The following is a 139,989-nucleotide window of genomic DNA, read 5'->3' on the forward strand; positions in this document are numbered from 1 at the left end:
AGTCAAAGGGAGCACATAAACAAGTCTAGTACCTGCCAACACTAACCGATAGAATAAATGAAGGGGAGAGTGATCCAACATGGGAAGTGAGATACTCAGCAGACTCATAGAATGGCAGATGTCCTAAATAGCACTCTGGCCTCAGAATCAGCCCTAAAGGCACTCGGATCTGGCTGAAAAGCCCATGAGAGTATTTCAGGCATGGAAAGCCAAGACACTCTGGCAAAAGATCTCTGTGAGTGAGATCCCAGTGGAAAGAACAGGTCTTCAAAGAGGGAGGTGCCTTTCTCTGAAGGGAGGAGAGAACCTCCACTTTGACTATGACCGTGTCTAAACAAGATAAGAGTCGGAGAACTCAAAAGGCTTCCATAGCCTTGGAAACTCATGACTGGTGCATAGGGAGATTACTGATGCCATAAACAGGAGTGTCAATTGGGAAAGTCAACAACAGGAGTCACTGTGCACTTACTCCTCATGTAGGATCTCTGTCCTTAATGTGCTGTACATTGAGGCTTGATGCTATAACGAGTACTCAAACAGTATATTTCACTTTGTGTTTCTATGGGGGTGCAAATGATTGAAATATTTACTTAATGTACACTAAAGTGATCTTCTGTAAAAAAAAAAAAAGTTATCAATTCCCAACTTGACTCTCACTGGGATTAAACATGACAATAGGTCTGATCTGATTTCATCATCATTTAAAAAAAATCATCTATTATTTTTCACTTTATGTTTCTGTGTGGGAGCAAACTGTTGAAATCCTTACTTAAGGTATACTAAGCTGATCTTCTGTATATTAAGATAACCGAAAATGAATCTTGATGTGAATGGAAGGGGAGAGGGAGTGGGAAAGGGGAGGGTTGTGGGTAGGAGGGACGGTATGGGGGGGGGGAAGCCATTGTAACCCATGAGTCGTACTTTGGAAATTTATATTCATTAAATAAAAGATTTAAAAAAAGATTTAATTACTGGAAAGTCAGAGTTACACAGAGAGAGAAGGAGAGGCGGGGGTGGGTGGGTTGGGGGGTCTTCCATCCACTGGTTTACTCTGAAGATGGCCACAATGGCAGAAGCTGTGCAACACAACACCAGGAGCCAGGAGCTTCAACCAGGTCTCTCACACGGGTACAGGGGCCCAAGGACTTGGGCCATCTTCTGATTTCCCAGGCCATAGCAGAGAGCTGGACTGGAAGTGGAACAGCCAGGACTCAAATTGGTGCCCATATGGGATGCCAGCACTGCAGGTGGCAGCTTTACCTGCTATGGCACCATGTTGGCCATAGCTGTTTATATATTATATTTTTCCTGCATCACAGAAATTCTTTAGGAATCTCATTATTTCCTATGTATTATTGCTTTAGTTCACCTATGCTGTCCATCTACATGGGTCCTCCAAATGTATGATTTGAGTATTTTGATGTTTTTGGATGGATTCTTAGGAACATAAATCTAAGGCAAGCATATGTGTTAATTTTGTATTTTTGGTTTCTTTAAATATTTATTTTATTTATGTGAAAGAGTTACAGAGAGAGGTAGAGACAGAGAGAGAAGTCTTCCACCCACTGGTTCACTCCCCAGATGACCACAATGGCCGGAGCTGCGCTTTCTGAAGCCAGGAGCCAGGAGCATTTCCGGGTCTCCCAGGTGGGTGCAGGGGCCCAAGGACTTGGGCCATCTTCTACTGCTAACCTAGACCATAGCAGAGAGCTGGATTCGAAGAAGAGCAGCCATACGGGATGCCGGCACTTCAGGTCAGAGCTTTAACCCACTGTGCTACAGCACCAGCCCCAATTTTGTATTTTCTTGTAGCTGAATTAAAAAGTACAAAACTAGGCAGATACAATTCACCTTAATAATATATAACACTTTATCTTAACCTAAAATACAATAACTTAAATATGTAATAATGTGAAATTATTTTGTTCATTTTTATCAAAAAACATTTAAAAATTTGAATGTATATAAAACGTAACTCAACTCAAACTAGCCCCGTTTCCAGTGCCCCATGGTCACATGATTCATTTCCTCAAAAAATCTATGTGGAGACCTCTCTGATGAAGATGTCAGATCAGCCACTGAAAGCTCTCCGAGGAAAGGTCATTCTCATATTTGAAAGGAAGGAGAGTAATTTCGGAATCATTTTGTTATTTTTCCTCAGAAAAAAGGGACAGAGTGTCGGGTAGCATGTTGATAAAATCCAATAATGCTCTCCAATCTTGTATTTTTCTCATTTCTACAAAGCACAAAAACGGTCAAAAGGTTGTGTAAAAAATAGAAGACAAAGCAAAATACCAGCAAAAGGATAGTGTGGGTGGCTCTGTTTTCTGGAGATGTCTGGCTGGACAGGCTGGAGCTGTGGATGTGCTGGGCTCTCCTGTGGTGACTATAGAGGAGCCCCACCATATAGAGGCTGGACATGATCATTAGTGCCACAAACAGCAGATCGCGAATCACCATGGAATTTACAAATGGTCCTGGATAGCTCATGTTCATCTTCTTGCTTTGACAGTATGCATTGACATATCCCTGGCCAACCATAGTGAAATTCAGTTTGGCTCCCATGACTTTAATGACCTGGATGTAGATCAGCAAGTTGATGACCCAGAAGAAAAGGAAAGAGGGGAAAATCCAGGTGGACCATTTAAACTTCAGCCATGCCCATTTAGAATAACTGGGACTGATAGTGATGACTTAAAGTATACTCAGCAGAGAGGTGGTGCAGATGGAAAGACCCCGGGTGACTCTGTATATGTACAAAACAGTTTGACAACCAATATCATCCAAGAAATGTTTGACTCTGAATGATGACATGATTTCTGGCATTGAATGGAAAATAATGTTTAAAATATTGGCCATTGTCAGGTGCATGAAAATCCAATATATGGGCTTCTTCAGCTGAGGCTGGATGAGGAAGGTGTAAATATAGATCATGAAGAGCAGTGAGTTGGCCGTGACACTGGTGGACATCTGAGCTGAGACAAAAGCTATAAATTGTGTCACTTGGAAGCATTATCTCGATGATGTTTTCAAAGTTTTAATTAGGTAAGTTTGGTCTCTTTGGAAAAATAGATTTCACTGTGAAATTATTAAAATATGGTGCCCTGTGGAAGGATATGATGCCTAGAAGCTCAGCTTTGAAGATGGGTGCTGAAATGTTCAAATCTTCTATGTTTCATATACAGGGGTGGGACTTCCAGGGACTGGATTCCAAGCATCCTTAAGTTTGGATTGTAGAGGTAGGTGAAAAGAAGATAAAATTCAAGTGTTTACATCCTTCACTCTCTTATATGGCCACAAGGACCTGTTGGCCTCTGTGAACAAAGAATTTGCATGTGATATTTCCTCAGAGTCCTAGAGTGTTATCAGCTCTAGAACTATGTGTATGTTCACCTTTCTGAAGAATAATCCACGTCTAATGCATGAAATGTAATGTGTGTGTATGAATTGCTTTTTTAGGATTTACAGCCAGCGCCATGACTCACTAGGCCAATCCTCCACCTGTGGCGCTGCCACCCTGGGTTCTAGTCCCTGTAGAGGTACCAGAGTCTGTCCCAGGTGCTCCTCTTCCAGTCCAGGTCTCTGCTGTGGCCCCGGAGTGCAGTGGAGGATTGCCCAGGTCTTTGATCCCTGCATCCGCATGGGAGACCAGGAGGAAAGACCTGGCTCCTGGCTTCGGATCAGCACAGCATGCCAGCCACAACACACTGGCCATAGCAGCCACTTAGGGGGTGAACCAACGGAATAAGGAAGACCTTTCTCTCTGTCTCTCTCTCTCTCACTGTCTAACTCTCTTCCTGTCAATAAAAAAAAGAATTTACACTGAAGACACAATTATTTCAAATAAGAAATATTTTGAACATGTTATATAGACAACTTTAAAAGTTCAACAATCACATGTCATGCCAATCAAAAAACAGAATCTGGGCTTGCAAAGGGATGTTGCTGGTAAAGCTGTTGCCTGTGCCTCCTGAATCCCATGTGGGCACTAGTTCATGTCCCAGGTGCTCTACTTCCAATCCAGCTTCCTGATAATGCACCTGAAAAGCAGTAGAAGATGGTCCAAGTGCTTAGGCTCCTGCACCCATAAGGGAGACTCAGAAGAAGCTCCTGGCACATGGCTTTGCACTGGCCCAGCCCTGACTATTGCGGCCATTTGTGAAATTAACCAGCAGATGGAAGATTCTCTCTCTCTCTCTCTCTCCCTCCCTCTCCGTCTCCCTCTCCCTCTCCCTCTCCCTCTCCCTCTCCCTCTTCCTCTCTCTCTCTCCCTAAGCAGTAGAAGATGACCCAATTCCTTGGGCCCCTGCACTTACATGGGAGACACAGAAGAAGCTCCTGTCTCCTGGCTTTATCAGCTCAGTTCCAGCCATTCAGGCCTTTGGGGAGTGAAGTAGCAGATGGAAGAACTCTCTGTCTGCCTTTATCTCTCCTTCTCTTTCTGTGTAACTTTGACTCTCAAAAAAATAAATAAAAATCTTTTTTTAAAAAAGTAAAATTATCATGGTCCATCAAGAGAAAACATACATGTTGATGCACAGACTATACCTGGACCTGTTTTGATTTCATTTTTCTGTATATACAAATATCTGTATGTAGAGAAGGACAGACACACATAGCAAGTAAGCAAAAAGAGAGTGACACAGAGATGAAACTAGGACTAAAATTTAAGAATCCACACAAAAAATTACAAGATAAAGCAGAGGATAATATTTAGGCAACCTATTCAAAAAATTAAAAAGTAACTTAAGTGATATCAGAAATAAAAGATGAGACATGGAAATTGATACTACAGAAATACAAAGCATTATATAAACGTACTACAGAAAAAGATATACAAGAGAAGACCATATACAAGAGGGAAGTGGAAGAGGGTTGGGTGGGAGGGTGGGAGGGTGGGCACAGAGGGAAGAATCACTGTGACCCTAAAGTTGTAATTGTGAAAAGTATGAAGTTTGTAACTGTAAAGCTGTATAGTTCTGCATACATTCCTATGGACCTACTTCTAAGGGTAAAGCTTAAAAACTTGCCATGGGACTTTAAGTCCCCTTAAGCCCAGTGCTAAAAATAGCATTCTAAGTGTTAAAGTGAGCATATGCATAGGATTAAATGTTATAAGTAGGATAAGTGTTTGGTAATAATAATAGGCAGAATTAAAAAGGAGTGGATGCTCCAACATAGGAAGCAGTCCATACAGCAGACTCATAGAATGACAATTGCCTTAAGTAGCACTCTCACCTCAGAATCAACCCTTAAGATATTCTGGTCTAGCTGAAAAGCCCAGGGGAGCATTTCAGGCATGGAAAGCTAAGACACTGTGGCAAAAATTGATCTACATGAAGGATCTCTGTGGGTGAGGCCCCAGCAGAAAAAAGCTACCACCAAAAAAGGATGTACCTTGCTCTGAAGAGATAAGAGAGCTTCCCGTTTGTCTATGGCCTTCTCAAAATATGAAGGAGTTTGTGGATCTAAAAGGCTTCCATAACCTCAGCAGCTCATGACAACAGCCTTGGGTGATCACTGACGTTATAAACAATGTTGATTTTTAAATGAGCAACATGAGTCACTGTGCACTAACTTCCTATGCGGGATCTCTGTCCCCAAAGAGTTGTATTAAAGAATTATTGTAAAACTTGTTCTCAAAGAATTACATAATTTTAGGGTATTAAGTGGAGGATATACTTATGTCACACAAATTATAGTTATATCTATGTGGTCACAAAAGCTGTACCATTCTTATTTTCCATTTTAAAGATAATTAAGTTTTAAAAAAAAGCAAATTACCACTGGTGCTGTGGCTCAACAGGCTAATCCTCCACCTTGCGGTGCCAGCACACTGGGTTCTAGTCCCAGTCGGGGCGCCGGATTCTGTCCCGGTTGCCCCTCTTCCAGGCCAGCTCTCTGCTGTGGCCTGGGAAGGCAGTGGAGGATGGCCCAAGTGCTTGGGCCCTGCACCCCATGGGAGACCAGGAGAAGCACCTGGCTCCTGCCTGCGGATCAGCACGGTGTGCCGGCCACAGCGCGCCAGCCACGGTGGTATTGTAGGGTGAACCAATGGCAAAAAGGAAGACCTTTCTCTCTGTCTCTCTCTCTCTGTCCACTCTGCCTGTCAAAAAAAAAAGCAAATTACCATCCAGATGCAGCAACTTTGAATAGCCTTTGTTTGGACCATTGAGGAACAGCTTTTTTTCTTCTTTATTTTAAATGTTTTTCATTGTTTAGCTTTTTTTGGTTTTGTTTTTTTATTGTTTTTTTTTTTAATTTTTCCTTTTTTCATTTTCTTTTTCTCTATTATGGAAAGTGTTGAACCCATTACCCAGAAGAGAGTTAATCTTCTCTGCATAATGTTCAATTAAAATAGATCTTAATAAACTGGGGGAGGGAGGCAGTGCCATGGCTCACTTGGTTAATCCCCTGCCTGCAGTGCTGGCATCTCATATGGGCACCAGTTTCCCGGTTGCTCCTCTTCCAGTCCAGCTCTCTGCTGTGGCCTTGGAGGGCAGTGGACGATGGCCCAAGTGTTTGGGCCCCTGCACCCACATGAGAGACCAGAATGAAGCATCTGGCTCCTAGCTTTGGATCGGCCATTTGGGGGGTGAACCAACAGAAGGAAGACCTTTTTCTCTGTCTCTCTCTCTCTCTCACTGTCTGTCAAATAATAATAATAATAATAAACTGGGAACATGGGAGGAAAAAGGATGATAGGTGGGAGGGTGGGTAGGGTGGAAAGAATTACTATGTTATTAAAGTTAAAATAAATCTATGAAAATATAATATCTCCCATAAAGAAAATCCCAGAAACTGATGGCTTTATGATTGAATTCCTCAAAACGTTAAAAGACAAGATAATAAATATCTTTCTCAATATCTCCAAAACATGAAGACAGGGAATACTTCCTAACTCATTTTAGAAGGATTATATTCCCTGACTTTTTAAAATAAAAAGGGCAGACTAAGACACCATGAGAAAAGGAAATTACAGGCCAATATTTCTGATGAACATTGCTATCAACCAGTTTCACAAAATATGTTCACACTTAACTGCAGAATAAATGGATTTCACCATGAGTAATCAGGACATCTCTGGGATGTAGAGATAGTTCTACACACACAAGTAAATGAAATGTACTACGTGACTGAATGAAAAATTAATACAATACATCATAGATACAGAAAAAAACACTTGACAGCTCTGAATATCCTCTCATGATAAAGAAAAGGCCTCAAAAAACTAAGTAGATGAATGGAACTGAATATAATTGATGCCACGTGTGGCAAGTTCAGAAAAGATGACAGCTTCCGCTGTAAGATCCAGCTCAAGATGTCCACTGTTGCACTCCTAGCCATAGCAATTAGAAAAATGAATCATTTTAATAGCATTAAAATAGCCATAATATTTATGGTGACTTGTGAGTTCAAGGCATCCCTACCCAAGTCACAGAAACTGAAAAAGCTGTCCTGAATTCATGTGCAAGACAAGAGGCACTAAAAAGAAAACCAGTATTCAGTGAGAGAAACCAAGCTGGATTGTCAGATGTTCTGACAGCAATTAATCAATACACTCATAGATGGAATAAAGATCCCAGAAGTGAATCCACATGTATGGCCAACCAATCTTAGAGCAAGACACAAAGAATGCACAATGGTGAAAGCAGAATGTGTAAAATAACTGATGCTGAAACCTGAATATCCATACTGAATCACTATTTAACAACATACACAAAAATCAACTGAAATAGGATTAAAGACATAGATGCACACTGACACTAGAAACTCCTAGCTGAAACCCTAAGGAAAAAGAGTCACTGACTTGGATCTAGGCAATGCTTACTTGGTTATGATTCTGGAATCACTGAAAAAAAAGAGAAAATATATAAATGGGACTACATCCAAATAACAAGTTTCTGCAGAGAAAAAGGAAATAATCAACAAAATGAGAATGATGTCTATGGGCTATGAGAAAAGATGTACAAATCGTACAATAGACAGGACAAAGGACCTGAATACACATTCTAAAGACATGCAAATGGCCAATGTTATATGAAGAGGTAGCCACAAGTATTTGCAAAGAAGTCCAATCTTAAATCATCATGAGATACTGGTCAAAATCACACAGAGACACCACCTTCCCGTGATGGATGACCACTTTCAAAATGGCAAGAGCTGTGAATATTGTTTAGTGTGTGAATAAAAAGGAACTCTTGTTTGCTGTTGGTTTAAAGTGGAACAATTCTTATTGGAAACAGAATGGAGTTTCCGCAAAAAATTAAAATAGAACTGCACATGAACTGACAGTACAACAACTGGATAAATATCTAATAGATCTGAAGTCAATATGTGAATGAAAATATGCATTCCATCTCAGTGCAGCAGAATTCATAAAAGTCAAGATATGGACACAGCCTTAGTGTCCATCAATAGGGAAAGAAATGGGTGATGGGAATTTCATTCAGCAACAAAAAAATCCATGGATTCATGACAACATGGATGAGCCTATAGGACTTTATGTTAAGTAAAATAATCAAAACACAGAAAGGCAAATGCTATGTGACCTCACTGGTATGTGAAATATAAATACCAAACATAGAGAACTAGAAGACATGGTGACTGTCAGGTGAGAGAGATGGAGAGCTGTTAGTGAAAGGGTACAAGCTTTGTTGTTAAGATAAATTCTGGTTATGTAATTTAATATGGGATGGCTATTAATAATGTATTATATAACTAATAATGTGTTGTATAATTGAAATATGCTAACATCATCTATCTTACTAAAATCCTGCCACCAGGCACAAATGTTCCGATATAAGGTGAATAGTATGCTACAAAGCCTGCCTAGAGTACTCATTTCAAATGTGAATCAAGGGGCCAGCACTGTGGCGTAGTAAGCTAGGCCTCCCCCTGGCATCAACATCCCATTCAGGCCCCAGTTTATTCCCCAGCTGCTTTTTGTCTAATTAAGTTCTCTGCTTATGGTCTGGGAAGCAGTTGAATATAATTCCACTGAAGTGAAATGGACACTATGAGAAACGGTGACTTGATCAGCATAGCCCTGACTGTTAATGAACAACTTATTACATTATCCCTCTTAGTATTTTTTTGTCTGTTCTACTTAATACTACTGGTTTAATTCTGTAATGAATACACAGTTATTCTTAAGTGTTGAAATTTAACTGAAATGTGATCCCTGTTAAATATAAGAGTGGGAATAAGAGTGGGAAGAGATGTACAATTTGGGACATGCTCAAGCTGACTTGCCCCAAATGGTAGAGTTAGAAACATACCAGGGGATTCCAATTCAATCCCATCAAGGTGGCATGTACCAATGCCATCTCACTAGTTCAAGTGATCAATTGCAGTTCACAATTGATCATAATGAAAGGACTAAGAGTCAAAGGGATCACATAAACAAGTCTAGTGCCTGCTAATACTAACCGATAGAATAAATAAAAGGGAGAGCGATCCAACATGGGAAGCGAGATACACAGCAGACTCATAGAATGGCAGATGTCTAAACAGCACTCTGGCCTCAGAATCAGCCCTAAAGGCATTCAGATCCAGCTGAAAAGCCCATTAGAGTATTTCAGGCATGGAAAGCCAAGACACTCTGGCACAAAAAAAAAAAAAAAAAACAAAACAAAAAACAAAAAACAAAAAACAAAAAAAAAACAAACCACCTAAATGAAAGATCTCTGTGAGTGAGATCCCAGTGGAAAGAACAGGTCTTCAAAGAAGGAGGTACCTTTCTCTGAAGGGAGGAGAGAACTTCCACTTTGACTATGACCTTGTCTAAACAAGATAAGAGTCGGAGAACTCAAAAGGCTTCCATAGCCTTGGAAACTCATGACTGGAGCATAGGGAGATTACTGATGCCATAAACAGGAGTGTCAATTTGTAAAGTCAACAACACGAGTCACTGCGCACTTACTCCTCATGTAGGATCTCTGTCCTTAATGTGCTGTACATTGAGATTTAATGCTATAATGAGTACTCAAACAGTATTTTTCACTTTGTCTTTCTATGTGGGTGCAAACTGTTGAAATCTTTACTTAATGTATACTAAACTGATCTTCTGTATATATAGAAAATTGAAAATGAATCATGATATGAATGTAAGGGGAGAGAGAGCGGGAAAGGGGAGGGTTGTGGGTGGGAGGGAACTCATCGGGGGGTTGGGAGAGCCATTTTAATCCATAAGCTGTACCTTGGAAATCTATATTCATTAAATAAAAGTTAAAAAAAGAAAATGAAATTACCTCCCGCATATCAGATAATCATTGCTTTGATAAATTTCACATGAGTCAGAACATTACCCTGTTTTGACCAGTCATTCACCATGGAAACACATTTGGTCATTTGTGTGTAAGTGAAATTTTATAATTCTCAGCCCACTTTCTGGTAAATTGCTTGGTAACCGTCTCAATAACAAAACTGCAAATAAAATCTTTATTATTACTCTTATCAGAAACTATACATGTAAAAGTGGTTATTTTCTTTCCAGTTGGTGCTGAGAAATTAAAGTCATTTAAAACCATATAATATATATAATATAATATATAATTCAACTGCCTTGGCTCCCACGTGGGAGACTCAGAAAACCATCCTGGCTCCTCGCTTTAGATTGGCCCATTCCAAACTGGGGAGTGAATTGCAGATAGAAGACCTCTCTCTGTCTCTCCAACTACGGTATGTAAAATATTTAAATAAACACCACATTCCAAGCATGTGCTGTCTGGTACTTTCACAATGTAAATATAGAAGCACATCTAGTCCAAAATCTAGGACCTGATATATGGGGCCAATGTTAATCTGCAGACATAGCGACTGTCCACATTATATGAGAGGAACTAAATTCAAGATGATTAAAATGTTTCTGCAAGACACATGTCCAATAAAGAAGAATGACCAGGATTCAAAATAAAGGAAGATGGCAAGCTACGAACTAAGCAACAGAAAGCAGGTGCATGCAAAATAAGATTGGGGAAAAATTAACAATTAGGGGACAGATAAGCTGGATATGATGACTCCTACTTCAGTAAGAACCAAAGTTGTTAAGTTTGTGAACACAAAACAACAGCAACGTTTAGTGTAAAGACGTGAAAGGATACGAAGATCTAGGAGAAGCCACCATTGTAGTAAGAGAGGGAACCAAAGGCTTTCAGAGACTCCAGAGCCACCAGAAACTGTGATTCAGACAATGAGGAAGTTGAGCACGTCAGTTCATTCTCTACACCTACCGCCTTGCCCAACACAGGAGTCACTGACAAATACCTGACCTCCCTTCTCAACTGTAACGTCACCATGTGATCAACGCAGCCACAGCTCACAGAACCCAGTGAGAACAAAGTGCAAGAGTTGAATGTAACAGAACATGTATCTTAACACAATTATAATCAATTGCAACAAGGAAAGGCTATTTTACATTAACACTCATTTCTCACTATGTTCAAAAAATAAGCATAACTTAGTAACAACAAAGTGAAAAAATCCATATGTACGTGAAACGCATTTGGAAACATTAACTCAAAATTCAGGTTATTTCTGAAGAATAACAAAGTTAATGAACTTCTAGAAGGAGGGTACCACTTCCTAAAGGGAAGACTCCAATCATGCCAGACTTAAGAAAAACCATTTTCACAAAGATTTCCAACAAATGCTTCCATGATTAGGCACAAAAAAATCAATAAACACTCCCTGAAGAGAGAAAAAGAGCATTCTGTTAATACATTATGATTAATAAATAAGGCTGAAGTAATTAATAAACAGTGTTGAAAAGTATAATAATGAGACTACCTACTCCTAGTGTCAAAGGGAAAATAACCTACACAAATTGATTGTAAATGAATTCAGTGTTCTCCAAAATGAGTGCAACAACTGACCAGGAGATCACCTACATATGAAGGGTAAAGGGAACCTTATAACGGTTACATGTAAAATTCACCATAGTTGTAGGTTAAAGGAGAAGAATGGGTTAGCACTTCAGTTGATACATTAAATACTGTGATAAATTCTATTCCTATAAATGGCTAAAAATGAATCCTGGGCAGTGCAAAGTCAGCATCAGAGGCTGCGATTTCCCCAGCTGAGCAGTGTCAGAAAGTAAACTTCAGGACAACACAACTCATCAGAAGTTCGTCTCCAACAGCTGATGGAAATCCTGACCTCACTTTTGGCTTTTAATTTTCTTATTCAAGACCTGAAGTTAGACTTTATTTTCCCTTTAAATTTGGGGTTATTTTCTAAGAGTTTCTCTTTTTACCTCTCAATCCTACTAATGTCTTTTTGGGGAATCACTTTGTTATTATTATATATTTAAACGTCTGTTTGTTTGAAAGGCAGAATGAGAGAGCAAGACAGAGACAGAATATCTTCTATCTGCTGGTTCTTTCCCCAAATTGTCAAAATGACTGAGGCTGCTCCATGCTGAAGCCAGGAGCCAGGAATCCCATTTGTGAAACTGCTTGGGCCCAAGTGCTACCTACTTAGGCACCCCATAAGGAAGCTGCTTTGACCGAGGGGCAGCTGACACCCCACGGGTGGGCTGGCTTACAAGTGGGAGGTTACCCTACTGCATATTGCCGGTCCCTGCTGTACTCATTCTAGTATCATTGTTTTCTTATAAGGTGCTCATTCGATCCTCACACTTATTTACATAATGGACTTTATAGGAAGGAATTTTAGTTCACTTTTCTCTGTTATCTAGAAATACTATTCTTAAGGTTGAATGTGTATGGATAAGGGCTATGAGCACTGTTTCCTATTCAATTATTTATTTGGGGGCTGGCATGTTGTGTAGCAGATAAAGTTGACGCCTGTGGTGCCAGCATCCTCTATGGGTGCCTGTTTGTTTCAAATGCTCCACTTCCAATCCCACTCCCTGCTGATGTGACTGGGAAAGCAGCAGAAAATGGCCCAAGTGCTTGAGTCCCTGTACCCACTTGGGAGACGTGGAAAAAGCTCCTGTCTCCTAGCTTCAGAAAGACCCATCTCTAACCATTGGGTCCATTTGGGGACTGAACCTCTCTCTCTCTGTTCTCTCTCTCTCTGTAACTCTGCATTTCAAATAAATAGTTATTTTTAAATGATTTACTTCTAGTCTGTAACTCATTATGGCTGAACACAGACCGCACGTGTCTAAATGAATTAAACTCTTTTTTTAACTTTTATTTCATGAATATAAATTTCCAAAGTACAGTTTATGGATTACAATGGCTTCCCCTCCCCCATAACTTCCCTCCCACCCACAACCCTCCCCTCTCCAGCTCCCTCTCCCCTTCCATTCATATCAAGTGAATTAAACTCTTGAATCCTATGGACATTCGCTGTGATTTCAATGCACAGTTGGTTTTCCTTGTGCCTTGACTGCTGGGGAAAGAAACTTAAGGATCTGTGTAACAGTGGGAATTACTGTTCTATGCCATAAGTCAAGGGTGTTCAATGTCTTATTCACATTTTTGTCACCCTGCTGTTGTTCTGGGTTGTGCGTAAGTACACTGATAAGATTCCCACGGTGCTTTGCAATTCTTCCATTTTTAATCATTTATCAATTTGCACCACTTGTCAAAATCTTATTAATTTGCATGCATACAGAAATACAAACCTCTGATAAGTGCCAGCTGATATAAATACAAAAAATTGTGTAGGAATGAAGTGGTCACTCTGGGATATGATTGTGAGTTTCAGCCCGTGTGTACACTCCACTGGAACTGTGGCCTTCTTAAATTTATTTTAAAAGATTGTATTTATTTGAAAGTTACAGTTACAGAGAGGAAGAGGCAGAGAGAGAGCAGAGCTTTCACCAGCTGGTTCCCTTCCCAAATGGCCCAGGCAGGGCTCAGGCAGGCCAAAGCAAGGAGCCTGGAGGAAATGTTGGGGACAGTTTCTCTCAAAGGGAATTCTTGTGAATGTTGGCTTTCTAGTGTAAATACCTGTGTAGGATGTTTATTGTTTCTACCAAGCTGCAGAGACGACCTCATCAAACCTGGTAACAGAGAGGACTTCCCGGCTGCCTCAGCACAGGGCCCAGAAGCCTCTGCACCTGGGCTCCATCTATGACGTCACTTCCACGCGCCCTCAGGGTGGTGCCTCCTGAGCTGCTCCGTGGCCTGAGCACCAGCCAGCAGACCCGGAATTGCGATGTCGCCTCTGCGTGGCCAAGAGCCTGAACAGGAGACCCCTCAACTCTCTTACAGCCTACACAGACCCGGGACAGAGGCGCTCTTACACAGACCGCCTCCGAGAGGTCGCAGGACACGCAAGAGTGCCTCATGGATGAAGGGGCAACAGCACAAGACCAACAAGGACGGGGCGTGGTGGAGACGGGAGTCGTGAGGGATGGGGTCAGCGGCGCTGTTCTACTTCTGGATCTGGGCACTGGTGCATGGGGGTCCACTGCGAAAATCCATGAATCAGAAATTGCGGAGAATTTGCTGAACTTCAACATTCCAAACTACTTCTGAAGGAGAGGACGGCCGGTCACAAAACCGGAATTGGATTTCAAGGAAATTGAATTGGAATTCAAGGAAAAGTCTATTTCAAACTGCACTGATCAACGAAATGAAGCCATGACAATGGCAGAGGAGGACGTGGAGAGCCGTCCAGGAGGCAGCCACATCTGCTTAGGACCAGAGAAATCCCGGAGTGGAAAGAGGCAATGGTGGAGGACAGACCACCACTAAGCGCTGGACCAGTTCTTAGTTGAAGGTCGCTGAGGGGTATTTCCAAATGTCACCCTGACACAGCAGGATAAAGCACAGATTTTATGAGCTCCTGTAATAAACTGAGTTTCTTCACAGGAAATAGATAGCGTTAGATAATGGGTTGGAACCACAGAAAACCGAAGAGAGTAGAACTGTGAGCTCCTGAAAGACAGGAATCCAACCCTCGGAATCTAAGGGAAAAGTGAGGTGAAATCCATCAGCCTTGGGGACAAAGACATGTGCTAGGATTCAAGCTGCAGAACATGTGTTGAGGTCCCTGAGGAACAGAACGGAACAACAAGTGGGTTAGAGACTTCAAGATAGACAAGATTAACTTTGGAAAAAATTATATTGATTAAAAAGGTTTTATGAAGTAAATGCACTGAAAGTTTCTACAACCCAACCACTGGGAAAGCCTCAGGCCATGCTGGTGGGTATTTAACTGCAGCACATGACTCCTGGACAGCACAAGGGACTGGATCCTAATAACAAAGATATGAGCATGAGAAGGGGAGGGGATCTTGATGGAAGAATTTATGCACATGCTGGGGGACACCCCTGCATTTCATTGTCTGTTAAACAATGAACCTCCAAGATTTCCCATCATCATCATCAGTTCTGTTTTCTGACCTCTTTACACAGTGACATCTATATTTCCTGCATCCCATTCTCTTGAAATATCTGTGTTTTATCTCTTTAGGTCAGTTGATGCACATCTAACTAGCCAAGTCCCTGAAAAATGAGACCTGGGTATTAAGATTTGTTGAATGAATAAGAAAGTTCTTAAAAGCATCACAGCTGAACAGAAAGATGAGGCAAGCACCAAATACAATTTTGCATTTTCTAGTAGGTGGATTAAAGCAGAGGAAATTAGCTTTAGTGATAGATAATACATTAATTTCACCCAAAGGAGAACATAAACAGGTACTCAGTGGGAAATTTTATATATTGATTCAATTAAACATTTTGAATGTGTTTTTGAAATGGACCAAATACTTCAAGTGAGACTGGTTCCATGGTCACCTGCCTTTGTTTCCTCATAAATTTTTATGGACTCTTCTGTGGTAAATGATGTCAGATCAACCAAGGAAAGCACTTGGAGAAAATGGTGTTCTCATCATTGAAAGGGAAGAAGTCCACTTGGCAATATTTTTGTTATTTTTCATCAGCAAAAATGGGCAGAATGTTGGGTAGCACGATGATAAAATTCCAGTAATGTCCACCAATCTTGAGTCTTTCTCAGGTCTATAAAATGCATAAAGGGTCACAAAGTTGTTGCAACAATAAAAGAGCACAAAGCAGAATACTAGACAAATAATAGTGTAGGTTGCTTTGTTTTCTGGAGACGCCTGTCTGGATAGACTGGAGCTGTGGATGTGTCGGGCTCTCCTGTGGTGTCTGTAGAGGAGCCCCACCATGTAGAGGCTGGACATGATCATCAGTGCCACGAACAGGAGATCACGAATCACTATGACCCTTATAAATGACCATGACTGGTGATCTCCAGACTGCCTGGTTTGACAATACGCATGAGCAAATCCATTACCAACAACAGTGAAATTCCATTTGGCTCTTACAGTTTCAATGATGTGGATGTAGATCAGCATGTTGATGACCCAGAAGAAAAGGAAAGAGGGAAATATCCAGGCAGACAGCTTAGATTTCAGCCTTGCCCATATGGAATTACTGGGACTGATAGTGATGGCTTGAAATACACTCAGGAGAGAGGTGGTGCAGATGGAAAGACCCCGGGTGACTCTGTAGATGTAAAAAACAGTTTGACAGCCAGCATTATCTAAGAAACCTCTGACACTGAAGGATGACAGGATGTTTGGTATTGACTGGAAGACAATGGTTATAATATTGACCACTGTCAGATGCATGAAAATGCAATCTATGGGCTTCTTCAGCTGAGGCTTGATTAGGAAGGCATAAATATAGATCATGAAGAGAAATGAATTGGCCATGACACCAATAACCATCTGAGCTATGAGAAAAAAGCTCAAAATTGTGTCACTTGGAAACATGTCAATGACGTTTCAGTTAGGCAAGGTTGGCATCTACTGAAAAATAAATGGATTGTACTGTGACATGATGTTTTTAACAAGGAACCTTTGAGCAATGTGAAGACTGACAGTTCAGTGTCAGGAAGGCAGAATACATGGTCAAATTTTCTGTTTCAGTCTTGGCTGTGCCACTTCCAGAAATAGAATAGTGGGCAGTGCTTGAACCTCAGACTATGAAAGTAGGTGATACGAAGAATGCAGAACCAGGATGCTCACATCCTACATTCTAGTGTATAGCCCAAGAGGGCAGGCTGGCATCTGTGAATGACAAATTACATTAAAGTGATATTTTTCTTCAGAGTATAGATTGCTTCTTCCCTCTAATGATATCTGTATATCCTAACCTTTCTAAAGCACACTACATTTCTGATACATGTACAGTACTATGAATATCTGAACTTCTTTCTTGCAATTTAGATTGCAGAACAATTCTTTCAAGACAGGGAACATTTAATCACTCTCGTATTATGTCACTCTAAATATATGGTTCATTTTTAAAATAAAGAAATATAGCATGGAGTTTTCAAAGGGGCTTTTTCTCCTCCCTTCATCCAACCAGCAGTGGTTGTTGGAGACATATTTGGTTTCACACTTGGCACAGAGCTCCTACACTTAGTGGGTAGAGGCCAAGATTGCTGTTAAATTTCTCACCATGCACTAAATTTCCCACAATGCACAGAACTCTTGCGCCACAAAGAGAAGTCACATTAGAGTTGATGAGCCCAGTATAGCAACTCATCACTGAGTTTTGCTCCCTGCAGCACATGTAAACTAAATATATTGGTCTCAACATATTTTGAGCATCTTTAGAGGAATCAGAGTTGGTTCACAAATATAAGAAGAACAGGAGTTCGACCCAGCCATCCCACTCCTTGGAATTTGCCCAAAGGAATTTAAATTGGCAAACAAAAAGCTGTCTGCACCCTAATGTTTATTGCAGCACAATTCACAATAGCCAAGACCTGGAACCAACCTAAATGCCCATCAACGGTAGACTGGATAAAGAAATTATGGGATATGTACTCTTTAGAATACTATACCACAGTAAGAAACAATGAAATCCAGTCATTTGCAACAAAATGGAGGAATCTGGAACACATCATGCTGAGTGAAATAAACCAGTCCCAAAGAGACAAATATCATATGTTCTCCCTGATCAGTGACAACTGACTGAACACTAAAAAGGAAACCTGTTGAAGTGAAATGGACACTATGAGAAATGGTGACTTGATCAGCATAGCCCTGACTGTTAATGAACAACTTATTACATTATCCCTCTTAATATTTTTTTGTCTGTTCTACTTAATACTACTGGTTTAATTCTGTAATGAATACACAGTTATTCTTAAGTGTTGAAATTTAACTGAAATGTGATCCCAGTTAAACATAAGAGTGGGAATAAGAGAGGGAAGAGATGTACAATTTGGGACATGCTCAAGCTGACTTGCCCCAAATGGTAGAGTTAGAAACATACCAGGGGATTCCAATTCAATCCCATCAAGGTGGCATGTACCAATGCCATCTCACTAGTTCAAGTGATCAATTGCAGTTCACAATTGAACATAATGAAAGGACTAAGAGTCAAAGGGAGCACATAAACAAGTCTAGTGCCTGCTAATACTAACCGATAGAATAAATAAAAGGGAGAGCGATCCAACATGGGAAGCGAGATACACAGCAGACTCATAGAATGGCAGATGTCTAAACAGCACTCTGGCCTCAGAATCAGCCCTAAAGGCATTCAGATCCAGCTGAAAAGCCCATTAGAGTATTTCAGGCATGGAAAGCCAAGACACTCTGGCACAAAAAAAAAAAAAAAAAAAAAAAAAAAAAAAAAAAAAAAACACCTAAATGAAAGATCTCTGTGAGTGAGATCCCAGTGGAAAGAACAGGTCTTCAAAGAAGGAGGTACCTTTCTCTGAAGGGAGGAGAGAACTTCCACTTTGACTATGACCTTGTCTAAACAAGATAAGAGTCGGAGAACTCAAAAGGCTTCCATAGCCTTGGAAACTCATGACTGGAGCATAGGGAGATTACTGATGCCATAAACAGGAGTGTCAATTTGTAAAGTCAACAACACGAGTCACTGCGCACTTACTCCTCATGTAGGATCTCTGTCCTTAATGTGCTGTACATTGAGATTTAATGCTATAATGAGTACTCAAACAATATATTTCACTTTGTGTTTCTATGTGGGTGCAAACTGTTGAAATCTTTACTTAATGTATACTAAACTGATCTTCTGTATATATAGAAAATTGAAAATGAATCATGATATGAATGGAAGGGGAGAGAGAGCAGGAAAGGGGAGGGTTGTGGGTGGGAGGGAACTCATCAGGGGGTTGGGGGAAGCCAATGTAGTCCACCAGTTATACTTTGGAAATCTATATTCATTAAATAAAAGTTAAAAAAAGAAGAACATGAATGGTATGATGGTCACTATGGGTTACTTCTAAATTAATATCTTTAATATCTATATTTGTTGGTTTTTGGAGTTGTTGCCTATATCATTCTCTCAGAGACTTACTATCTCAATTGTCTTTGTTGTGCACACATTACCTTTCTTTTCTATATAGATTTTTAGTTATGATCTCACTTCTATATGGACTATAAAAGATCAAAGTTTGAGAAAGAGGAAAAGTGATTATCAGGAGTGATAAGGTAGGGGAGAGCAATGTTAGTGAAAGGGTACAAACTTACAGTTAGCAAATGAATACTTTCTGGATAATTCCTGCAATATGAGTTGAATATACTTGATAATAATTTACTATATTATTGATATTTGCTCACAACTTAGCTCTCACAATGCTCTCACCAACTAATAAGGTTTCTATGGAAGGTGAATGGTATGCTAATAAACTAAGTTGTAGTACGATTTTCAAATGTATGTCAAATCATCCCAGTGTTTTAGCTATCAAATAGGCTTTCATCTACCAATTATACCACCACAAAGCTGAAAACAGACTAAATCACAAATGGCAGAGAACACAAGAGTCAAAAATACCACATCTCAAGTATGTGCTGTCCACTGCATCCATATAAATACAAATGCACACATAGTCTAAAGATGATTGAATGGTGTATGATACATGGGGCTGATGTTGACCAGTAGACATAAGGTGTGTCCACTAAATATCAGAAGCATGAGATTTCAAGACCATTACAACATCTGTAAAAGAAACAAGTCCAATAAAGAAGAAAGACAAAGTCCAAATAAAGGAACATGACAAACTACAAACTAAGCCACAGAAAGCAGGTGCCTGTCAAATAACACTGAAAAACAAACATTTATGGAACAAAAAAAAATCCAGATATAATGAAGTGCACATGGCAATAACGAAGGTTGAAAATCTGTGGGATTCAACACTAAACGTGCAAACACATTAAAGGATCAGATCACAGAGGGGAATCCACCATTTTAGTAAGACACATAAGCAAAGGCAATGCAATTTCAGAACCACCAAACCTAAGGTAAGTCAGACAACAAAGAAGTTGAGGAGCTCAGTTCATTCTCTGCACCTAATGCCTTGACCAACACATGCGTCTCTATCAAATGTCCAACCTCATTTTCACTAGAATGTGCACCACATAATCAATGCAGCATATGGCAAAACTGAACTGAATGAATAAAGTGCAAGAGTTTAACTTAACAGAACAATTTATCTTAGCAGAATTATAATGAATTTTAAAAGGAAAGAATACTTTATATTATCATTGATTTTTCACTAAATTACAAAAAAAAAATTTCTTAGTAAAAACAAAGTGAAAAAACCTTTGAGTATTGTGAAATGCATTATGGAAACATAGATTCAAAATGCAGTTATTCTGAAGAATAACAACATTACTAAACCTCTAGAGTGACAGCAGTACTTCCTAAAGAAAAGACACCAATGATATCCAACTTAAAATGTTAAAAATCAATACTGAGAACTTAAAAATATTTTAAACAATGATATTGTGACTATGCCAATAAATTTGGAGTGGAGACATATGGACAAATCCCCAGAAAACATGACTCACCAAAAATACATTAGAATTATTGATAGTCACAAATGTGCAAAGTTCCCCGTGACAAAACTGAGTTGCAGGAAAAAATATCATTCCACCAAAATTCCCAAAGAATACTTCAATGATGACAAATAAACAATGTCTACAAACTGCTCCTATAGACAGAAGAAGAGCAGTCTCTTAATCACATAATATAGTGAGCACAACACTGATAGCAACACATAATAAAGTCTTAAAGGTATAGAGATGGGACCATCGACTCCAAAAGTCAAATGAAGAAAAACCTACTGAAATTCATTCTAAAGTGAATTCAGTGCTCTCCAAAATGAGTCTAGCAACAGACCAAGAGAATTACCCACATAGCAAGGGAAAGGTGGGAATCATTTTACTGAACAAACTGAAGCTCAGAAACCATTAAGATTTCTGAGGGTCTGGTGCTGTGGTGTAGTGGGTAAAGTCACCGCTTGCAGTGCTGGCATCCCATATGGGCACCGGTTCAAGTGCCGACTGCTCCATTTCTGATCCAGCTCTCTGCTATGATCTGGGAAAATGATAGAAGATGTCCCAAATCCTTGGGCCCCTGCACTTTTGTGGGAGACCTGGAAGAAGCTCCTGGCTCTTGGCTTTGGATTGACTCAGCTCCTACCATTTTAGCCCATCTGTGGAGTTAACCAGCGGATGGAAGATCTCTCTCTCTCCCTCTCCCTCTCCCTCTCCCTCTCCCTCTCCCTCTCTTTGTCTCTCTGTGTAACTCTTTCAAATAAATAAATGTCTTTAAAAAAAAGACTTCCGAAGGTTCCTAGTAGCTTACACATCTTGAACTCTTTCTTTTTTTATTTTATTTTGAAAGGTTGAGTTATAGACAGTGAGAGAGACAGAGAGAAAGGTCTCCCTTCCATTGGTTCATTCCCCAAATGGCTGCTACAGCCGGTGCTGCACTGGCCCAAAGCCAGGAGCCAGGTGCTTCTTCCTGGTCTCCCATGCAGGTGCAGGGGCCCAACACTTGGGCCATCCTCCAGTGCCCTCCCCCACCACAGCAAAGAGCTGGACTGGAAGAGGAGCAACCAAGACTAGAACAGAGTGCCTATATGGAATGCCAGCACTGCAGGTGGAGGATTAGCCATGTGAGCCAAGGCACTGGCCCCCTTGAACTCTTTCAACTTCTTTCCACTCTAAATCTTTTGCTATTATCAACATTACAAAGAAGATGAATTTCAATTTCCTCCGAATTTGACAATTCACTTAAGCACTTGGTGAAGTGATGGCCATCTAACTTTAGCAGATGAGACATGTGTTTATTCTACCTCAAAAGGATATTTTAATTTCTGTAAATGAAGTGTGCTTTGTGAATGCTTTGTCCTACATTATACCATGCAGTAGAAAAAAAGAAAAAAAAAGGGAAAGGTAAAGTTAGCATTATGAAGATAGGTGTAAGATTAACCACAGTTGTAAAGAAAAAAATAAATCCAAACTTCCACTGATACATGAAATACTCTGCTCTATTCAAATTGTTAAATTTACATAATAGAGCAAAAAGAAAGATTTTACTTCACATGATAAAAATCTAAAATGTAAGCACTATCATATAATGCTTAAATAATACAAATTCTTGTTTTAAGTTTGGATATGAATAAAAATATCTGCTATTTCCACTTTTATTCATACATTTGCAAGGGTCTACTTTTAAAAAGAGAATAATATTAATATCTTCACAAAGAAATTAACAGTCTTTTATCCTTTAGTGACAGTCTTAAGGAAGATATTCATAGAGACAATGACTAAATTACTTAAATGATTTGAGGAAGCTTCAAGGTTACTGAGAGCAAAGTCAGTATAAGATATTTAGATTTCTAAAAATTAAAGATTGATACTCTTTACATAACACAGACATGAAAAATGTCACAGTTCATAAAGGAAAATACCTAATTAGAAATGATATTAATTGGTCTAAATGTGACTAAAACCTTTCTAAATTAAAATGTGTATACATTAATTTGAAATGAAGGTAATAACTAGAAATGGAATGATGCTGTAAAAGCAAAAGAAAATCACAGCAAAACAAGAAAGGAAATTAGAGAATGAAACTAGAGGCACACTCATTCCATTGCCATAAACATCCAGATACCTACCGAGGAGCAGAGCTTAGGGCAGAAGCGAAGAACACTCCACTCAGTGGACAGATCAATGAGAGATCTGGAGAGCTTCAGATACCGAGAATAAAAAGAATGAAGAAGTGAAAAAAATGGAGGTATGACAAGAAAAGTAAGAACATACAGGTAAAGTTCACAGAAAATGCTGGAAGGATGAATCTGAAGACAACAAAAGGATGCGGTGTGAGCAGGCGTGGTGGGGAGCAGGCAGTGGGGAGAGGCCTCGCTGCCCTCCCAGCCCCAGGCTAAGGGTAAAGGGTCCTTACTGGTGGTGTCCTGGAAGGGCTGGGCTGCCCAGCACTTACTGTGGATCAGGCCCGGGTGGGCTGGACGTCTCCTCTGTGGACACTGATCATCTAGTCACCTGCTGACACCTCCATCACCTTGTTTATTGTCATCACTTTGATGCCCGAGGAGAGTTCCAAATCACCCTCCCAGATGCACAATGAACCATGAGTGCAAACAGGCGTTTGGGGCTGAGTTTTCCCAAGCTGAACATCAGAAAGTAAACTTCAGGATGATGTCACCAGAAGTTCATCTCCACACAGCTGCTGGCAATCATGATCTCACTATTGGTTTCTGAATGTTCTTATTCAAGAATGATGCTTGACTTTATTTTCCCTCTCCAATTTGTGGTTATTTTTTAGAAATTCTGTTTTTCCCTCTATGAATCCTGTTAATGTCCTTTTGGGGAATTACTTTTTTTATTATTTAAAATTTATTTATTTATTTGAAAGGCAGAATGAGAGATTATCTTTCATCTGCTGGTTCATTGCCCATTGCCAAAATGACTGAGGCTGGGCCAGGCTGGAGCCAGGAATTCCATCCTCGTGGAATTGCTTGGGCCCAAGTGCTTGGGCCAACCTCTTCTGTTTTCTCAGGAAAGTTGCAAAGAAGTTGCTTTGAACCTAAGGCAGCTGACACTCAGGGTGATGCTGGCTTAAAACCAGATTAACATGCTGTGTACAATACTGGCCCCTGCTGTACTTGTTCTAGTGCCATTGTTTTCTTACAGGGTTCTATTTCAATCTTCACACTTAAAGGAAAATAGACTTGATAAATGTCACTCTCCCTCACTTCCCCCTTACACCAGAGACACCGATGCAGAAATATTGCTGAGCCTCCCCCAGATCCTCACAAAACAGCTGACAGATAAGACACAGGGAGCAGCTTGTGAAACAGATAAGGTGATTCTGAAAAGCCCCCTACTTCTTACTGGTAGCAAGCCTCCTTCCCCACTGGCAGCAAGTTCTCTCTCTCTCTTTTTTTTAATTTTTTACTTATTTACTTGAGAGGTAAAGTTACAGACAGTGAAAGGAGAGACAGAGGAAAAGGTCTTCCATACAGAAGTTCACCCCACAAATGGCTGCAACAGGAAGAGTTTTGTTGATCTAAAGCCAGGAGCCAGGAGCCAGGAGTTTCTTCCATGTCTTCCACACAAGTGCAAGGGCCCAAGCACTTGGGCCGTCTTCCACTGTTGTTCCAGTCCATAGCAGAGAGCTGGATTGGAAGAGGAGCAGTCAGGATGAGAATTGAGCCCCATAAGGGATGCCAGTGCAGGGCCACAGGCAGAGGACAAACTGACTGTTCCACAGTGCTGGCCCCAAGTTCCCTCTTCAGCTGGATAAAAACCCAGCCCTACACATGCCCTGTGCACAGTCTCTTCACAAGAACAGACTGTCCCCACTCTTTGCTTCAGTAAAAGCACCTGTCTTTCTTGAGCTCGGTCTCCATCTCCTTATTCTGTCTCATGTCTGGGGGCTACGAAAGGCCAGAACCCCAAGATATTCCAAACCTGACATTTGTTTACATAATGGATTTCAGAGGAAGGAATTTTAGTTTACTTTCTCTAAGTGCATATGTAAAAATACTATTCTTCAGGATGAATGTATTAAGATGTGAGAAATGAGTAATTTTTCTATTCAATGATTTATTTTGGGGCTAGTGCTGTGGCATGGAAGGTAAAGTTGCCACCTGTGGCACCAGCAACCCATATGGGTACTGGTTCCAATCCCTACTGTTCTACTTTCCATCCAGCTCCCTGCTGATGTGCCCAGAAAAGCAGCAGAAGATGACCCAAGTGCTTGGGCTCCTGCACCCATGCGGGAGAACTTGGAAGAAGCTCCAGTCTCTTGGCTTCAGCCTGGCACAGCCCCGGCCATTGTGGCTATTTGGGAAGTGATCCAGCAGATCGAAGACCTCTGTCTCTGTAATTCTTTCTAATAAATAGTTTTAAAAATATTTATTTATACTCCATATCTCATTATACCTGTACTCAGATCACAGGTGTCTAAATGAATTAAACTCTTCAATTTGTGGACACTCAGTGTTCACTGCACGATTGCTTTTACCAATTGCCTCATGTGTGCTGGAGAAACACAAGGATTTTGAGTTCTGTGGGAATTACTGTTCTATGGTTTTAAGTGTCTTGTTCACATTTCTGACATCACTGTGTTGTTTTGGGTTGTTTTTCTGTTCATGAGTAAAAAAGGCTGATGATTCCCACTGTGGTGTGGGATTTTTTTCACTTTTATCATTGTATCATTTTATACCACTTATTAAAATTTTATTAATTTCCATATACAAAGATAATACCTGTATTAAAATCATATCTGATATGTGGCAGATAATTGAGAATAGAAATGTAGAGGAATGAAATGGTCACTTTGGAATACAACTGTTGGTTTTAGCACAGGTATATACACCTGTGAAACTGTGGTGTTCTTTTTTTTTAACTTTTATTTATTTGAAAGTGTTACAGACAGGGAGAGGCAGAGGCAGAAAGAGAAACAGTGGTCTTCTGTCTGCTGGTTCACTCCCAAATGTACACAAAGGCGAGGGCAGGGCCAGGCAGAAGCGAAGAGCCAGGAACTTTAACTGGGTCCTTTAAGTGGGTGCAGTGCCCCCAAGAACTTGGGCCATATTCTGCTGTTGCTCCCAGACACATTAGCAGAGAAATGGATCTGAAGTGCATTAGCTGAGACTCGAACTGGCAGCCACATGAGATGTGGCACTGCAGGCCATGGCCTACCCCACTACATGAAAATGCTAGCCTCAGTCTTCCCACTTTTTGCATTCCCATATTCATCTAGTCATGGTGATTTATTTTGATTCACAATGTGTGGTATATGACACCCAGTTGCCATGGAAGGGTTGAAGCAATGCTCCTACTTGGTAAATACAAATTACTAATGTACCTAATGCAAAACTGACATGAGTGGGTGTTTGGCCTGGCAGTGAAGATACCACTTGGGATACAGACATCCTTTCACCAAGTATCTAAGTCCAAATCCCAGCTCTGGGGCTCATTCTGATGCACACACTTGGAGGGAGCAGCTGATGACTCAAATAATTGGGTTTCTGCCACCATACAGAAGACCTGGCTTGAGTTCCTGGTTCCCAGCTTCATCCAGGCCCAGTAACTGGGTGCTGTAGGCATTTGGGGGACAGAACCTTCAGGTAGGAATATTTGTATATTTCTCTTTGTGTCTCTCTGACCCTCCCCCAAAAAATAAAAATTAAAATGTATAAAATATAAAGTGAGAAAAACAGAAGAGTTGAACAAAAATCTAAGAAGCAATCCACACAATTATTTAAAATATCTCCAAAAATAATGATTTTTTGTATGACTTCTAAAACACATAGAGACAGAATCACTTGAAGACTGCAAAAACCCTTCCCAAAACCAGAAACACAGGAAACATTTAGTGAACCACGATGAAGGACTTGAAAAGTTTTGTTTGAAGGCCATCAAAGACATCAGTAGAAAGAAGACTTGTGACCAGTGCCGCAGCTCACTAGGCTAATCCTCCACCTGCAGTGCTGGCACCCCGGGTTCTAGTCCCGTTTAGGGCGCCGGATTCTGTCTTAGTTGCTCCTCTTCCAGTCCAGCTCTCTTCTGTGGCCCAGGAGTGCAGTGGAGGATGGCTCAGGTCCTTGGGCCCTGCACCCACATGGGAGACCAGGAGGAAGCACCTGACTCCTGGCTTCAGATCGGCGCAGTGCACTGGCTGCAACGCACCGGCCGTAGGGGCCACTAGGGGGTGAACCAATGGAAAAAGGAAGACCTTTCTCTCTATCTCTCTTTCACTGTCTAACTCTGCCTCTCAAAAAAAAAAAAAGAGTTGTGTATGGCAAGTAATCATGATCCTAGTTGCAAAAATCCAGACAAGGTGGCATTTTACTAGGATTTTACCATTGTTTTTGGAAGCACAATGCATTCTGAACCTACTTGAGCTGAATTCAGATTCTGTCGCTGTGGGGTGATCAGACAAATGGCACCAGACAGAATCAAATGGAATCAATGTTCATGGGTTTCAAGGGGGCAGGGGAAGAAGTCCCCAGATTTACACTGCATGTGACCTGGTTCACTCATCACCTGTCACCTGAGGAAGATGAGGCAGAAACCACTGAAAAATAACTCTGTCATCTGGCATCAACTCTACTACAGTGCTGGCTTCTAATCACCTAAAAGAGGAAAGAAATCCTACATGTAACAAACACCATCAATACAGAGTACTCGTCTTCCATTCTACCATTTGTGCCTTCAAGTTTCTTTGTAATTTAAGACTATATTAGTTGGAATTACTTGAAACTGTGTTGCCTAATATGGTCATCAATGTTAAATACTCTTAATTTTTTCAAAAAGTATCCTATAGGGCCTGGCGCTCTGGCATAGCTGGTAAAAGCCACTGCCAGCAGTGCTGGCATCCCATATGGGCACCAGTTTGAGACCTGGCTGCTCCACTTCTGATCCAGCTTCTGCTATGGCCTGTGAAAGCAATAGAAGATGGCCCAACTCCTTGGGCCCTGCACCCACATGAAAGACCAGTGCTTGTGGCTGCATTTTCCCCAGCTGAGCAAACATCAGAAAGTAGACTTCAGGCCGACACATGTCATCAGAAGTTCATCTCCACGCAGCTGGTGGCAATCACACCAGCCTGAGACTTGATCAAGCCCTGGTGTTGAGTCCAGAAAATATGCACACTGCTCCCCCAACCTGCCCTCGCAACTCCTCACCACCACCACCACAGGCACTTCTCAGTGCTGGGCACCCACGGATTGCTGTGAACTCCACCTGTCTGTTAAAATGTGTGTGACTCCATGTAAGAATGATCTTCCTCGCAGAACCTTCCGGACCTCCCACCTAACACAGGATGCAAACTACAGGAAGTGAGAAAATGAAATATATACATGCAAAGCAGCTTGGTTAATAGAACTCTGTTGGTAACTGTGAACACCTCCACCTGCTCCTTTTTTAAAAATTTTTATAGAAAACTTTTATTTAATAAATATATATTTCATAAGTACAACTTTTGGATTATAGCAGTTCTTCCCCCCATACACATGCTCTCACCACAAACCATCCCACCTCCTACTCCCCCTCCCATCCCATTCTTCACTAAGATTCATTTTTAATTATCTTTATAGACAGAAGATCAACTCTATGCTAAGTAAAGAATACAACAGTTTGCACCCACACAGACACACAAACTATAAAGTACTGTTTGAAGACAAGTTTTACTGTTAATTTTCATAGTATAAAAATTAAGGACAGAGGTTCTACATGGGGGACAAGTGTACAGTGACTCCTGTTGTTAATTTAACAATTGACACTCTCACTCTCTCACTTATGACGTCAGTGATCACCAGAACACTTGTCATGAGCTGTCAAGGCTATGGAAGCCTCTTAAGTCCACAAACTCTGACATTATTTAAACAAGGCCATAATCAAAGTGGAAGTTCTCCCCTCCCTTCAGAGAAAGGTAGCTTCTTCTTTGATGGCCCCTTCTTTCCACCAAGATCTCACTCACAGAGATCTTTCATGTAGGTCATTTTTTGCCACAGTGTCTTGGCTTTCCATGCCTGAAATACTCTCATGGGCTTTTTAGCCAGACCCAAATATCTTAAGGGCTGATTCTGAGCCTAGAGTGCTATTTAGGGCATTTGTTATTCTGTGAGTCTGCTGTGTGGCCCATTTCCCACGTTGGATCATTCTCTCCTTTTTAATCCTATCCATTATTATTAGCAGACACTTGGTCTTATTTATGTGATCCAGTGACACTCCTATCTTTATGATCAGTTATGAATTTAAACCCATCACTTTAACTACTAAGATGGCATTGGTGCCTGCCAACTTAATGGGATTTGGAGTCCCATAGCAAGTTTTTAGCTTAGGGGTAAGTCCAAGGGAACATGTGCCAAACTGTAAATCTCCTCTCTCTTTTATTCCGATTCTTATTTCTAACAGGGATCAATTTTCAATTGGATTTAAACACCTAAGAATAATTCTGTGTTAAGAGTTCAACCAATGGTATTACCACCTGCTCTTAAAATAAACATGTCCCTCTTTCTCCCAAGCTACTCATTCTGACGTATTAGCCTTGGCTGATTTCCTATACATTTATTCAATTTCTAGCCCACAGCCCTCCATAGAGGCTGCACCTGTGCTCAGAAGTGAACAGCTCCATTTCAGAATTCAATACCCACACCCAGATAAAAGTCACATGGTGGGGCAGGTGCTGTGTCATAGTGGGTAAAGCCACCACCAGTGCCGCTGGCATCCCATACAGGCACACGTTTGAGTCAAAACTGCTCCACTTCTGATCCAGCTCTCTGCTGTGGCCTGAGAAAGCAGTGTGAGATGGCCCAAGTCCTTGGGCCCCTACACCCTTGTGGGAGACCCGGAGGAAGCTCCTGGCTCCTGGCTTTGGATTGACACAGCTCCAGGTGTTGTGCCGATTTGAGCAGTGAACCAGCAGACAGAAGACCTCTCTCTCTCTCCGCCTCTCCTTCTCACCTTGTGTAACTCTTTCAAGTAAATAAATATATCTTTTTAAAAATTTTTTGCAAATGGAAATAATTACAATAGGAACTGTCACGGTGCAGGCAGCAGACCCACTTACTGGGTGGTGATGGGGAGGCCATTGGGTTTCTGGATGCTGCTGCTGTTTTTCTTGTTCTGGGTGTTTCTTGTATGGGAAAACATGGAATTGCATAATTTGCTGAGTATCTGTTGAACTTCACAAAAGGTTAAGGGAAAATACACAGCACATTGGAAGGAAAGGACAACTAACACTGCAACCTGAATTGAGCCTGGAGGATGAAGCAATAATATGTTTTCACCCTGTACTGATTAAGGAGAAGACTGCGATGGGCAGAGGGAAGGCAGAGGGCCATCCAGGAGGCATCCTCCTCTGCTTGTTCCAGAGGGACAGAAAGGAACCAGTGGAGGAGAGACCATTTCCCCAGGTGGGGATTGCAACCCATATAAGGCAGTAATGAAAATCCACCTGCTCCAACTCAGCCAATCTCTCTCATCTCTCTGAAAGTTCCTCTCAGGGTAAAGCACCAATGTTAGAGGCTCATGGAGAACACTGAGTGTTGTCCCAGGAAATGCATCTGAACTGCAAAATGCTGGAAGATAGTGGAAAAGAAACTATGGAAGGAAGAGGACCAATGCCCAGGAACCCTGGGGTAGGCAAGGTGGACTCCAGCAGGCACTAGACAGTGTAACTGCCACTGGTGTCACTCCAGCAGCAGTGACAGAGAGGCATGCACGGGTTCCAACTGCACATCACTCACTTGGAACACTCAGGATGTTACATCATTGACAAGAGAAATGGAAGAAACCAACCCATTATTGTGTTAAAGATTTATTTATTTATTTATTTATTTGAGAGACAGAGTTACAGACAGAAAGAGACAGAGGCAAATATTTATTTATTTGAGAGACAGAGTTACAGACACAAAGAGAGACAGAGAGAAATCTTGCATCTGCTGGTTCACTCCACAAATGGCCCCAATGGCCAGAGCTAGCCCAATCTGAAGCCAGGAGCTTTTTCAGGTCTCCCTTATGGGTAATAGGGCCCTAGCACTTGGACCCTCTTCTACTGCTTTTCAGATGCAATAGCAGGGAGCTGGATCAGAAGTGGAGCAATTGGGACTCAAACTGTCACCCAAATCGGATGCCAGTGCCATAAGCATAGGCTTAACCTTCTATCCACAGTGCCAATACATAACTGTATTGAACTATCACACTGTATTCCATAAATACGTGCAATTAGTGTATGTCAATGAAAAATAAAAAGGGATGATTTGTTAAGAATTGATCCTGCCATTTATGACAACATAAATGAACCAAGAAGACATTAAGCTATGGGAAATTAGCCAACAGAGAAAGACAAATATTGTATGGCCTCACCTATATGTGGAATCAGAAAATGTTAACAGAAGCAGAGGAGGAAGGTGGTTCCCAGGAGCAGCTGAGGGTGGATAAGGAAATGGGACGATGTTAGCGAAAGGATACAATCTTTCAGTTACAGGATGAAAAATGTTTGGGAATATGATGTAAAGCACAGTGAAGACTGCTAACAGCACTGTAGTGCACTCTTAGATTCACTAACAAAGTAGGTGCTAAATGCTTTCACCACAAAAAAGGTGATAGATGTGTTAATCAGCTTGATTGTGATATTCATTTTACAATGCCTAAGGATACCAAGTCATCACATTGTACACATTAAATATATATGTTTTCACTTTATTTACACTTCAATAAAGCTGAATGAAAAAGCACACTATGCCAGGTGTATGTTGTCTAACAGACTTGTATTTTAAATACAAAACATGCATAAGTCAAAAGGAAGAGGATGGGAAAGATGTATCAAGCAAATGGCAACAGAAAGAGAGTCAGAGTGACCATATGAAGACCAGGAAACCAGGCTTCCAGCCCCACATGTATCCAAAGAACAACATAAAAAAATGCAAAACCGTTTTCAATAGAAGATGCCCACTCTGTAAACTACCGAGAGAGAGAGCAGGCGCCCCTTCAGTCAGATCAGACAAGTCAAACTTAGGGAGGACAATAACTGTGTATATAAAAGGCCATGTCAGCATATTTAAGCTTTAAATGAGTACATACAAATAAACATAGAATCGTTATCTATAATGTTAAACACATATAAATAACAGGAAGTTGTAGGAAATCAAACATTGCAGTGGGAGATTCTAACCAAGATGTTTTAGTAATTATCAAAACCAGCCCAGCAGACAAAATGTCAGTCCAGGGGCAAAAAATTTAAGCAAGTCAATTCACATCCTCCACCTAACTGCTAAGAACAGAACACAAAGAGCCTCTGCGTTATACCCATCTTTCCTTCTCAGACACAGCATGAACCACGGGGCAAACACAGCCATACAGCAAGCAGGGATGTGAGTATCAGTGAAGTTCCAGGGTCTAATTCAACAGGACAGTTATCTTATGTAGTCATAATGAGTCATCAGTAAAAGAGTAAGCAAACAGAAAAAGACCAATTTCTCATGTTCAAAACCAAAGTACTTCGTGGTAACCACATACTGGAAAAAATCCCATCAGGAAAAATGCACGATTCACCTTACTATGAAGAAAATCTCTACAAGGTCAGCAGCATTATATCCGTGGTTACATATCAAAAGTTCATCCCTCAAGACTGGATATGACTAAAAATTTATGCTATCTTCAATTTTATTCCTCGTGGTTTTGGAGGAGCTTTATTATAAAGAAAGAAAGAAAGAACAATTCAAAATAATTGGGAAGAAATTAATACCAGTGATCTCCTCTCCTCTCCTCTCTTTCCTGCTTCTCAAATTAATAAAAATTTAAATTGAAATTATGTTACCACAAAAAATTAAAAGAAAAAGAAAGGAAGGAGGAAGAAGGGAGAGGAGAGAGAGAGTGAAAAGTATTCTTATATCCTTGGAATCATATCTATGAAACTCATAAAATTTGTTCTCTGTGTATTAATAAATGAATAAATACAATGTAAACTTAAAATAAAAAAATTAAAAATTAAACCTGGGACAAATTATTTCAGATGCAATAAAATGTCAATTAAGGCATTCACAATAAAAAGAAAGCCAAAAGGAAAGTCCAGAATACAGGTGATCTGAGACTATGTATGGAATTGAACAGAACTTCCAAATACTTGTTACTTGGAAACCCAAAAGTCAGAGTGCAGTGAACAATGCATGACACTGACTTAAACTAAAACTCCAATGACTGAAGACACAGATCTGCAGAACTTACTCAGAATAAAAAGAATGACAGAATGAAGAAAGTAAAAGCAAAACAGAGGGACAGAATCAAGTGATGTCAACAATCACCATAGAAAAAAGGTTAGGATGCATCTGAAGAAAACAAGAGGGAGTCCATGTAAGCTGTGTGGTGGGGAGCAAGCAGATAGGAGAGGCCTCAATGCCACACTCCTATCCCCTAGGCTGAGGGTGCAGGCTCCTTATTGGAGGCTATCAGCTTCCCCCACACAGGGAGCATCCTGGACAGGCTGGGTCTGCGTGGCACTGACCGTATATCAGGCACGAGCCAGTGGAACATCTCCTCCTGGTGGACACCGGTCACCTTGTCACCTGCTGCCTCCATGAGCTTGTTTATCGTCCTCACTGATGCACCCGGGAGAATCCCAAAGCGCCCTCCCAGGTGCAAAGTGAATCCTGGGCAGTGCAAAGTCAGCATCAGAGGCTGCCTTTTCGCCAGCTGAGCAGCGTCAGAAAGTAAACTTCAGGATGACGTCATCAGAAGTTCGTCTCCACGCAGCTGGTGGGAATCGTGATCTCACTATAGGTTTCCTAATTATATTTTTCTCAAGGCTTGATGTTTGACTTTACTTTCCCTTTCCAATGTGTGGTTTATTGTCTATGAATTTCTATTTCTCTCTTCAATCCTATTAATGGCTTTTTGGGGAGTTACTCTGTTATTCATTTTTAAACAGTTATGTATTCATTTGAAATGTGGAATGAAGGCGAGAGATCTTTCATCTGCTGGTTCATTCCCCAAATGCCAAAATGACTGAGCTTGGTCCAGGCTGTAGCCTGGAGCCAAGATCATCTTTGTGGAATTGCTTGGGCCCAAGTGCTTGGGCCATTCTCTGCTGTTTTCTCAGGCACCTTACAAGGAAGCTGCTTTGAAAGGTGGGTAGCTGACCCTGGTGAGGCAGAAGCAGAGAGAGTGTGTGGTCTTCCTCCACTGGTTCATACCCCAAATGGTCGCAATGACCAGGGCTTGAGCAAAGCAAGGAAACACAAGCTTCCTCTGGGTTCCCCACATGGGTGTAGGGGCCCCAGAACATGAGCCATATTCTGCTGTTCTTCCCAGGCCAGTTTGCAGGAAACTTTATTGGAAGTGGAGCAGCCAGCATCAAGTGGATACTGTAGGCTGCCACTTAACTGCTAAGCCACAGGCCAGCCAAATCTTCCTACTTACTGTTTATTGAGTATTATGATTGATGGTGAAATGAGTCTGTGACTACAGAGTGGATTAAAACTGTGTTTCTGCAAAACCTAATGAAGTACAGGGAGGAAGGGATGGGTACTGGGGCGGGGTGGAGCCAGGGAGTGTTGGAAGTGTGGTTGGAAGTATAGAATGCATAACATCTGTTCTCTTCATATTGATGACCAAATTTTAACAGTTTAAAGAAATACTTATATACACTATGTGGTTCCAGCAAAACTTGTACGTGTGGTGACACATCAACAGCAGCAGTTGTGTACGGATTTAATTTTTGCCTAGATTGCAATCTTCCATTTTTCATCCTGAAACTTCATGGAACTTCCTGGATGCATCTTCTGTGAAACACACTCAATGCTCATGAAGTTTAATGACTCCCATATTTACACAGTCACCCAGAGTTATTTCAGTTCACACATGTGTGTTATATGATAACAAATGCCATGGAAGGTTGAGGCAATGCTCCCACTTGGTAAATACAAAACACCAAAACCAAAATTTGTACCTAATACAAAACTGACAGGGCTGGGTGTGTGGCCTGGCAGTGAAGATGTCACTTGGCATGCAGACATTCTGTAGCCAAGCGTCTAAGTCCAAGCCCAGCTCTGGGGATTCCCATTATGGATTCAGCCTGATGCACAAGCTTTGAGAGAGCAGCTGATGACTCCAGTAAATGGGTTTCTGCCACCCACGTAGGAGGCCTGGCCTGATTCCTGGATCCCACCATCAGCCAGACCCAGTAACTGGGTGCTGGGGGCATCTGGGGTAAGAACATGCAGGTAGGAGTATTTGATGGTCTGTCTACCTGTGTGTCTTTCTGATCCTCCAAAAATATTAAAACATAAAGCAGAATGAACAGACAAAAACAGGAAAGTTGAATGACCACTAAAGAAATTAACACATCTGTTAAAAAATACCTCCAAAAATAATGATTTATTCTTCTGTGAGTTCTAAAACACTTAAAGACAGAATCACCTGAATGAATACTGCAAAAACCCTTCCTGAACCAGAAACACAGGAAACATTCAGTGAACCACGATGCAGGACCTGAAGAGTATTGTTGAAGCCCATCAATGACATTGGTAGAAAGGAGAATTGTGTAAGGCAAGTACTCAAGATCCTAGTTGTAAAATTCCTTACAAGTTGTGGGGGAGAAACATCTTGTAGGTAGCATTTTACTAGAATTTTACCATTTTGTTTTGAAAGCACAATGCATTCTGATCCTGGTTGGCTGAATTCAGATTCTGCCACTTTGGGGCTGATCAGATGAATGGCACCAGACACAATCAAAGGGAATCAATGTTCATGGGTTTCAGGGGGCGGGGGAAGAAGCCCGCAGATTTCCACTGCATGCGACCTGGTTCACTCATCACCTGTCACCTGAGGAAGATGAGGCAGAAACCACTCAAAAAGGAAGCCACTTTTACCCCCCAAAACCACGTAAGTGGTGCTATAAAAAGATATATTCAAGAGGTATGGAGGTTTCTAGTTGTCAATACGACGTGTGTGTGTGTGTGTGTGTGTCCGTGTGTGTGTGTCACAGACTGAGTACTGCCCGGAAATGCAAACGCTGAAGGCCCAGGGCCACGTGTGACTGTATTTGGAGATGAGGTCTCGACGGAAGGAAAGTGATGGCCGCCGTGAGCGGGGCTCTGGCCCAGTCAGAGTTCTGTTCCTCATGAGGAGGAGACCAGAGCTCCACACTCCCCAGGAGGGCACAGCGACAAGATGGCCGCCAGCAGCCAGGGGGAGAGCGCTCCCACGGCCCGGCCATGCAGGCGCCCTCATCCCAGACGCCAGCCCCACGAGCCTGAGAAAATCAATGTCTGCCCTCTCAGCCTCCAAGTCCACCAGCTTCTGTCAAAACGGCAGCCTGGGGAGAACCCGTGCATGTGCAGAGCACGCATGCAGGAAATTTCAGTGAGGTTACCCTCACCCAGGGATTTCCTATGAATTAGCTCTGTGCTGAAAATATCTGTGAATTGGGGTTCTCACCAAGGGCAGAGGTGGTCTCAGCAAAGCCCTAGACAAAAAGGCCTTCCACACTGTCTCGCCTGGGCGCCAGCAGCAGCAACGTACGGGTCCATCATTGACGTCACTGCTCTGCGTCCTCTGGGTGGAGCCTCCTGAGAGGCTCAGGGGCGGGAGCATCAGCTGACCCGGAAGTGGTGATTTCACCTCTGAGTCTCCAGCAGCCTGAGCAGGACAGTCCTCAGCGCTCTCAGCAGCCACTGGAGACACAGGACAGAGCCACAGCAACTGCATAATTTCCTCTGCGAATTTAGGGGCCACTCAGTAGCGACGCCTGGGACCAATGGGCGTGAGCGGGAGATCTGACAGGCAGGGTAGTGGGGTCGTTGGTCCACAGTAGACACCACGGGGCACAGCCAGGGAGGGTGAGGGGTGACGGCAGGTGTGCTGCTCTGCATCTGGGTGCTGGGGCCTGGGTGTGCCCACAGTGAGCACTCATAGAGCAAGAGAAACTGCCACGTACTGTGCTGCTTTAAAAAGGGAGTTCTTGAAAGATTGGAATCCAAGTCTTGGAGTCTTTGGACAGGCGAGGTGGAATTCCTTAGCCTTGCAAACAAAGATACAGGCAAAGGTTCAAGCTACAGTCAGCAGTTCACCTCTGTCCCTGGGGACTGGAACTGACCACCGAGTAAGTAGGACAGAGAATTTGAGATGTGAGTGATGATACTGAGAAAAAACTGGTGTTGGTTGAAAGGTTTTGCAAAGTAAATATACTGCAAAGCAGTGCACCATGGAGCTATGAGAAACAATCAGGCCGCTGCTGATGAGTATTTAAATGTAGAGACACTTCTCACTGACATCCCAATCGATTGGATCCAAATAATAAATACATCAGAATAAGAAGGGGAGGGGATCATTATGGATCGATTTACACAGATGCTGGGAGGTGCCCCTGCATTGTACTCAATATTAAGTATTGAACCTCCCACAGCTTCCCATCCTCTTAATCACCTCTGTTTTCACAGTACTTTTCACAGACACAACTATCTTTCCTGCATCACAGCAATTCTTTAGTGTTCTCTTTACTTGATTTTACCTTAGGGTCACTGCAGCACATTCAGCCTCTAGGTGAGTCCCTAAAATATGCAAGGTCAGTGTTATTTATTGAGTAGTTAAGGAAAGACTTTATGAATGACACAGTTTAACAGAAATAAAAGGTAATCCCAAATATGATTTTGTATTTTCTAGTAACTCAAAAGGACAAAATTCAAAATTCAAAAGGACAAAATCAAGCAGATAAAATTAGCTTAATGATACAAAACATTCATTTCACCCATAATGTTACTGAACTGTGCAATCTATGTGAAGATTAATACATTTTGATTCACATTAATGTTCCAACACATGAATGTTTTAAAATGATATGCATAGTTCCACTCAAACTAGCCCCATTTCCAGTGCCCCAGAGCCCTGTGGCTTCTTTTCCTCATATAAAACTTGATGGAGACTCCTCTGTTGAAGACGATGTCAGATAAGCCACTGAAAGCTCATGGACAAAAGGTCATTCTCATATTTGAAAGGAAGGAAGTCAGTTTGAGGATAATTTTGTTATGTTTCATCAGAAAAAAGGGGCAAAATGTTGGGTAGCATGATGCTAAAATTCCACCAATACCCTCCAACCTTGCATTTTTCTCAGATGCATAAATTCCATAAAAGGTCAAACAGTTGTTTGACAAATAAAAGAACACAAAGCAAAATACCATCCAAAGGATTGTGTGGGTGGCTTTCTTTTCTGGAGACATCTTGGAAGAGAGGCTGGAGGTGTGAATGTGCTGGGCCCTCCTGCGGTGTCTGTAGAGGATCCACACCATGTAGAGGCTGGACCAGATCATCAGTGCCAAGAACACTGCATCGTGAATCACCAAAATACTTATAAATGACCTTGAATCAAGGGCTTTGGGCTTCCTGGATTGACAATATGCATTAACATATCCCTGACCAAACATAGTGAAATTCAATTTGCATCTTATAGTTTCAATGATGTGGATGTAGATCAGCATGTTGATGATCCAGAAGAAAAGGAAAGAGGGGAACATCCAGGTGGACAGCTTAGATTTCAGCCACGCCCATTTAGAATGACTGGGACTGATAGTGATGGCTTGAAATGCACTCAGGAGAGGGGTGGTGCAGATGGAGAGACCCCGGCTGACTCTGTATGTGTACAGAAAAGTTTGACAGCCAGCATTATCTAAGAAACCTTTGATTCCAAAGGATGACATGATGTCTGGTATTGACTGGAATACAATGGTTACAATATTGACCACTGTCAGGTGCATGAAAATGGAATCTATGGGCTTCTTCAGATGAGGCTCGATTAGGAGAGTGTAAATATAGATCATGAAGAGAAATGAGTTTGCCAAGACACCAATAAAAATCTGACATATTAGAAAGCAGCTATAAATTGTGTCACTTGGTGACATGATCTCAATGATGTTTAGATGTTTTAATTAGGATAATTTGACATCTTCTGGAAAATACATCATGAATCACTATGATACTTATAAATGACCTTGATTCTTGGTTTCCAATATTCCTAGATTGACAATATTCATTAACATATCTCTGAATGACAACAGTGATATTCTATTTGGCTCTTACACTTTCAATGACATGGATATAGATCAGCATGTTGATGACACAATAAAAGAGTAGAGGGGAAAATCCACTTGGAGAGTTTAGATTTCAGCCATGCCCATTTAGAATGACTGGGACTGACAGTGATGGCCTGAAATATACTTAGGAGAAAGGTAGTACATATGGAAAGACCTCAAATCACTCTGGATACATACAGAAATGTTTGACAACCAGTATCATCAAACAAATTTTTGATTCCAAAGGATGACATGAGTTCTGGTATTGACTGGATCATTATAGTTGAAATATTGACTACTGTCAGATGCATGAAAATCCAGTCTATGGGTTTCTTCAGATGAGGCTCAATTACAAAGGTGTATGTATATATCATGAAGAGCAATGAGTTTGCCATGACAGCAATACAAATCTGACATATTAGAATAAAGCTATAAGTTGCATCACTTGGTAACATTATCTCAATGATGTTGTTAATTTTATAGATAGTTTAATTAGGTTAATTTGACATCCTATGAAAAATATCCAGATTATATTCTGAAATTATGAAAAAATGGAGTTTGTTGAAGAATATGATGATTAACAGCTCTAAGAGACAGGTGGACAAATGTTCAAATCTTCTATATTTCAGACCCAACTGTGGTAATTCCAGGGACTGAACTTCAGCCATCCTTTGAGTGTCAGAGTATAGTTCTACATGATATGGAGATGGTGGACATCAAATACTCACATCCTACTTTCTAGTGTACTGCATGAGGACGTGTTGGCATCTATGAATGAAAAATTTGCTTGAGATGCTTTCTTCAGAGAACAAGACTGCTTGTTATGGCTAAACCCAAGTGCATAGTCTCACCTTTCTGAAGAATATTCTACTCCTAATGCATGAAGAGTAGTGTGTTTGCACTCCTTTCTTAGAATTTACACTGCTGACACAATTATTTCAAACAAGGAACAATTTTAAGATTTTTTTTCAGACTAGTTTTAAACACTATGTATTATGCCAATCAAAAATAAAATTAATCGGGGCTGGCACTGTGGCACAGCAGGTAAAGCTGCCTCCTGCAGTACCAGCATCACATATGGGCGCCGGTTGCAGTCCTGGCAATTCGATTTCCAATCCAGCTCTCTACTATGGCCTGCGAACACAGTAGCAGATGGCTCAAGTCCTTGGGCCCCTGCACCCACATGGGAGACCTGGAGGAAGCTCCTGTCTCCTGGCTTTGGGTCAGCACAGCTCCAGATTTTGCATCATGTGGTAACGCAGGGAGTGAACCAATAGGTGGAGGATCGATCTCTCTCTCTCTCTCCCTACCTCCCTCTTCCTCTGTTTAACTCTGCCTTTAAATATTTAAATAAATTAATGGCTGGCACTGTGGCACAGTAGATTACTGCCCTGGCCTGAAGTGCCTATATCCCATATGGGCACAGATTTGAGACCCAGCTTCTCCACTTCCGATCCAGCTCTCTGCTGTGGCCTGGGAAAGCAGTAGGAGATGGTTCAAGTCCTTGGGCCTCTGCACCCATGTGGGAGAACTGGAAGAAGCTGCTGGCTCCTGCCTTGGATTGGCACAGTTCCAGCCATTGCAGCCATCTGGGGAGTGAACTATCTGATGGAAGACCTCTCTCTCTCTCTCTCTCTCTCTTTCTCTCTGACACTTTCTCTGTGTAACTCTGACTTTCAAATAAAAATAAATAAATCTTGGAAAAATATTTAAATAAACCTTAAAAAAAAGAAAAGAAAATGTAGTAGGTACTTCAAAGTCTAGAAAGGGCACCCAGGAGGACAGAGCAGGTCACCAAACACAGCTCTGTGGGGCACTCACTGAGAGGGCAGCAGGGAGCTGCTGGGAACAGCCACAGGCCCTGGGTGGTTGATCAAGGTTGCTCTGTACAGGGGAACCTGCAGAAGTGTCAGAGTAGCACCAACACTGAGGGAACTGTAACCCTGGGCACATGCATGGCCCTGGGGGCCCTGGAGGCCCTGGGGGAAGATGAGTGGGAAGCTGTAGCCCATGGGAAGCTACACTGAGTCCGATGACTTAATATTAAATGAAAGAAGTCCAAAGTCCCACTGCTACCATTCCATACTCTAGTAGGATCTCTTTTGGCTGAGTCTGCTGAAGGGCTTTACAAGGAAGGGAAGGAAGAAGTTTCTGGGTAAATGTGGCTCTCAGTCTTAGGAACAAGGAAGTGTCCAACTGAGGGACTGAAGCCAAGGTCAGTCTGCTCACCTGTCAGTTCACACCTTTTTATGCTCTCTTACTTGGCATTGCTGGCAAGAGCAAAATCATACTCACAAACATTATACACAGTCATCCCTCAGAGCACTGAAACTCTGCCAAACACTCCACAACAGGGGGTAATAAAAAATCACACATGATTCCATTCCTGTGCTATCCATTCTTTTTACAATTTCTGATATCTGTAAACTAAATTCTGTTATCTAGGATTTTTAATTTAACAGATATGATGGATATTAGGAGATATGAACTATAAACAAAGCAAAATCCTTATGGTTCACTGACAGTTAACATAAAGAAGACTGGCAGATCAACACATAGACCTGTTTCTAATTCATTTTGTCTATATAAAAATACTAAATATATATTCATTTTGTCTGTATATACAAATAGATATGTACAAACATACACAGGCAAACAAGAATGAGAGATGAAAGTTGTACTAAAATAAAAATGCAAAATATATAGGAATGATGAAGAAGAAAACAGTTAGTTAGACTATTCAAAAAAGAGTAGACTAAATAAATAAGAATAGAAATAAAAGAGGAAACACTGCAACTGATACCACAGAAATACAAAGGATCATAACAGCTTATTACATCAAATGCTAAACAAACAAACAGAAAAAAGTCAAAGAAATGAATACATTTCTAGAGACATGAAATCTACCGAGACTGATTCATGAAGAAATATATCGGAACAGAAGAGACTCAGGTAAGAAAACTGACAAGTCTCCTATAAAGAAATTCCAGAACCAGCTTCCTTCACTATTGCATTCTACTGAACATTTAAAGGCCAGATACTACTCTCAAAGTTCTCTAAAACATGAAGACAAGGACTATATTGCCCTGATCTTTTTTAACAAAAAAAAATCCAGGTGTGGATTTTTTATGTGAGATAAGGAAATTACAGGTCAATATCTCTAATGAACATTGCAGGAAAAATGTCCCATAAAATATTTGGAAGGTAAATTCAATTGCACAATAAAAGCATCATTCTTTATAAATAATCAGGACCTCTGAGGGATGCAAGATGGTTCCACATTACAAATAAATAAATGTGAGGCAGCACATTAACAGAATGAAAAATTAAACAATATGATCACCTCAATAGGTGCAGAAAAAGCACTTGACAGCACTGAACATCCTCTCATGTTAAGAAAAAAAATGTAGCCAGTGCTGTGGTGGGAAAAGCCACTGACTGTACTGCCAGCATCCCATATGGCCACTGGTTCAATTCCTGGCTGCTCCACTTCTGATCCAGCTCTCTGCTGTGGCCTGGGAAAGCAGTAGAAGATGGCCCAAGTGCTTGGGCCACTGTATCAAGTGGGTGACTCATAAGAAGCTCCTGGCTCCTGGCTTCAGAATGGCCCAGCTCTAGCCATTGAGGCCATGTGGGGAGTGAACCAGCACATGGAAGACCTTTCTCTCTGTCTCTCCCTCTTTCTGTCTATAACTCTACCTCTCAAAGAAATAAATGCACCTATTTTTAAAAAAAAATAAAAAGGTCTCAACAAACTAATTATAGATTAATGGACCTAAGTATAATGAATGCCTTAAGTGACAGGTTCACAGCTAATCAGAGTCAACGATGAGAAGATGCAGCCTTCTCCTCTAAGAGCAGGGTCAAGAAGCCCACTCCTACCACTCACACACAATGTAGTCCTTGAAGTCAGAACCATAGAAACAAAGCAGGAAAATGAATAATTCATATTGTTAAAGTATCCATGTTATTGATAGTGATCTATGGATTCAAGGCAATCTCTATCTAAATTCCAATGACATTCTTCACAGAAACTGAAAAAAAAATCTATCCTAAAATTCATATAGAGGGGCTGGTACTGTGGCATAGTGAGTAAAGCCACCACCTGCAGTGCCAGCATGCAATATGGGCTCTAGTTTGAGTCCCAGCTACTCCACTTCTAATCCAGCTCTCTGCTATGGCATGGGAAAGCAGTAGAAGACAGCCCAAGTCCCTGGGCCCCTGCACCCACATGAGAGACCTGAAAGAAGCTCCTGGCTCCTGGCTTCAGGTCAGTGCAGCTCTAGCCATTATGGCCAATTTGGCAGTGAGCCAGTGGATAGAAGACCTCTCTCTCCCTCTCTCTTTCTCTCTATCTCTATCTCTCTGCCTCTCATCTTTCTATGTAACTCTGATTTTCAAATAAATAAATAAATCTATAAAAAATTCATATGGAACACAAGACACTGGACTAGATGAACCAATCCTGTAAGGAGAACCAAGCTGAACTTAAGAAGTCCTGATATCAAACTATATCAAAGAGTTGTACTCACCTAAACAGTATGGAACAGAACTAGGAAAAGACTCACTGACCAATGAAACAAAGATCCCAGAAGTAAATCTACATATATGTGGTAATCTAATCTTTGACTAGGACACAATATACAATGGTGAAGGCCACTGTGTAAAACCACTGATATTGATATAATTGGATATCTATATGCAGAAAAAGGACACTGAATCACTTTACAACAAGGACAAAAATCAATTCAAATAGGAATAAAGATAGTAATGTAAGACCTGACACTGGAACAATCATAAAAGTTGTCTCTCTCTCTTTCTCTCTCTCTCTCTCTCTCTCTCTCTCTCTCTCTCTCATAAATAATATATATCCTTTTACAAAAAAGGAAAGAAGTCTTTTATGTACCTGGGCAACGATTTTTCGTTATGACTCTGAAATTACTGACAACAAAATAGAAAATATACAAGCTGGACTACACCAAAACATAAAACTTTGGCACAGAAAAGGAAATAATGAACAACATGAAGGTCTGCCTATAGACTAGCAGAGAATATGTGCAAACTGTGTAATGAACAGGGCAAAGGGTCTGAATAGACGTTGTTCTAAAGAAGACACACAAATGGCCAGAGCTCTATGAAAAGCCACCAAAAGTATTTGAAAAGACACCCAGTACCTGTAATCATCAATATATCAAAAATAAAATCACAAAGAGACAATATACCACACAGCGATGGATAGCCACTACCCATGACACAAGAGATGGCAAGCACTAGTTAGAATATGATAAAAAAAAAGAAACTCTTGTACACTGTTGGGAATAAAATGCAACAATCCTCATGGGAAATTGTGTGGAGTTTCCTCACAAAATTAAAACCAGAACTACCTTATTATATGGCAGTCCAACAACTGGACAGATATCTAATAGAAGTGCAATTAATATTAAAGGCATATGCACACAAGGATAGTGCAGCATAATTTACAGAAGCCAGGATATGAGCACAGCCTTAGTGTCCATCAACAGGGGAATGGGTGAAAAATGTGCATTAAAAGGAATTCTACTCATCCATAAAAGAGGGGAAAATCCAGCCATTCATGACAACATGAATAAACCTAGAGAACATCTATTTAGGTAAAGGAATCAAAGCACAGAAATACAAAGCCTGTATGACATGGGAAATAAAATACCAAAGTTAGCAAAATAAAGGAGACAGTGATTACCAGGAGCTGGGAAACTGAGAAAGAGATGAAGAGGTGTTAGTGAAAGGGAAGAGTTATAAGATGAATAAATGCTAGATAGCTAAAATAACATGGGTGAATATAGTTGATATTAATGTATTGTATAATTGAATTTTGCTGACAGCTTAGGTCTTACAAGCTGTCACCATGCACACAAAGGTTTTGTGTAAGGTGAGTGTTATGTTAATTAACTTAGAGGTAGTATTCATATCAAATCATCCCAATATACTAGCTAAAAATACAAGCTTTAATTTGTCAATTATACCTCCATAAAGCTTAAAACATTGATGAAAATGGACTATATCCACCAAGCAAATGCAGAGAATTCAAGAGTCAAAAATATTGCATCCCAGCTATGCACTGTCCATGGCAATCAAAATTGTAAATACAAAGGCACATATAATCCAAAAGTGACTGAACGGTACACGATATATGGGGCCAATAACAATCTGTAGACAGGGAGTGTCCATATAAAATGAGATGAACTGAACTTCAAGACAAAGAACACGTCTTCCAAATTAATTGGAATTAGGAAGAAAGAGAAAGTTTCCAAATAAAGAAAAGGGAGATGGGGGCCAGTGCTGCGGCAAAGCTGGTTAAGCTGCAGTGCCGGCATCCCATATGGGCGCTGGTTCAAGACTCGACTGCTCCGCTCCCATTCCAGCTCTCTGCTATGACCTGGGAAAGTAGTACAAGATGGCACAAGTAATTGGGCCCCTGCAGCTGTGTGGGAGACCCAGAAGAAGCTTCTGGCTCCTGACTCTGGATTAGCCCAGCTCAGGCCGTTGGGGCCAATGGGAGAGTGAATCAGCAGATGGAATCTCTCTCTCTCTCTCTCTCTCTCTCTCTCTCTGCCTCTTCCTCTGCTTCTCCATAACTCTGCCTTCCAAATAAATCAATAAATCTTTTTTTAAAAAGAAAAGAAAAGGAAGATGTAGTCTACCAATCAAGTAACACAAAGCAGGTACATGCAGAATATTGGACAAAACCAAGATTTAGGGAACAGAAGAGCTGGATATAATGAAATCCACTTTGATAAAAATAAAATATGGAAATTTGTAAATACAAAACAGCATCTATATTTAATGTTAAAACACTAGAAATGATTTAAAACAGGAAAATCTGCCATTGTAGTAGGAGATTGAACCAAAGTCCTTCAGTAACCGTGGAACCAGCAGACAGAATGCCAGACTACAAAATCTCGAGCACATGAATTCATAGGCTGCACCTAATGCCTTGACCAACACACAAGTCATTGTCAAATGCCCAACTCGCCCTCTCAGCTATCATGTGCACCATGTAATCAACACAGCCAGCAGCAGACACTGAAGTGAATGAGAGCAAAGCTGAAGAGTTGAACTTAACAAGTTATCTTACTAAATTAAGAGGAATTACAAAAGGATAACATTTTATTATTAACAGATTTCTCACTATGTTCAGAAGGAAAGCATTTTGTAGTAAGAACAAAGTGGAAATATCTATGATCATTGTGAAATAAAGAAAAATGCATTGTGGAAAATAAAGAAAAATGCATTTTGGAAAATAAAGACAAAATGCCGTTTTTTTCTAAAGACTAACAAAATTAGCCACCCTCCAGAGAGATGGTTGCACTTCCTAAAGAGAAGATAACAATAATAGAAGACTTCAAATGGTAAAAACAAAACTAAGAACTTGCATTTTCTAAAAATGATATCGTGACTATGTTAATGAATATGGAAGGCTGAGACACACTGGCAAATTCCAAGAATACTTAACTCACCATAAAAACATGAGAAATGTAGAAAGTTATGAACATGCAAAGTTTCCCAGGATGAAACTGAGTAGCAGGAAAAAATCACTCCACAAGGAATTCCAGAGAATGTTTCAATGGTGTGGGACAAAAAACATCCATAAACACTTCCTACAGAGAGAGAGAGAGAGCATTCGGTCAATCACAGTGCAGGAAAACCAAATAAACCTGGTGTGAAAAGTATGATACTGAGGCCATCTCATTCAGGAGGCAAATGAGAAGCAGTCCCACAATTTGTAGAATTGAATCCAGTGCTCTCCAAGTGGAGTCTAGCAATGACCAAGAGAATCACCCCTGGAAATGGTTAACATTGGTGACACATGGCAGAGAGAAAGGTTTAACACAACACAATAAATATCTGCACATCAACATTACCACATAATCATTGATTATTGAAAGTTTTTGTGTTGAGATTGAATATGAATAAAACATCTGCTATCTCCACTTGTCACCCTCATGCTTTGGGAGGGGGTTATTTTAATAAAGAATAAACTTAACATCATTACAAAGGAATGACCAGATTGTACCCAGAGAAGTTATATGATTTAAAACAGAAATTCACATAATCATTGACAAAATTACCTAAAGGATTTGATAAAAATCTCTTCTTTTTATTTATTTTCCTTATTTGAAAGGTAGAGTTCCAGAAAGAGAGTGACAGAGTGTGGCCTTCCATCAGCTGGCTCCCTCCCCAAAACACTGCAACAGCTGGAATTGGGTCAGGCTGAAGCCAGGAGCGTCACTGAGGTCTACTACCCCAGCACAGGCCCCAAGCACTTGGGCCACCTTCTGCACCAACAGGGAGCTGGACTGGGAGTGGAGCAGCTGGACACAAACAAGCACCCATATGAGATGCACCACAACGCCTGTTCTGACTTGAGGAATTTTAAGGTTGCTGAACAAAGTCAGTAAAAATAAAACCATTTGAGTTTCTAAAAAAATTAGATTGATACTATTCAACACAAACGTGATAAACATCAAAATTAAGATGAAAAAATATCTAACTGGAAATGATAACTTAAGTTTACCTAAATATGAATCCCTTTAAAATTAAAATGTGGATCCATTCACTTGATAGGGAAGTAACAAAATGCAATGATGCTGTAAACAACAGGACGGGACAGAATGGGAAGTAACAAGATGGAATTCCAGGTACAGAACTTGCAATGGAATAAGGACCACTGAGGTGTTCAGAGCAAAGAGGAGCGCACAGTGGAAAAGCAAAGAACACTCAATGCACACAGGACAGCGAGCAATCTGGAGAGCTTCAGAGACCCTTGGTGTAAAGAAGGAAGAGGTGAAAACAAATAGGGCGATGGACAGAGAAACAACACGGTACAGGAAAACAGTGTTAGAAGGACACATCTGAAAAAAAAAAAAAACCAGGGAGACACTGGAACAGACACAGAGCGGGGAGCAGGCAGGGGGAGAGGCCTTGCCACCCTCCTGCCTCAGGCTGGGGGTGCAGGGTCCTTACTGTGAGCGTCCTGCACAGGCTGGGGCTGCCTGGCATTGACTGTGGATCAGGCCCGGGCTGGCGGGTCGTCTCCTCCCGGTAGATACCGTCACCTTGTCACTGCTGCCTCCACCACCTTGTTAATTGTCATCACTTTAATGCCCCCGGGAGAGCCCCCAATGCCCTCCCAGATGCACAATGAGTCTCCTGGGGAATGTACAGGGTTTCCTCACAGGCAGCGCCAAGTCAGCGCTTGAGGCTGCGTTTTCCCCAGCTGAGCAGCCAGAAAGTAAACTTCAGGACAACACAACTCATCAGAAGTTCATCTCCAACAGCTGCTGGCAATCATGACCTCACTAGTAGCTTCTTAATTTTCTTATTCAAGACCCGAAGTTTGACTTTATTTTCCCTTTAAATTTGGGGTTATTTTCTAGGAGATTCTCTTTTTACCTCTCAATCCTACTAATGTCTTTTGGGGGAATCACTTTGTTATTATTATATATTTAAACATTTGTTTGAAAGGCAGAATGAGAGAAAGAGACAGAGACAGGGAGAGAGAATATCTTCTATCTGCTGGTTCTTTCCCCAGATTGTCAAAATGACCGAGGCTGCTCCACGCTGAGCCAGGAGCCAGGAAACTGCTTGGGCCCAAGTGCTGCCTTCTTAGGCATCCTATAAGGAAGCTGCTTTGATGGAGGGGCAGCTGACACTCCACAGGCAGGCTGGCTTGCAATCAGGAGGTTAACCTGCAGCACATTACTGGCTCCTACTGTTCTTGTTCTAGTATCATTATTTACATAATGGACCACTTAGGAAGGAAATTTAGTTTACTTTTCTCTGTTATCTAGAAATACTATTCTTAAGGTTGAATGTGTATGGATAAGAGCTATGAGTACTGTTTCCTATTCAATAATTTATTTGGGGACTGGCATGTTGTGTAGCAGATAAAGTTGACGCCTGTGGTGCCAGCATCCTCTATGGGTGCTTTTTTTGTCCTGAATGCTCCATTTCCAGTCCTGTTCCCTGCTGATGTTACAGGGGAAGCAGCAGAAAATGTCCCAAGTGCTTGTGACCCTGCACCCACTTGGGAGATGTGCAAAAATGTCCTATGTCCTGGCTTCAGGAAGGCAAATCTCTAGCTTTTGGGTCCATTTGGGGAGAGAATCAGCAGGCGGAACACCTTTCTCTCTCTCCCTCTGTCTCTCTGTTAACACTGCATTTCAAATAAATAAGTTTTTTTAAATTTTTTCTTTAAAGTTTTATGTATTTGAGTTACACAGAGAGAGGAGAGGCAGATAGAGAGAGAGAATTCCATCCTCTGGTTCAGTCCAAAATTGGCTGCAACGGCTGGAGTTGCACCGATTCGAAGCCAGGAGCCAGGATCTTCTTCCAGGTCTTGCACACAGGTGCAGGGGCCCAAGGACTTGGGCCATCTTTTACTGCTTTCCCAGGCCATAGCAGAGAGCTGGGTCAGAAGTGGAGCAGCCAATACTTGAACCAGCACCCATATGGGATTCCAGTGCTTCAGGCCAGGGCGTTAATCCACTGTGCCACAGTGCCAGCCCCCTAAATAAGTCTTTTTAAAAAATGATTTGCTTCTAGTCTGTAACTCATTATGACTGTACACTGATAACACAAGTCTAAATGATTAACTCTGGAATCCTATGGACACTCACTGTGTGTTCACAGCACAGTTGCTTTTCCCAAGTGCCTCGACTGTGCTATAGAAAGAAATATGAGGAGTTTGCGTAACTGTGGGAATTACTGTTCTATGCAGGAAGGTCAAGAGTGTTAAATGTCCTACTCACATTTTTGTTGTTCTGCATTGTGTTTACATTAATGAGTAAAGTACGCTGATAAGATTCCCACTGTGCTTTGCAATCTTCCATTCTTAATCATTTATCACTTTGCACCACTTGTCAAAATCTTATTAATTTGCATGCATACAGAAATACAAAATTTGTATTAAGACAACCTCTGATAAGTGACAGCTAATATAAACACAAAAAATTGTGTAGGAATGAAGTGGTCACTCTGGGATATGATTGTGAGTTTCAGCCCGTGTTTACACTCCACTGGAACTGTGGCCTTCTTACATTTCTTTTAAAAGATTTTATGTATTTGAAAGTTATAGTTACAGAGAGTAAGAGGCAGAGAGAGAGCAGAGCTTTCATTGGCTGGTTCCCTTCCCAAATCGCCCAAAAAGCCAGGGCTCAGGCAGGCCAAAGCAAGGAGCCTGGAGGAAATGTTGGGGACAGTTCCTCTCAAAGGGATTTCTTGTGAATGTTGGCTTTCTAGTGTAAATACCTGTGTAGGATGTTTATTGTTTCTACCAAGCTGCAGAGACGACCTCATCAAACCTGGTAACAGAGAGGACTTCCCGGCTGCCTCAGCACAGGGCCCAGAAGCCTCTACACCTGGGCTCTGTCTATGACGTCACTTCCCCGCGACCTCAGCGCCATGTCTCCTGCTCCGCTCCGTGGCCTGAGCACTAGCGAGTAGACCGGAACTGCGATGTAGCCTGCCTGTCCTGCCTTCACCCGCTCTCCAGGAAGTTCCAGGGAAGGGGAGAGCACCCAGCTTCCCTGGGATTTGCCGTTTGCCTCTGCAAGGCCTGGGGCTGCGGGCTGTGTGACCCAGAAGCTTCTGCTCCTGCTGGCGGAGCACCTCCCACCCTGGGAGCCCTCAGGCCTCCATGCAGGCCCCACCCAGGTGTGGAGCTTCTGTGCTGCCCCTTCCCCAATGTTGTGCCTGCGCCCAAGGAAGAGCAGCAGGAGGCCGAGGGTTCCGAGGGAAGCAGCTCACCTGCAGCATTCCAACCCAACACCCAGGTGAGGGTTGTGAGCATGGGGGCTGGGGCTGTGATTCTGTCCTGTGTGTGTGCCTTAAACCTGTCTTGATTTCACTCTCACTCCCCCCCACACACTCACACTCACACTCATAAGTTGTGGTCATGAATTTGGGTGCATTCGATGACGTAGCTTCCTCCATACTATCCCTGGCCTCCAAGTCTCAAGACCCCCTCATTTCCTAGTTCCCATTTCTACTGAAACCCCACCCTGATGGTCTTCATCTCAACCACTGACCACCACTGAAACAAACAATCTGTTCTGTTTTGATTCCATGTCGCCTGCCACATGAGGGTTTACCAAGATAGGCAGAACACTGAAGATGGTTGTCCTGCCAAATGTTTTTTAAATAATGTGAGATGAAGGCATTGAAATAGCAAAAATCATCAGGCCCAGATCAGTTACTGCCGATCTTCATTATCTGAAGCTTCTCTTTACCTGACTTTAATTACCCCTGTCAGCCTGGATCTGAAATAACTAAATTGGAAATTTCCAGAAATAAGCAGTTCAAACATATTGCATGCCACTGCAGTAGCTTGATGAAATCTCCCACTCTCCCACTGGAACACAAATCATCTCTCCAGCTGGGAGATCCACGCTGCCCGTTAGTCACTTAATGTCCATCTCTGCTATGGGATGGAGGCCCACGGGGTTGCTGTGCCTGATCAAGTGATCCTTATTCTCATGAATAATGGCATCAGCATTTAAAAGCATTGGTGCTGGCAGTCCATAACTGCAGAAGCCATAGAGCGCTCTCTTTAAGTGAGAGATTAAAGTTCTCCACTTACTAAGCAGAATAAGATCAAACACTGAGCTGACTGACTCCTGCAGGCAGGAAGGTATTTTGACAGAGAGTACGTTCCTGTGACTTGAATCCCAGTGTATTGCTCTGAGTGCTCCGTTGTGTCATTGAGTATTATTGTCCCCTCTCTGTGCCTAATATTCGCATCACACATGCTCATAGCAACCTGTGTATAGCACAGACAGTGAATTCAGGGTCAGTACCATCCTCGCTTCCAGGCCTTCACTGGAGGGCCCTAGGAAAGACCCCTGTAGGTCAGGGGAGATGACTGTAGATAAGGGGAGAGGACCAGATAATGGCCTCACTTTGGAGGCCTCACTGCTTATCTCAGGACTTTCTTCCTCTTCTACAAACTCCATTGACCTCAATGAATCACTTCTCACTGCGCATCTTAATTTTAAGATTTATTTTATTTATTTGAAAGGCACAGTTAGAGAGAGAGAGAGAGAGAGGTCTTCCATCTGCTGGGTCATTCCCCAAATGGCTGAAACAGCCAGGCCTTGCCAGGGCAAAGCCAGGAGCCTGAGTCTCCCATGTGGGGTGCAGGGGCCTACAGGCTTGAGATGAAGTTGCATGAACAAGGTGTACGTATATAACACAAGAAGCAATCTGTTCCCAATGCACCTGATGCAAATTTCAAATGTGAGGACAAATCCAAGAAGTCTATCACTTGGGAACACAATAATAATGGTATATTTCTGGATGTTGTAATCAGGCCAGGCTTCCCATCAAACCTGAGTAAAGTGTACTGTACAGTTTTAAACAGTTCAGCATGTGGATGAACAGAATGAGTGACAGGTCAGTGTGACAGGCGGTGTCCGATGTCCAATTGCTCTGGCTCTCAAGCCCAGTGTGCCCCTTCAGATGCTGGATGCTGGGAATTTGTGAGAACTTTCGTGTACTGAAACACCATGGGGAAGCTGAAATTTAGATGCACTATAATGTGTCACCTGGATATGTTTTGCCAGCGTGACAGACATATTTGTATATTATAAGGTGTTTTTTATTAAAATTAGTACATTACATTTTTTCCCTGAACCTGTATGTTTCAGTATGCAGAACTGTCTGTGGAACACTGCATTTATAATACATGAAGAATGCATGAACAGTTGAACTTCCTTTTTACTTCAGTCTGCATTACATACCTATTCCGACACAGTGCTCAGGTTAAACACTCATACATCAACACCGGTAAGGTTTTGGAGTAAGGAAGTCACCCACTCCTGTTGCCCACACAACAAGACTTCTGCACCATAGGCAGGCAACAGTCTCCTGTGGGAGTCTCTGGATTCAGGTGGGAGGGGCCAGGAAGCCCTGGTGGAGCCCTGGACCAGGAGGGTCCTTTTGTGAGTGCAGACCTATATCCAGGCAGGAGACCCCCTGAGCCTCCTCTGGGGTCAAATGCAGAAATGGCCTCCATCCCTACTGAACTTGGCTACAGCCCCCTTGGCATTGAGCCTGTAACTAAAACGTCATAAAAGGACCCAGAGGGAGAACCACCCAGACCTCACTCCCCAGGGGTTACCCGCGTGGCTGAGCCTCTGCGTCAGGCTTGCCAGTCACTGTCCCACAGCAGATGTGAGGGAGCCCAGTCTCAGCTCTGCCCCCTCCTGCCTCCCAACACTGCCCAGTTACCCTCCGTGCATTTCCCCCAGCTCTGGGCACGGACGTCCTGCCAACCTCAGCGTCACTATCACACTCATGGAAAACCTACACTTGAGATGCTGACAGGACTGCCATGGTCAAGGTAGTCACCCTCCACCCTCACCCTCCAGCCCCCAGGCTAAGGACAAGCCGCCCTTTGTGGCCCGGGTAAAGGACACCAGGACAGGGAGGCTGGGCTTCCTGCCCGCATCAACTCTCCTGGCAGCCTAGTGCACAGGCGCTCCTGTGCGGGGGACCCTGTGGACAGCGTTCAGGAGCAGGGCTCGCGGGACTCGGTCGCCATTGCATGGCTCCAGTGCCACACCAGCGTCTGCTCACGGTGGGTGTCTGACACACAGAGACCCCGCTGCACGGTCAGGCTCCGTGCTGCACTTAGTCCCTTCAACAACCTTGTGAGCTGCATCCTGCTCTGATTCCCGTTTGCAGAGCAACACGGAAGCGCAGAGGGGCCAAGCGGCCAGCCCCAGGTCACACAGCGGGGCAAGGCGGGGTGTGCATCTGGACTGGGCCCCTCCCCGACAGGGCCTAGCTGAGCCTTCTACCTGCTCAGCTCTGCTCTCAGGGAACAAAAACCTGCACCTGCCAGGCTTGGCGCCAAGCATGCAAGGGCAGCAGAGGGCAGCAGAGAGCTCAGCCGAAGTGGCAGGCATAGGTAGGAGCCCAGGGAGCTGTGATCCTCCCCAGGGCACCACAGGTAGGGACCCTGAACAGGGCTGAATCCAGCGGAGGGCTGTGACCCGGCTCTGGCTCCTCGCTCCACTCTGGGCCTCAAGGCTCCCTTCTGTAAGATGAAGCCAAGACCAAAATCCACCGCCACAGGCTCCAAAGAGGCAGGCACACTGCAGAGTCCGTGTACCAGCTGGCCACACTGCAGAGGGGCTGCAGCCCCGCTGGGGGCACGACGGTGGGATGGCCTGGCTCCCAGCACCCAACCTCCAGCGCACCGGCTTCCCAGGCCACGGGTTCCTGTGGCAGGTGCATGAGTAGAAGGAACCCCCATCCTGTTCCTGGTCACATTGCTGATGGGTAGGTCCTGCTGGCGTTTGTCTGGAAAGATCTTTGTGTCTCCTTGGCTTCTGGAAGCCGGTTTTGTGGGTGCCTTATTCTTGGGGTGGATTTTTGTTCCCCTGTCCCATTGCTTCCAGGCCTGCCAGGCTCTGCCGAGCAGTGCACCGTGGATTATTCTGGAAGCTCTCGTAGTTGCTTGCTGCTTTTCTCCTGCTGCTTTAAGGATCCTCCTCGGCGATGCCCTGGGAGAGTTTGTTTCCAGTACATTCTGGGGTAGATTTTTTGGGCTTGACCTTCAGTTCCTGGATTTTCACATCTCTTTCCAGCTGTGGCAGTGTTCTGCGATTGCTTCTTCGAATGAGCCTTGTACTTATTTGTCGTCTTTTGCCCCCTCTGAATTCTCATTTACTCCTGTATGTCCTCTTTTGATAATCGTAAGCTCCATGAACTCTTTGATTTTTTTAAAATAATTGTTTCAGACTGTCTAGATTTCTCTGATGACATTCTTTTTTTTTTTTTTTTAAGAGAGAAAGGGGAGGTTGGGAGTATAGGAAGGAGAGGAGGGGTAGAAAGGAGGAAGAGAATATCAGTATAGTCAGAATTCTAAAAAATTATTTTATAAACATTTATTTATTTGAAAGATATAGTTGGGAGAGAGATTGTCCATGTGCTGGTTCACTCCCCAAATGGCTGCAGCAGCTTGGATTGGGCCAGGCAGATACCAGGAGCCAGGAGTTCTGACCTGGTCTTCCTCATGGATGGCAGAGGCTGTGTTTCCCCACTTAACCAAGGGCAACAGCACGATGCAGGATCAGAAGTGGAGCTGCCAAGAATCCAACCAGCACTCTGAGGAGGGATGCTGGCACTGCAAGTGGTGGCTGAGCACATTGTGCCAGAGCATCAGCTCCGATTTCTCTGATAAATTTCTGTATGGTTCCTCTTGGTTTCTGAAGTTCACTGTGCTCCTGTGAGACAACTGTTTAATCAGCGTTGTCTCAAAGATCACATTTCCATCCTTGGGGTCAGTCATCCATACGATATTATGTCCTTTTGATGTGATCACAATCTCCTGGGTGGTCTTAATGCTCACATCACGTGTCAGTGTATGTGCATCACAAAATAAGCCACTTACTCCAGGCTGACTGACGTGACAGCAGGCGGTGGAGGCAGCTGCTCTGGGCAGCTGCACATGGCGTGTTGGGATGCACATTATTAGCTTGGCCAGTACAGACTGAGCTATGGGGGCTGCCCATAGTGAAAATAAATCTGCCACACTGTGACCCAGTCATCCCACTTGGGGCTTTATACCCCAAGGAGGTGAAATGTCTGTGTCAGAAGCAAACAGACAATGCAGTGTTACTGCATCGCTATTCACAAAAGCCAGACACAAAGGTAGGGAACCACTCCAAGCCTCCACCCATGGATGAATGATTTTTTTTTTTTAATGTGGCCAGTGTGCACTGCAGGATATTATTCAACAATGAGAAAGAATGAAACCCTGCCACTTGCAGCACCACGTATGAGATGGGAAGACGTTGAATGAAACAAGATAGAGACATAAAAAGACGCCACGCATTCTCTCTTGTATGTGAAACCTGAAAACGCAGATCTCAGGTTAGAACAGAATGACATGGTGATTACTAGGGCCAAGGTAGAGAGGGCGGTGGGAGTCGGGGTGCCAGGTCCCAAAAGCCCAGCAGCGTGAGTCCCGGGATTAGTGAGAGCTGAATCAGTATGCAAATCATTTTGATTTGCATATTCCAGCACAAAATCATTTTTAAAAAGTAAAGACTTAAACCAGTTAAATAACATGAATAAATGATTAGCCTCAAAATTATTTGATAAAATATATAAACTTTCTAATTAGAAATGTTGGTATGAATTAACCTGTGACTGAAACCTTCTAAAATAAAAATGTGAGGGCCTGCATTATGGAACAACAGGGTATGGCGCTGCCAGCATCCCATGTAAGTGCTGGATGGATTCTAGGCTGCTCCACCTCTGACCTGCTCACTGCTAATGCACCTGAGAAACATTAGAGGATACTGAAAGTGCTTGGGTCTTACGACCCACACGGGAGACCTGAATAGAGTCCCGGGGTCCTGACTTTGCCCTAGACTAGCCCTGGCCATGGTGGCCATATGGGGGAGGGAACCAATGGATGAAAGATCTCTCTATATATATCTCTCCTTAACTCTGTCATATAAAATAAATCTTTTAAAGGATGTATCCATTAATTCGAAATAAAGGGTTATTTTAAAATGGAATGTTGCTGAGAAAATAACAATAGAGTATACAAGGAACTAATAAAATAAAATTAGAGGCACATTATCTCCAATGTAAATAGATAATATTAATTTAGGTATGGAGAGAAAAGAGGAGAGCTCAGTGGAAAAGGAAACATTCAGTAGTCTTGGGAGTGAGAGATCTGGAGAGTTTCACAGATACTCAGTATAAAAGAAACAGTTGAATAACAAGTAATCAATATGATTTTTAAATATCTATCAAACATAGTGAATTCTTTCATGTTTCTAAAAAGCCTACAGAATCATCTGAATATTGTAAAAACTATTCCAGAAACTTAAAACACAGGAGACATTCAATGAAGCATGCTGAAGGACTAAACAATGCTTGTCAATCACAATAATAGAAACACAGTGTGTAAGACAGCTCTTCCTGATTCTAGTTGCAAAAATCCAAAGTGTTCAAAAGATAAAACTTTGCTTTGAATTTTGCCCTGATTTTTCCATTTGTGTACAGACCACCATGTATTCTGAACCTGCTTGAGCTAAATTCAGATTCTGCCAAATTGGGGGTGAAACAAGTGAAGAGATTCCAGCACAATCAAATAGGAATCAATTTTCAGGGATTTTGTTGGGGCAGAGCAAGAAGTCTGCAGACCACCCCATAGGACCTGGTTCACTCATCATCTGCTGCCAACGGAAAAAGGGCAGAAAACATTTCAAAGGGAACGAATAACCTTTGCTTCTCCCAAGTACCCCAAACGAGTGGCAGAACTGGAGCTGACGGTCTCTGACAGGTTTCCAAACCTCACCCTATCTGACACAGCAGGCTAAAGGACAATTTTTAAAAGCTCATGGACAAAAGTGAGTTTCTCCGTGGGAAGAGCCTCCTTCTGGTGTTCGACATTGTGCTTGAACCACAGAAAGCTGAAGAGAGGAAATGGGAGCTCTTGAGAGATGGGGGTGCGACCATTGGAATCTAGGGCACAGATGAGGTGGAACCCATGAGCCTTGGGGACAAAGAGATGTGCAAGGATTCAGGCTGCCGAGCCCTGTGCGATGTCCCTGAGGACTGGAACTCATTAATGACTTCAGTGGGACACAGGCTGTAAGACTGGGGAAACTGAAAACAAGGAAAAAATACTATTGAAGAAAGAGACTTGCTAAGTGAAACACTGCAAGCCAGTGCACCACAGAGCACTGGGAAAGCCTCAGGCCATTGCTGGTGAGTATTGAACTGCAGAGACCCATCTCAGGACAGCACAAGGGACTGGATCCAAATGACAAATACGTCAGCCTGAGAAGGGGAGGGGATCATTGTGGGTGGGTTTATGAAGATGCAGAGACAGCCCTGCATTTTACTATACATTAAGGATTGAACCCCCCAAGACCTCCCAACCTCTTCATCAGCTATTTTCATAGCTTTTTTATGTTTAACTTTTTATTTTTATTTTTTAAAGATTTATTTATTTACTTGAAAGTCAGAGTTACACAGAGAGAGAAGGAGAGGCAGAGAGAGAGAGAGGTCTTCCATCCACTGGTTCATTCCACAGATGGCCACAATGGCCAGAGCTGTGCAACCCAAAGCCAGGAGCCAGGAGATTCTTCCAGGTCTCCTACATGGGTGCAGGAGCCCAAGGACTTGGGCCATCTTCTGCTTTCCCAGGCCATAGCATAGAGCTGGATCGGAAGTGAAGCAGCTGGGACTCCAACCGGTGCCCATATGGGATGGTGGCACTGCAGGTGGTGGCTTTACCTGCTATGGCACCATGACAGCTATAGCAGTATATATATATATATATATATATATATATATATATTTCCTGCATCATAGACATTCCTTAGGAATCTCATTAGTTCCTGTGTTTTATTGCTTTAGTTCACTGATGCTATCCATCTACATGAGTCCTTCAAATGTATGATTTGAGTATTTTGATGTTTTTGGATGGATTCTTAGGAACGTAAATCTAAGGCAAGCACATGTGTTAATTTTGAATTTTCATTTTTGTTTTTTTAAAGATTTATTCTCAGATTTATTTCAAAGAGTTACAGAGAGAGGTAGAGACAGAGAGGGGTCATCCATCCGCTGGTTCCCTCCCAAGATAGCCACAATGGCCAAAGCTGCACTGATCAGGAGCTAGGAGCCTCTTCTGGGTCTCCCACATGGGTGCAGGGGCCCAAGGACTATCCCAGCCATAGCAGAGAGCTGAATTGGAAGAGGAGCAGAAGGGACTTGAACCAGCCCCCATATGGGATGCTGGAGCTTCAGGCCAGGGCTTTACCCACTGCACCACAGCGCCAGCCCCAATTTTGTATTTTCTCATAGCTGAATTAAAAAACACAAATCTAGGCAGATACAGTTAGCTTTAATAATATATAACACTTTATTTTAACCCAAAATATAAAACTTAAATATGTAATCAATGTGAACATCAATTTCTTCATTTTTATTAAAAAACATTTAAAAATTTGAATGTATATAAAAAGTACTGCATAGCTCAACTCAAACTAGCCCCATTTCCAGTGTCTCATGGTCACATGATCCTTTTCCTCATAAAATCTATGTGCAGACCTCTCTGATGAAGATGTCAGATCAGCCACTGAAAGCTCTCCAAGGAAAGGTCATTTTCATATTTGAAAGGAAGCAGAGTAATTTGGAAATCATTTTGTTATTTTTCATCAGAAAAAAGGGACAGAGTGTCGGGTAGCATGTGGATAAAAATCCACTAATGCTCTCCAATCTTGTATTTTTCTCAGTTCTATAAAGCACAAAAAGGGTCAAAAGGTTGTGTAAAAAATAGAAGACGACAAAGCAAAATACCAGCAAAAGGATAGTGTGGGTGGCTCTGTTTTCTGGAGACGTCTGGCTGGATAGGCTGGAGCTGTGGATGTGCTGGGCTCTCCTGTGGTGTCTGTACAGGAGCCCCACCATGTAGAGGCTGGACATGATCATCAGTGCCATGAACAGGAGATCGCGAATCACCATGGAACTTACAAATGGTCCTGGATAGCGCATGTTCATCTTCTTGCTTTGACAGTATGCATTGACATATCCCTGGCCAACCATAGTGAAATTCAATTTGGCTCCCATGACTCTAATGACCTGGATGTAGATCAGCATGTTGATGACCCAGAAGAAAAGGAAAGAGGGGAAAATCCAGGTGGACAGTTTAAACTTCAGCCTTGCCCATTTAGAATGACTGGGACTGATAGTGATGGCTTGAAATACACTCAGGAGAGAGGTGGTGCAGATGGAAAGACCCCGGGTGACTCTGTATATGTATAAAAAAATTTGACAACCAATATTGTCCAAGAAACGTTTGACTCCAAATGATGACATGATTTCTGGCATTGAATGGAAAATAATGTTTAAAATATTGGCCATTGTCAGGTGCATGAAAATCCAGTCTATGGGCTTCTTCAGCTGAGGCTGGATGAGGAAGGTGTAAATATAGATCATGAAGAGCAGTGAGTTGGCCGTGACACTGGTGGACATCTGAGCTATGAGAAAAAAGCTATAAATTGTGTCACTTGGAAGCATTATCTCGATGATATTTTCAAAGTTTTAATTAGGTAAGTTTGGTCTCTTTGGAAAAATAGGTTGCACTGTGAAATTATTACAAAATGGTGCCCTGAGGAAGGATATGATGCCTAGCAGCTCAGCTTGGAAGATGGGTGCTGAAATGTTCAAATCTTCTATGTTTCAGATACAAGGTTGGAACTTCCAGAGCTGGATTCCAGGCATCCTTTAAGTTTGGATTGTAGAGGTAGGTGATATGAAGAAGGTAAAATTCAAGTGTTCGCATCCTTCACTCTCTTATATGGCCACAAGGACCTGTTGGCCTCTGTGAAAAAAGAATTTGCATGTGATATTTTCCTCAGAGTCCTAGAGTGCTATTAGCTCTAAAAATATGTGTATATTCACCTTTCTGAAAAATAATCCATGTCTACTGCTTGAAATGCAGTGTGTGTGTATGAATTGCTTTTTTTTTTGACAGGCAGAGTGGACAGTGAGAGAGAGAGAGAGAGACAGAGAGAAAGGTCTTCCTTCTGCCATTGGTTCACCCTCCAATGGCCACCGCAGCCAGCGCACTGATCCGAAGGCTGGAGCCAGGTGCTTCTCCTGGTCTCCCATGGGGTGCAGGGCCCAAGCACTTGGGCCATCCTCCACTGCACTCCCTGGCCATAGCAGAGAGCTGGCCTGGAAGAGGGGCAACCAGGACAGAATCTGGCATCCCGACCAGGACTAGAACCCGGTGTGCCGGCGCTGCTAGGTGGAGGATTAGCCTATTGAGCCGTGGCGCCGGCTATGAATTGCTTTTTTAGAATTTACACTGCAGGCCAGCGCCGTGGCTCACTAGGCTAATCCTCTGCCTTGCGGCACCAGCACACCGGGTTCTAGTCCCGGTTGGGGCACCGGATTCTGTCCCGGTTGCCCTTCTTCCAGGCCAGCTCTCTGCTGTGGCCAGGGAGTGCAGTGGAGGATGGCCCAAGTGCTTGGGCCCTGCACCCCATGAGAGACCAGCGCTCCGGCCGCGGTGGCCATTGGAGGGTGAACCAATGGCAAAAGGAAGACCTTTCTCTCTGTCTCTCCTCACTGTCCACTCTGCCTGTCAAAAAAAATAAATAAATAAATAAAAAGAATTTACACTGCAGACACAATTATTTCAAATAAGAAACATTGTTAACATGTTATTTAGACAACTTTAAAATTTCAACAATCACATGTCATGCCAAGCTAAAAATAGAATTGGGGTTGGCAAAGGGATGTAGCAGGTAAAGCTGCTGTCTGTACCTCCGGAATCCCTTGTGGGTGTTAGTTCATGTAAAGGTGCTCTACTTCCAATCTAGCTCTAGCTCCCTGCTAATGCACCTGAAAAGCAGCAGAAGATGGTCCAAGTTCTTGGGCACCTGCACCTATAAGGTAGACTCAGAAGAAGCTCCTGGCACCTGGCTTTGCACTGGCCTAGCTCTGACTATTGTAGCTGTTTGTGGAATGAACCAGCAGATGGAAGATATCTCTCTCTCTCTCTCTCTCTCTCTCTCTCTCTCTCTCTCTCTCTCAAGTGTTGGCTTCCCATATGGGTGCCACTTTGAGTCCCAGCTGCTCCACTTCTGATCCAGCTCTCTGCTATGGCCTGGGAGAGAAGTAGAAGATGGCCCCTGCACTCACATGGGAGACCCAGAAGAAGCTCCTGGCTCCTGGCTTTATCAGCTCAGCTCTGGCCATTGAGGCCTTTGGGGAGTGAAGCAGCAGATGGAAGACCTCTCTCTCTCTCTCTCTCTCTCTCTCTTTCTCTCTTTCTCTCTTTCTCTCTTTCTCTCTCTCTTTCTCTCTGCCTTTACCTCTCCTCTCTGTGTGTAACTCAACTTTCAAATAAATAAATATAAATCATTTTTAAAAAGTAAAACTATCATGGTCCATCAAGAGATAACATACATGTTGATGCACAGACTATACCTAGACCTTTCTCATTTCATTTTTTCTGTATATACAAATATCTGAATGCAGATAAGGACAGGCACAGATAGCAAGCAAGCAAAAAGACAGTGACACAGAGATGAAAGTAGAAATAAATTAAAAAATTCATGCAAAAATTATAAATGCAGCAGAGGATAATTATAGCCAACCTACTCAAAAATTTTAAAAGTAGCTTAAAATAAGTGATATCAGAAATAAAAGATGAGACATGGAAACTGATACCACAAAAATACAAAGCATTATGAAAACCTACTTCAGACAAAGATATACAAGAGAAGACCATGAGCTAGAAGTAATGCATCAGTTCCTAAAACATACAACTACCTAGACTGAATCACAAAGAAATATGAGTAGAAGTAATGAATCACTTCCTAAAGACATGCAAACTACCAATATTGAATCACAAAGAAATATTAAATCTGGAAGGGAATTTCTTTATATTCTTAGAATGGTATCTATGAACTATGTTGAAAATGCTAAAAATTTATTCAAACATTTTAAATAAAAATATTAAATCTGAACTGAAGAAAATGCTTAAGAAGATTGGCAGTCTATCACAGGGGGAAAGGTACCCTTAATTAACTACTGTTGGTGGAATGTAAGTTAGGTAAACCCACTATGGAAGACAGTATAGATACCTCAGAAACATGAATATAGTCCTGCCATATGACTCAGCCATCCCACTCCTGTTAATTTACCCAAGCACAATGAAATCAGCATATGAAAGAGTTATCAGTACCCCCATGTTTATTGCAGCTCAGTTCACAATAGCAATGACATGGAATCAACTTAATTGCCTGTAAACTACAGACTGGATAAAGAAATTATGAGATATGAACACCATGGAATACCACACAGCAGTTAAAATATTGAAATCCAGTCATTTGTGACAACATGGATGAAGCTGGAAAACATCATATTTAGTGAAATAATCCAGCCCCAAAGGGACAAATACCATACGTTCTCCCTGACCTGTGATAACTAATAGGGCACCTAAAAGTCAACCTGTAGAAGTGAAATGGGCACCTTCCAGACCAGCTCTCTGCTGTGGCCAGGGAGTGCAGTGGAGGATGGCCCAAGTCCTTGGGCCCTGCACCCCATGGGAGACCAGGATAAGTACTTGGCTCCTGCCATCGGATCAGCGCGGTGCGCCAGCTGCAGCGCGCCAGCCACAGTGGCCATTGGAGGGTGAACCAATGGCAAAAGGAAGACCTTTCTCTCTGTCTCACTCTCTCTCACTGTCCACTCTGCCTGTCAAAAAATAAAAAAATTTAAAAAATTAAAAAATAAGAAAAGCAATGACTTGAGCAGCCCATACCTTCACTGTTGAGGAACAGTTTCGTTTTCTGTATTTTCATTTTTCTCCTTTTCATTCATTTTATCTTAATTTACTTACCCTTTTATTCTTCATACTAATTGGTGAACTCTTTACTTAACATAGAGTTAACCATATATGTATAAAGTTAATTGAATATAGTTAGAAATAAGAGTCAGAATAAGAGAGGGAAGTGGAAGAGGGTCGGGAGTGTGGGTGAGATGGTGGACACAGAAGAAGAATCACTGTGACCCTAAAGTTGTGTTTGTGAAAAGTATGAAGTTTGTAACTGTAAAGCTGTATAGTGCTGCATACATTCCTATGGACCTACTTCTAAGGGTAAAGCTTAAAAGCTTGCCATGGGACTTTAAATCCCCTTAAGCCCAGTGGTAAAAATACATTCTAAGTGTTAAAGTGAGCACATATATAGGAGTAAGTGTTAAAGTGATCATATAAGTAGGATAAGTCTTTGGTAATAATAATAGGCAGAATTAAAAAGGAGTGGATGCGCCAACATGGGGAGCAGTCCATACAGCAGACTCATAGAATGACAATTGCCTTAAGTAGCACTCTCACCTCAGAATCAACCCTTAAGCTAACTTGGTCTAGCTGAAAAGCCCAGGGGAGCATTTCAGGCATGGAAAGCTAAGACACTGTGGCAAAAATTGATCTACATGAAGGATCTCTGTGGGTGAGGCCCCAGCGGAAAAAAGCTGCCACCAAAGAAGGATGTACTTTGTTCTGAAGGGATAAGAGAGCTTCCCCTTTGCCTATGGCCTTCTCAAAATATGAAGGAGTTTGTGGATCCAAAAGGCTTCCATAGCCTAGGCAGCTCATGTCAAGAGCCTTGGGTGATCACTGACATTATAAATAATGTTGATTTTTAAATAAACAACAGGAGTCACAGTGCATTAAATTCCCATGCAGGATCTCTGTCCTCAAAGAGTTGTATTAAAGAATTATTGTAAAACTTGTTCTCAAAGAATTACATCATTTTAGTGAATTAAGTGGAAGATATTCTTATGTCACACAAATTATAGTTATATCTATGTGGTCACAAAAGCTGTACCATTCTTGTGTTCCAGTTTAAAGATTATTAAGTTTAAAAAAAAAAAAAAGCAAATTACCATCCAGATGCAGCGACTTTGGGGAGCCCTTGTTTGGACTGTTGAGGCACAGCTTTTGTTCTTGTTTTTTTTATGTTTCTTGTTGTTTAGGTTTTTTTGGTTTTGTTTGATTGGATTATTTTTAACTTTTTTTCCTTATTTTCTTTTTCTCCATTATGCAAAGTGTTGAACCCATTACCCAGAATAGAGTTAATCTTCTGTATATAATGTTCAATTAAAATAGAGCATAATAATAAACTGGGAACAGGAGAGGAGAGAGTAAGATGGGTGGGATGGTGGGTAGGGTGGAAAGAATTACTATATTACTAAAGTTTTATTTATGAAATGTATGTAAATTCAAAAAATAAGATAAATCTATAAAAGTATAATATCTCCCATAAAGAAAATCCCAGAAACAGATGGCTTTACTATTGAATTCTGCAAAATATTAAAAGACAAGATAAAAATATAATTCTCAATATCTCCAAAACATGAAGACAGGGAATACTTCCCAATTCACTTTAGAAGGACTATATTGCCTGACTTTTAAAATAAAAAGGGCAGAGAAGGACACCATGAGAAAAGGAAATTACAGGCCAATATATCTGATGAACATTGCTATCAACAAGTTTGACAAAATATGTTCACACTTAAGTGCAAAATAAATGGATTTCACCATGAGTAATCAGGACATCTCTGGGATGTAAGGATAGTTCTACACACACAAGTAAATGAAATGTACTACGTGAGTGAATGAAAAATTAATACAATACATCATAGATACAGAAAAAACACTTGACAGCTCTGAATATCCTCTCATGGTAAAGAAAAGGCCTCAAAAAAACTAAGTAGATGAATGGAACTAAATATAATTAATGCCACATGTGACAAGTTCACAGTTAAAACAGACCAATGATGAAAAGATGACAGCTTCCCCTGTAAGATCCGGCTCAAGATGTCCACTGTTGCCACTCCTAGCCTTAGCAATTAGACAGAAAAAGGAATCATCCTAATAGCATTAAAAGAGCATAATATTTACGGTGACCTGTGAGTTCAAGGCATCCCTACCCAAGTCACAGAAACTGAAAAAGCTGTCCTGAATGCATGTGCAAGACAAGAAGCACTAGAAAGAAAACCTGTATTCAGTGAGAGAAACCAAGTTGGATTGTCAGATGTTCTGACAGCAATCAATCACTACACTCATAGAGAGATGGAATAAAGACCCCAGAAGTGAATCCACATGTATGGCCAACCAATTTTAGAGCAGGACTCCAAAAATACACTTGTATGTGAAATATAAATACCAAACACAGAGAAGTAGAAGACATGGTGACTGTCGAGGGAGAGAGATGGAGAGCTGTTAGCGAAAGGGTACAAGCTTTGTTGTAAGAAGATAAATTCTGGATATCTAACTTAATATGGGATGACTATTAATAATGTATTATATAACTAATAATGTGTTGTATAATTGAAATATGCTAACATATATAGCTTACATCCTGTCACCAGGCACACAAACGTTCTGTTGTAAGGTGAATAGTATGCTACTTAGCCTGCCTATAGTGCTCATTTCAAATGTGAATCAAGGGGCCAGCACTGTGGCATACTAGGCTAGGCCTCCCCCTGGCATCAGCATCCCATTTGGACCCCAGTTTGTGTCCCAGCTGCTTCTTTTCTTATTAGGTTCCCTGTTTATGGTCTTGGAAGCAGTTGAATAGAGTGCAATTGCCTGGTCTTGCATATGGGAGACCCAGAAAAAGCTCCTGGTTCCTTGCTTAGATTGGCCCAATTCCAACTATTTGGGGAGTGAGCTGCAAATAGAAGACCTCTCTGTCTCTCCAACTATCTGTATTAAAATCTTTAAATAAATACCACTTTCCAAGCATGTGCTATCTGGTAATTTCACAATGTAAATACAGAAGCACATCTAGTCCAAAAGTCAGGAGAGGGAACCAAAGGCTTTCAGAGACTCCAGAGCCACCAGAAACTGTGAGTCAGACAATGAGGAGGTTGAGCACGTCAGTTCATTCTCTGCACCCACCGCCTTGCCCAACACAGCAGTCACTGACAAATACCAGACCTCCCTTCTCAACTGTAACATCACCATGTGATCAATGCACCCACAGTCACTGAACCCAGTGAGAACAAAGTGCAAGAGTTGAATGTAACAGAACTTGTATCATAACACAATTATAATCAATTACAACAAGGAAAGGCTATTTTACATTAACACTCATTTCTCACTATGTTCAAAAGATAAACATATCTTAGTAAGAACAAAGTGAAAAAATCCATATGTATTGTGAAATGCATTTGGAAACATAAACTCAAAATTCAGGTTAATTCTGAAGAATAACAAAGTTAATGAACTTCTAGAAGGAGGGCACCACTTCCTAAAGGGAAGACACCAATCACGCCAGACTTAAGAAAAACCATTTTCACAAAGATTTCCAACAAATGCTTCCATGGTTAGGTACAAAAAAAAATCAATAAACACTTCCTGAAGAGAGAAAAAGAGCATTCTGTTGATACATTATGATTAATAAATAAGGCTGAAGTAATTAATAAACAAGGTTGAAAAGCATAATAATGAGACTACCTACTCCAAGTGTCAAATGGAAAATAACCTACACAAATTGATTGTAAATGAATTCAGTGTTCTCCAAAATGAGTGTAGCAACTGACCAGGAGATCACCTACATATGAAGGGTAAAGGGAACATTATAACGGTTACATGTAAAATTCACCACAGTTGTAGATTAAAGGAGAAGAATGGGCTAGCACTTCAGTTGATACATAAAATACTGTGATAAATTCTATTCCTATAAAGGGCTAAAAATTATATGGCAAAAGAAAGGCTTAATATTCTGTGATAAAATATCTACAATGTTAACCCTATCATATAATGGCTAAATATCACCCAGTTTTTGCTTTGAGACAAATGAATAAAAATAGCTGCTATTTCTACTTCTATTCATCATGCTTTTTCAGGGGTCTCTTTTAAGAAACAGAATAATATCAATGTCATTACAAAGAAATGCACAGTCTTATCACTGATTATATATTTTAAGAGACATTCACAGAGACATTGGCTACATTACTTAAAGACTTGATGAATTTTCAAGGTTACTGAGAGTGAAGTCAGAATAAAAACCATCTGAAGTTCTACCATAAATTGCACTGTTTAGTATATCAAAAACATAGGATGTCACAATATGTGATAAAATCTCTAATCAGAAATGATGACATAAATTGATCTAAGTGTGACTGTACCCTTTTTAGATATAATGGGTATACATTAATTTGAAATAAGAAGTAATAACTAGAAATGGAATGATGGAAGAAAAACAAATGAAAATAACAAAAAGTAGGAAAGGAGTTTTTAAAAATGAAATTAGAGGCACATTTATTCCAGTGTCCTAAACATCCAGGTAGGCACTGAAAAGAGCAGAACATAGGGCAAAAGCAAAGAACACTCAGTGGCCGCGGGCAGTGAGAGATGTGGAGAGGTTCAGACAATGGGAAAAGAAAAGAATGAATCACAAGAAAACAAATAGTGAGATGAAAGAAAAAACTGCCAACAAGAACAAGAACATATAAGTAAAGGTCACAGAAACGTGGAGGATGCATCTGAAGACAACAAAAAGGAGTTGGTGTGAGCAGCCATAGTGGGGAGCGGGCAGGTGGGAGAGGCCTCGCTGCCCTCCCGTCCCAGGTTGAGGGTGCAGGGTCCTTACTAGGTGTGTCCTGCACAGGCTGGGCCTGCCAGGCACTGACTGCGGATCAGGCCCTGGGCTGGCGGGACATCTCCTCCCAGTGAACTCTGGTCACCTTGTCACCTGCTACATCCACGGCCTTGTTTATCATCTTCCCTTTGACAACCACAGGAGAGCCCCAAATCACCCTCCCAGACGCACAATGAGTCTCCTGGGGGAACATACGGGGTTTCCTCCCAGGCAGCACAAAGTCAGTGCTTAGGGCTGTATTTTCCCCAGCTGAGCAGCCAGAAAGTAAACTTCAGGACAACACACGTAATCAGAAGTTCATCTCCAAAAGCTGGTGGCAATCATGACCTCACTATTGGCTTCTTAATTTTCTTATTCAAGACCTGAAATTTTACTTTATTTTCCCTTTAAATTTGTGGTTATTTTCTAAGAGTTTCTGTTTTTACCTCTCAGTCCTACTAATGTCTTTTTTGGGAATCACTTTGTTATTATTATATATTGAAACATCTGTTTGTTTGAAAGGCAGAATGGGGAGAGAGAGAGAGAGAGAGAGAGAGAGAGAGAGAGAGAATCTTCTATTTGCTGGTTCTTTCTCCAAATTGTCAAAATGACTGAGGCTGCTCCATGCTGAAGAGAGGAGCCAGGAATCCCATTTGTGAAACTGCTTGGGCCCAAGTGCTGCCTTCTTAGGCACCCTTAAGGAAGCTGCTTTGATGGAGGAGCAGCTGACACTCCATGGGCAGGCTGGCTTACAAGCAGGAGGTTAACCTGCTGGGTATTACCAGTCCCTACTGTTTGCTCTAGTATCATTCTTTTCTTTTTTTTTTCCACAGGCAGAGTGGACAGTGAGAGAGAGAGAGAGAGACAGAGAGAATGGTCTTCCTTTTGCCATTGGTTCACCCTCCAATGGCCTCCGCAGCCGGCACACCGCACTGATCCAAAGGCAGGAGCCAGGTGCTTCTCCTGGTCTCCCATGGGGTGCAGGGCCCAAGGACTTGGGCCATCCTCCACTGCACTCCTGGGCCACAGCAGAAAGCTGGCCTGGAAGAGGGGCAACTGGGACAGGATCCGATGCCCCGACCAGGACTAGAACCTGGTGTGCCAGCGCCACAAGGTGGAGGATTAGCCTAGTGAGCCATGGACCCGGCCTCATTGTTTTCTTATAAGGGGCTCATTCAATCCTCACACTTATTTACATAATGGACTTTATAGGGATAAATTTTAGTTCACTTTTCTCTGTTATCTAGAAATACTATTCTTAGGGTTGAATGTGTATGGATAAGGGCTATGAGCACTGTTTCCTATTCAATTATTTATTTGGGGGCTGGCATGTTGTGTAGCAGATAAAGTTGATGCCTGTGGTGCCAGCATTCTTTATGGGTGCCTGTTTGTTGTAATTGCTCCACTTCTGATCCAGCTCCCTGCTGATGTGACTGGGAAAGCAACAGAAAATGGCCTAAGCACTTGAGCCCCTGCACCCACGGGGGAGACATGGAAAAAGCTCCTATCTCCTAGCATCAGCAAGGCCCATCTCTAGCCATTGGACCCATTTGGGGAGTGAACCAGCAGGTGAAGACCTCTCTCTGTTCTCTCACTATCTCTCTGTAACTCTGCATTTCAAATAAATAAATATTTTTAATGATTTACTTCTAGTCTGTAACTCATTGTGACTGTACACAAACCGCACGTGTCTAAATGAATTAAATTCTTGAATCCTATGGATACTCACTGTGAGTTCACTGCACAATTGCTTTTTCCAAGTGCCACCACAGGTGGGGAAAGAAACATAAGGATTTTGCATAACTGTGGGAATTACTGTTCTATGAGGTAGGTCAAGGGTGTTCAATGTCTTATTCATATTTAGGGCACCCTGTTGTTGTTCTGGGTTGCATTTATGTTAATGACTAAAGTACACTGATAAGATTCCCACTGTGGTTTGTAATATTTCCATTTTTAATCATTCTATTGAATTACCCCACTTATGAAAATTTTTAATTTACATATAGAAATATAAAATTTGAATTAAGATAACCTCTGACTGGCAGCTAATGTGAATGCAAAAACATATGTAGGAATGAAGTGGTCACTCTGGGATATGATTGTGAGTTTCAGCCCGTGTGTACACTCCACTGGAACTGTGGCTTTCTTACATTTCTTTTAAAAGATTGTATTTATTTGAAAGTTATAGTTACAGAGAGGAAGAGGCAGAGAGAGAGCAGAGCTTTCATCAGCTGGCTCCCTTCCCAAATGGTCCAGGCAGGGCTCAGGCAGGACAAAGCAAGGAGCCTGGAGGAAATGTTGGGGACAGTTTCTCTCAAAGGGAATTCTTGTGAACATTGGCTTTCTAGTGTAAATACCTGTGTAGGATGTTTATTGTTTCTACCAAGCTGCAGAGAAGGCCTCATCAAACCTGGTAACAGAGAGGACTTCCCGGCCGCCTCAGCACAGGGCCCAGGAGCCTCTGCACCCGGGCTCCATCTATGACGTCACTTCCCCGCGCCCTCAGGGCGGTGCCTCCTTAGGGGCTCCATAGCCTGAGCACCAGCCAGCAGACCCAGAATTGCGATGTCGCCTCTGCATGGCCAAGAGCCTGAACAGGAGACCCCTCAACTCTCTTACAGCTACACAGACCCAGGACAGAGGCGCTCTTACACAGACCACCTCCGAGAGGTCGCAGGACACGCAAGAGCGCCTCATGGATGAACGGGCAAAGCACAAGACCAGACAAGGACGGGGCACGGTGGAGACTGGGGGTCGTGACAGGCTGGGGGCAGTGGCGCAGGTCTGCTTCTGGATCTGGGTGCTGCTTCATGGGGGTACACTGCAAAATCCGTGGAGCAGGAGAATTTGCTGAACTTCAACATTCAAAACTACTTCTGAAGGAGAAGACAGCTGGCCACAAAACCAGAATTGGATTTGGTAATTCAAGGAAAAGTCTATTTCAAACTGCACCGATCAAGGGAATGAAACCATGACGAGGGCAGAAGAGGACGTGGAGAGCCGTCCAGGAGGCAGCCACATCTGCTCAGGACCAGAGAAATCCCGGAGCGGAAAGAGGCAATGGTGGAGGACAAACCACCACTAAGTGATGGACCAGTTCTTAGTTGAAGGTCTCTGAGGGGTATTTCTTTTGTTTTTAACTTTTATTTAATGAATATAATTTCCAAAGTACAGCTTATGGATTACAATGGCTTCCCCCCCATAACTTCCCTCCCACCCCCCACTTTCGCTCCCCTTCCATTCACATCAAGATTCATTTTCAATTCTCTTTATATACAGAAGATCAGTATAGTATATATTAAGTAAAAATTTCAAGAGTTTGCACCCACACAGAAACACAAAGTGAAAAATACTGTTTGAGTACTAGTTATAGCATTAAATCACAATGTACAGCACATTAAGGAGAGAGATCCTACATGAGGAGTAAGTGCACAGTGACTCCTTTTGTTGACTTAACAAATTGACACTCTTGTTTATGGCGTTAGTAATCTCCCTAGGCTCTTGTCATGAGTTGCCAAGGCTATGGAAGCCTTTTGAGTTCGCTGACTCTGATCATATTTGGACAAGGTTATAGTCAAAGTGGAAGTTCTCTCCTCCCTTCAGAGAAAGGTACCTCCTTCTTTGGTGGCCCATTCTTTCCGCTGGGATCTCACTAGCAGAGATATTTCATTTAGTTTTTTGTTTTGTTTTTGTTTGTTTGTTTGTTTGTTGTTGTTTTTTGGTTTTTTTTTTTTTTTTTTTTTGCCAGTGTGTCTTGGCTTTCCATGCCTGAAATACTCTCATGGGCTTTTCAGCCAGATCCAAATGCCTTAAGGGCTTATTCTGAGGCCAGAGTGCTGTTCACTGAGTCTGCTGTGTATCCTGCTTCCCACGTTGGATCGTTTTCTCCCTTTTTTATTCTATCAGTTAGTATTTGCAGACACTAGTCTTGTTTATGTGATCCCTTTGACTCTTAGTCCTATCATTATGGTCAATTGTGAATAGAAATTGATCACTGGGACTAGTGAGATGGCATTGGTACATGCCACCTTGATAGGATTGAACTGGAATCCCCTGGCATGTTTCTAACTCTACCATTTGGGGCAAGTCCGATTGAGCATGTCCCAAATTGTACATCTCCTCCTGCTCTTATTCCCACTCTTATATTTAACAGGGATCACTTTTCAGTTAAGTTTCAACACTTAAGAATAATTGTGTATTAATTACAGAATTCAACCAATAGTATTAAGTAGAACAAACATGAAAAAATACTAAAAGGGATAAAGTATTAAGTTGTTCATCAACAGTCAGGGCAAGGGCTGATCAAGTCACCATTTCTCATAGTATCCATTTCACTTCAACAGATTTTCATTTTGGTGCTCAGTTAGTTGTCACCCCTCAGGGAGAACATATGATATTTGTTCCTTTGGAACTGGGTTATTTCACTCAGCATGATGCTTTCCAGATTCCTCCATTTTGTTGCAAATGACCAGATTCAATTTTTTTTACTGTGGTATAGTATTCTAAAGAGTACATATCCCATAATTTCTTTATCCAGTCTACCGTTGATGGGCATTTAGGTTGGTTCCAGGTCTTAGCTATTGTGAATTGAGCTGCAATAAACATTAAGGTGCAGACCACTTTTTTGTTTGCCAATTTAATTTCCTTTGGGTAAATTCCAAGCAGTGGGATGGCTGGGTTGAATGGTAGGGTTATATTCAAATTTCTGAGGAATCTCCAGACTGACTTCCATAGTGGCTTAACCAGTTTGCATTCCCACCAACAGTGGGTTAGTGTCCCTATTTCCACACATCCTCGCCAGCATCTGTTGTTGGTCGATTTCTGAATGTGAGCCATTCTAACTGGGGTGAGGTGAACCCTCATTGTGGTTTTGATTTGCATTTCCTGATTGCTAGTGATCCTGAACATTTTTTCATGTGTCTGTTGGCCATTTGGATTTCCTCTCTTGAAAAATGTCTATTGAGGTCCTTGGCCCATCTCTCAAGTGGGTTGTTTGTTTTGTTGCTGTGGAGTTTCTTGATCTCATCATAGGTTCTGGTTATTACTCCTTTATCTGTAGCATAGTTTAAAAATATTTTTTCCCATTCTGTCAGTTGTCTCTTCACTCTCCTGACTGTTTTTTGCAGTACAGAAACTTCTCAATTTGATGCAATCCCAATAGTTGATTTTGGCTTTGACTGCCTGTTCCTCCCGGATCTTTTCCAAGAAGTCTTTGCCAGTGCTGATATCTTGCAGGGTTTCTCCAATGTTCTCTAATAATTTGATGGTGTCGGGTCATAGATTTAGGTCTTTAATCCATGTTGAGTGGATTTTTGTGTAAGGTGTAAGGTAGGGGTCTTGCTTCATGCTTCTGCATGTGGAAATCCAGTTTTCCCAGCACCATTTATTTAATAGACTGTCCTTACTCCAGGGATTGGTTTTGGATCCTTGATCAAATATAAGTTGGCTGTAGATGGTTGGGTTGATTTCTGGTGTTTCAATTCTGCTCCATTGGTCTATCCATCTGTTTCTGTACCAGTACCATGCTGTTTTGATTACAACTGCCCTGTAGTATGTCCTGAAATCTGGTATTGAGATGCCTCCGGTTTTGTTTTTGTTGTACAAGATTGCTTTAGCTGTTCGAGGTCTCTTTTGCCTCCATATGAATCCATCAGCATCATTTTTTCTAGATCTGAGAAGAAAGTCTTTGGTATCCTGATTGGGATTGCATTGAATCTATAAATTGCTTTTGGGAGTATGGACATTTTGATGATGTTGATTCTTCCAATCCATGAGCATGGAAGATTTTTCCATTTTTTGGTATCCTCTTCTATTTCTTTCTTTAAGATTTTGTAATTCTCATTGTATAGATCTTTAACGTCCTTGGGTAAGTTTATTCCAAGATATTTGATTGTTTTTGTAGCTATTGTGAATGGGATGGATCTTAGCAGTTCTTTCTCTGAGGCATATTTCCAAATGTCACACTGACACAGCAGGATAAAGCACAGATGTTATGAGATCCTGTAATCAACTGAGTTTCTTCACAGGAAGAGCCTCTTTCTGGCATTAAATAATGGGTTGGAACCACAGAAAACTGAAGAGAGTGGAACTGTGAGCTCCTGAAACACAGGGATCCAACCCTTGGAATCTAATGGAAATGTGAGGTGAAATCCATCAGCCTTGGGGACAAAGACACGTGCTAGGATTCAAGCTGCAGAGCACATGTTGATGTCCCTGAGGAACAGAACAGAACAACAAGTTAAGTGGGTTAGAGACTGTAAGATAGAGAAGATGAAAATGGGAAAAAATTGTATTGATTAAAAAGATTTTCTGAAGTAAATACACTGAAAGTCTCTACACCCCAACCACTGGGAAAGCCTCAGGCCATTGCTGGTGGCTATTTAACTGCAGCACACAACACCTGGACAGCACAAGGAACTGGATCCTAATAATGAAGTTAGGAGCATGAGAAGGGGGGGGATCTTATGGAAGCATTTATGCACATGCTGGGGACACCCCTGCATTTCATTGTCTGTTAAACAATGAACCTCCTAGATTTCCCATCTTCATCACCTCTGTTTTCTGAGCTCTTTACACAGGGACATGTATTTTTACTGCATCCCATTCTTTAGGAATTCCTGTGTTTTATCTCCTGAGGTCTCTGGATGCACATCTAACCTCTAGCCAAGTCCCTGAAAAATGAGACTTGGGTGTTAAAATTTCATAAATGAATATGGAAGTTCTCACGAGCAGCACAGCTGCACAGGTATGTGGCAAGCACCAAAAATAATTTTGCATTTTCTAGTAGACACAATAAAAGCAGAAGTAACTAACTTTAATAATAGACAATATGTTAATTACACCCAAAGCATAACTCAAACATGTACACAGTTTGAAAATTTATATATTGATTCAATTTAACATTTTGAAATGTGTTTTCTAAATGAGCCAAATACTTCAAGTGAGACTGGTTCCATGGTCACCTGCCTTTGTTTCCTCATAAAACCTGTATAGACTCCTCTGTGGTAAATGATGTCAGATCAACCAAGGAAAGCACTTGGAGAAAAAGGCATTCTCATCATTAAAGGCAAGAAGTCAATTTGGGAATATTTTTGTTATTTTTCATCAGCAAAAAATGGGCAGAATGTTGGGTAGCATGATGATAAAATTCGAGTAATGCCCACCAATCTTGAGTCTTTCTCAGGTCTATAAAATGCATAAATGTACACAAAGTTGTTGCAACAGTAAAAGAACACAAAACAAAATGCCATCAAAAGGATAGTGTGGGTGGCTCTGTTTTCTGGAGACATCTGCCTGGAAAGGCTGGAGCTGTGGATGTGCCAGGCTCTCCTGTGGTGTCTGTAGAGGAGCCTCACCATGTAGAGGCTGAACATGATCATTGGTGCCAAGAACAGGACATCACAAGTCAGAATGACACTTACAATGACCCTTTATGGTGATCTCCAGACTGCCTGGTTTGACAGTACGCATGAACAAATCCATGACCAACGACAGTGATATTCCATTTGGCTCTTACAGTTTCAATGATGTGGATGTAGATCAGCATGTTGATGATCCAGAAGAAAAGGAAAGAGAGGAAAACCCAGGTAGACAGCTTAGATTTCAGCCACGCCCATTTAGAATGACTGGGACTGATAGTGATGGCTTGAAATACACTCAGGAGAGAGGTGGTGCAGATGGAGAGACCCCGCACAACTCTGTAGATGTAAAAACAGTTTGACAGCCAGCATTATCTAAGAAACGTTTAACTCCAAAGGATGACACGATGTCTGGTATTGACTGGAACACGATGGTTACAATCTTGGCCACTGTCAGGTGCATGAAAATGCAATCTATGGGCTTCTTCAGCTGAGGCTTGATTAGGAAGGCATAAATATAGATCATGAAGAGAAATGAATTGGCCATGACACCAATAGAAATCTGAGCTATGAGAAAGAAGCTCAAAATTGTGTCACATGGAAACATGTCAATGTTTCAGTTAGGTAAGGTTGCATCCACTGAAAAATAGATTGTACTGTGACATGATGTTCTTAACATGGAACATTTGAAGAATGTGAAGACTGACAGTTCAGTGTCAGGGAGGGAGGACAAATGGTCAAATTTTCTATTTCAGACTTGGCTGTGCCACTTCCACGAACTGAATAGTGGGCAGTGTTTGAACTTCAGACTACTGAAATAACTGATATGAAGAAGGAGAACCCAGGTGCTCACATCCTACATTCCCATTAGAGCATGATGGCATCTGTGAATGACAAATTACATTAAAAGTTATTTTTTTCTTCAGAGTATTAGCTTGCTTCTTACCTCTGATGATATGTGTATATCCTATCCTTTCTAAAGCACACTACATTTCTGATACATGTACAGTACTATGAATATCTGAACTTCTTTCTTACAATTTAGATTGCAGACACAATTCTTTCAGACAGAAAACATTTAACCACTCACATTTTATGACACTCTGAATATATAATTCAATTTCAAAATACAGAAGGAAGTAGCATGTAGTTTTCAAGTGTGGCTTTTTCTCCTCCCCTCATCCAACCAGCAGTGTTTGGAGACATATTTGGTCTCACACTTGGTGCAGAGCTCCTGTCACACAGTGGGTAGAGTCCAAGATTGCTGTTAAATTTCCCACCATGCACAAAATTTCCCACAATGCACAGGATAGCCAATACCACAGAACTTTGGGGCCCCAAGAAGTCACATGACAGTTGATGAGCCCAGTCTAGCAAATCATCACTGAGTTGTGCTCCCTGCAGCACATATAAAATAAAACATATTTTGAACACTTTTAGGGGAAACAGAGTAGAGTGAGTTGGTTCACAAATACAGTGAGAACAGGAATGCTAAGGCAGTCACTGAGGGTGACTTCTAACTTAATATCTTTAATATTTGTGTTTGTTGATTTTTGGAGTTGTTGCCTATATCATTCTCTCAGAGACTTACTCTTCTCAATTGTCTTTGTCATGCACACATTACCATTCTTTTCTATATAGATTTCTAGTTATGATGTCACTTCTATATGGACTATAAAAGATCAAAGTTTGAGAAACAGAGGAAAGGTGATTCTCAGGAGTGATGAGGTAGGGGAGGGAGATGTTAGTGAAAGGGTACAACCTTGCAGTTAGAAGATGAATACTTTCTGGATAGCTGCTGCAACATGAGTGGAATATACTTGATAATAATGTAATATATCATTGATATTTGCTCACAACATAGCTCTTACAAGGTTTCTTTCTTTCTTTCTTTTTTGACAGGCAGAGTTAGACAGTGAGAGAGAGATAGAGAGAAATGTCTTCCTCCCATTGGTTCACCCCACAAATGGCCGCTGCGGCTGGTGTGCTGTGCTGATACAAAGCCAGGAGCCAGGTGCTTCCTCCTGGTCTCCCATGTGGGTGCAGGGCCCAAGCACTTGGGCCATCCTCCACTGCTCTCCTGGGCCATAGCAGAGAGCTGGACTGGAAGAGGAGCAACTGGGACAGAATCCGGCACCCCAACCGGGACTAGAACCCGGGGTGCTGGCACCGCAGGCAGAGGATTAGCCTAGTGAGCTGTGGTGCTGGCCAGGACATGTTTATTTTACAAACATTGTAATGATCTTTAAGTTTCATGTGTCTAATATTTAATGGACACACCTTATGTCTAGAGGTCAAAATTGGCCCTATGTATCATGCCCCATCCAATCACTTTTGGATTGTGCATTGTATTTGTATGGATGCATTGGACAGCACATACTTGGGATGTGGTATTTTTGACTCTTGCATTCTCTGCTTTTACATTGTGATTTAGACTGTTTTCAGCTTTGTGGTGGTATAATTGGTAGATGAAAGCCTATTTGATAGCTAACATATTGGGATGATTTGACATACATTTGATATGAGTACTACAACTAAGTTCATTAGCATACTAGTCACCTTCCATAGAAACGCCCACGGGATTGCTGTACCTGATCAAGTGATCCTTATTCTCCTTGATAATGGCCCCAGCATGTGAGAGCAGTGGTGCTGGCAGTCCATAACTGCAAAGCCATGGAGCGCTCCCTTTAGTGAGGTTAATGTTCTCCACTTACTACGCAGAGTAAGAACAACCACAGAGCTGACTCTGGTAGGACAGGAAGTATTATGAGAGAGATCACATTCCTGTGACTTGAATCCCAGTGTATTGCTCAGTGCTCTGCTATGTCATTGAGAATTGTTGTCCCCTCACTGTGCCTACTGGATGAATTACACATGCTCATAGCAACGTGTGTGTAGCACAGACAGTGAAGGCAGCGTCAGTGCCATCCTCGCCTCCAGGCCTTCACTGGAGGGCCCTGGGAAAGATCCCTGTAGGTCTGGGGAGAGGACTGTAGATAAGGGGAGAGGACCAGATAACAGCCTCACTTCAGAGGCTTCACTCCTTAACTCAAGGAGTTTCTTCCTCTTCTACAAACTCCACAGACCTAAATGAATCGTTGTCACTGCTTGTCTGAATAAAAGATTTACTTTATTTATTTGAAAGGCCTAGTTAGAGAGAGAGAGAGAGGTGTCTTCCATCTGCTGGTTCACTCCCCAAATGGCTGAAACAGCCAGGCCTGGCCAGGCTGAAGTCAGGAGCCAAGAGCTTCTTCTGGGTCTCCCATGTGGGGTCAGGGGCCCAAGCACTTGGGCCATCCTCCACTACTTTACCAGCTGCATTAGTAGGGAACTGGATCAGAAGTAGAACAGCTGGGACTCAAACCAGTGCCCATATGAGAGGTCAGCATCACAGCTGTTCCTGCTATGTCACAGCACCAGCCCCCAAGTCTCGATTTTTGCCACAACTCCTATCCTGGTTGCATTCCGGTATCATTCCCATCCCACAGACATCCACACTGTTTGGAGAGCCAGTGCCCCACTCTCCAAGGTCTCACAGTCTCCCTTTGCATCCAGCCTTCTATCTGGGACTTCCCCGTCTTGCCCTGGATGCCTCTCTAGCCTTGGGCTTACTCTGTCTCTGAAATTTGGTGGCCAGGTGTATTGAAGAATGTTAGGTTAGAGGGCCCCAGATGCCTGGTGTCCACACAATAATTTGCTGTTATATGGTCTTAAATGTTCACTTTATATCCTAATACCCAAGCTGTTGAGTCATTCTCATGGTTTCTGTGTGTCACATTGGTTTTTCTTCATAAGTCACCAAGAGGGAAAGACTGAACCCTCTCTGAGTGGTCTCCAATCACACACAGAGTTCCTGAGATCAGACACGGTCCTTGACTTTTATTTAAACATTTTAAATCAGTATCTCTATTTTCCAAATCATTTTATTGTTAACTTATGTGAGTAGGGTTCCATTGCTCTGATTCAAGAATGCAGCCCCAAACTGGACCCCATGGGGAGAGAGGGAGCATCGGGAAGAGGATTTGATGAGCAATCTTGTGTCTGTAATGTGCTTTGCTGGTCTGTGGTGTAACTGGCTGAAATAAGTGAGCACCATGTCCTAAGTTAAGTCGTATTCTTTGAGCATTAAAGTGCTCCTGGAACCCAGTGGAATGAGGGCTCATTCACAACCTGGTCAGAGAAAAGAACACATTTTTATATTTGCAAACCAGTGATTTGGGGGCTTTGAAGATGACAGCAAAATGATCTCCAACTTTCCCAGAAAAATTCAGTTTAAAGAAATATGTTTGGGGGGCCGGTGCTGTGGTTGACTTGGTTACTCCTCTGCCTGCTGTGCCAGCATCCCATAAGGGTGCCGGGTTCTAGTCCTGGTTGCTCCTCTTCCAGCCCAGCTCTCTGCTGTGGCCTGGGAGGGCAGTGGAGGATGGCCCAGGTGTGTGGGCCCCTGCACCTGTGTGGGAGACCAGGAGGAAGTGCCTGGCTCCTGGCTTCGCATTGGCACAGTGCCAGCCATGGCGGCCATTTCATTTGGGGAGTGAACCAATGGAAGGAAGACCTTTCTCTCTGTCTCTCTCACTGTCTGTAACTCTACCTGTCAAATAAATTTTAAAAAAATGTTTGGAAAATAGCAAAGCAACATCAAATGCTTGACTTTTAAATTATGACTTATTTTTTAAAAAACTGATGCTTATTTATTTAAGAGACAAAGAGACCAAGGCAGAGAGAGAGAGAGAGAGAGGTTTCACCCACTGGTTCACTCCCCTAATGCCCACAGTAGCCACAAAGAGACTGAAGCTGGAAGCCAGAAGCTCCATCCAGGTCTCCATCATGGGTGGCAGGAACCACCCATGGCATGAGCCATGACCACTGCTTCCCAGGGTCTGCATCAGCAGGAGGTTGGACGCAAGAGCCAGAGTTGATATCAAAGCCAGCACTCCAGGGTGGGAGGTGGGCCTCCAAATGCAAAGCTTGACCACTACACCTGGCAGCCACCCCTGAAATTATTTTTTAACCCTGTTGCCATGGCCACTGATGATAGTGTAGGAAGTGGAATTCTCTCATAAACTGATGGGAGATTTTGCCAAATATTATATTAGCTCTAAGCCTTCAGTGTGATCCAAACTTTTCCTAAAACTTTCGATACTGTTGGAAGCTCTAATGAACTTTGTGGTGCTGCGTTCTGCCACAGCTCTGTGTCCGTGGACACCAACACTGAATCAGGCTGAGATTCCCTAGCTCGGCCAGGTCCTTTGGTTTCAGTTTCTGGTCATTTCACAGCAGAGCAGGTGCATTGCCATCACCCAGTTCACCCAGTTCACCCAGACTTTGCCCGCTGAGGTCCCAGCATGCATCTGAAGCTTAGCAAAAACATCCTTTTCTCAAGTAGAGAAACAGGAAGCTGCTCTGACACTTACACAGCTTTGTTGGGGGGCACTGGCTTTCCTTTGCTTGCTGAGCATCATGCACTCTTCACTGTGGCTCTGAGGATGCAAGCACTCAGCCAAGTGTGCTGCTTCTCCACAGTGTGGGACCCACAGACTGAACCCAAAATATCACGAAGAAACACAAAGACCCTCAAAATCCCAGAGGCTTGGACATTTATAGAATGGAGGCAGGAACCAGCAAGGGCTCTTGCCGAGCTGACAAAGTGCCATGCCACATTGAACTTCTGGCTGGAACCTGTGAGTCTAGCCCTATCCCTGCCATGACCTCAACAAGTGGGGACTCTTAGGGAAGATCAGCAGTCATAAAGCTGATCTCCAAGTCTCTGCAACAGGATTGTGGGGAAGGAGTGAAGCTGGGCTTGCCAAGATTCAGAATGAGGAGGCCAGAGCTGAGGACCACAGGGAGCAGCCAGTAGAGGCTACCGACGACAAGCAACCTTGTCCCCGCCCCCTGAGAGCCACCACATGGGCAGATGGAGCTCACCGGGGACTGCTGCAAAATACTCCACCATGCAGATTCCCCATTGAATGGGGATTTCCCCAAAGAGTCACCTGTTTCTGAGCACCCAGGCTGCTTTTGCTTTGTCCTCACAGCTCATTTCAAGGAATATCTTTCCCCACACCAGCTCCCTGAGGGGGATGCTTTCCTTAGTAAGGAAGATTTCTAAAAGTAGCTTTAGGGGTCAAGTGAGATTTTTAAAATTTCTGTATTATTATCCAAAAGCTTAAAGAAACTTGTAGTTGCTCTTCTCATTCTATCTTTTTTTTAACTTTTATTTAGTAGATATAAATTTCCAAAGTACAGTTTATGGATTACAATGGCTTTTCCCCCCCATAACTTCCCTCCCACCTGCAACCCTCCCATCTCACACTCCCTCTCCCATTCCATTCACATCAAGATTCATTTTCAATTATCTTTATATACAGAAGGTCAATTTCGTATATATTAAGTAAAGATTTCATCAGTTTGCCCCCACAGAGAACACAAAATGCCAAATACTGTTTGAGCACTAGTCATATCGTTAATTCACATTGAACTACACATTAAGGACAGAGATCCTACATGAGGAGTAAGTGCACAGTGACTCATTCTATCTTATTGAGCTAAATCCTTTGAGAAACTCTTTGCATAGTGTTACTTGAAGCAATGATCTATATTTGAAGGCTTGCACTTCTGCATCATTGAGGGCTTTGGAGTGGAGAGCAGCCTTTGGGAGGGATCCTGTATGGCAGGCATTGTGGTTGAGCAGATTAAGCTGCTGTGTGGGACACTGGCATCCAATACCAGAGAGCCTGGGACCAAGCCCTGCCTCCGCTTCTCACCCAGCTCCCTGCTAACACACACCATGGGAAGCAGCAAACGATGCCTCAAGTACCAAATATTTGCAGCCCTGATGTCCATGTGGGAGACTCAGATGGAGTTCCTGGCTCCTGGCTTCTGCTGACCCAGCTCCAACTGTTGTGGACATTGGGGAAGAAGGCAGCCAGTGGAAATTCCATCAATCTCTCTCTCTCCCTGTCTCTCAAATAAAAGAAAATACATAAATACACAAATTTAAAAGAATACTGGGTGTAGATAAAATCACAAAATTCTGTGGAAGATGGAGACTGATGCTCTGATTCACATTTCTACTCATCAGCCCCTCAGGGAGAATGCTAGGAATCTGACACTCATTGCTCTTCTGATCCCCTGCTAGGTTCTGCTCAAAACTGCTCCAGGACTTTGATTTTAGGAATGGGCACAAAATGCCCCAACTGAAACAGAATAAGGGAGAATTGTGTCCTTTGGTAAAAAAGCCCTTGAGAATCAATTTTTTTTTTTGACAGGCAGAGTGGAGAGTGAGAGAGAGAGACAAAGATCCTCCTTTTCCATTGGTTCACACCCCAATGGCCACTGCAGCTGGCACGCTGCAGCCAGCGTACCTCGCTGATCTGAAGCCAGGAGTCAGGTGCCTCCTCCTAGTCTCCCATGCGGGTGCAGGGCCCAAGCACCTGGGCCATCCTCCACTGCATTCCTGGGCCACAGCAGAGAGCTGGATAGGAGGAGGAGCAACTGGGAAAGAATCCAGCGCCCCAACCAAACTAGAACCCAGTGTGCCGGTGCCGCAGGTGGAGGATTAGCCTACCGAGCCATGACGCCAGCCAAGAATCAACTTTTTAAGAAACACTGGGGTGGCCGGTGCTGCAGCTCACTTGACTACACTTTGTGTTTCTGTGTGGGTGCAAACTGATGAAATCTTTACTTAATATATACTAAATCAATCTTCTGTATATAAAGATAATTGAAAATGAATCTTGATGTGAATGGAATGGGAGAGGGAGCGGGAGATGGGAGGGGTGTGAGTGGGAGGGAAATTATGGGGGGAGGGGGAAGCCATTGTAATCCATAAACTGTACTTTGGAAATTTATATTTACTAAATATAAAAAAGAAATTCATAAAAAAGAGTAGTATGTTAGATATTTATCCCTGAACCTGTATGTTTCAGTATGCAGAACTGTCTGTAGAAGTTTGCATTTATAATGCATAAAGAATGCACAAATATATGAACTTCCTTTTTACTTCAGTCTGCATTACATACCTATTCCAAGACAGTGCTCAGTTTAAACACTTTCTACCAACTCTGCTAAGGTGTTGGAATAAGGAAGTCCCCCAATCCTGTTGGCCACACAACAAGACTTCTGCACCATAGGCAGACAACAGTCTCCTGTGGGAGTCTCTGGATTCAGGTGCAAGGGGCCATGAAACCCTGTGGAGCCCTGAATCAGGAGGGTCCTTTTGGGAGCACAGATCTGTATCCAGGCAGCAGACCCCCTGAGCCTGCTCCTGGGGTCAAATGCAGAAATGGCCTCCATCCCCAGTGAACTTGGCTACAGCCCCCTTGGCATTGAGCCTGCAACTAAAACCATCATGAAAGGACCCAGAGGGAGAACCACCAGACCTCACTCCCCAGGGGTTACCCAGGTGACTGAGCCTCTGCGCCAGGCTTTCCAGTCACTGTGCCACAGCAGATGTGAGGGAGCCCAGTCTAAGCTCCACCCCCTCCTGCCTCCCAACACCACCCAGTTACCCTCTGTGCATTTCCCCCAGCTCTGTCTGGGCACGGACATCCTGCCAACCTCAGCGTCACTGTCACTCTCATGGAAAACCTACACTTGAGATGCCAATAGGACTGCCATGGTCAAGGCTGAGGGATCACATCAGTCAGCCTGGAGTAAGTGGCTTATTTTGTGATGCACAGACACTGACACATGATGTGAGCATGAAGACCACCCAGGAGATTGTGATCACATCAAAAGGACATAATATTGTATGGATGACTGACCCCAAGGATGGAAATGTGATCTTTGAGACAACACTGATTAAACAGTTGTCTCACAGGAGCACAGTGAACTTCAGAAACCAAGAGGAACCATACAGAAATTTATCAGAGAAATCGGAGCTGATGCTCTGGCACAATGGGCTCAGCCACCACTGCAGTGCCAGCGTCCCTCCTCAGAGTGCTGGTTGGAGTCTTGGCAGCTCCACTTCTGATCCTGCATCTTGTTGATGCCCTTGGTTAAGCGGGGAAACACAGCCTCTGCCATCCATGAGGAAGACCAGGTCAGAACTCCTGGCTCCTGGTATCTGCCTGGCCCAATCCAAGCTGCTGCAGCCATTTGGGGAGTGAACCAGCACATGGACAATCAACAAATCAATCTCTCTCTCTCTCTCTCTCTCTCTCTCTCTCTCTCCCCACTATACCTTTCAAATAAATAAATGTTTATAAAATAATTTTTTAGAATTCTGACTATAGTGATATTCTCTTCCTCCTTTCTACCCTTCCCCTCCTTCCTATACTCCCAACCTCCCCTTTCTCTTAAAAAAAAGAATGTCATCAGAGAAATCTAGACAGCCTGAAACAATTATTTTAAAAAAATCAAAGAGTTCATGGAGCTTAGGATTATCAAAAGAGGACATACAGGAGTAAATGAGAATTCAGAGGGGGCAGAAGAAGACAAATGAGTACAAGACTCATTTGAAGAGGCAATCGCAGAACACTGCCACAGCTGGAAAGAGATGTGAAAATCCAGGAACTGATGTCCAAGCCCAAAAAGTCTACCCCGGAAGGTACTGGAAACAAACTCTCCCAGGGCATCGCCAAGGAGGATCCTTAAAGCAGCAAGAGAAAAGCAGCAAGCAACTACGAGAGCTTCCAGAATAATCCACGGTGCACTGCTCGGCAGAGCCTGGCTGGCCGGGAAGCAATGGGACAGAGGGAAGAAAAATCTGCCCCCAAGAATAAGGCACCCATAAAACCGGCTTTCCGAAGCCAAGGAGACAAAAGATCTTTCCGGACAAACGCCAGCAGGACCTACCCATCAGCAAGTGACCAGGAACGCAACGGGGGCCCCTCTGCTCATGCACCTGCCACAGGCACCCGTGGCCCGGGAAGCCGGAGCGCTGGAGGCTGGGTCTGGGAGCCAGACCATCCTTTGGCGGTGCCCCTGGTGGGGCTGCAGCCCCTAGGCAGGGTGGCTGGCTGGCACGGGGACTCTTCAGCGTACCTGCCGCATTGGAGCCCATGGTGGGTGGATTCTGGTATTCCTTACATTTTGCAAACAGGAGCCCCAAGGCCAGAAGGGAGCAAGGAGCCGGTGTCGGGTCCCTGCCCTTGGCGGAAGTCATCCCTCCTCAGGATCCCTGCCTGTGGCGCCCTGAGGAGAGTTGTGGCTCCCTGGGCTCCTGCCTGTGCCTGCAACTTGGGCTGAGCTCTCTGCTACCCGTACATGCTGTGCGCTGAGCAGGGCAGGTGCGGGTGTTTGTCCCCTGAGAGCAGAGCTGAGCAGCTAGAAGGCACAGCTGGGCCCTGTTGGGGAAGTGCTCGAGTCCGGATGTGTGCTCCACCATTGCCCCGCTGTGTGACCTGGGGCAGGCCACTTGCCCCCTCTGCGCTTCCATGTTGTGCTCTGCAGAATGGGAACCAGAGCAGGATGCAGCTCACAAGGTGGTTGAAGGGACTAAGTGTGCAGCACGGACCCTGACCGTGCAGCGGGGGTCTCTGTGTGTCAGATGTCCACCGTGAGCAGATGCTGGTGGGACACCCGGGCCATGCAGTGCCGACTGACAGCCGCGCACCCTGCCCCACCCCCAGTGCTGACCACAGGGTCCCCCAACTCAGGAACGCCCCCATACCCAGGCCACTAGGAGAGCTGACGGCAGCAGGAGGCCCTGCCTCCCTGTCCTGGTGTCCTTTAGCCACCAAGGGCCACCCGTCCTTAGACTGGGGTTGGAGGGTGAGGGCTCCAGGGCAGGGGAGACCAAGACAGAGTTCAGGGCTCAGGGCTGGAGAGACAGGGTGTGGAATGCTGGACACCGGCCACATCCCCAGTCAGGACAGGGCTGGCCGGGCTGAATGACCTCACCTTTAGTCACCAGGAACCGGGAACCGGGGCCCAGTCGTGTGGAAACCCAGATCCCTTAGCTCAGCCCATAGATATTCTGCCGCCACCACCAGCCGCTCTGGGCAGCTGCATGTGGCCGGTCGCGATGCACATTAGCTCAGCAGGTATAGACAGCAGTATGGGGGCTGCCCAAGATGAAAATATATCCGCCACACTATGACCCAGGCATCGCGCTTGGGGGTTTACATCCCCAGGAGGTGAAATGTCTGTGTCAAAGGCAAACGGACAGTACTGTGTTATTGCATCGCTATTCATGAAAGCCAGACACCAAGATAGGGAACCGATCCAAGCCTTCATCCGCGGATGAATGGATTTTTTTAATGTGGCCAATGTGCGCTGCAGGATATTATTCAACGATGAGAAAGAATGAAACCCTGCCACTTGCAGCACCAAGTATGAGACGGGAAGATGTTGAGTGAAACAAGATAGAGACATAAAAAGACGCCACGTGTTTCCTGTATGTGAAAGCTGAAAACGCGGCTCTCAGGTTAGAACAGAACGACATGGTGATTACTGGGGCCAAGAGAAGGTGGGAGGAGTCCGGGTGCCAGGTTCCAAAAACCCAGCAGAGGGAGTCCCAGGATCCAGCGTTCTAGACGCAGTTCCATGGACACCTGGCCCTCGGGGCTGACTTGGAAGGAGCCAGCCATGCAGGTGTGTGCAGCACAGGTGCAGCCAGGGCTGGTGGTTGGCTCGGGGCCTCACCGGGGTATCAGCTGGAAGCTGGAGCCTGCTGAGCACTGTGTGTGTGTCCCTGAGTCTGGGTGTCCTGATATTAAAAAGGCTACCAGCATCTGTCACCTCTTCCATTCCCAAGCTCAGGTGAGACCCCTTGTGGCCGACTGGAACCTGAAGCTCCCAGGCAGGGCATTGTGGCAGCGCTGTGCAATCTCAGCCCAGGGACAGTGTGAGGCAGGTGAACCCAGGCCAACGCAGTGCCCTACTCTGTCTATTTTGCTTCTGTCGCTTTCCCAAGTGAAAGAAATGGCAAGACGTGCTCTGATATGGTGGATGCAGCCTGCAAAGCCTCCCCTCCAAACGTGGAGACAAAAAATCCAATGGTGGCAACCTGTTTGCTGCCTGTTGTTCAGAAGCTACTGACAGCTCTGAGCCCAATTCTGACTTATAGTGCTCAACGCTGGCAACAAAGCATACAAAACCATTTCATATTTTTAAAACAGAGTACATAATGATATTAAATTTGAGTACATATGGAGAGAGAGTTGAGATAAAGAAAACTGATTCATGCCGAAGAAAAGCCAGGGGCAATTACAGGAGGGGAGAAGAGAGAATGGGAGGCAAACTGTCTAATCCTAAACCCAAGCCGTCCACCATGACAGGAAATGAAAATGGAACAGACCGAAACAACAGAGAATGAAAAGTGAGAAAAAGTCACGTCTGCTCTCTGTCCTGTCAGATGCTTTTGCACGTCCAGCACACAGACACATGTAGGACACACACGCTGAGAAGGGGAGGGATGCACAGGCCAGGTTAACCAAGAGCGCCGGGGTTTACACGCTCACAGCAGAGACGAGGCCACAAGAGCAATTGCCTGAGTTTTCTAAGAGTCGGCTCCAAAAACAAGGGAAGACAAAGGCTCAAGGAAAGGCTGGCAGGGGACGGCCTGGTGCCACCTCCCCAGCAGGAAGCCACTGTTGCAGCCCGGAAGTCCATCGGGGGAACACCCACTGTGGACATCAGTGTGACTGTCAGGTAAGTCACACACAACACAGTGACCTCAGGACAGGAACGGCGAGGCAGCGGCTGCAGTCCAGCTGGTTCCTCCCCACTTGGATCGCCCCACCCCACACGGGCCAAGTGCTAGGGACCAAGTTGCCCACCAGACCCCCAGTCTGATGCAGCTTTCTAACACAGAAACAACCACCGATCATGGTTCCACCAATAAATATGGAAATGTAGGAGACATGCACATACTTCAGAATATTTACAACCCAAGAGATCAGGAAAGTATTAAATAAGAAACTGAGAAAATGGGTGATCAGAGCACTCCCTAGAAAAACTGGGCATAAGGAATCTTCAGTGGTGAAACCGCCAGTCACTAACACCACCCACAGGTTCCCAAGGGTGGAGGAAACCTTGCAACCTCAGGAGCAAACACAGCAGAGGCAGGAAGAGGACAAACCCAGACCATCTGCCGCAGGAGCCAAATGGAAACCAACCGACCCCAAAGAGCTGCGCAGTAGATTCCACAATAATTAAAGCGATCACGCCATTAATCCAGAAAGTCATTCCAAAGATAGAAAGTGAGTTTAACAAATTGTTAAAATTATAAAAAAAATCCTTATATCCAGTAATGTTGTTCCGACAAAACTTGTATTGTGTGCTGACATTAAAAGAGCAGCAGTTTGGTATGGATTTGATTTTTGCCTAGATTGCAATCTTTCACTGTTTTGTCATGAGACTCATGGAACTTCCTGGATGCATCTTCTGTGAAACACACTCAATGCTCATGAAGTTTAATGACTCCCATATTCACACAGTCACCCAGAGTTATTTCAGTTCACACGTGTGTGGTGTATGACAGCCAGCTGCCATGGAAGGGTTGAGGCGATGCTCCCACTTGGTAAATACAAAACACCAAAATCAAAAGTTGTACCTAGTACAAAACTGACAGGGGTGGGTGTGTGGCCTGGCAGTGAAGATGTCAGTTGACATGCAGACATCCTGCATCCAGGGTCTAAGTCCAAACCCCAGCTCTGGGGCTTCCCATTATGGATTCAGCCTGATGCACACGCTTTGAGGGAGCAGCTGATGACTCAAGTAAATGGGTTTCTGCCACCCACGTAGGAGACCTGGCCTGATTCCTGGATCCACCTTCACCCAGGTCCGGTAACTGGGCGCTGTGTGCATTTAGGGGGAGGGAACCAGCAGGTAGGACTATTTGTATTTCTATCTGTGTATCTTTCTGATCCTCTAAAAATAATTAAAACTTATAAAATACAGAGTGAAAAAAAAACAGAGTTGAGTAACCATCTAAGAAGCAATTAATACAATTGTTTAAAATATCTCCAAAAATAATGATTTCTTCTTGTACAAGTTCTAAAACACATAGAGACAGACCAACTGAATACTGCAAAAACCCCTCCAGACCCAGAAACACAGGAAACATTCAGTGAACCACGATGAAGGACCTGAAGAGCTTTGTCTGAAGCCCATCGATGACATCGGTAGAAAGGAGACTTGTGTAAGGCAAGGACTCATGATCCTAGTTGTAAAAATCCAGACAAGTTTGGCCGGTGCCGCAGCTCAATAGGCTAATCCTCCACCTGTGGCACCGGCACCTCAGGTTCTAGTCCTGGTCAGGGCACCAGATTCTGTCCCGCTTGCCCCTCTTCCAGTCCAGCTCTCTGCTGTGGCCCAGGAGTGCAGTGGAGGATGGCCCAGGTGCTTGGGCCCTGCAGCCGCATGAGAGACCAGGATAAGCACCTGGCTCCTGGCTTCAGATCAGTGCGGTGTGCCAGCCACAGCGGCCATTGGGGGTGGGGGTGAACCAACAGTAAAGGAAGACCTTTCTCTCTCTCTCTCTCTCTCTCTCTCTCTGTCCACTCTGCCTGTCAAACTGTTAAAAAAAATCCAGACAAGGTGCGGGAAAGAAACATTCTGTAGGTGGCATTTTAACCTGATTGAGCTGAATTCAGATTCTGCCACTTTGGGGATGATCATACGAGTGGCATCAGACACAATCAAAACCAATGCTCATGGGTTTCAGGGGGGCGGGGGAAGAAGTCCACAGATTTGTACGGCATGCGACCTGGTTCACTCATCATCCGTCACCTGAGGAAGATGAGGCAGAAACCACTCAAAAAGGAACCACCTTTGCCTCCCAAAAATCCCTAAAGTGGTGGCATAAAAAGTTATATATTCAAGAGGTATGGAGGTTTCTAAGTGTCAATACAACACGTGTGTGTGTGTGTGTGTGTGTGTGTCACAGACTGAGTACTGCCCTGAAATGCAAACGCTGAAGGCCCAGGGCCACATGTGACTGTATTTGGAGATGAGGTCTTGACAGAAAGAAAGTGACGGCCGCCGTGAGGGGGGCTCTGGCCCCGTCAGAGTTCTGTTCCTCACGAGGAGGAGACCAGAGCTCCACGCTCCCCGGGAGGGCACAGCGACAAGATGGCCGCCAGCAGCCAGGGGGAGAGCGCTCCCACGGCCCGGCCATGCAGGCGCCCTCATCCCAGACGCCAGCCCCACGAGCCTGAGAAAATCAGTGTCTGCTCTCTCAGCCTCCAAGTCCACCACATTCTGTCAAAACGGCAGCCTGGGGAGAACCCGTGCATGTGCAGGGCACGCATGCAGGAAATTTCAGTGAGGTTACCCTCACCAGGGATTTCCTATGAAGATTAGCTCTGTGCTGGAAATACCTGTGATTGTTCATGGTTTTTACCAAGCGCAGAGGTGGTCTCGGCAAACCCGGAGGCAAACAGCCCTTCCTCGAGGCCTCATTGGGGCCAGCAGTGGCAACATCCGGGTCTGTCCATGACGTCACTGCTCTGCGTCCTGGGACGGAGCATCAGCGGACCCAGAAGTGCGATTTCACTCTGAGTCTCCAGCAGCCTGAGCAAGAGAGCCCTCACAACTCTCTCAGCAGACACTGGTGATGTGGGACAAAGCCTCAGCAACTGCATGATTTCCTCTGCGAATGTAGGGGCCACTCAGTAGCGACACCTGGTACCTATGGGCGTGAGTGGGAGACCTGACAGGCATGGTGGTGGGGTCACTGGTCCAGAGTAGACACCACGGGGCAGCCAGGGAGGGGTGAGGGGTGAGGGCAGCTGTGCCAGTCTGGATCTGGGTGCTGGAGTCCGGATGTGGCCACAGTGAACATTCATGGAGCAAGAGAAACTGCTGAGTATTAAAAAATAACTTCTAGAAAATTCGTTGGGGTAGCACTGTGGGCAGAGCAGGTACGGCTGCTGCCTGCAACACTGGCATCCCATATGGGCACTGGCTCACGTCCTGGGTAGTCTACTCATCCAGCTCCCTACAGATTCGCCTGGGAAAGCAGCAGAAGATGGCCCATGTCCTTGGGCCCCTGCACCCACGTGGGAGCCCTCGAACCATGTGGGGATTGAACCAGCAGATGGAAGATCAATCTTTCTTTCTCTGCCTCTGCCTCTACTTCTCTGTAACTGACTTTCAAATAAATAAACATTAAAAAAAAATGTTTGAAGGTGATGATACCTGATCATAAGACTTCAATTTGAAAATTAAAGGAAAAGAAAATGTCAAATTGTACTGATCACAAGGATGAAATCACGACGGGGAGGAGGGCGGGGCGGGGAGAGCTGTCCACGGGGCATGAGGAGCATGAGGAGCAACACTTCGTGAAGGGAAACACAACTGGGGAGGAAAGACAGCCACGCAGTAATGAAGCAGTGTCCACATTGAAGGTCTCTGAGGTGTGTTTCCCGACGTCACCCTGACTGAAACATTAGGATAAAGAACAAATTTTAAAAGCTCATGGAGAATACTGAGTTTCTGCATGGGAAGAGCCTCCCTCTGGCATTAGATAATGAGTTTGATCCATAGAAAGCTGAAGAGAGGGGAAATGGGAGCTCTTGAAATTTTGGGTTCCAAACCTTGGAACCTTTGGACAGGCGCGGTGGAATTTCTTAGCCTTGGGAACAAAGATATGTGCAAAGGTTCAAGCTACAGTCACTGTAGCTGTCCCTGGGGACTGGAACTAAACAATGAGGGAAGTAGGGCATAGAAATTAAGATGTGGAAGATGAAACTGAGAAAAAAATGTTGATGGTTAGAAAAGTTTAGCAAAACAAATATACTGTGAGCCAATACACCATGGAGCAATGAAAAGAATCAGGCCCTTGCTGCTGAGTATGTAAATGTAGAGACAATTCTCACTGACATCCCAGTGACTTGGATCCAAAAAATAAATGTCATCGTAAAAAGGGGAGGGGAGGGGCCAGTGCTGTGTCCCATTGGGTTACACCCTGGCCTGAGGCGCCAACATCCCATATGGGTGCCAGTTCGAGACCCGGCTGCTCCACTTCCAATCCAGCTCTCTGCTGCAGCCTGGGAAATCGTAGAAGATGGCCCAAGTGCTTGGACCCTTACACCTGCATGGGAGACCCAGAAGAAGCTCCTGGCTCCTGGCTTCAGATCACCCAGCTCCAGCTGTTGCGGTCAATTGGGGAGTGAACCATCAGATGGAAGACTTCTCTCTCTCTCTTTCTCTCTCTCTCTCTCTGCCTCTCCTCTGTGTAACTTTCAAATAAATAAATCTTTAAAAAAAAAAGAGTGGGGATCAATATGGATGGATTTATGCAAATGCTGCATTTTACTAAACATTAATGATTGAATCTTCCACAATTTCCCATCCTCTTAATCAGCTCTTTTTTCCTAGATTTTTTCACAAATACAACTATTTTTTCCAGCATCACAGATAATTTTAGGGCTCTCTTTACTTCCTTTGTTTTATCTTTAGGTCACTGGGGCACATCTAATCTAGGTAAGTCTCCAAAATATGTGACATAGGTGGTTTTTATTTAATGGATAAGAGAAGTCTTTTAACAGCACAGTTTAACAAATACAAAGCAAGCCAAATGTGACTCAGTATTTTCTAGTTGCTCCATTCAAAAGGACAAAAGCAAGCAGATAAAATTAGCTTAATGATATACACCACATTCATTTAACCCAAAATGTTACTTCACTGTGTATTCTATGTGAGGATTAATACATTTTGATTCATGTTAACATTACAAAACCTGAATGTTTTTAAATGTACTACATAGTTCCACTCAAACTAGCCCCATTTCCAGTGCCCCATTGCCCTATGGCTTCTTTTCCTCATATAAATCTTGATGGAGACTCCTCTGTTGAAGATGATGTCAGATCAGCCACTGAAAGCTCATGGACAAAAGGTCATTCTCATATTTGAAAAGAAGGAAGTCAATCTGAGAATAAATTTGTTATGTTTCATCAGAAAAAAAGGGCAAAATGTCGGGTAGCATGATGCTAAAATTCCACCAATACCCTCCAACCTTGAGTTTTTCTCAGATGCATAAAATCCATAAAGTGTCAAACAGTTGTTTGACAAATAAAAGAACACAAAGCAAAATACCAGCAAAAGAATCATGTAGGTGGCTTTGTTTTCTGAAGATGTCTTGGAAGAGAGACTGGAGGTGTGAATGTGCTGGGCCCTCCTGCGGTGTCTGTAGAGGATCCACACCATGTAGAGGCTGGACCAGATCATCAGTGCCAGGAACACTATATCATGAATCAAGATGATACTTATAAATGATCTTGCTTTATGGGCTACAGGCTTCCTGGATTGACAATATACATTAACATATCCCTCACCAACCAAGGTGAAATTCAGTCTGGCTTTTACAGATCCAATGATGTGGGTGTAGATCAGCATGTTGATGACCCAAAAAAAGAGTAAAGAGCGGAAAATCCACTTGGATAGTTTAGGTTTCAGCCATGCCCATTTAGAATGACTGGGACTGAGAGTGATGGCCTGAAATACACTTAGGAGAAAGGTAGTACATATGGAAAGACCTCGAATCACTCTGGATATGTACAGAAATGTTTGACAACCAATATCATCAAAGAAATCTTTGATTCCAAAAGATGACATGAGTTCTGGTATTGACCGGATCAAAATGGTTGAAATATTGACCACTGTCAAGTGCATGAAAATCCAATCTATGGGTTTCCTCAGATGAGGCTTGATTAGGAAGGTATATGTGTATATAATGAAGAGCAGTGAGTTTGCCATGACACCCATACAAATCTGACATATTAGGATAAAGGTATAAATCACATCACTTGTTAACATTATCTCAAGGATTTTATATATTTTAGATGTTTTAATTAGTCTAATTTGGCATCCTCTTAAACAGATCATATTCTGTAATTATAAAAATTGGAGTCTGTTGAAAACTAGGATGACTAACAGCTCTCTTTGAGAGAAGGGGTGAAATGTTCATATCTTCTATATTTCAGACCCAACTGTGATACTTCCAGGGACTGGACTTTGGGCATCCTTTGAATTTCAGACTATAGTTATACATGATATGAAGCAGTGGACATCAAATGTCATATTCTACATTCCTATCTATTACCACGAGGACATGTTGGCCCCTATGAATGAAAAATATGCAGGTGATATTTTCTTCAGAGTATAGAGTGCTTGTAATCTCTAAACCAATGTGTAAGTCTTCACCTCTCTGAAGAACATTCTACTTCTAATGCATGAAGTGGAGTATGTGCACTTGAACTGCTTTATTAGAATTTACACTGCAGACAATTCTTTCAAACAAGGAACATTTTTAACACTTCAGAGCAGTTTAAAACACTCAGATATTATACCAATCAAAAATATAATTAATTAAATTTTAAAATGTGAAAAGGAATAACTGGTTTTCCAAGTGAGGATTTTGCTTCTTCTCATCTAACCGCAGTGTTTGGAGACATTTTTGTTCTCAGACGCTGCAGAGCTCCTGAAACACAGTGGGTAGAGGCTGGGAATGCAGCTCAACATCCCACAATGCACGGGACAGCCCTCAAACATTCTGGCCCCAAGAGGCAGACAAACACAGGGTGATGAATGCAGTCTAACAAAGTATCCCTGTCTTTCTCTCTACACCACATCTAAAACTTTGGCTCAACATTTTTTGTTCATTGTTATGCAGACAGAAACGGTTGGTTCACAAACAGAACAGGAAGAGTATGACAGTCACTGAGGCTGACTTAGTGCTTCATCTCCGTTTATTGGACTAAGGAGTTCTGCTTATGTCATTCTCTCAGAGAATATGTCTTTGTCATGTAAGGCTACGCCTTCCTTCCTACACAGATTGTTACTGAATTACATATGTGTCTTCTCCAATCTGAACACATTCATAGAGTATCTGAACTTCCTATATTCCATTCTCAGATTCACAACAACTCTGTCTTCTGGCATCAACTCTACTACAGTGCTGGCTTCTAATCATCTAACAAAGAAAGAAATCCTACATGTAACAAACACCATCAATACAGAGTACTTGTCTTCAGTTCTCATATTTGTGCCTTCAAATGTCTCTGTAATTTAGGACCATGTTAGTTGGAATTACTTGAAACTGTGTCACCTAATATGGTCAACAATGTTAACTACTTTTAATTTTTAAAAAGCATCCTAGGGGGGCCAGCACTCTAGGGTAGCAGGTAAAAGCCTCCATCTGCAGTGCCACATCCCACATAGGTACTGGTTCAAGACCCGGCTGCTCCAATTCCAATCCAGCTCTCTGCTATGGCCTGGGATAGCAGTCAAGGATAGCCCAAATCCTTGGACCCCTGCATGTGCATGGGAAGACCTGGAGGAGCTTTCCCCTGCAGCCTCTGCTGAGGATGGCTTGTCCCGCGGAGCTCCGGATATGTGTGGAGTGACTGGCTGTGGACTTAAGGTCCAGGAAGCTGCAGGATGATTTGAAGGTAGTGCATGCTTCATCCTGCAGAGAGGAAATAATTACCAGGGTACAGTCTGCATGTGAAGTTCACAGATGCCATCTCCTGTGTGAGAACCCTGCCAATGTTGGCATCTCAGCTGCCTGACAGTCCTTGCTGAGACCCAGGGATGTAACCTCATCGTGAGTCAAGGAGCATCTGTAGTTAAGTTTTGTGTGATGAAAATAGTTAACTGATTTATTGTGGCTGTTGCTGTGGAGTAGTAGGCGAATCCTCCATCTGTGGTACATGGGCACTGGTTCATATCCCAGCTGCTGCTCTACTGATCCAACTCTGCTTGCAGCCTGGGAAAGCAGTAGGAGATGGCCCAAGTCCTTGGGCCCCTGCACCCACATGGGAGATAGAAGAAACTCTTGGCTTCAGCTTACCTCAGCTCAAACTGTACTGGCCATTTGGTAGGGGTGAACCAGAAGATGGAAGACTTTCTGTCTCCTTCTCTCTGTAACTCTGCCTCTCAAATAAATAAATCTTTAAAAAGCAAAAAAGCAAAAAAAAAAAAAAGACCTGGAGGAAGCTCCTGGCTCCTGGCTTTGTATTTGCACAGCTCCAGCAATTGTGGCCAACAGGATAGTGAACCAGTGGATGGAAGACCTCTGGCTCTACCTCTTCTCTCTCTATGTAACTCTGACTTTAAATCAATCAATCAATAAATAAATCTTTTAAAAAATCCTAGGTTGTTCATTAAGAGAAATGGAAAGACTCTGGAATTCCCAAAATCTATATCGGAGTGTCCAGGTTAGAATCCTGACTCTGCTTCTGAATCAACATTCCTGGTAATGCATATTCTAGGAGGCAGCAGATGATAGCTTGAGGAAATTGGCCCAGGGCAGTCATATGGAAGAGATATATGAAGTCCTGATCCCTGAACATGGCCAGCTCTGACTGTTTCAGGTTCATAGGGAAGGAACCACTGGGTTAGTCTGTACTTGCTTGCTCACTCACTCTTTCTCTCTCTTTCTCTCCCTCCCAATCTCTGTCTCCTTTCATAAAACAAATATATGAATTTAGTTTTTTAGTGCAACCTGTCTTTAATATACAGGATGACAGTTTCTGGTTCACCTTCAGGCTCTCTGACCATCAATCCTTGTCCACTATCACAAGCATGGCCTGTCACAAGAGCTCCTTCTTCAGTCAAATTCTCTGCTCACTCCATTTACCTGCTGTTCACAATTTAAAGTCTCTCATAATTCTATCATTGAGCTGAACTCCCAAAATTCCCTTCAGTACTAATGTACTTCAGGTCTCTTTCTGCCAAGCATGAGAGGTCCTGGCTAAATATCTGCCTCTCAAATGAACCCACCCAGCACAACTCTGCACAGCTTATGATGGGTGGGTGCCGTCAGGCCCTTACTGGGACTCAAAAAAGGAAAAGGAAACAAACTAGGATGTGGCAGGCACTCTCTGTAACCCTCATAGCTCAATGTGTGGTTACTGTTGACCTTCAATAAAACAAAATCACAAAGAGAAATCCGACACATGAGTACTGGCAAAACAAGACAGAGACACACCTCCCACATGCCAAAAGAAGGCACCAGGTTGTCCAGGTAGAATCAGCATGCAGGGAATTTAAAATAGCCATGTTAACATTACAACAGTTACACCAATTCAAAAACCTAGAGAAATGGAATCTTTAAGGAAGAGGGAGTCAGAATGGACAGCAGAGTTTATGAAAAGGTGGGAGGAGCTTCAAAGTCTAGAAAGGGCACCCAGGAGGACAGAGCAGGTCACCAAACACAGCTCTGTGGAGCACTCACTGGGAGGGCAGTGGGGAGCTGCTGGGAATAGCCACAGGCCCTGGGTGGTTGATCAAGGTTGGTCTGTACAGGGGAACCTGCAGAAGTGTCAGAGTAGCACCAACACTGAGGGAACTGCAGCCCTGGGCACATGCATGGCCCTGGGAGACCTGGGGGAAGACGAGTGGAAAGCTGTAGGCCATGGGGAGCGTCTGGTCAGTCACTGAGTCCAATGACTTAATATTAAATGACAGAAGGCCTACATTCCACTGCTACCATTCCAAACTCTATTAGGAACTCTTTTGGCTAAGTCTGCTGAAGGGCTTTACAAGGAAGCGAAGCAAGGAGTTTCTGGGAAAATGTGGCTCTCAGTCTTAGGAACAAGGAAGTGTCCAACTGAGGGACTGAAGCCAAGGTCAGTCTGCTCACCTGTCAGCTCACACCTTTTTATGCTCTCTTACTTGGCATTGCTGGCAAGAGCAAAATCATACTCACAAATATTATACACAGTCATCCCTCAGAGCACGGGAAATCTGCAAAAACAACTCCAGGAAAATTGGGGGAAGATGGCAGAATAGGGAGGGAGCACACCGAAGGTCCAGTAAGGGAGGGTTCAAAGACAGGTGAGAATTTGTAGTTTTTAAGGAACGAGAAGCCCTTCCTGAAACTCGGGAGATAGGGTGAACACGGGAGTAGGACGCGGACGCCTGAGGCGCAGGACACCAGCAGGAGTGTGTACGCACCAGCGCTGGAAGCCAAGGGGAGACGGGGCGCTCGCCCAGCACCACGGAACAGCCACCACCACCCCTCCCCCAACCCACCCTGGGACGGACACTGAGACACACACGACTGAGTGGGGGAGGAAATAGAAAACAGAACAGAGTGAGTGGTGCCTACGGAAAGAATGCGCGATTCAGGGGTACTAATTGAGAGACTGAGTAAACCAGTATCTCTTGGCGTCTCCTCAGAGCTGCAGCAGGTGGGAAGCAGCCATTTTGTCTGTTTACATTCTGGCTTAAAGGAGAACTGTCTTTGCCTCCACACTAACCTTCGGAGGCAGAGCCCAAAGGAGGAGCAGAGCAACAGGACACTTCTTGCTTGAGGCAGGGCAGTTCAAAGCCCTGACGCCCATCTACTCAAGTTACAAGAAAAAAAAAAGAAAGAAAACAAAACTGAATAGTGGCTGGGGGGGGGGGGGAAGGGCAGGATCCAGAGCTGCAGCGGGCAGAGAGCAGCCATCCTGTCTGTTTACCTTCAGGCTGTGTAGAGCAGCCTGCTTACACTGGATATTGCTACAGACTCACAGCAGCCTATAGCAGAGGGAAACCACCCAGACAGAATGCCAAAAAAAAAAAAAACCCACAATAAGAATATAGAAGAACATATAAACTTTCCAATGGAGCAGGCTAAACCAACCATAACAGAGGCAGAAGAAGAAGTTGAAAACATGCCAGAAAAAGAATTCAGAAAATTAATAATCAGAATACTTAGAAATAATGAGAAACAGTGTCAAGAGCTGAATGAAAATGAAGCCCAAGGATTAGAGATCCTAAAGAGAAGCCAGAATGAGATACTAGAACTGAAAAACTAAATTGACCATACAAAAAACACCATGGAATCCCTCGGAAATTGAACAGATGAAATAGAAGACCAAATATCAGAATTTGAAGACAAACTTCCAGAAATAATACAGTCAGTTCAAACACAGGAAGAAGAAATTAAAAAATACGGTCGGAGACCTACAAGATTCAATCAAATGGTGTAATGTTCAGATAATAGGAGTCCCTGAGGGGGTGGAAAGAGAGAATGGATTGGAAGGTGTCTTCAACAAAATAATATCAGAAAACTTCAAACAAAGGCAGCTGGATAACAACACACAAATACAACAGATAGCCAGGACTCCGAACAGAGTAGACCAGAAGAGAAATTCACCATGACACATTGTGGCAACACTCAGTTCAGTGACACACAAAGAACAAATCCTAAAATGTGCCAGAGAAAAGCGACAAATCACATTCAGGGGTAAGTCAATCAGACTCACCCCAGACTTCTCATCGCAAACACTACAGGCAAGGAGACAATGGCATGATATATTTCAAGTTTTAAAAGACAAACAATGCCAACCTAGAATACTATATCCTGCAAAGTTATCATTTATGAATGAAGGGGAAATAAAGATCTTCCACGACAAACAGAAACTGAAAGAATTTGTATCCACCCGTCCAACCCTACAACACTTGCCCAAAGACGTGCTGCACACAGAATTACAAAAACAAGAACTTCACTACAAAAAAAAGCGAATGTAGAGTAACCCACAAACAAAGTTCAAAATACGTAAACAGCTCATTTCAGGAAACATGAAGGGGAAAAGACAGTACTTAACAGTAATCACATTGAATGTGAATGGTCTTAATTCCATGACAAAGAGACGTAGACTAGCTGATTGGATAAAGAAAGAGAATCCATCTATATGCTGCCTTCAGGAGACACACCTTATCAGCAAAGATGCATGCAGACTGAAAGTGAAAGGATGGAAAAAGATACTCCAAACTAATGGAAATCAAAAAAGAGCTGGTGTGGCCATCCTAATATCAGACAAAATAGACTTTAACATAAAAACTATTAAAAGAGACAGAGAAGGGCACTATATAATGATTAAAGGATCTATCCAACAGGAAGACATTACTATTATAAATGTATATGCACCTAATTACAGGGAGCCTGGCTACCTGAAAGAATTACTAAAGGATTTAAAGGGAGATATAGACTCAAATACAATAGTAATAGGGGACTTCAACACCCCACTCTCACCAATGGACAGATCAACCAGACAGAAATTCAACAAGGAAACAACTGAGCTAATTGATGCCATAGACCAAATAGACCTAATAGATATCTTCAGAACCTTCCACCCCACAGACACAGAGTTCATGTCTTTCTCCCCAGTACATGGAACATTCTCTAGGATTGACCATATACTAGGCCATAAAGGAAGCCTCAACAAATTCAAAAAAATTGAAACTATACCATGCAGCTTCTCAGACCATAGCGCAGTGAAACTAGAAATCAACAACCCAAGAATCTCTACACCATATGCAAATATATGGAGAATGGACAACATGACCCTAAATGAACAGTGGGTTATCAAAGAAATTAAAAGAGAAATCAAAAGATTTCTAGAAACAAATGAAAATGATAACACAACCTATCAAAACCTGTGGGACACAGCAAAAGAGTGCTAAGAGGAAAGTTTATAGCAGTTAGTGCCTACATCAAGAAGCTGGAAAGGAACCAAACAAATGAACTCTCCATGCACCTCAAGGATTTAGAAAAACAGCAGCAAATCAAGCCCAAATCCAAAAGGAGGAAAGAAATACTAAAGAGAAGAGAAGAAATAAACAGAATTGAAACCAAAAAAACATACAAAAGATCAACAAAACCAGGAGCTGGTTCTTTGAAAAATAAACAAAATTGACACACCATTGGCCCAACTAACCAAAAAAAGGAGAGAGAAGACCCAAATCTGTAAAATCAAAGATAGTAATGGAAATGTAACAACAAACACAACAGAAATAAAAAAATCATCAGAAACTACTACAAAGAGATGTATGATAACAAATTGGGGAACCTGGAAGAAATGGATAGATTCCTAGACAAATACAACCTTCCTAAACTGAGCCGTGAAGATAGAAAATCTAAACAGACCCATAACCTTGGAAGAAATTGAATCAGTAATAAGCGCACTACCGAAAAAGAAGAGCCCAGGACCAGATGGCTTCACTGCCGAATTTTACCAGACATTTAGAGAACAACTAACCCCAGTTCTTCTCAAATTATTCAAAAAGATTGAAAGAGAGGGAATCCTTCCAAATTCTTTCTATGAAGCCAATATCACCTTAATTCCTAAGCCCGGAAAAGACACAACAGAGAAAGAAAACGACAGACCTATCTCCCTGATGAACATAGATGCAAAAATACTCAACAAAATTCTGGCAAACCAAATCCAACTACACATCAGAAAGATCATTCACCCGGACCAAGTGGGATTTATCCTGGTATGCAGGGATGGTTCAATATTTGAAAGTCAATCAATGTAATACATCACATTAATAAATTGAGAAATAAAAAATCATATGGTTATCTCAATAGATGCAGAGAAAGCATTTGACAAAATACAACACCCTTTCATGATGAAAACCCTAAGCAAAAAAAAAGTTGCATTTTATATTCAACTTAAAACTATTGGTTGAACTCTGTAATTAATACATAATTACTCTTAGGTGTATAATTAATGCTATAACTAGTACTCAAATAGTATTTCACACTTTGTGTTTCTGTGTGGGAGCAAAATGTGGAAATCTTTACTTAATATACGCTAAATTGATCTTCTGTATACAAAGATAATTGAAAATTTATTTTGATGTGAGGGGAAGGGGAGAGGGAGTGGGAGAGGGGAGCGTTGTGGGTGGGAGGGAAATTACGGGGGGGAGAAAGCTATTGTAATCCATAAGCTGTACTTTGGAAATTTATGCTCATTAAATTAAAAAAATGAAAACAAATAAAACAACCATCCTTCCTCTACTGAAAAAAAAAAAACAACTCCACAACAGGGCGTAATAGAAAATCACACATGATTGCATTCCTGTGCTATCCATTCTTTTTACAATTTCTGATATCTGTAAACTAAATTATGTTATATATGGTTTTTAATTTAACAGATATCATGTTAGATATTAGGAGAAATGAACTACAAACAAAGTAAAATTTTTATGATATTTCACTAGTTAACACAAAGAAAGATACACTGGCAGATCTACACATAGACCTGAGCTGGGAGATGGGGGTGAGAGATGGAGAGGTGTTAGTGACAGTGTAGAGTTATCAGATGAATAAATTCTAGATAGCTAAAGTAACATGGGTTGAATATAGTTGATAATATATGTATTACAATAAGATTGTATTGTATAATTGAATTTTGATAACATCATAGGTCTTACAAATTGTCACCATGCACACAAAGGTTTCTGTGTGAGTGTTATGTTAACTTAGAGGTAGTATTCATATCAAATCATCCCAATATACTAGCTAAAATTACAAGCTTATATTTGAAATTATAAGCCGGCGCCGCAGCTCATTAGGCTAATCCTCCGCCTGCAGCGCCGGCACACCGGGTTCTAGTCCCGGTTGGGGTGCCGGATTCTGTCCCGGTTGTCCCTCTTCCAGGCCAGCTCTCTGCTGTGGCCAGGGAGTGCAGTGGAGGATGGCCCAAGTACTTGGGCCCTGCACCCCATGGGAGACCAGGATAAGTACCTGGCTCCTGCCATCGGATCAGCGCGGTGCGCCGGCCGCAGCGCGCCAGCCGCGGCGGCCATTAGAGGGTGAACCAACGGCAAAAGAAAGACCTTTCTCTCTCTCTCTCTCTCACTGTCCACTCTGTCAAAAAATTTAAAAAAAAATGTATATTTGAAATTATACCTCCATGAAGCTGAAAAAGTTAATGAATAATGGACTAAATCCACCAAGCAAATGCAGACAATGCAAGAGTCAAAAATGTCAAATCCCAGCTATGCGCTGTCCATGGCATTCACATTGTAAATGCAAAAGCACATATGGTCCAAAAGTGACAGAACAGGACATGATATACAGGGTCAATATTAATCTGTAGACACACAGAGTATCCACATAAAAATGAGATGAACTGAACTTCAAGAAAAAAACAATGTCTTCTGATTTAACTAGAATTAGGAAGAAAGAGAAAGTTTCAAAATAAAGAAAGGAAGGTATAAAACTACCAACCAAGTATCAGAAAGCAGGTGCATACAGAATAACACTGCACAAATCCAACATTTAGGGAACAGAATAGCTGGATATCATGAAACCCACTATGGTAAAAATAAAAGATGTAAATTTGTAAATGCTAAACAACAGTATCAATATTTAATGTAAAAACACAAGAAATTATTTTTTAAAAAACAGGAAAATCCACCACGGTAGTAGGAGATTTAACCAAAGTCTTTTAGTAACCAAGGAACCAGCAGACAAAAAACTCAAGCTTGTGAATTAATTTGCTGCACCTAATGCCTTGACCAACACACAACTCACTGTCAGATGCCCAACTCCCCTTCTCTGCTATCATGTGCACCATGTAATCAACGCAGCCAGACAGCAAACACTGAAGTGAATGAGAGCAAAGCTGAAGAGTTCAACTGAATACAACACATTATCTTACACAATTACAATGAATTACAAAAAGAACATTTTAATTCTTAACACTGATTTCTATGTTCAGAAGAAAAGCATTCCATAGTAAGAACAAAGTGGGAAAATCTGTTGTGAAATGCACTGTGGAAAAATAAACTCAAAATGCCATTTTTCTAGAGACTAACAAAATTAAAAACCCTCTAGAGAGATGGCTGCACTTCCTAAAGAGAAGACACTAGTAACGTCAGACTTCAAATGTTAAAAACACAACTAAGAACCTGCATTTTCTAAAAATGATATCATGACTATGCTAACAAACTTGGAAGGCTGAGACACACTGGGAAATTCTCAGAAAACTTAACTCACCATAGAAACATGAAACTGTAGAAAGTCACAAACTTCATGCAAAGCTTCCCATGATGAAACTGAGCAGCAGGAAAAAAATCATTCCATGAGGAATTCCAGATAATGCTTCAATGGTGTGGAACAAAAAACATCTATAAACACTTCCTAGGGAAAGAGAGAGAGCACTCTGTCCGTCACAGTGTGGGAAAACCAAATAAACCTGGTATGAAAAGTATGATGCTGAAGCCATCTCGTTCAGGAAGCAAATGAGAAGCAGTCCCATAATTTGTAGAATTGAATCCAGTGCTCTCCAAGCAGAGTCTAGCAATGACCAAGAGAATCACCCCTGGAAATGGTTAAGATTGATGTCACATGGCAGAGAGAAAGATATCTACACATCAACATTACCACATAATCGCTAAATATTGAAAGCTTTTGTGTTGAGATTGAATATAAATAAAACATCTGCTATCTCCTCTTCCTCATCATTTCGGAGGGGTCTATTTTAAGTAAGAATAAAATTAATATAATTATAAAGGTATGAGCAGATTTTATCCTGAGCTGTTGTATGTTTTAAGAAAGAAATTCATAAACAATTTGGCAAAATTGGCAAAATTGGCAAAAATTGGCAAAATTACCTAAACAGTTTGACAAATTCTTTTTTTTAAGATTTATTTCTCTTATTTTGAAGGCAGAGTTCCAGAGAGTGACAGAGAGAGACATAGAGAGAGGTCTTCCATCAGCTGGCTCCCTCCCCAAATGGTTGCAACAGCTGGGGTTGGTCCAGGCTGAAGCCAGGAGCCAGGAGCTCCACCAGGTTCTCCTACCCTGGCACAGGGTCCGGCACAGGGAACCAAGCACTTGGGCCACCTTCTGCACGAACAGGGAGTTGGACTGGGAAGGGAGCAGCCGAGACTCAAACCAGCGCCCATATGAGATGCACCACAACGTCTGCTCTGATTTGAGGAATTCTCAAGGTTGCTGAGAGCAAAGTCAGTATAAAAACTGTTGGAGTTTCTAAAATAAAATTAAAGATCGATACTGTTTTACACAATCATAGGACAAACAGCAAAATTAATAGATGGTAAAATCTCTAATTGGAAATGATAACATAAGTTTAAATATGAATCCCTTTAAAATTAAAATGTGGGCCAGCGCTGCGGCTCACTAGGCTAATCCTCCGCCTGCAGCTCCGGCACCCCGGGGTTCTAGTCCTGGTTGAGGCGCCTGTTCTTTCCTGGTTACTCCTCTTCCAGCCAAGCTCTCTGCTGTGGCCAGGGAGTGCAGTGGAGGATGGCCCAAGTGCTTGGGCCCTGCAGCCGCATGGGAGACCAGGAGAAGCTCCTACCTTTGGATCAGTGCCGGCCGCCAGCCGCAGCGGCCATTGGAGGGTGAACCAATGGAAAAGGAAGACCTTTGTCTCTGTCTCTCTCTCTCACTGTCCACTCTGTCAAAAAAAAAAAATTAAAATGTGGATCCATTCACTTGATAGGGAAGTAACAAAATGCAATGATGCTGTAAACAACAGGACGGGACAGAATGGGAAGTAACAAGATGGAATTCCAGGTACAGAACTTGCAATGGAATAAGGACCACTGAGGTGTTCAGAGCAAAGAGGAGCGCACAGCAGAAAAGCAAAGAACACTCGGTGGACACAGGACAGCTAGCGATCTGGAGAACTTCAGAGACCCTCGGTGTAAAGAAGGAAGCGGTGAAAACAAATAGAGCGATGGACAGAGAAGCAACACGGTACAGGAAAACAGTGTTAGCAGGACACATCTGAAAAAAACAAAAACCCAGGGAGACCCTGGAACAGACACAGAGCGGGGAGCGGGCAGGGGGAGAGGCCTCACCGCCCTCCTGCCCCAGGCTGGGGGTGCAGGGTCCTTACTGGGGGCGTCCTGCACAGGCTGGGGCCACCCGGCACTGACTGTGGATCAGGCCCGGGCCGGCGGGACGTCTCCTCCCGGTGGACACCGGTCACCTTGTCACTGCTGCCTCCACCACCCTGTTTATCGTCGTCACTTTGACGCCCCTGGGAGGGCCCCAAATCGCCTTCCCAGACGCACAATGAGTCTCCTGGGGGGCGCACGGGGTTTCCTCAGGGGCAGCACGAGGTCGGCGCTTGGGGCTGCGTTTTCCCCAGCTGAGCAGCGTCAGAAAGTAAACTTCAGGACGACACACGTCATCAGAACTTCTTCTCCCACAGCTGGTGGCATCTCCTGAGCCCTCCACATGGCCCGGCCCTGAGCGGGACTCCAGAGCTCACACTCCCATTTGCACCGCAGCCTGGGGCGCCCCCTGCACGAGCGGGGAGTTGTACCTCCCTCCTCGTCCCACAGTGCACGGCAAGGAGTGTAACCTCCTTGATGTGTTACAACGCACAGTGTGTGGGACAGAAAGTTGTATCTTCCTTTAGTCCCACAATGCACAGCGCGTGTGGGGCGGGAAGTTGTAACGTCCCTAACGTCCCACAATGCACAGCGTGCTGTTTAGGGAGTCGTGACTTCCTCCGTGTCCCACAATGCACAGCGGACACAGAGCAGGGGGCCGTGCTGTAAGTTCCTACACAGGAAGCTCTCAGGGTGCAGCACACGTGGTTTGATGCGGAGCAGTTTGTTCCTTTTAAAATTGTTTCCCACCATATAAAGATTGAAAATGCTGCAAAATTTAAACTGTTGAACATTTCGTACACAGTAAGGGATACAATCTAACAAATAAAAACAAGACTATAAATATGTAAGATACAGGTTAATTCATAGAATATTGTAACTATAAATACATAAATGTGCAAGCTACAAAAATTAACATATTCACCTCTTTCTCTCAGGGTTGAGCATTCCTTCGTGTTTTATTCATTGCGCTTTCTTTGTATAGTTAATGTCCTTGAATTTTTTTTAAGATTTCCTTATTTGAAAGAGTTACACAGAGAGAGGAGAGGCAGAGACAGAGAGAGGTCTTCCATCTGATGGTTCACTCCCCAATTGGCCTCAATGGCTGGGGAGCTTCACTGATCTGCAGCCAGGAGCCAGTTCTCCCACACAGGTGCAGGGGCCCAAGGACTTGGGCCATCTTCTACTGCTTTCCCAGGCCACAGCAGGGAGCTGGGTCAGAAGTGGAGAAGCCGGGTCTTGAACCAGTGCAATATGCGATGCCAGCACTGTAGGCCAGGGCATTAACCTGCTGTGCCACAGCACCAGCCCCTCTGTGAAGGTTTTGATTGGCAAAGCGTAGAATATTTGGGGTGTTATGAATTTTCACATTTTGTGGATGCTACATTCTTATCAGATTTTTGTGTTCAAAAATTTTTCATAAATATAGAAGCTTAAAGCTGAAGTTACAGTTAATTTGCATTTGTGTTGTAATTGTATCCTGAGTTATGAGTATGCTGGAATACTCATCCAGTCTTGAGTTGATAAATCCTGTGTTATTTCTGTTTCTTCTCTCCATCTCAGTTTTCCACAATGAATTTTTTTTTGCATGTGGTTGAAAGCAGTTACTTGCACTTTTTCCAGAGTTCTGCGCTATAGTGAGGGATTAATGGCTTTAGGACATGTATATCTTTTTAAAAATTTTTATTTATTTATTTATTTATTTACTTGAGAGGTAGAGTTACAGTTAAAGGGAGTGACAGAGAGAAAGGTCTTCCACGCATTGGTTCACTCCCCAAATGACTGCAACAGCTGGAGCTGTGCTGATCCAAAGCCAGGATCTGGGAGCTTCCTCCAGGTCTCCCATGCAGGTGCAGGGGCCCAAGCACTTGGGCCATCTTCTACTGCTTTCTCAGGCCATAGCAGAGAGCTGGATCAGAAATGGAGCAGCCAGGACTCGAACCTGTTATGGTTTCAATCTTCTTGAGCTTCTTTTTTAAAATTTTTTATTTAGTAAATATAAATTTTCAAAGTACAGTTAATGGATTACAATGGCTTCCCCCTACACACAATTTCCCTTCCACTCATGCCCCTCCCATCTCCTGCTCCCTCTCCCATTCCATTCACATCAAGATTCATTTTCAATTATCTTTATATACAGAACATCAATTCAGTATATATTAAGTAAAGATTTCATCTGTTTGCACCCACACAGAAACACAAAGTGTAAAATACTGTTTCAGTACTAGTTATAGCATTACTTCACATTGGACAACACACTAAGGACAGATCCCACATGAGAAGTGAGCTTCTTATTATTCTGTGGCTTACCATCATCTGTCCAGTAGAATGTTTGGTGTGTGCTTAAGAAGAATGTGTACTGTGCTGCTGTGGGCAGAACATTTTGCACATATCTGTTGGGTCCATGTAGTCTAAGCATAATTGGAGTCCAATGTTTCCTCATTGCATTTATGCCTGTGTGCTCTGCTGATTGCTGAAGGTGACTACAAGTCTCCTACTATGATTGTATTGCTATCTGCCTCTCAATAGTCAATATTTACTTTATAGGGGCTGGCGCTGTGGTGTAGTGAACAAAGACTCGGCCTGTAGCACTGCTCTGGTTGCTCCACTTCTGATCCAGCTCCCTGCTAACGGCCTGGGAAAGCAGAGGAAGATGGCCCAAGTGTACCCACATAGGAGACCGGAAGAAGCTGCTGTCTCCTGGCTGCAGAGTGGCCCATTTGGGGAGTGAACCAGTGGATGCACGACCTCTGTCTCTGTCTGCCCCTCTCTCTCTGCAATTCTGCCTCTCAGATAATTTTTTAAATTTACTTTTTAAAATCAGGTGTTCCTGTGCACATTATTTACAAATGCTGTATGCACTTAATGAATTGACATTTTATCATTATTATTTTTTTTGACAGGCAGAGTGGACAGTGAGAGAGAGCGAGACAGAGAGAAAGGTCTTCCTTTGCCGTTGGTTCACCCTCCAATGGCCGCCACGGCCGGCGCGCTGCATCCGGCGCACCGCGCTGATCTGAAGGCAGGAGCCAGGTGCTTCTCCTGGTCTGCCATGGGGTGCAGGGCCCAAGCACTTGGGCCATCCTCCACTGCACTCCCTGGCCACAGCAGAGAGCTGGCCTGGAAGAGGGGCAACCGGGACAGAATCCGGCACCCCGACTGGGACTAGAACCTGGTGTGCCGGCGCCGCAAGGCGGAGGATTAGCCTAGTGATCCACGGTGCCGACCGACATTTTATCATTATATGTGAGCTGCTTCATCTCCTATAGATTTTTATTTACTCCTTATCTTGTTCTATATAACTGTAGTGACCCCTGCTCTGTTTTCTCCAGAGTTTCATATGCATGGAATATATTTTTCCATTCCTTTACTTTGCCCCTAAAAAATGAAGTGTTTTGTAGGCAGCACATACTTAAGTCTGTTTTTTTTAAGGCTATGGAGCCATTCTGTGGCTTTGAATATTAACTTTTAAGTACACATTCCTGTATATTTTGTTTTTTTTTAAAGGCAAATCTATCTCATCAAGACGGAAAAAGGCCTCCACTTCTTGCCTTGGCAGCGGCCCGGTAACGTCTGCATCCGGGATCCTCTATGACGTCACTTCTCTGCGTCCTCCTCAGAAGCCGCGAGGTTCCAGCGCAGGTGGCCAGACCCAGAAGTGCTGATGTCATCTCTGATTGGCCAGGCGCCTGGTGGGCGAGTTCCTTGGAACTCTCTCTGCGACCCCAGCAGACGCGGCAGAACGCGAGCAATTGCATGGGAACCTCTGAGAAGCCGTAGGTCCCGCTCAGTAGACTCATAGCAGGCATGGGCGTGAGGTAAGACCAGACAAGGCAAGGTGAGCTTGTTAGTCCAGAGCAGACACCGTGTGGTGGGGACTGGGAAGGTGTGAGGGGGCCCGGGGCAGGAGCGCTGTTTTGTTGTTGTTGTTGTTGTTGTTGTTGTTGTTGTTTTGGAGCAATGTTCCACTTTTTAAAGATTTTAAGATTTTACTTCTTTATTTCACAGGTAGAGTTATAGACAGAGGGAGGGACAGAGAGAAATGTCTTCCATCCACTGGTTCACTCCCCAAATGGCTGCAACGGCTGGAGCTATGCCCATCCAAGCCAAGAGCCAGGGCTTCTTCCTGGACTCCCAGGCAAGTGCAGGGGCCCAAGGACTTGGGCCATCTTCTGCTGCTTTCCCAGGCCACAGCAGAGAGCTGGATTGGAAGAGGAGCAACTGGGACTAGAACCAGCACCCTTATGGGATGCCAGCGCCACAGGTGGAGGATTAACCTAGTGCGCCATGGCGCCGGCCCCAAAGGTGCTGTTCTGCTTCGGGATCTGGGTGCTGGTGCCTGGGTGTGTCCACGTGAAAATCCATGGAGCAGGAGAAATTGCTAGATGTTTCCTACACTTGTTTCAAAAAGTCGTCGAGGGGCAGGCAGTGTGGTGCAGTGGGTGAAGCTGACACTTGGAAGGCCCACAGCCCATATCGCAGTGCCTGGTTTGAATCCAAGCTCCTCCACATTCTGATCCAGTTTCCTGCTAATGAGCTTGGGAGGCAGCAGGTGCTGGCTCAAGTACACCCCCATGAGAGAGAAAGATGGTGCTCCTGGCTTCCCCTTAGCCTAGCCTGGCTGTCGTGCACTTTGGGGCATGATACAAATTCTCTGTCTCTCCCTCTTCTCTGTGTCCATCTGCTTTTCAAAAAATCAGTATTTTAAAAAAAACTTTTTTTTAAATAGTTGTTGAGAAAAATAACGAATATGCATGAAGTAGAGGTTGGTTGATTTTAAAACACTGAGTTTGGGAGATCAAGGAAGAGAAAAATTTTTATTTGCATTTGATCTAGAACATGAACTCGTGTTGGAGAGAAGGGAGGTTGTTATATTTGAAGTGGGACTTGTCTCCTCCACACTCACACAAGATGTTTAAACTCTGATGTTGTCATTTTAATGGTTCATGAATGAAGAGTAGAGATTTGATCTTAATTGTGGCATCCAGAAGGTGGGGCCAATAGGGTGGTCTTTGGGTCATTGGGGAGTATGCCCCCAGTGGGTATTTGAGTTCAAGTTCAGCCTAGATACTTTCTCTCCCTCTCTCCCTCTCTCCCTAACCAACATGGCTCACCAGGTAATTGTGCCCCTCTACCAACCATGACCAACCTCTACGAGACACTGGATTGTGGGACCACCAGACCCTGTAACCTCTAACTATAATCTGAAATCAGCATCTCCTTTCCCGTAAGAGCTCTGCTCAGATATTTTAAAGTAACAGAAGGCAAACAAAGGGGTAAAGAGCAATCCAGGAAGCATCTGTGTCCACTGGCAATGAGCAGCAATTCCTGATGGATAGAAAGGAACTGGTGGAGGGAAAGACCAATCATTTCTACATTGAAGATCCACTGAGCCACACACCCAGGTGGCACCAGGACTGACCACGTTCATCAGATTTTCTTTCCTGCAAGTAAACCCGAGACAAGCTACTTTTGAAGGAGGGACGTCACTTCCGGCTCAGGGCTTTGGAAGTTCACAGCCCAAGACAGGGTAGGGCCTGAGGGTTCAGCCATCTGCTGAGGCTGGAGGATGGCTGTGGTGAGGGCGGCAGTGTGAGCAGGGTGGTCCGATGGAGTGCAGGGAGTAGGAAGACAGGGAGGAGGCCTGGCTTCTAGTTCTGTGTGGTCCCTCCCTGTAAAGATACCAGGACTCTGTCTTGGGGACTTCATCCCGCAACCTAATCCAGTCTGGCCCCTTCCCAAAGTCCTTACCTTCAGACATCGTAATTGGATTGTTTCCAACTTTAATCCATTAACAAATACCACAGATCCATTAAGCGTTAACATAAGACTTTGGAAACCTTGCCTTTAATGCATCGGCCCTTGAGAGACACTCAACAAAAATCCCATCCATGTGTTGATACAGCAGGAGGAAGTACAGATTCTAAACACTTGTGAGGAAAACTCAAGTATCTTTGTGGAAAGAGCATAGTATTGGTTTAGCTGTCTCATTAAAGCCACAGAAACTGATGACAATGGAAATATAAACTCTTTTTTTAAGAAAAAAAGTATTCATTTATTTGAAAGTCAAAGTTACACAGAGACAGAAGGAGAGCGAGAGGTCTTCCATCTGCTAGTTTACTCCCAAATTGGCTGCAACAGCCGGAGCTGTGCCAATCCAAAGCCAGGAGCCAGAAACTGGGAGCTTCCTCCAGGTCTCCCACATGGGTGCAGGGGCCCAGGGACTTGGGCCATCTTCCACTGCTTTCCTAAGCCATAGCAGAGAGCTGGATCAGAAGTGGAGCATCTGAAACTCAATGGTGCCCATATGTGATGCTGGCACTATAGGCAGTGCCCTTACTTGCTACGCTACAGCACCGCCCCCTAGGAAATGTGAACTCTTGAATGACCAGGATCCCAGCAAGGCCAGGTATAATCCATCAGCAACAGTGACAGAACAGTGTGCAAGGATTCACTCTGAAGATCCCTGGCCTCACATCTCTGAGGACCTGAGTCCCACAGAAAATTAGAGTAAGAGAATTTGAGAGAGAGGAGTGGGAAAATGTGCAAAAACTTTTTGCAAAGTAAATATATGTAAAACAAATGGACCATGGGACACTGGTAAAGCATCATGCCATTGCTGATGAAGAATACTGAGATGAAGAGAGGTAGTTAATTGAAATTATTGTAACACACTAGACCTAAGTAACAACTATGTCAGCATGAAGTAGGTAGAGAGCTCACCATGGTTGGATTTTGTGCAGACTCAGACACACGTCTGCATTTTATTGTGTATTAAAGAGGGAAACATCCCTCATTCTCCATCTCACACGCAGGGCTGTTTGTATAGCTCTTTCCATGGGCACATTCATTTTTTCTGTGTCACAAACACTCCTCATAGTCTCTTTAGTTGTTATGTTTTATGTTTTATCTGTTTAGAGTGCAATCAATGTAAAATTGATCTTTTTATGACTCATTCATGAGTCTTCAAAAGCAGAGTGTTGTAAAATTTGTAACACTGGAATCTAATAATCAAGTGCTCCATATCCTTGTATCCTTTTTTCCCCTCATATAAATGTTTTATGGCAGGGCAATCATTTGGACTATCAGTTAACACAACCATTAAGGCACTTACATCCCATATTGAAGAGCCTGGCTTTGAGTCCTGGCTCCACTCCCAACTCAAGCTTCCTGCTAATGTGTGCCCAGGGAGGCAGCAGGTGACATCTCAAGTACTTGGGTTCTTGCTACCCATGTGGGAGGCCTCTACTAAGTTATTACCTCTGAGCTTTGAACTGGTCCAGCCCCAGCCATTTGAGGAGTAACCCAGTGGATGGAAATGTTTCTCTCTCTCTCTTCCTCCCTCCTTCCCCCACCTCTTTATCTCCCTCCCTCTATGCCTATCAAATGAAGAAATACAGTCATGTGTTTAAAAAAGAACAGCCTTTATGCTTTAAACAATATTTATGGAGACTCATCTGTTGCATACAGGGCATTAGATCAGCCAGTGGAAGCTCTTTGAGAAAAGATGGTTCTCATCACGGAGAGGGAAGAAGTAAATCAGGAAATGATTTTATTATTTTTCATCAGCACAAAAGGGCAGATGGTTGGGTAACGTGGATAAAATTCCACGAAGCATCTTGAATCTTGGGTTTTTCTTGGGTGTATACAATGAATAAAAGGTGAAGAGATTGTTTGAGCAACAAAAGAACACAAAGCAACTTACGAACAAAAGGATAGTGTGGATGGCTTTGTTTTCAGGAGGTGTCTGGCAGGGTAGGCTAGAGCTGTGGATGGGCCGGGCTCTCCTGGATGTCTGCAGAGGTGATTCACCATGTACAGGCTCGTCCAGACCATGAGCACCACAAAGAACACATCTCGAAGCATTATGGCACTTAGAAATGACCCTAAGTGGTGGTCTCCAAATTGCCTAGTTTGACAGTGGGGGTGAGCATATTTATGGCTGATGGTGATATTGGATCTGGTGTCTACAGTTTCAATGATATAGATATAGATCAGCATGTTGATGGCCCAGAAGAAAAGGAAAGAGGGGAAAATGCACGCAGAGAGTTTTGATTTCAGCCATGCACATTTGGAACCACTGGGACTGATGGTGATGGCCTGAAAAGCACTCAGGAGAGAGGTGGTGCAGATGGAAAGACCCCGGGAAATTCTGAATATGTACAAAATGACTTTGCAACCAACATCATCCAAAAAATGTCTCGCTCTCAAGGATGACATGATATCTGGAATCAGTGTGAATAGGATGGTTAAAATATTGACCGCTGTCAGGTGCATGAAAATCACATCTATGGGCTTCTTCAGGTGTGGCTGGATCAGGAAGGTGTACACGTATGCCTCCAAGAGCACCAAGTTCCCTGCAACACCAATACAAGTCTGGAAGATGAGAAGAAAGCCATCAATCATGTCACTTGAAAACATGAGTGGCATCCTAACACCCAGGTGAGGCTGGCCTCTACTGCAAAAGAAGCAGAATGTCTTGCACAATGCTTGAAAAACAGAGCCTAGGAAAGTACAGAATGAGAGTTCAACATGAGGTGAGTGTGCTGGAACGTCCAGCTCCTCTGCATTTCAGGCCCAGGGTGGCAGCCTCAGAAACTGGATTCCAGGGGTTCTTGGGAACCTCAAGCATGGAAACAGGCTGTGAAGGAGGTGGGACTGAAACGCTGCCTCCTGCATTCATGTGTGTTACCCAGAAGCACATGCAGCCTGCAGGAGAGACAAATTTGCTTGTCTGAGACATTTTCCTCTTCGGAGTATCAAACCTATGCTCAGTACTCCCATCTCTGTCAAGAACACCGTATTATACTTTGACCACAGAAAGTGCAACCTATGTCTCAGAACGTTTTTAGAATCTTGACTGCAGACACAATTCTTTCAAGACAAGGGGCTTTGTTCACCATGCATTATCGCAGCCAAAATCCATAATTAATTTTTAATGCAAAAATAGCACAGTGTTTTCCAAGTCTGTCCTTCTGGCCTCCCCTCCCCCTGCCAACAGGGCTTGGAGACATTTTTGTTCTCACCGTTCCTGCAGAGCTCCTGACACACGGTGGGTAGAGGCTGAGACTCCATAGGTCAAGTTCGCATGGCAGCACTCACAGCAAGATGCTACAGAAAATGCAAAATAAAAGCATTCCAAGGTGGGCAAGCAAGGCCAAAGGTCAGGAAGCTGCAAATGCCAACATCAGCAACCCTCTAGCAAGACTACACCACTGCCCAATAGAAAGCCACCAATGACCTCACAAGTAAGATGTTAAAGAGACCAAAACAGAGGAGCTGTAAATATGTTCTTAAAAAATTACACTTGACTAACCACGTCAGCACATTTGTAAGGTCAAGAGATACAGGCAACTTCCTGGAAACTTAACTTACCATGGAAGATACTAGAACCGTGCATGGTCATAATATGCAAGGATCCTGATGATGAAGGTGAATAGTGGGCAGAAGTCCTTCCATAAATGCCAAGGAACACCACCAGTGCAGTGCACCAGACACATCAGACAGAAAACTATCAAAGATGCTTCCTAAGATGGGGGGAGGGGATTCTGTGAATCACATTTTGTTATTAGCAAAACCTTGGTTAAAAAGATCATAACGTGTGATGAAAAAGATATCTATTTGCAGAACTAAGTGGAAAACAGTTTACACAAAATAATTGTAACAGTAAGTTCCACACTACATAAAAGTATTCAAGCTGTTGAGTAATATCCCATGGTGCATGGTAGAATTCATATTATTGATGATTTACACACTAGGAAATGAAAGAAAAATATTCAGTCACCTTAAGGGATACATAAAGTCACTTGATAAAATTTACTACATATTAATGATTAAGATTTTTATGATACAGCAATAAAAAAGATTACCATGATAAAAACAATGACATGGCTAACAGTATCATATTAATGGTTAAATATTTAAAAACCTTGCCTTTTGGAGATGGACAATACTATAGCTATTTCCATTTGTATTCTTCCCACTACTGGGGAATCCATTGTAAAGACAGAAAATAGAATGTGTTAACATTTGGAAAGAAAGTGATATTATCCTCTAGCATGGACTGATGACCTGAGTTCTAGAAAGGAAACCTCCAGAATCCTTAGGTAAATGATTTTAAATACTAAGAGGGATTTTGCAGTTTTACTGACAGCAAAGTTAGTATCAAAATCACTCAGATTTCAATATTCCACTACAAAGCTATTTTTAAAACACAACCTAAAGAATAACAGCATTTGGGTATGGTGATATGGTGAGCCTAGGAGTTAACACTGAAAAAACACACAAAACCTCTCATTAGGAACAGTACCATCAACTAACCTACAAGGATCAAAATAGTTTAAATAAGCATGACTATTCATCCATTTCAATAAAAAGTTTCATCTATAAACATATGAAGGATGACAGTGGGGAAGAAAAGGGAAAAAGAAAACAAAGCTAGAGGTGAGTCAATTCAAATGTAAGTAAACATCCATCAAGGAACTGAAAATGAGTGGCAGGAAAGAAATGCACAAGACACTGAGGTCTCAGGAGGAAGCACCTGGCTCCTGGCTTCGGATCGGTGTAGCTCCAGCGGTACCGGCCACTTTGGGGGTGAACCAATGGAAGGAAGACCTTTCTCTCTGTCTTTCTCACTGTCTAACTCTGCCTGTCAAATGAAAAAAAAAAAAGACACTGAGGTCTAACAAGGAACTGAGCAGGATTCCCGAACTCACACCATACAGGTCACAAAGCAAGAGCGGCCTGTGGTAAACGAAATCTCAGTGCCGGGAGCCACTGAGAGGCCGGAGAGCTTTCAGAGATGCTAGGCAGAAAGAAACAGGAGGATGAGACAGTGACCCACACATGGGAGGAGAGAAACGGGCCAGGAAAAACAAGAAGCAAGAAATAGAAAACGTTAGAAAGACGAGCAGCCGCGGTGGGGAGTGGGCAGGTGGGAGAGGCCTGGACATCGCCCACCTGTCCCCCAGGCTGGGGGTGCAGGGTCCTTACTAGGTGTGTCCTGGACAGGCTGGGGCCACCCAGCACTGACTGTGGATCAGGCCCGAGCCGGCGGGACGTCACCCGGTGGACATCGGTCACCTTGTCACGGCTACCTCCTCCACCTTGTTTATCGTCGTCACTTTGACACCCCGGGAGAGCCCCAAATCGCCCCCCCAGACACACAATGAGTCTCCGGGGGGGGCCACGGGGTTTCCTCAGGGGCAGCACGAGGTCAGCCCTTGGGCTGCGTTTTCCCCAGCTGAGCAGCGTCAGAAAGTAAACTTCAGGATGACACACGTCATCAAAAGTCCGTCCCCAACAGCTGGTGGCATCTCCTGAGCCCTCCACATGGCCCCGCCCTGAGCGGGACTCCAGAGCTCACACTCTCATTTGCACTGCAGCCTGGGGCGCCCCCTGCGCGAGCTGGGAATTGTACCTTCCTTCTCGACCCGCAATGCAAAGCGTGCCCAGTACAGGGAGTGGTAACGTCCTTTATGTCCCACAACGCACAGCGCATATGTGGCTGGAAGCTGTAAACTCCTTTACATTCCACAATGCACAGCGCACTCTTCAGGGAGTTGTGACTTCCTCCGTGTCCCACAATGCACAGCACGCATGGCACAGGGAGTGGTAACTTCCTTTATGTCCCACAATGCGCAGTGCCCGCAGGACAGGGAGTGGTAACTTCCTTGACGTCCCACAATGCACAGCATGTGTGGCGCAGGGAGTTGTAACTACTCCATGTGACACAATGCACAGCGCGCTGTTCAGGGAGTTGTAACTGCTCCGTGTCCCACAGTGCACAGCGGGCACAGAGCAGGGGGCTGTGCTGTAAGCGTCGACACAGGAGCCTGTCAGCGTGTATCACACATGCTTTGCTGTGGAGCAGTTTTCTCCTTTTAAAATTGTTTCCTACCGTATAAAGATCGAAACTGCTGCAATTTAAATGGTTGAAGATTTCCTACACAGTAAGGGATACAATCTGAACAAATAACAGGGCCGACGCTGTGGCGTAGTAGGCCAAGCCTCTGAATGCAGTGCCGGCATCCCATATGGCCCCTGGATAGAGACCCGGCTGCTCCACTTCTGACCCAGCTCTCTACTGTGGCCTGGAAGATGACCCAGGGCTTGGGCCCCTGCACCCAATGGGAGACCCGGAGGAAGCTCCTGGCTCTTCGCTTCAGATCCGTGCAGCTCCAGCAGCTGCCGCCACTTTGGGAGTGACTCAGCGTATGGAAGACCTCTCTCTCTCTTACTCTTAAATAAATCAATAAATCTTTTGAAAAATAAAATACGCTAATAACCACAGAACCTGTGTCCACATACAACAGGTGATTAATAGCTCACTGTCAGGAACTGAACACTTTAAAACGAGCGTTCCTGAAACTAATAAACTCCTCCCTCTCCCAAAACTAATGTTCCTGATTGTTTACCAAGTGGTTTACTTTTTAGATTTACACCTGTGTAAGTTGGAGTTTCAAAACATCACAGGCAGCAGCTCTTCCTGCTATGTCACAGCACCAGCCCCCGAGTCGATTTTTGCCACAACTCCTATGCTGGTCGCATTGATATACAATTTTAAAAAAATAATGAGTGTAGAGAAAATGACAGAATTGTGTGGGAGATGGAGATCAATGCTCTGATTCGCATTTTCTACTGGTTAGTCCCTCAGAGAGAAAGCTGGGAACCTGCCACCCATTGCTCTTCTGATCCCCCGCTGCGTTCTGCTCAAACAAGCCCTTGAGAATCAACTTTTTTAAAAATGCGGTATGGGGCCTGCACTGTGGTATAGCAGGTTAACCTGCCACCTGCAGTGCTGGCATCCCATCTGGGCACTGGTTCAAAACCCAGTTGCTCCACTTCCAATCCAGCTCTCTGCTATGGCCTGGGAAAGCAGTAAAAGATAATCCAAGTGCTTGGGCCCCTGCACCCATGTGGGAGACTTGGAGGAAGCTCCTGGCTCCAGGCTTTGGATTGGCCCAGCTCTGGCCTTGCCATCATTTGCGATGTGAACCAGCAGAAGAAAGAGCTCTCCCTCTCTCTATCACTCTGCCTCTGCCTCTGTAACTCTGCCTTTATAATAAATAAATATTTTTTAAAAATTGTTCACAAAGAGGGTACTGTGTTATAGATCTTTTTGGTGAGCTGTGATCTGTGTTGTGGTCTACATGCTTGCCCTTTCCCTTGTCATATGCTGACTCCTGATGGCCAATGTGACAGCATTAGGAGGTGGAGTCCTTGGGAGGAAATTAGGTCACTACTGGGGCACCAACCCCATTACTGCCCTTGTAAGAGGCCCCAGAGAGCTGAGCTGCCTTTCACCTTGTATCATGTGAGGCCACAGATGGAAGAGAACTTGAACAAGAAGACACTGTGCTCTGAGAAGTTCAGAGACAGCACATGGAGGCTTTGTGGAGTTACCTAGGAATTGCAGATGCTGAAGTTGGCCACAGCAGATGGTGTGACTATTCCTGTCTATAGATGTCCTCGAGGTTAGCAACTGAGGGGGTGACTCCTTGGAGCTACTGACATCCTGTTCCTGGGTGCCGGCCATATGGGGATTTCCATCAGGAAAATTCATGGAATGGTATAATTGTACTTTAAAAAAATGGATAACAAACAACCAGTGGGTGTCTCGGAAGGAGAGTACACCTAACAGTGAAACCTGAATTGGGCTTGGAAGATCAAGAAAAGAAAATGTCAAGTTGTGCTGATTGAAGATAGGAAACCAGGCTGTGGAGGGAGGCAGAGATGGGACATGGGAGGGCTGTCCAGGGGCATGCGTCCCCATGGGCTAATAAAGAACCAAGCCAGAGCAATGAACAGAATCAGTGGAGGAAAGGCAGTCATCAAACAATGAAAGACAATTTCCCACGCTGAAGAACATTTCTCCTGCACACCAGGCCACTCGCTGGATTGAAGGAGTGATTAAAAAAACGCCGCTATATTTATCAAGATAATGGTCATTAAGCTCTGTGACTGTCTAAGGATTAAAGCACAAGTTCAAAATCCTCTTGAGAGAAAAAAAAATCACGTTCTTCAAAGGAAAACCATCATTCTGGCCCTGGACCCTTGTCTGAACTGCAGAGAGCTAGAAGATACTGCAAAAAAAAATGTGGGAGGTGGGATGGAGACCCACAACAAATAAACCAACAAATAAAACAAATAAAAACCCAAAAACCTTGTGTCTAGGCAAGGTAGGAACCCGCATTCACGTGAGGGACAAAGTGTGCAAGGATCCAAACTACTCGTCACTTGCACGGTACCCCTGAGGACTCTGAGTGAAGAAAACAGATGTCTCTTCTGTCAGAACAAGACAAAAACGGTGAATATGTGAGCAATAATAGTGTGACAAGTGACTATATCTAAAGCGAATGCACACCAATTCACTGCAAAACAAGTCACTTCTGAGAAAACCATTGCAAGTAAAGAGATGCATTCAACAGAATTCTATAAGAGCCTGGGTATAATGTGACGAGTACATCAGCCTTAATCACAAGTCGGGTCACTGTTATGCCTGGGTTCACACAGATGCCAACACACACGCCTGCATGCTGCTCTGTGTGAAAGAATGAAACTCTCAGGACTCCAACTTCTCTTAACATGCTGTGTTTTGTATGCCTCTTCTCACATCTGCTTGGACTTTTTCCTATACCGTGAACATTGTATGCACTCTATTTTAGGTATTAGGCTTTGGGTTTTGGTCACATGCTATCTTTAAATTATTACCTTGAATGCTCATATAGATAGAAAAATGAATTTACTATGAGGTCACAGTTTAATATAAAGAAATCAAGCCCCAGATGTAATTTTTAAGTCTTCCAGTAGCCACAGTGAACAAAGAGCAAAACTAAGCAGATGAGACTAAAATTAATTTTAATCTTGCATTCATCATGTATTTCATTTAACCCCAGATATTACAATTTCAACAACTACCCAATCAGAAATTTGTTAACTTAATATTTATATAGGCTTTTCATTAGACAATCTGGAATCCACGCTTATGTTAAGTGTATGTCATACTTCAGTTCACACCAGCTTGATATCACTACTCACTAGCTACCTAGAATTGGCCTGCTCATCTAAACTGTTAAAGACTTGGTGAATGGAGAAGAAATCCATGGGTATCCATCAGCTGCTGTGTGCTCTTTGAGAAAACCTAACTCTCCTCTTTCAAAGGGAAGAAGTGATATGGAAACAATTATGTTATGCTTCATCCACACCTAAGGACAGACTGTTGGGCAGCATGAGGAAATGAGTCCAGTAACTTATCCAGTCTTGGACTTTGCTCAGACCTGGAAATCAAATAAACAGTAGTGACATCATTCAAACAATAAAAAACCACAAAGCAACCCCAGCAAGACAATAGTGGGGGTGGCTTTGATTCCAGGAGATGGCTGGGACATGAGCCTGGGGCTGTGGATGTGCCAGGCTCTCCTGTGGGGTCTGCAGAGGAGCCCCACCATGCAGAGGCTGGACCACATCATGAGAACCACACGGAGCACCCTCGGATCACCATGAAGCTTGTGAAGTCTTTTGAACAACAGACTTCCAACTTTGTATTTGACAGTGACTTTAGTTTTGGCTTCTAATTCTGTGATGGTCTTGACATAGATCAACATATTCATAACCCAGAAAAAAAAACAGGAGAAGATGCACGCAGTGAGTTTTGGGTTCAGCCAGGCCAACTTAGAATGACTGGGACCGAGAATGAGGGCTTGAAGTGCACTCAGGAGAGAGGTGGTGCAGATGGAAAGAGCCCAGGAAACTCTGGGTGTGTACAAAATGGCTTTGCAATCAACACCATCCAGAAGAAGTCTTACTCCAAAAGATGATGTGATATCTGCTACCAGCCTGAACACGATGGTCAAGACATTGACCAAGGTCAGCTGCACAATAATCACATCTACGGCCTTGAGATGAAGTTGCATGAACAAGGTGTACATATATAACACAAGAAGCAAAGTGTTCCCAATGTACCCCATGCAAATTTCAAATATGAGGACAAATCCAAAAAGTATATCACTTGAGAACACGATTGTAATGGTATCTTTCTGGATGTTGTAATCAGGCCAGGCTTCCCATCAAACCCGAGTAAAGTGTACTGTGCAGTTATAAACAGTTCAGCATGTGGATGAACAGAAGGAGTGACAGGTCAGTGTGACAGGTGGTGTCCGATGTCCAATTGCTCAGGATCTCAAGCCCAGTGTGCCCCTTCAGACGCAGGATGCTGAAAATTCATGAGAACTTTCAAGTACTGAAACACCATGGGGAAGTTGAAATTTAGGTGCACTATAATCTGTCACCTGGATATGTGTTGCCAGCGTGACAGACGTATTTGTATATTATAAGGCATTTTTTATTAAGAGTAGTACGTTACATATTTATCCCTGAACCTGTATGTTTCAGTATGCAGACTGACGGTGGAACACTGCATTTATAATGCATGAAGAATGCACGAACAGTTGAACTTCCTTCTTACTACAGTCTGCATTACATACCTATTCCGACATAGTGCTCAGTTTGAACGCCAGTCTACCAGCACTGGAAAGGCCTCTTGGAGTAAGGAAGTCCCCCACTCCTGTTGCCCACACAACAAGACTTCTGCACCATAGGCAGACAACAGTCTCCTGTAGGAGTCTCTGGATTCAGGTGGGAGGGGCCATGAAGCCCTGGTGGAGCCCTGAACCAGGAAGGTCCTTTTGTGAGTGCAGACCTATATCCAGGCAGGAGACCCCCTGAGCCTCCTCTGGGGTCAAATGCAGAAATGGCCTCCATCCCCAGTGAACTTGGCTACAGCCCCCTTGGCATTGAGCCTGCAACTAAAACCATCATGAAAGGACCCAGAGGGAGAACACCCAGACCTCACTCCCCAGGTTACCCACGTGGCTGAGCCTCTGAGTCGGGCTTGCCAGTCCTGGTCCCACAGCAGATGTGAGGAAGCCCAGTCTCAGCTCTGCCCCCTCCTGCCTCCCAACACTGCCCAGTTACCCTCCGTGCATTTCCCCCAGCTCTGTCTGGGCACGGACGTCCTGCCAACCTCAGCATCACTTGAGATGCCGACAGGACTGCCATGGTGAAGGCAGTCACCTTCCACCCTTACCCTCCACCCCCCACGCTAAGGACAAGCCGCCCTTTGCGGCCCGGGGAAAGGACACCAGGACAGGGAGGCAGGACTTCCTGCCCGCGTCAGCTCTACTGGCAGCCTAGTGCACAGGCACTCCTGTGCGGGGCACCCTGTGGCCAGCGTTCAGGAGCAGGGTGCACGGGTCTCCGTCGGCACTGCATGGCCCCGGTGCCACTCCAGCGTCTGCTCACGGTGGGCGTCTGACACACAGAGACCCCTGCTGCAGAGTCAGGCTCCGTGCTACACTTAGTCCCTTCAACCACGTTGTGAGCTGCATCCTGCTCTGACTCCCGTTCTGCAGAGCTCAACACGGAAGCGCAGAGGGGGCAAGCGGCCTGCCCCAGGTCACACAGCGGGGACAAGGCGGGGTGCGCATCCGGACTCGGGCCCCTCCCTGACAAGGCCCAGCTGAGCCTTCTACCTGCTCAGCTCTGCTCTCAGGGAACAAACACCTGCACCTGCCCTGCTCAGCGCACAGAGTGCACGGGCAGCAGAGGGCAGCAGAGAGCCCCGCCCGAGCAACAGGCACAGGCAGGAGCCCAGGGAGCTGCGACCCTCCCCAGGGCGCTGCAGGTAGGAACCAGACAAGGGCTGACTCCCCCGCGGAGGGCAGCGACCGGGCTCCGGCTCCTCGCTCCCCTCTGGGCCTCAAGGCTCCCTTCTGTAAGACGAAGTCAAGACCAGAATCCACCGCCACTGGCTCCAATGCAGTAGGCACACTGCAGAGTCCGCGGGCCAGCCGGCCACCCTGCCTAGGGGCTACAGCTCCGCTGGGGGCACAACCGTGGGACGGCCTGGCTCCCAGCCCCAGCCTCCAGCGCGTCGGTTTCCCAGGCCCCGGGTGCCTGTGGCAGGTGCATGAGCAGAAGGGGCCCCCGTCGCGTTCCTGGTCACTTGCTGATGGGTAGGTCCTGCTGGCGTTTGTCCGGAAAGATCTTTGTGTCTCCTTGGCTTCTGAAAGCCGGTTTTGTGGGTGCCTTATTCTTGGGAGTGGATTTTTGTTCCCCTGTCCCATTGCTTCCCGGCCAGCCAGGCTCTGCCAAGCAGTGCACCGTGGATTATTCTGGAAGCTCTCGTAGTTGCTTGCTGCTTTTCTCCTGCTGCTTTAAGGATCCTCCTCGGCGATGCCCTGGGAGAGTTTGTGTCGCTCCCCCTCTTCATGGAGGAACGACACAGGACCCTGCGCTGTTCTTTTGTCTGCTCGGCCCTCCCCAGGTTTGCTGCTGGTTCTTCCCAGGTTGGCTACCGACCCTTCCACCTCCGTGGAAGGGCAGTTCCCCCTAGCCACTTTCCCCACTTCCGCAGGGGAGCGGCACACCGCCGGCCGGCTCTCTCGGGGGCTGCACAGGTGTTCCTTCAGATAGATGTTCCCCGGTGCATATTGTCTCTCTCCTCCTTTATAGTCCTCTTCCACCAATCCCAACTCTGCTACCCACACGCCAAGTACACTGCTCTCCTCCAATCAGGAGCAAGTCCTACAGTTTATTGGTTGAACTGGAGGCAGCTGTGTAGAAGCTGTTTTCTCCTCTCCCAGCGCCATATTGTGGGAGAGCAGATGCATAGAATAAGTCTTAATTCCAATAACTTAGTCTAGTCCGGGTTGCTCCCCACAGTTTGTTTCCAGTACATTCTGGGGTAGACTTTTTTGGGCTTGACCTTCAACTCCTGGATTTTCACATCTCTTTCCAGCTGTGGCAGTGTTCTGCGATTGCTTCTTCGAACGAGCCTTGTACTCATTTGTCTTCTTCTGCCCCCTCTGAATTCTCATTTATTCCTGTATGTCCACTTTTGATAATCTTAAGCTCCATGAACTCTTTGATTTTTTAAACTGTTTCAAACTTTCTAGATTTCTCTTATGAATTTCTTTTTTTTAAGAGAGAAAGGGGAGGGAGGGCGTTTAGGAGGGAGGAGAAGGGTAGAAAGGAGGAAGAGAATATCATTATAGTCAGAATTCCAAAAATTATCTTACATTTACTTATTTGAAAGATATAGTGGGCAGAGAGAGAGAGAGAGAGATTTTCCATGTGCTGGTTCACTCCCCAAATGGCTGCTACAGCTCGGATTGGGCCAGGCAGATGCCAGGAGCTGGGAGCTCTGACCTGGTCTTCCACATGGATGGTAGAGGCCGTGCTTCCCTGCTTAGCCAGGGGCATCAGCAAGATGCAGGATCAGAAGTGGAGCTGCCAAGACTCCAACCAGCACTCTGAGGAGGGACGCTGGCACTGCAATGGTGGCTGAGCCCATTGTGCCACAGCATCAGCTCCGATTTCTCTGATAAATTTCTGTATGGTTCCTCTTGGTTTCTGAAGTTCACTGTGCTCCTTTGAGACAAATATTTAATCAGCATTATCTCAAAGATCACATTTCCATCCCATTGGGGTCGGTCGTCTGTATGTTATTTTGTCCTTTTGATGTGATCACAATCTCCTGGATGGTCTTCGTGCTCACAGACACGTGTCAGTGTGTGTGCATCACAAAATAAGCCACTTACTCCAGGCTGACTGACGTGATGGCACAGGGTGGAGGCAGCTGCATGTCGTGGTTCAGGATGCGCATTATTAGATCAGCCAGTATAAAATGAGCTATGGGCACCACCCAAGATGAAAATAAATCCACGGCACTGTGAACCAGTCATCCAACTTGGGGTTTACACCCCGAGGAGGTGAAATGTCTGTGTCAGAAGCAAACAGTGCCATGTTACTGCATCGCTATTCACAAAAGCCAGACGCCAAGGTAGGGAACCACTCCAAGCCTCCACCCATGGATGAATGAATTTTTTTTAATGTGGCCAATGTGCACTGCAGGATATTATTCAATGATGACAAAGAATGAGACAGGAAGACGTTGAGTGAAACAAGATAGAGACATAAAAACGCCACACAATTTCTCCCGTAGGTGAAACCTGAAAACGCGGATCTCAGGTTAGAACAGAATGACATGGTGATTACTGTGGCCAAGGGAGGGAGGCAGGGGGAGGCGGGGTGACAGGTCCCAAAACCCCAGCAGAGGGAGTCCCAGGATTAGTGAGAGGTAAATCAGTATACAAATCATTTTTATTTGCATATTCCAGCACAAAATCATTTTAAAAAGTTAAAAATTTACACCAGTTAAATAACATGAATATATGATTAGCCTCAAAATTATATATGATAAAATATATAAAATTTCTAATTGTAAATGTTGGTATAAATTAATCTAAATGTGACTGAAACCTAAAATAAAAATGTGAGGGCCAGCATTGTAGCACAGCAGGGTATGGTGCTGCCAGCATCCCATGTAAGTGCTGGATGGATTCTAGGCTGCTTCACCTCTGACCTGCTCACTGCTAATGCACCTGTGAAACATTAGAGGATACTGAAAGTACTTGGGTCTTACGACCCACACGGGAGACCTGAATAGAGTCCCAGGGTCCTGACTTTGCCCTGGACTAGCCCTGGCCATGGTGGCCATATGGGGGAGGGAGCCAGTGGATGGAAGATCTCTCTCTGTGTGTCTCTCCTTAACTCTGTCATATAAAATAAATCTTTTAAAATAAAAATATGTACCCATTAATTTGAAATAAAGGGTTATTTTTAAATGGAATGCTGCTGAGAAAATAACAATAGAATATACAAGGAACTAATAAAATAAAATTAGAAGCACATTATCTCCAATGTAGATAGATAATATCCATTTAGGTATTGAGAAAAAAGAGGAGAGTTTAACGGAAAAGTAAACATTCAGTAGACTTGGGAATGAGAGATCTGGAGAGCTTCACAGATACTCAGTATAAAAGAAAAAGTTGGGACAGCGCCATGGGTCACTAGGCTAATCCTCCACCTGCGGAACCAGCATCCAGGTTTTAGTCCCAGTCGGGGTGTGAGATTCTGTCCCAGTTGCTCCTCTTCCAGTCCAGCTCTCTACTGTGGCTCAGGAAGGCAGTGGAGAGTGGCCCAAGTGTTTGGGCCCTGCACCTGCATGGGAGACAAGAAGGAAGCACCTGGCTCCTGGCTTCTGATCAGCGCAGTGCACCGGCTGTAGCGGCCATTTGGGGGATGAACCAAGAAGGAAGACCTTTCTCTCTGTCTCTCCCTCTCTCTCACTGTCTAACTCTTTCTGTCAAAAAAAAAAAGAAAGAAAGAAAGAAACAGTTGAATAACAAGTAATCAATGTGATTTTTAAACTACTATCAAACATAGTGAATTCTTCTTTCATGTTTCTAAAAAGCTTACAGAATCATCTGAATATTGCAAAAACTATTCCAGAAACTTAAAACACAGGAGGCTCTCAAAGAAACATGATGAAGGACTAAACAAAGTGTGTCAATGACAATAATAGAAATAAAATGTGTAAAACAGCTCTTCCTGATCCTAGTTGCAAATATCCAAAGTGTTTGCAAAATAAATCTAAGCTTTGAATTTTGCCCTGATTTTTCCATTTGTGTAGAGACCAACATGTATTCTGAACCTGCTTGAGCTAAATTCAGATTCTGCCAAATTGGGGGTGAAACAAGTGAAGAGATTCCAGCACAATCATTTAGGAATCAATTTTCAGGGATTTTGTGGGGACAGAGCAAGAAGTCTGCAGACCACCCCATAGGACTTGGTTCACTCGTCATCTGTTGCCCATGGAAAAAGTGCAGAAAACATTTCAAAGGAAACGGATAACCTTTGCTTCTCCCAAGGCCCCCAAAGGAGTGGCATAAGAAGTTATATATTTTTAGCATATAAATATAGGAAGCTTCAGGCATGAAGGTTTCTGTGTAGAGATAAGCCCCCTGTGTGTGTGTGTGTGTGTGTGTGTGTGTTTGTGTCACATACCGCCTGTGACCCCTGAAATGTCATTGTGATGCCCTACCCTCAAATGTGATGGTGCTGGGAGATGCGACTGTCACATAATTACAGTCAAAGGAGGCCATGAGGATGGGTCTTGACCCGTTAGGGTTGTTCTTGTGATAAGAGGAAGGGAGACCAGTGTGCCTCTGTCTCCATGCACACACACCCGGGAAAGGCCATGTGAGGGTACAGCAAGAGGACCACCTTCCCCAACCCAGATGAGAGCCCTGCCAGGGTACGGCCGTGCTGGCGCCCTCATCTCAGACGCGGAGCCTCCAGACGCGGGAGGAAATGAATTTCTGCTCTTTGGAGTCCACAATATTTTCTCAAAATGGCAGCCTGATTAGACTATGTGCTCGGGAACAGACGCATTGAGGAAAACTAGTGACCAAGGCAGCCTGTGCCTGTCAGCTTTGCGTTGTAAGTCCCGGTAGAGTTTCTTCACTGCTTTTGTTATCCAAGTAGAGAAAACCGGGCACACATCAAACATGGAGACACACAGGTCTCACCCCGAGGCCTCTGCAGGGACTCCCCCGCACAGCCTCCGCATTAGGCTCCCTCTATGACGTCATTTCTCTGCGTCCTCAGGGTGGTGCTTCCTGAGAGGATCACTGCGGAGCGCCGCGCGCAGACCCGGAAGTGCGATTCACCTCTGAGCTCCCAGTGGCAGGTGGGGGCGGGGGCACCCTCAGAACTCCCAGCAGCCACCGCTGGCGCAGGGTGCGAGGGGAGCAGTTGCAGGACCACGTGGGAGGAGTCGCGTGGTCCGCTTCACAGAGACACAGGAAGGATGGACAAGAGAGGAGGAGCAGACAAGGGCAGTGAGGGCTTGTTAGTCCTGAGCAGGCACCGCGGGCTGGTGACGGGGCAGGTGTGAGGGGCTCAAGGCAGCCGCACTCGTCGGCTTCCTGACGTGGGAGCTGCTGTGTGCGTGTCCACTAGGACACCTGTGGAACTGGACCAGTTGCTGAGTATTTCTGGGACTTTCAAAAACAAGATTCAGAAAATACTGTTGAGCAAAAGCACGTCCAACAGTGCAACCTGAGATGATTTGGAAATTCAAGGAAAAGAAAACGTCAAACTACTGATCAAGGAAATGAAGCCATGACAGAGAGAGGGGCAGAGGAGGAGGAAGAGAGCTGACCAGGAAGCAGCCACACCTGCCTGACCTGAGGGAGAGCAGGGACCTGGAGGAGGCCAGCCTGCCACCAAGGACCGGAACAGAACCGGAGCTGATGGTCTCTGATGGGTTTCCAAACCTCACCTATCTGACACAGCAGGCTAAAGGACAATTTTTTAAAAGCTCATGGACAAAAGTGAGTTTCTCCGTGGGAAGAGCCTCCTTCTGGTGTTCGACATTGTGCTTGAACCACAGAAAGCTGAAGAGAGGAAATGGGAGCTCTTGAGAGATGGGGATGCGACCGTTGGAATCTAGGGGACAGACAAGGTGGAACCCATGAGCCTCGGGGACAAAGAGATGTGCAAGGATTCAGGCTGCAGAGCCCTGTGCGATGTCCCTGAGGACTGGAACTCATCAATGACTTCAGTGGGACACAGGCTGTAAGATTGGGGAAACTGAAAACAAGGAAAAATATTATTGAAGAAAGAGACTTGGTAAGTGAAACACTGCAAGCCAGTGCACCACAGAGCACTGGGAAAGCCTCAGGCCATTGCTGGTGAGTATTGAACTGCAGAGACCCATCTCAGGACAGCACAAGGGACTGGATCCAAATGACAAATATGTCAGCCTGAGAAGGGGAGGGGATCATTGTGGGTAGGTTTATGAAGACGCAGAGACAGCTCTGCGTTTTACTGTACGTTAAGGATTGAACCCCCCAAGACTTCCCATCCTCTTGATCAGCTCTATTTTCATAACATTTTTAATTTTTATTTTTTAAAGATTTATTTACTTGAAAGTCAGAGTTACACAGAGAGAGAAGGAGAGGCAGAGAGAGAGACAGAGAGGTCTTCCATCCACTGGTTCACTCCATAGATGGCTGCAATGGCCGGAGCTGCACAACCCAAAGCCAGGAGCCAGGAGATTCTTCCAGGTCTCCTACATGGGTGCAGGGGCCCAAGGACTTGGGCCATCTTCTACTGCTTTCCCAGGCCATAGCATAGAGCTGGATTGGAAGTGGAGCAGCTGGGACTCGAACCGGTGCCCATATGGGATTGCGGCACTGCAGGTGGCGGCTTTACCTGCTATAGCACAATGTTGGCCATAGCTGTTTATATATATTTTTTTTCCTGCATCACAGACATTCTTTTGGAATCTCATTAGTTCCTGTGTTTTATTGCTTTAGTTCACTGATGCTATCCATCTACATGAGTCCTTCAAATGTATGATTTGAGTATTTTGATGTTTTTGGATGGATTCTTAGGAACAAAAATCTAAGGCAAGCACATGTGTTAATTTTGTATTTTCATTTTTGTTTTTATTAAGATTTATTCTCAGATTTATTTATTTGAAAGAGTTACAGAGAGAGGTAGAGACAGAGAGAGGGGTCATCCATCTGCTGGTTCACTCCCCAGAAGGCCACAATGGCCGGAGCTGCACAGATCCAAAGCCAGGAGCCTCTTCCAGGTCTCCCACATGGGTACATTGGCCCAAGGACTATCCCAGGCCATAGCAGAGAGCTGGATTGGACGAGGAGCAGATGGGACTTGAACCAGCCCCCATATGAGATGCCAGGGCTTTACCCGCTGCACCACAGCACTGGCCCTAACTTGGTATTTTCTCATAGCTGAATTAAAAAGCACAAAACTAGGCAGATACAATTCACCTTAATAATATATAACACTTTATCTTAACCTAAAATACAATAACTTAAATATGTAATCAATGTGAAAATTAATTTGTTCATTTTTATCAAAAAACATTTTAAAATTTGAATGTATGTAAAAAGTAACTCAACTCAAAGTAGCCCGGTTTCCAGTGTCCCATGGTCACATGATTCATTTCCTCATAAAATCTATGTGGAGACCTCTCTGATGAAGGTGTCAGATCAGCCACTGAAAGCTCTCCGAAGAAAGGTCATTTTCATATTTGAAAGGAAGCAGAGTAATTTGGGAATCATTTTGTTATTTTTCATCAGAAAAAAGGGACAGAGTGTCGGGTAGCATGTGGATAAAAATCCACTAATGTTCTCCAATCTTGTATTTTTCTCAGTTCTACAAAGCACAAAAAGGGTCAAAAGGTTGTGTAAAAAATAGAAGAAGACAAAGCAAAATACCAGCAAAAGGATAGTGTGGGTGGCTCTGTTTTCTGGAGACATCTGCCTGGATAGGCTGGAGCTGTGGATGTGCTGGGCTCTCCTGTGGTGACTATAGAGGAGCCCCACCATGTAGAGGCTGGACCAGATCATCAGTGCCACAAACAGGAGATCGTGAATCACCATGGAACTTACAAATGGTCCTGGATAGTGCATGTTCATCTTCTTGCTTTGACAGTATGCATTAACATATCCCTGACCAACCATAGTGAAATTCAATTTGGCTCCCTTGACTCTAATGACCTGGATGTAGATCAGCAGGTTGATGACCCAGAAGAAAAGGAAAGAGGGGAAAATCCAGGTGGACAGTTTAAACTTCAGCCATGCCCATTTAGAATGACTGGGACTGATGGTGATGGCTTGAAATATACTCAGGAGAGAGGTGGTGCAGCTGGAAAGACCCCGGGTAACTCTGTATATGCACAAAAATATTTGACAACCAATATCATCCAAGAAACGTTTGACTCCGAATGATGACATGATTTCTGGCATTGAATGGAAAATAATGTTTAAAATATTGGCCATTGTCAGGTGCATGAAAATCCAGTCTATGGGCTTCTTCAGCTGAGGCTGGGTGAGGAAGGTGTAAATATAGATCGTGAAGATCAGTGAGTTTGCTGTGACACTGGTGGACATCTGAGCTATGAGACAAAAACTATAAATTGTGTCACTTGGAAACAGTATCTCGATGATGTATTCAAAGTTTTAATTAGGTAAGTTTGGTCTCTTTGGAAAAATAGGTTGCACTGTGAAATTATTAAAATATGGTGCCCTGTGGAAGGATATGATGCCTAGCAGCTCAGTTTGGGAGATGGGTGCTGAAATGTTCAAATCTTCTATGTTTCAGATACAAGGGTGGGACTTCCAGGGACTGGATTCCAGGCATCCTTTAAGTTTGGATTGTAGAGGTAGGTGATATGAAGAAGGTAAAATTCAAGTGTTCAAATCCTTCACTCTTATATGGCCACAAGGACCTGTTGGCCTCTGCGAATGAAAAATTTGCATGTAATATTTTCCTCAGAATCCTAGAGTGCTATTAGCTCTAAAACTATGTGTATATTCACCTTTCTGAAGAATAATCCACGTCTACTGCTTGAAATGTAGTGTGTGTGTATGAATTGCTTTTTTAGAATTTACACTGCAGACACAATTATTTCAAATAAAAATTTTTAACATGTTATTTAGACAACTTTAAAATTTCAACAATCACATGTCATGCCAATCAAAAAATAGAATTGGGGTTGGCAAAGGGATGTAGCAGGTAAAGCTGCTGTCTGTGCCTCCGGAATCCCATGTGGGTGTTAGTTCATGTAAAGGTGCTCTACTTCCAATCTAGCTCCCTGCCAATGCACCGAAAAGCAGCAGAAGATGGTCCAAGTACTTGGGCACCTGCACCCATAACGGAGACTCAGAAGAAGCTCCTGGCACCTGGCTTTGCACTGGCCCAGCCATGACTCTTGTGGCCATTTGTGGAATGAAGCAACAGATGGAAGATCTCTCTCTCTCTTGCTCTCTCGCTCTCTTGCTCTCTCACTCTCCAGTGCTGGCATCCCATATGGGTGCCACTTTGAGTCCCAGCAGCTCCACTTCTGATCCAACTCTCTACTATGGCCTGGGAGAGCAGAAGATGGCCCCTGCACTCACATGGGAGACCCAGAAGAAGCTCCTGGCTACTGGCTTTATCAGCTCAGCTCTGGCCATTGAGGCCTTTGGGGAGTGAAGCAGTGGATGGAAGACCGACCTCTCTCTCTCTCTCTCTACCTCTCCCTCTCTCTGTGTGTATCTCGACTTTCAAATAAATAAATACAGATCACTTTAAAAAAGTAAAACTATCATGGTCCATCAAGAGATAACATACATGTTGATGCACAGACTATACTTAGAGCTTTTATATTTCATTTTTTCTGTATATACAAATATCTGTATGTAGATAAGGACAGGCACACATAGAAAGCAAGCAAAAAGAGAGTGACACAGAGATGAAAGTAGAACAAAAATTTCAAAATTCATGCAAAAATTATAAATACAGCAGAGGATAATCTTCAGCCAACCTATTCAAAGAATTAAAAAGTAGCTTAAAATAAGTGGTACCAGAAATAAAAGATGAGACACGGAAACTGATACCACAGAAATACTAAGCAGTATAAAAACCTACTACAGACTAAGATATACAAGAGAAGACCATGAGCTAGAAGTAATGCATCAGTTCCTAAAACATACAACTACCTAGACTGAATCACAAAGAAATATGAGTAGAAGTAATGAATCACTTCCTAAAGACATGCAAACTACCAACATTGAATCACAAATATTAAATCTGGAAGGGAATTTCTTTATATTCTTAGAATTGTATCTATGAATTATGTTGAAAATGCTAAAAATTTATTAAAACATTTTAAATAAAAAATATTAAATCTGAACAGAAGAAAATGCATAAGATTGGCAGTCTATCACAGGGGAAAAGGTACCCTTAATTAACTACTGTTGGTGGAATGTAAGTTAGGTAAAGCCACTATGGAAGACAGTATAGATACCTCAGAAACATGAATATAGTCCTGCCATATGACTCAGCCATCCCACTCCTGTTAATTTACCCAAGCACAATTAAATTAGCATATGAAAGAGCTATCAGTACCCCCATGCTTATTGCAGCTCAGTTCACAATAGCAACGAAATGGAATCAACTTAATTGCCTGTAAACTACAGAATGGATAAAGAAATTGTGAGAGATGAACACCATGGAATACACAGCAGTTAAAATATTGAAATCCAGTCATTTGTGACAACAGGGATGAAGCTGGAAAACATCATATTTAGTGAAATAAGCCAGTCCCAAAGGGACAAATACCGTAAGTTCTCCCTGACCTGTGTGATAACTAATAGGGCACCTAAAAGGCAACCTGTAGAAGTGAAATGGACACCTTGAAAAGCAATGACTTGAGCAGCCCATACCTTCACTGTTGAGGAACAGTTTTGTTTTTTGTATTTTCATTTTTATCCTTTTCATTCATTTTATCTTATTTTATCTTATTTTCCTTACCCTTTTTTTCCTTCATACTAATTGATGAACTCTTTACTTAACATAGAGTTAACCATATATGTATGAAGTTAATTGAATATAGATCTTAGTTAGAAATAAGAATAAGAGACAGAGTGGAAGAGGGTCAGAAGTGTGGGTGTGTGATGGAATGAGAAGGCCATGCCAAGGTGGCCGCTGGCAAGCAAGCATCAGTTACTTAGGAATTGCTTTGAATCCCACCTGGCAACGGAGGCTGCCTGGCAACAGGCTGTGTTTGGATGGCTTTGAATCCCACCTGGCAATGGAACCTGCCTGTCAACAGGCTGTGACTGGATGGATTTGAAACCCACATAGCAAATGGAGCCTGCCTGGCAACAGGCAGTGATTGGATGGCTTTGGAAACTGCCTGTCAACAGGCTGTGATTAGTTGGGGCATAGACTGCCCCTTGACCAGATTGGCTGGTCTTGGCTATATAAGATGTTGTACCATCTGAAATAATCGAGTCTGCAGGCTGCTTGCCTCAATCCCACTTTCACCTGACTCCCGGGGTATGTGTGGTGACTCCGTGCCTCTTGCCCCCACCACGCTCCTGCTCTCAGAAATGAATCCACTGCAACATTGTTGAGAAATCACATGCAACATGGGTGAAAGGATGGGCATGGAGGGAAGAATCACTGTGACCTTAAAGTTGTAATTGTGAAAAGTATGAAGTTTGTAACTGTAAAGATGTATAGTTCTGCATACATTCCTATGGACCTACTTCTAAGGGTAGGTAGAGAAAGGTAGACCTTTCTCTCTGTCTCTCTCTCTCACTGTCCACTCTGCCTGTCAAAAAAAACAAAAACAAAAACAAAAACAAAAAAACAGAATACCTAAAAGGCAATCTGTAGAAGAAAAAATGGACACCTTGAGAAGCAATGACTTGAGCAGCCCATACCTTCACTGTTGAGGAACAGTTTTGTTTTATGTATTTTTCATTTTTCTCCTTTTCATTCATTTTATCTTATTTTCCTTACCCCTTTTTTCCTTCATACTAATTGGTGAACTCTTTACTTAACATAGTTAACCACATATGTATAAAATTAATTGAATATAGATCTTAGTTAAAAATAAGAGTCAGAATAAAAGAGGGAAATGAAAGTGGGTTGGCAGTGTGAGTGAGATGGTGGGCACAGAGGGAAGAATCACTGTGACCCTAAAGTCGTAATTGTGAAAAGTATGAAGTTTGTACCTGTAAGCTGTATAGTTCTGCATACATTCCTATGGACCTACTTCTAAGGGTACAGGTTAAAAACTTGCCATGGGACCTTAAATCCCCTTAAGCCCACTGGTAAAAATACATTATAAGTGTTAAAGTGAGCATATGCATAGGATTAAGTGTTAAAGTGATCATATAAGTAGGATAAGTCTTTGGTAATAATAATAGGCAGAATTAAAAGAGAGTGGATGCTCCAACATAGGAAGCAGTCCATACAGCAGACTCATAGAATGACAATTGCCTTAAATAGCACTCTCACCTCAGAATCAACCCTTAAGCTATTCTGGTCTAGCTGAAAAGCCCAGGGGAGCATTTCAGGCATGGAAAGCTAAGACACTGTGGCAAAAATTGATCTACATGAAGGATCTCTGTGGGAGAGGCCCCAGTGGAAAAAAGCTGCCACCAAAGAAGGGTGTACTTTGCTCTGAAGGGATAAGAGAGATTCCCCTTTGCCTATGGCCTTCTCAAAATATGAAGGAGTTTGTGGATCCAAAAGGCTTCCATAGCCTAGGCAGCTCATGTCAAGAGCCTTGGGTGATCACTGACATTATAAATAATGTTGATTTTTAAATAAACAACAGGAGTCACAGTGCATTAACTTCCCATGCAGGACCTCTGTCCTCAAAGAGTTGTATTAAAGAATTATGGTAAAACTTGTTCTCAGAGAATTATATCATTTTAATGTATTAAGTGGAAGATATTCTTATGTAACACAAATTATAGTTATATCTATGTGGTCACAAAAGCTGTACCATTCTGTGTTCCACTTTAAAGATAATTAAGTTTAAAAAACAAGCAAATTACCATCCAGATGCAGCAACTTTGAGGAGCCCTTGTCTGGACTGTTGAGGAACAGCTTTTGTATGTAAATCGAAAAAATAAAATAAATCTATAAGAATATAATATCTCCCATAAAGAAAATCCCAGAAACAGATGGCTTTACTATTGAATTCTGCAAAATATTAAAAGACAAGATAAAAATAGAATTCTCAATATCTCCAAAACATGAAGACAGGGAATACTTTCTAACTCAGTTTAGAAGGACTATATTCCCTGACTTTTTAAAATAAAAAGGGCAGAGAATGACACCATGAGAAAAGGAAATTACAGGCCAATATTTCTGATGAACATTGCTATCAACAAGTTCGACAAAATATGTTGACACTTAAATGCAGAATAAATGGATTTCACCATACATAATCAGGACATCTTTGGGATGTAAGGATAGTTCTACACACACAAGTAAATGAAATGTACTACATGAATGAATGAAAAATTAATACATCATCGGTATAGAAAAAGCACTTGAAGCACTGAATATCCACTCATGACAAAAAAGGCCTCAAAAAACTAAGTACATGAATGGAACTGAAAATAATTCATGCCACATGTGACAAGTTCACAGTTAAAACAGACTCAATGATGAAAAGATGACACCTTCCTCTATAAGATATGGCTCAAGATGTCTACTGTTGCCACCCCTAGCCTTAGCAATTAGACAGAAAAATGAATCATTTTAATAGCATTAAAAGAGCATAATATTTACAGTGACCTGTGAGTTCAAGGCATCCCTACCCCAATCACAGAAACTGAAAAAGCTGTCCTGAATGCACGTGCAAGACAAGAGGCACTAGAAAGAAAACCTGTATTCAGTGAGAAAAACCAAGCTGGATCATCAGATGTTCTGACAGCAATCAATCAATACACTCATAGATGGAATAAAGATCCCAGAAGTGAATCCACATGTATGGCGAACCAATCTTAGAGCAGGATTCCAAGAATACACAATGGAGAAAGGAGAATGTGTAAAATAACTGATGCTGAAACCTGAATATTGATATTGAATCACTATTTAACAACATACACAAAAATCAACTGAAACAAGATTAAAGACATAGATGCATCCTGACACCAGAAAATTCCTAGCCAAAACCCTAAGGAAAAAGAGTCACTGACTTGGATCTAGGCAATGCTTACTTGGTTATGACTCTGAAATCACTGAAAAAAAGAGAAAATACATAAAATGGGACAACATCCAAATAACAAGTTTCTGCAGAGAAAAAGGAAATAATCAACAAAATGAGAATGTCTATGGACTATGAGAAAAGATGTGCAAATCATACAATAGACAGGGCAAAGGTCCTGAATACACATTATTCAAAGACATAAAAATGGCCAATGTTATATGAAAAGGTAATCACAAATATTTGACAATGAAGTCAAATCTTAAATCATCCTGAGATACTGGTCAAAATCACACAGCGACATCACCTTCCAGTGATGGATGACCACTATCAAAGTGGCAAAGGAATTTTTATTCACTGTTGGTATAAAATGAAACAATCCTTGTAAGAAACTGAATGGATTTTCCTCAAAAAGTTAAAATAGAACAGCACATGAACTGACAGTACAACAATTGGATAAATATCTAATAGATCTGAAGTCAGTATGTGAATGAGATATATGCATTCCATCTCAGTGCAGCATAACTCATAAAAGTCAAGATGCGGACACAGCCTTAGTGTCCATCAACAGGGAAATAAATGGGTGATGGGAATTTCATTCAGCAATAAAAAAAAAATCCATGGATTCATGACAACATGGATGAACCTATAGGACTTTATGTTAAGTAAAATAAACAAAACACAGAAAGGCAAATGCTATATGACCTCACTTGTATGTGAAATATAAATACCAAACATAGAGAACTAGAAGACATGGTGACTGTCAGGTGACAGAGATGGAGAGCTGTTAGTGAAAGGGTACAAGCTTTGTTGTAAGATAAATTCTGGTTATGTAATTTAATATGGGATGACTATTAATAATGTATTACATAACTAATAATGTGTTATATAATTGAAATATGCTAACATCATATAGCTTACATCCTGTCACCAGGCACACAAAGGTTCTGATGTAAGGTGAACGGTATGCTACGTAGCCTGCCTAGAGTACTCATTTCAAATGTGAATCAAGGGGCCAGCAATGTGGCATAGTAGGCTAGACCTCCCCCTGGCATCAACATCCCATTCAGGCCCCAGTTTGTGTCCCAGCTGCTTTTTTTCTAATTAAGTTCTCTGTGTATGGTCTGGGAAGCAGTTGAATATAGTGCAACTGCCTGGGCTCCCACATGGGAGACTCACAAAAACCTCCTGGCTCCTTGTTTAGATTGGCCCATTCCAACCATTTGGGGAGTGAATTGCAGATAGAAGACCTCTCTCTGTCTCTCCAACTACTGTATGTATAATCTTTAAATAAATACCACATTCCAAGCATGTGCTGTCTGGTACTTTCACAATGTAAATACAGAAGCACATCTAGTCCAAAAGTCCGGGACCTGATATATGGGGCCAATGTTAATCTGCAGACATAGCGAGTGTCCACATTTATATGAGAGGAACTAAATTCAAGAGGATTACAAGGTTTCTGCAAGACACATGTCCAATAAAGAAGAATGACCAGGATTCAAAATAAAGGAAGATGACAAGCTACAAACTAAGCAACAGAAAGCAGGTACATGCAAAATAAGATTGGAAAAACTAACAATTAGGGAACAGATAAGCTGGATATGATGAAGCCTACTTTGAAAAGATCAAAGTTGTTAAGTTTGTGAACACAAAACAAGAGCAACGTTTAGTGTAAAGACGTGAAAGGATAAGAAGACCTAGGAGAAGCCACCATTGTAGTAAAAGAGGGAACCAAAGGCTTTCAGAGACTCCAGAACCACCAGAAACTGTGATTCAGACAATGAGGAAGTTGAGCACATCAGTTCATTCTCTGCACCCACCGCCTTGCCCAACACAGCAGTCACTGACAAATACCAGACCTCCCTTTTCCACTGTAACATCACCATGTGATCAACGCAGTCACAGCTCACTGAACCCAGTGAGAACAAAGTGCAAGAGTTGAATGTAACAGAATATGTATCTTAACACAATTATAATCAATTACAACAAGGAAAGGCTATTTTACATTAACAAAAAAATCCATATGTATTGTGGAATTCATTCTGGAAACATAAACTCAAAATTCAGGTTATTTCTGAAGAATAACAAAGTTAATGAACTTCTAGAAGGAGGGTACCTCTTCTTAAAGGGAAGACACCAATCATGCCAGACTTAGGAATAATCATTTTCACAAAGATTTCCAACAAATGCTTCCATGGTTAGGTACAAAAAAAATCAATAAACTCTTCCTGAAGAGAGAAAAACAGAATTGTGTTAATACATTATGATTAATAAATAAGGCTGAAGTAATTAATAAACAAGGTTGAAACGGATATGTTGGGATATGATTGTGAGTTTCAGCCCGTGTGTACACTCCACTGGAACTGTGGCCTTCTTACATTTCTTTTAAAAGATTGTATTTATTTGAAAGTTACAGTTACAGAGAGGAAGAGGCAGAGAGAGAGCAGAGCTTTCATCAGCTGGTTCCCTTCCCAAATGGCCCAGGCAGGGCTCAGGCAGGCCACAGCAAGGAGCCTGGAGGAAATGTTGGGGACAGTTTCTCTCAAAGGGAATTCTTGTGAATGTTGGCTTTCTAGTGTAAATACCTGTGTAGGATGTTTATTGTTTCTACCAAGCTGCAGAGCTGACCTCATCAAACCTGGTA

The 139,989-nt window shown here is 43.3% G+C and overlaps 5 protein-coding genes, 1 long non-coding RNA gene and 3 pseudogenes across 6 annotated transcripts; 1 reads left to right on the forward strand and 8 right to left on the reverse strand.

The window, feature by feature from the left end:
* ORYCUNV1R-PS1612 (vomeronasal 1 receptor oryCunV1R-ps1612 pseudogene) lies at positions 2,072 to 3,013 on the reverse strand (annotated as a pseudogene).
* ORYCUNV1R1614 (vomeronasal 1 receptor oryCunV1R1614) lies at positions 15,776 to 16,723 on the reverse strand. Its single transcript, NM_001167301.1, is given in 1 exon segment — positions 15,776 to 16,723. A coding segment is annotated over 1 exon segment (948 nt).
* On the reverse strand, positions 37,717 to 38,649 carry ORYCUNV1R-PS1658 (vomeronasal 1 receptor oryCunV1R-ps1658 pseudogene; annotated as a pseudogene).
* Positions 50,260 to 77,081, forward strand: LOC127488375 (uncharacterized). The gene is made up of 3 exons (XR_007916068.2): positions 50,260 to 50,633; positions 60,077 to 60,136; positions 76,111 to 77,081. It is a non-coding gene; the product is annotated as an uncharacterized lncRNA (long non-coding RNA).
* On the reverse strand, positions 58,963 to 59,910 carry ORYCUNV1R1537 (vomeronasal 1 receptor oryCunV1R1537). The gene is given in 1 exon segment (NM_001167226.1): positions 58,963 to 59,910. A coding segment is annotated over 1 exon segment (948 nt).
* On the reverse strand, positions 75,058 to 75,962 carry ORYCUNV1R-PS1618 (vomeronasal 1 receptor oryCunV1R-ps1618 pseudogene; annotated as a pseudogene).
* A 16,052-nt stretch (positions 77,082 to 93,133) lies between the features above and the next one.
* ORYCUNV1R1531 (vomeronasal 1 receptor oryCunV1R1531) lies at positions 93,134 to 94,006 on the reverse strand. Its single transcript, NM_001167220.1, has one exon. It carries the CDS (start codon positions 94,004 to 94,006, stop codon positions 93,134 to 93,136), a length of 873 nt encoding a protein of 290 aa, NP_001160692.1.
* Positions 94,007 to 113,459: 19,453 nt separating this feature from the next.
* Positions 113,460 to 114,325, reverse strand: ORYCUNV1R1569 (vomeronasal 1 receptor oryCunV1R1569). The gene is given in 2 exon segments (NM_001167256.1): positions 113,460 to 113,694; positions 113,697 to 114,325. Coding segments are annotated over 2 exon segments (864 nt in total).
* A 16,508-nt stretch (positions 114,326 to 130,833) lies between these two features.
* ORYCUNV1R1665 (vomeronasal 1 receptor oryCunV1R1665) lies at positions 130,834 to 131,781 on the reverse strand. Its single transcript, NM_001167356.1, has one exon. It carries the CDS (start codon positions 131,734 to 131,736, stop codon positions 130,834 to 130,836), a length of 903 nt encoding a protein of 300 aa, NP_001160828.2. The 5' UTR covers positions 131,737 to 131,781.
* Positions 131,782 to 139,989: the final 8,208 nt, after the last annotated feature.

This window comes from Oryctolagus cuniculus, chromosome 18 (assembly GCF_964237555.1).
Source record: "Oryctolagus cuniculus chromosome 18, mOryCun1.1, whole genome shotgun sequence".
In the NCBI taxonomy this organism is placed as follows: Eukaryota; Metazoa; Chordata; class Mammalia; order Lagomorpha; family Leporidae; genus Oryctolagus; species Oryctolagus cuniculus.

Coding starts and splice junctions, on each gene's coding strand:
- ORYCUNV1R1531 (NM_001167220.1), bottom strand. CDS start 94,006: ATGGCAAACTCACTGCTCTTCATTATATACACATATACCTTCCTAATC.
- ORYCUNV1R1665 (NM_001167356.1), bottom strand. CDS start 131,736: ATGTCCACCAGTGTCACAGCAAACTCACTGATCTTCACGATCTATATT.